General features: G+C 48.7%; 5 protein-coding genes across 11 annotated transcripts in view; 1 reads left to right on the top strand and 4 right to left on the bottom strand.

The window, feature by feature from the left end:
- The window catches only part of MLH3 (mutL homolog 3), a 23,572-nt gene extending 1,636 nt beyond the window's left edge, over positions 1-21,936 (bottom strand). Inside the window, exons 1-12 of one of the 4 annotated variants that reach the window (XM_063948285.1) lie at positions 21,850-21,936; positions 15,117-17,876; positions 7,308-7,397; positions 7,168-7,232; positions 4,629-4,733; positions 2,534-2,609; positions 1,881-1,952; positions 1,692-1,797; positions 1,394-1,553; positions 1,166-1,189; positions 859-937; positions 414-565 (exon numbers count right to left, since the gene is read on the bottom strand). In XM_063948285.1, coding sequence (XP_063804355.1) covers positions 414-565; positions 859-937; positions 1,166-1,189; positions 1,394-1,553; positions 1,692-1,797; positions 1,881-1,952; positions 2,534-2,609; positions 4,629-4,733; positions 7,168-7,232; positions 7,308-7,397; positions 15,117-17,754 — 3,567 coding nt within the window. In that variant the 5' untranslated portion in view covers positions 17,755-17,876; positions 21,850-21,936. Of the gene's footprint in view, positions 1-413; positions 566-858; positions 938-1,165; positions 1,190-1,393; positions 1,554-1,691; positions 1,798-1,880; positions 1,953-2,533; positions 2,610-4,628; positions 4,734-7,167; positions 7,398-15,116; positions 17,877-21,849 lie in introns of all 4 variants that reach the window. The other 3 variants (XM_063948284.1, XM_063948286.1, XM_063948287.1) reach the window with 3 other exon arrangements.
- Positions 21,937-39,482: 17,546 nt separating this feature from the next.
- ACYP1 (acylphosphatase 1) lies at positions 39,483-43,812 on the bottom strand. 2 transcript variants are annotated; one of them, XM_063948296.1, is made up of 3 exons: positions 43,705-43,812; positions 40,378-40,489; positions 39,483-39,973 (listed from the first exon to the last, which is right to left on the bottom strand). In XM_063948296.1, exons 2-3 carry the CDS (start codon positions 40,459-40,461, stop codon positions 39,758-39,760), a joined length of 300 nt encoding a protein of 99 aa, XP_063804366.1. In that variant the 5' UTR covers positions 40,462-40,489; positions 43,705-43,812; the 3' UTR covers positions 39,483-39,757. The 2 variants fall into 2 exon arrangements, with proteins under 2 accessions (XP_063804366.1, XP_063804367.1); XM_063948297.1 differs by lacking the exon at positions 43,705-43,812 and adding an exon at positions 40,716-40,770.
- Positions 43,755-51,061, top strand: ZC2HC1C (zinc finger C2HC-type containing 1C). The gene is made up of 3 exons (XM_063948291.1): positions 43,755-43,862; positions 47,790-49,042; positions 50,673-51,061. Exons 2-3 carry the CDS (start codon positions 47,798-47,800, stop codon positions 50,925-50,927), a joined length of 1,500 nt encoding a protein of 499 aa, XP_063804361.1. The 5' UTR covers positions 43,755-43,862; positions 47,790-47,797; the 3' UTR covers positions 50,928-51,061.
- A 4,437-nt stretch (positions 51,062-55,498) lies between these two features.
- On the bottom strand, positions 55,499-76,122 carry NEK9 (NIMA related kinase 9). Of its 3 annotated transcripts, none has more exons than XM_063948290.1 (23): positions 75,863-76,122; positions 72,248-72,425; positions 72,118-72,173; positions 71,885-71,955; positions 71,531-71,636; positions 71,321-71,452; positions 71,120-71,230; positions 69,088-69,152; positions 68,926-68,976; positions 68,626-68,818; positions 68,410-68,554; positions 67,037-67,237; positions 66,911-66,957; positions 66,666-66,821; positions 66,477-66,588; positions 66,232-66,393; positions 65,981-66,151; positions 65,745-65,804; positions 65,452-65,630; positions 64,608-64,763; positions 64,374-64,535; positions 64,210-64,260; positions 55,499-55,970 (listed from the first exon to the last, which is right to left on the bottom strand). In XM_063948290.1, the coding sequence occupies exons 1-23, from the start codon at positions 76,025-76,027 to the stop codon at positions 55,839-55,841; spliced, it is 2,862 nt and encodes a 953-aa protein (XP_063804360.1). In that variant the 5' UTR covers positions 76,028-76,122; the 3' UTR covers positions 55,499-55,838. The 3 variants fall into 3 exon arrangements, with proteins under 3 accessions (XP_063804360.1, XP_063804359.1, XP_063804358.1); XM_063948289.1 differs by having other exon boundaries at positions 64,210-64,263; positions 66,477-66,585; XM_063948288.1 differs by having other exon boundaries at positions 64,210-64,263; positions 75,863-76,121.
- Positions 76,123-108,258: 32,136 nt separating this feature from the next.
- Positions 108,259-112,205, bottom strand: FOS (Fos proto-oncogene, AP-1 transcription factor subunit). Its single transcript, XM_063948283.1, has 4 exons — positions 111,763-112,205; positions 110,124-110,348; positions 109,904-110,011; positions 108,259-109,797 (listed from the first exon to the last, which is right to left on the bottom strand). Exons 1-4 carry the CDS (start codon positions 111,898-111,900, stop codon positions 109,165-109,167), a joined length of 1,104 nt encoding a protein of 367 aa, XP_063804353.1. The 5' UTR covers positions 111,901-112,205; the 3' UTR covers positions 108,259-109,164.
- Positions 112,206-144,179: the final 31,974 nt, after the last annotated feature.

The following is a 144,179-nucleotide window of genomic DNA, read 5'->3' as shown; positions in this document are numbered from 1 at the left end:
CTTTGTACCTGGCAAGAAGAGCATGGCACATGGACATTCTCAACTCTGAGGAGGATTCACCATGGCTGCTCCACCTGAGCTTCCTGCAGCTGGTGTTAGCAGTGGTGCTGGTGGAGCCTTGATCTTTAGCACAAATGGCCAGTCAGAGAAGGAGATTCAGGCTATGCTTAGAGCCAGGAAACTGGTTTTAGCCAAAAATGGAAAACCTACTGTATGATGTGAGAGACTCGGACAATTGACAAAAGTTTAGACTTTAAAGTGCCTACACTCCTTCAGCACCAACGTGTTACCAGTGCCCCCGAACGGAAGAACAGGATTTAGCGTAAGCACAAAATCCAACTTCCTATGGGCAAGGACTGCTCTCTACGCTTAGATGATACAGGACAGTGGCCTCAGCGTCCTGGGGTACCTACCTCATGCTCGGGTTCCATGTGCAGCAGATCTGCGAGAGGTAGGATGGCCGGTCTCCCATGCGCACACTGGAACGGGAGAGAGCATCGTGCCAGGGAATGTACCAGGTGCCTGCACTCGTCCAAGCTGAGGGGATCATTAAACTTCACCGCCCCTGCCAAGCACAAACCGGAAATACACAGGGGGAAGTTACACGCGTTTCGCCAGTTCTTTTTGAAGTCTGAAGTATATTTATTCCTTATATGTAGTCTGCATGCAATTCTACTTATATAAGCGATGGTTAAGAATCTACCGATATAATAAAAGGTTTTATATTACAGGCTTAATAACATTGATTCCAGTGTCAGGGCTTCACCCAAGTGCCATACATTCTTATAGAGCAGCCAAAGCGGTATAAGTCTATCCCAGGAACACAATGCAACTGAGATGGTATAACAAGGCCCTCACCATGACAGGCCTGTGACGCCAGCACACGGAGGACAGTCCCTGGGAGAGTTCCTGGTCCGGCCCCTGGGACCTGCAACAGCTGGGCAAAAGAGGTCGGTGACAAATCAGAATACCCCTGTCCCCAATAAACATCTGCATACCACTCTGACCACCCAAACAATCAGTATATAAACTGAGCCAATACCCCCCCGCCCAGTATAAACCAACCAACCTCCTCCCTACTAGTATATATAGATCCAAGACCAGTCATCTTCATACATACAATCACCCCCAATGACTGTCTTACAGTGCTGCACCCACAACTTACCTGCACTTGCTCCTGCAGAAGCTCCTGAGGTGAAGAGAAGAAAGTAGGCATGTTAGCTCCACCAAACCCAGATCCACCAGTGCCCTCAAAGCAGCTCGCCCTACGCCCCTATAGAGCACCCATTGACCATATGTTTATAGAGCGCAGTATTAGTGATCAGCTCTGGAGTGCTGCGTGGACTCGATTTACGTGAGGTGCATTTGTTACTTTATTCAGAAGGAAATTCACCTCTACTATTTTTTTGGCTACTGTGGTCCTCCCACGATGAGTTTCGCTGGCTTCTTTCTCCACAAAACACAGGGGGATCTCGCCCACTAGCACGTGGTTGCTTCCGGAGTCGGGAAACGTGAGGGATAGCCCGACTCTCTCCAGCATTCCAGCGCGGCTCCTGCACATTAAGAGCAGCAAGTTAAGAGACAGGTGGGGACAGATCTCCTGGCTGACAAAGCGCTGAGCTGAATATAGGCAGACACGGAGAGACTGCGTCAGATAAGGGTGGTGCTTACAGAAGATGTCCCGGTTTTACCTGAGGAGACGGGATTGTTCCTCTGTAATGTCCAGCTGTAAAGGAGGGTTCACCACTGAGACCTTAAGACGTCGCTCGCAGTCTTCTTCTGAAGGCTGAAGAGAGTCTATTGGACAGAGGGAAGAGTGATGCGTCCTTACAGGCGTCAGTCGGCCACTATCAGGGGCTCATAGGTTACAAAGACGTTACCTGCAATTAGCTGCTCCAGCCGGACGCGTTCGTGGGCTGCATGCTGGTCCACTAATACCAGGAGATTGCCACCTATGGATGAGAGTTATTGACAAAAGTCTCAGCAATGGACCATCCAGGCTCATTACCCTACAATAATATATCCAGTAATGATTATCTGAGAAGGCTGATGGGTCGGGAAGCCTGGAGAACACAGGAAGTCACGTTTGGAACATGTCTAATGATTGGAGAGTAGTAGATGATAGAAAGTGTCTGTACTATGAATAATTAACCAGACAAGATGCCAATTTAATCTTCCATCTTATTATGTATTGTTAGTATCTTCTTGGCTCAGATCAGCACCATAAAGACATCATGTTCCAGTAAATTCTGTAGCGGCAGCCCGGGGTTCTCCCAATGTGGAAGGTCTGAGGGCAGGATATCCTGATGGACTAGCAGCAATAGTTTAACAATCTACATAGAAGTTTTCCTATACATTTAGAGGTTCTGTACTTCTAGACAAGTGAATGTTTGTTATACACAGAACCTCGAAATCCATCTGATGATATATGTCCTTTGTGGGGGCTGCAGTATTTCTTTGTTGGCCTGGAGCGGACGTGTGAAGAGCGGCAATACAACAAACGCATAAAACGCGCACAATACGCAGCACACACCTGCTTTACCATCTATCTGTTCTGCCTGTGTATCCATCAAACATGCGATGAACTTGTTGTCTACTTGCTGTAGAACCTGCAGGAGACACAAATGTTCCATCATCAAGGCAAGGATGAGGCGCTCATCGTTGCGTCATTCATCAAATGAAATTGTGGTCCATATCATAAACACACTGAAGGCTGGCGCTATGATACATGTAGTGAGAGACAAGAAAGAGACCTGGGTTGACCGCTGAGCTGTGATGAGCTCAGGGTAATGCTGGACCTTGTTGTGGGGGGTCAAGTAACAAAGTCTTGTGCTACTTCTAGGTGGTGAGCACTGAGCACATCTTCTTGCTGGGCTGCGGTGACCAGGTAGCTCTGGCTGGTTGCATCCTATGCGCTCACACACAAACCATGATAGACATTGAAAGATGTTAGAGACTACCGCTATCACGCAGTTAAGCACATTGATGCAGATGAATAAACTCAACATCCCTCAACACGAGGGAGAGAGAGCAGACGCACCCTGTCATATAATCCGGACATTCAGTTTGCAGTTGCATTTCCAGCACTCATTGCGCAATCACCGTTCAAGTTAAATTTCTTACGCTTTGTACGTCCGGTCACTTACTTTTATTCAATAACAAAAATATATAAAAATAGCACCACAGTGTACATACAATGGGGGTCATTCCGACCTGATCGCATGCTAGCTATTTTTTGCAGTGCAGCGTTGAGATCAAAACTCGGCAAAACTGCGCATGCGTATGAGCCGCAATGCGCAGGCGAGTCATATGGCTACAAAGCGGATCAGTGCTGGGCGATGGATTTAACGAAGAATCCATTCGCACAGCCGCTCGCAAGAAGATTGACAGGAAGAAGGCGTTTGTGGGTGTCAACTGACCGTTTGCAGGGAGTGGTTGGAAAAACGCAGGCGTGTCCAAGCGTTTGCAGGGCGGGTGTCTGATGTCAATTCCGGGTCCGGACAGGCTGAAGTGATCGCAGCGGCTGAGTAAGTTCAGACCTACTCAGAAATTGCACAAAACTTTTTTGTACCACTCGGCTGCACAGGCGTTCGCACACTTGCAAAGCGAAAATACACTCCCCCATAAGTGGCGACTATCTGATCGCAGCGCTGCAAAAAATAGCTAGCGAGTGATCAACTCGAAATGACCCCCAATGTACTTAACGTAACAAGAGAAATCCACAGTTATGTACCGAGCGCTAACACTTGTGATCTGATCTGAGGCCAGCACTTGTTAGGAAATGTTACACCTTTCCATTCACTGATTATTTTTTGAACTGTCAAAGTGCATTTAGTAGGATCAGAGATTTCACAAGAAATATCCACAGTAATGTTGTATGTATGAAACCGTGTGAGTGGTTGCAGAATTGTCATAATGTGTGTTTTGCAAACCAAACAAATGGTTAAGAACATTGGTGTTAATGTATTTGACATAAGCTTGGCGTAAACGGGTACATAAAGTAGACTTTACTATATGGGGCAGCACGGATGGAGTAATGGTTAGTATTACTGCCTCACAGCACTGCGTCATGGGCTCCATCCCACCGTGGCTCTAACTGTGTGGAGTTTGTATATTCTCCCCGTTCTTGCATGGGTTTCCTCTGGATACTCCGGTTTTCTCCCACAATCCAAAAATATACTGGTAGGTTAATTGGCTCACAACAAAATTACCCCTAGCATGAATGTGTGCGCGTATACATGTGGTAGGGACTATAGATTGTAAGCTCCACTGGGGCAGGGACTGAAGTGAATGGCCAAATACTCTCTGTAAGGCACTGCGGAATATGTGTGCGCTATATAAATAACTGGTAATAAATAATATTGTGTAATCTGCGATGCAGAAAACCGACACATGGGCACCAATTCGCTATTGGCGCTTTCTTAAGGTGTAAATTACAGCCAATCCACGTCAGTCCTTCAGGCCCCCTGTGATTTACTTCTGTCACCCTCACGGAGGTCACTAGCCCCATTGTACAGATCCACGCTCCTGTCCTGTAGAACTGAATCAGTCTTCCCCATACACCTAATTCCCGGAATCCATCACTGAGCAATACCGCCTTCAGTCCCACGTTCCAGGCTGCTGCCTACCTTCACTGTGTGAATCATTTCCTTGGTAAAGCGATACGGGTATAATATATTGTGTATCTTCACAGCAAGAGCGTCCGCGTTTCCACTGCTCACATCCACCGCCACCTGCCATGGAGAAAACCAGAAACAGTAACCTACAGGGAGAACGCACACTGGGGCTAGTTCAGATGAGGTTGGAGGTGCTGTCACTTCCTTGGAAGCGGCAGTGATAGCGCTGTACGGTGATGCAGCAGGAGGCGTCTGTTACATGCAGACGTCTCCTGCTGCGGTAGTGATCCGGGCTGTATTCTAGAATCACTGACTCACCATGGGGACATACAAGCCGCCAGTCAGGACAGAGATCCCTGGCCACTTCGCCACCCCGTCCTTAAAAAAGGCATCAGACTGTCAGTGATTGACAGTCTGCGGCCGTCCTGCTTCCTACATTGCAGGACCTGTTCGCACATACACAAAACGGGTTCTGCGCATGCGCAAAGTACAGAACATCATTAATTTGCGCATCAGGACGCAGATTCAAGGGGATCTTACTAGCCCTTCACTGACTCCCCTTCCCCTTCAGAATCCATTTCAAGCTTCTCACACTCACAAAGCGCTCACCCACTCCTCTCCCATCTACGTCTCTGACCTTATCTCCCTTTACACTCCCACCCGTCCTCTTCGCTCTGCTAATGCACGCCACCTCTCCTGCCTACTGATTACTTCCTCCCACTCCTACCTCCAAGATTTTCCACGTGCTGCACCACTTCTCTGGAATTCTCTACCTCTCCCCCTCAGACTTTCCACCTCTTTACAAAACTTAAAATGGGCTCTCAGGACACACTTCTTCACCAAACCCAGCCAAATCTCATCCTAAGCCTTCTGTGGCCCATGCTCACTGTCTACCTCATCTGTGTCACCCCTGTCTGTGTGCCCCTCCCATTTAGAATGTAAGCTCTCACTAGCAGGGCCCTCTTCCCTCATGTGCTTTTACGTCTCTGACTTAACCTATCTTCTTTTTAATACTCCCTTTGATGGCACCAAATCCCTCGGTTTTCTGCCGCACTAATACTTATTTCAGTGCTGTTTACTGATGCAGATACGTTTATATACCCTGTACTTGTCCTATATTGTATTGAGCTGTAAGTCACTGTCTTCATGTTTTGCTTATTTGCTTACTCTGTAATTGGGCGCTGCGGACCCCTTGTGGCGCCATATAAATAAATGATAATATAAATGAGGGCCAATATCAGGAACTAGTTTGGTCTGTTACACATACAACGGACAGGACACGTCTGTAGGGAACATACATTGAACCCTCTGACAGAACACAAATATGCCTGTCCTATCATCAGCCTCTAGCAGACGTCTTCACTACAGGGGTCAGTATATAATGACGTCGTCAATCACGTCAACATAAAAATGTCAACACAGTAACCATGTTGACATGTTCATCATTTCAACATATCGACACTATCTGACAGAATGTAAACAATGCCTTTTGCATATAAGCCTAACCCCAAGTCATCATTTCATGTCAAATTTTAGCCACGTCGACACCATAACTGTCAACGGTGACCATAATTATATTACTGAATAGCATGCTACAATATAAACAAATGCCAAGATCTTTTTCCGCTGAGTTAAATGTGCATTTCACATGTGCAAGGTAATTAGGTTACAGCTCCATCCACACGGTAGTCATACTACACTGCTGTACGGACCATCCCAGCGCCATATATTTCATGTAAGGATTGTGTGTAAGTATAAGACTCTGGCTGTACGCTGGCTGCAACATTTCCCATTAGCTTGATTTGTTCCTTGGTAGAACATATCAATAACTGTTTTTGCAAGAACTAGGACAAAGGCCCTCATTCCGAGTTGATCGCTAGCTGCCGTCGTTCGCTGCGTAGCGATCATTTAAAAAAACGTCAAAACTACGCATGCGTATGAGCCGCAATGCGCACGCACATCGTCTGGGCACAAAGAGCATCGCTGTTTTGCACTGCTTCTAGCGACGATTCCATTCGCACAGCCGAGCGCAAGGAGAATGACAGGAAGAGGGCGTTTATGGGTGTCAACTGACCGATTTCTGGGAGTGTTTGGAAAAACGCAGGCGTGTCCAGGAGTTTGCTGGGCGGGTATCTGACGTCAATACCGGGACCTTCGTCGCAGCAATCATCGCACAGGATAAGTAACTACAGGGCTGGTCTTGTTTTGCACAAAATGTTTTTGTACCGCTCGGCTGCACAGGCGTTCGCACTCGGAATGAGGGCCAATAATCTAAGCACATGCAAATTGTAGGCCTGGTTACAATTCTGTGCTGTGGGGAGGTCCCACACGTGTGCAAAACCAGGCTGGACGAGCCACAAGTCCCACTGTTAATGAATCACTTCATCTCTCTCTATATATATTGTTTTGTTGTCTGATACACACGTTAGCAAGTAACAAGCATCCAATGTTACAGTATTAGCTCAATGTACTTTCTGTTCAGTAAAAGACGTCTCGGTCTATAAAGAAGGATCTCTGTAAATAACCCATATATAATAGTTGCACAGCTTACCAGGGGAGGTCGCACAAACACTGGGTTTTTCCATTCCGAGTACAGAGACTGCAAGGGACCGTTACCTGCAGAGGAAGAAACAGTTCCTATATTGTGTATGACACTGAATGCAAAGTATTGGGATACAGTGCTGTCCCTACCTCCTCCGTGCTCTACAGGGCCTCTCTCTGCTCTGGGCAGGGATGGTATGACGACCTCGCTCCTAAAAGGGTAACACTGGTACTGACACCCTAAACCGATGAGAGCTGGAGATCATTCAAAGGCTCAATGAGCAATATAAACTAATTTATATTTCTCTATCGTCCTAAGTGGATGCTGGGGTTCCTGAAAGGACCATGGGGAATAGCGGCTCCGCAGGAGACAGGGCACAAAAGTAAAGCTTTTACAGGTCAGGTGGTGTGTACTGGCTCCTCCCCCTATGACCCTCCTCCAGACTCCAGTTAGATTTTTGTGCCCGGCCGAGAAGGGTGCAATTCTAGGTGGCTCTCATAAAGAGCTGCTTAGAGAGTTTAGCTTAGGTTTTTTATTTTACAGTGATTCCTGCTGGCAACAGGATCACTGCAACGAGGGACAGAGGGGAGAAGAAGTGAACTCACCTGCGTGCAGGATGGATTGGCTTCTTGGCTACTGGACATGAAGCTCCAGAGGGACGATCACAGGTACAGCCTGGATGGTCACCGGAGCCACGCCGCCGGCCCCCTCACAGATGCTGAAGCAAGAAGAGGTCCAGAATCGGCGGCTGAAGACTCCTGCAGTCTTCTTAAGGTAGCGCACAGCACTGCAGCTGTGCGCCATTTTCCTCTCAGCACACTTCACACGGCAGTCACTGAGGGTGCAGGGCGCTGGGGGGGGGGGCGCCCTGGGAGGCAAATGAAAACCTTTAAAAAGGCTAAAAATACCTCACATATAGCCCCAGAGGCTATATGGAGATATTTACCCCTGCCTAAATGTACTAAATAGCGGGAGACGAGCCCGCCGAAAAAGGGGCGGGGCCTATCTCCTCAGCACACGGCGCCATTTTCTGTCACAGCTCCGCTGGTCAGGAAGGCTCCCAGGTCTCTCCCCTGCACTGCACTACAGAAACAGGGTATAACAGAGAGGGGGGGCAAAATAAATGGCAATATATTAATATAAAAGCAGCTATAAGGGAGCACTTAATCATAAGGCTATCCCTGTCATATATAGCGCTTTTTGGTGTGTGCTGGCAGACTCTCCCTCTGTCTCCCCAAAGGGCTAGTGGGTCCTGTCTTCGTATAGAGCATTCCCTGTGTGTCTGCTGTGTGTCGGTACGTGTGTGTCGACATGTATGAGGACGTTATTGGTGTGGAGGCGGAGCAATTGCCAAATATGAGGATGTCACCTCCTAGGGGGTCGACACCAGAATGGATGCCTTTATTTGTGGAATTACGGGATAGCGTCAACTCGCTTAAGCAGTCGTTTGCCGACATGAGGCGGCCGGACACTCAATTAGTGCCTGTCCAGGCGCCTCAAACACCGTCAGGGGCTGTAAAACGCCCCTTGCCTCAGTCGGTCGACACAGACCCAGACACAGGCACTGATTCCGGTGGTGAAGGTGACGAATCAACCGTATTTTCCAGTAGGGCCACACGTTATATGATTTTGGCAATAAAGGAGATGTTACATTTAGCTGATACTACAGGTACCACTAAACAGGGTATTATGTGGGGTGTGAAAAAACTACCAGTAGTTTTTACCGAATCAGAAGAATTAAATGACGTGTGTGATGAAGCGTGGGGTGCCCCGATAAAAAACTGCTAATTTCAAAGAAGTTATTGGCTTTATACCCTTTCCCGCCAGAGGTTAGGGAGCGCTGGGAAACACCTCCTAGGGTGGACAAAGCGCTAACACGCTTATCAAAACAAGTGGCGTTACCCTCTCCTGAGACGGCCGCACTTAAAGATCCATCAGATAGGAGGATGGAAAATATCCAAAAAGGTATATACACACATGCAGGTGTTATACTGCGACCAGCTATTGCGACTGCCTGGATGTGCAGTGCTGGGGTAGTTTGGTCAGAGTCCCTGATCGAAAATATTGATACCCTGGACAGGGACAATATTTTACTGTCGTTAGAACAAATAAAGGATGCATTTCTTTATATGCGTGATGCACAGAGAGATATCTGCACACTGGCATCACGGGTAAGTGCTATGTCCATTTCGGCCAGAAGAGCTTTATGGACACGACAGTGGACAGGCGATGCGTAGAGGAGTTATTTGGGGTCGGTCTATCGGATTTGGTGGCCACGGCTACGGCCGGGAAATCCACCTTTCTACCTCAAGTCACTCCCCAACAGAAAAAGGCACCGACCTTTCAACCGCAGCCCTTTCGTTCCTTTAAAAATAAGAGAGCAAAGGGCTATTCATATCTGCCACGAGGCAGAGGACAAGGGAAGAGACAGCAACAGGCAGCTCCTTCCCAGGAACAGAAGCCCTCCCCGGCTTCTACAAAAGCCTCAGCATGACGCTGGGGCTTCGCAAGCGGACTCGGGGGCAGTAGGCGGTCGTCTCAAGAATTACAGCGCGCAGTGGGCTCACTCGCAGGTAAATCCCTGGATCCTGCAGATAATATCTCAGGGGTACAGGTTGAAATTAGAGACAGAGCCACCTCGCCGTTTCCTGAAGTCTGCTTTACCAACGTCCCCCTCAGAAAGGGAGACGGTTTTGGAAGCCATTCACAAGCTGTATTCTCAGCAGGTGATAGTCAAGGTACCTCTTCTACAACAAGGGAAGGGGTATTATTCCACTCGTTTTGTGGTACCGAAGCCGGATGGCTCGGTAAGGCCTATTCTAAATCTGAAGTCCTTGAACCTGTACATAAAGAAGTTCAAGTTCAAGATGGAGTCACTCAGAGCAGTGATAGCGAACCTGGAAGAAGGGGACTTTATGGTATCCTTGGACATCAAGGATGCGTATCTCCACGTTCCAATTACCCCTCACACCAGGGGTACCTCAGGTTCGTTGTACAAAACTGTCACTATCAGTTTCAGACGCTGCCGTTTGGTTTGTCCACGGCACCTCGGGTCTTTACAAAGGTAATGGCCGAGATAATATTTCTTCTTCGAAGAAAAGGCGTATTAATTATCCCATACTTGGACGATCTCCTAATAAGGGCAAGGTCCAGAGAACAGCTAGAGATGGGTTTAGCACTATCTCAAGAGGTGCTAAAGCAGCACGGATGGATTCTGAATATTCCAAAATCCCAATTAATGCCGACAACTCGTCTGCTGTTCCTGGGGATGATTCTGGACACAGTTCAGAAAAAGGTTTTTCTTCCCGAAGAAAAAGCCAAGGAGTTATCTGACCTGGTCAGGAACCTCCTAAAACCAGGAAAGGTGTCTGTACATCAATGCACAAGAGTCCTGGGAAAAAATGGTAGCTTCTTACGAAGCAATCCCTTTCGGCGATTCCATGCAAAGGGATCTGTTGGACAAATGGTCAGGGTCGCATCTTCAGATGCACCTGCGGATAACCCTGTCGCCGAGGACAAGGGTATCCCTTCTGTGGTGGTTGCAGGAGGCTCATCTATTGGAGGGCCGCAGATTCGGCATGCAGGATTGGATCCTGGTGACCACGGATGCCAGCCGGAGAGACTGGGGAGCAGTCACACAGGGAAGAAATTTCCAGGGAGTGTGGTCGAGCCTGAAAAAGTCTCTTCACATAAGCATTCTGGAACTAAGAGCAATCTACAATGCTCTAAGCCAGGCGGAACCTCTGCTTCAAGGAAGACCGGTGTTGATCCAGTCGGACAACATCACGGCAGTCGCCCATGTAAACAGACAGGGCGGCACAAGAAGCAGGAGGGCAATGGCAGAAGCTGCCAGGATCCTTCGCTGGGCGGAGAATCACGTGATAGCACTGTCAGCAGTATTCATCCCGGGCGTGGACAACTGGGAAGCAGACTTCCTCAGCAGACACGATCTTCACCCGGGAGAGTGGGGACTTCATCCAGAAGTTTTCCACATGCTATTAAACCGTTGGGTAAAACCAATGGTGGACATGATGGCGTCTCGCCTCAACAAAACACTGGACAGGTATTGCGCCAGGTCAAGAGATCCGCAGGCAATAGCTGTGGACGCGCTGGTAACACCTTGGGTGTACCAGTCGGTATATGTGTTTCCTCCTCTGCCTCTCATACCAAAGGTATTGAGGATTATACGGCAAAGAGGAGTAAGACTAGTGGCTCCGGATTGGCCAAGAAGGACTTGGTACCCGGAACTTCAAGAGATGGTCACGGACGATCCGTGGCCTCTACTTCTGAGAAGGGACCTGCTTCAGCAGGGTCCTTGTCTTTTTCAAGACTTACCGCGGCTGCGTTTGACGGCATGGCGTTTGAATGCCAGATCCTAAAAGGAAAAGGCATTCCAGAAGAAGTCATTCCTACCTTGATAAAGGCAAGGAAGGAAGTCACCGCGAAGCATTATCGCCGTATTTGGCGAAAATATGTTGCGTGGTGCGAGCAGCGGAGTGCTCCGATGGAGGAATTTCAACTGGGTCGTTTTCCTACATTTCCTGCAATCAGGATTGTCTATGGGTCTCAAATTGGGATCTATTAAGGTTCAAATTTCGGCCCTATCACTATTCTTCCAAAAAGAATTGGCCTCAGTCCCTGAGGTCCAGATTTTTATCAAAGGAGTACTGCATATACAGCCTCCTGTGGTGCCTAAGGTGGCACCGTGGGATCTAAATGTAGTTTTAGATTTCCTCAAATCCAATTGGTTTGAACCACTAAAGAATGTGGATTTGAAATATCTCACATGGAAAGTGACTATGTTACTGGCCCTGGCTTCGGCCGGGAGAGTATCTGAACTGGCGGCTTTGTTTTATAAAAGCCCTTATTTAATTTTCCATTCGACATAGGGCAGAGCTGCGGACGCGTCCGCATTTTCTCCCTAAGGTGGTATCAGCGTTTCACCTGAACCAGCCTATTGTAGTGCCTGCGGCTACAGACGACTTGAAGGACTCCAAGTTGTTGGACGTTGTCAGAGCCTTAAAAATATACATTTAAAGGACGGCTGGAGTCAGAAAATCTGACTCGCTGTTTATACTGTATGCACCCAACAAGTTGGGTGCACCTGCTTCTAAGCAGTCGATTGCTCGTTGGATTTGTAACAAAATTCAACTTGTACATTCTGTGGCAGGCCTGCCACAGCCTAAATCTGTTAAGGCCCATTCCGCAAGGAAGGTGGGCTCATCTTGGGCGGCTGCCCGAGGGGTCTCGGCATTACAACTCTGCCGAGCAGCTACGTGGTCAGGGGAGAACACGTTTGTAAATTTTTACAAATTTGATACCCTGGCAAAGGAGGACCTGGAGTTCTCTCATTCGGTGCTGCAGAGTCATCCGCACTCTCCCGCCCGTTTGGGAGCTTTGGTATAATCCCCATGGTCCTTTCAGGAACCCCAGCATCCACTTAGGACGATAGAGAAAATAAGAATTTACTTACCGATAATTCTATTTCTCGGAGTCCGTAGTGGATGCTGGGCGCCCATCCCAAGTGCGGATTATCTGCAATACTTGTACATAGTTATTGTTAACTAATTCGGGTTATTGTTTAGGAAGCCATCTTTCAGAGGCTCCTCTGTTATCATACTGTTAACTGGGTTTAGATCACAAGTTGTACGGTGTGATTGGTGTGGCTGGTATGAGTCTTACCCGGGATTCAAAATCCTCCCTTATTGTGTACGCTCGTCCGGGCACAGTACCTAACTGGAGTCTGGAGGAGGGTCATAGGGGGAGGAGCCAGTACACACCACCTGACCTGTAAAAGCTTTACTTTTGTGCCCTGTCTCCTGCGGAGCCGCTATTCCCCATGGTCCTTTCAGGAACCCCAGCATCCACTACGGACTCCGAGAAATAGAATTATCGGTAAGTAAATTCTTATTATATATATATATATATATATATATATATATCATTATAATATAGGAAATATATCAATCTAATCTCATGTCCCACTGCAGGTGTGTGCGATGGGCAGAATAGAGTGTGGGCCCACAACATTCAACTCAGTAAATGAAATCATCTTCTACTTCAGCCATCATGTGAGATTGGAACGGGAAGGCTGTCCGATTTACTTATTCCACAATTAACATAAATCTCACTTTATCCCAATAATCTAGGTCACAGGTTCTCAAACTCGGTCCTCAGGACCCCACACGGTTCATGTTTTGCAGGTCACTTGTAGATTTTTTAAAATGTGACAGTTGGTGACACACAGAGCAGCTGATGGGTGACCTGGAAAACGTGAACCGTGTGGGGCCCTGAGGACCGAGTTTGAAAACCACTGATCTAGGTCAATATATCTACAACTGAAATGAGAAAGCTCATCTCTGATTGATGTTATAAAGATGTGTCCTCATACATCTTGCCTCAATACACCATGCAGCGTGTAACTCAGCATCGGGCGTCTAATTTTGCAGAAAATGTGTCTTATTCGCATCGCTATGCAAATAAGACGCACACGCAGATTCTGCTGATTAAAAAGATATGCGCCATGCCAATAATCTGTTTGTGTCTGTATCTGCATATGTAACGGTAGGTTACAGTGCTTTCCTAGAAAACACTGTTGCGTAGCATTACGTATGCAGATACAGCCGCGGTCACACACAGAATATAGGCATGTCGCATATCATTCTAATCCACAAAAGCGGCTTGTGCGTCCTATTCGCATCATTTTGCGAATCAGGGCCGAATTAAATTAGCGTCAAAATCTGTGTAATGTACTGCAATTGCCATTTTTGCAGCTTTTATGCCGCAAAAACATGCTTTACGTGGGTATGCGCTCTCTTGCAATTCGCTTATTCAATTGCAAAATCGCGAAAAACAGGATTACCGAGAAAATTCATGCCAGCAGTGAACAGTGTAGGGGAAAATGGGTAAATCAGCCTGTACCCCAAAAAAAGCTAAACTAACATAGGGTAACAGTATAGAAGTCTATTAGTGGTCATAATTAAAGTATTTGGGGTGATTAAATTGGTCAAATGAATGCTATATGCATATATTTTTTTTTATGTGAAAAAATTATAGAGAGCAATGTTTTTCTGAAAAATAAGTGCTAAAATTAAATTCGGGGTACATAAAAATGGGTATAAGTATATATTTGGGTCATTTTAGGGGACTTTAAAGAAAAAAAAGTGGAAACTGACCGATTAATCCCACCTGCAAGTCTAAAAACACATGTCCAACTCCTAAAGCACCCCAATATACCTGTCCCAGACCTTGTCCGCCAATATCCATTATTTTGCACTTATTCACGCCAACAATGACATGTCATTATTTGGCAGTTAAAAAAACACACGTATTAATTAGTCATTCAGGGGTGTGTCCCAGGGGTTCTGAACCAAATCCCCACATCTTTAATTTAAAATAGGGATTTTCCCCAAGTTTATCGCCTGCTCAGAGGTGGTGAATTGAAATTTGCGGTATAATTACCTCAAATCCGTTTTCACCAGCAATTGAATAGGCGCTTTTTCGAGATTTGTGGTACGGCCAATTGAATTAGTCCCTGAGACGCATTTTAATGGAAAAAGTGGAATGAAAAGCCGATCGGCGCTACCAAGTCATGCCACGCATGGCGTGACCAGAAGGGCTGTTTAATGTGCAGGGGAAACAAGATGTGAGTGGACACATCGTATATATATTGATGTCTTCCATCAGTAAAGGGCTTTAAATGGTGGAAAACATAAACAAATTGCTAAAATATGGATATTATACTGGTCATGGGGTCTCTGTAAAGGTCAAAGGTAAAGGTGTGGGGGCAAATATTCTCTCACTGCACTGCCCTACAACTACCCCCATTGTGGCAATAACCACCGTGAACAATGTCTACATTTTACCTAAAATGATCAGGTGACTGGAGGAAGACCACCCCTGATCCTGCCTCTAACACAGACTAAGTTTCTCCCCAGGCTCAGTGAGTGGGTACGTACCATTATTGCACACTACATTCACAGACATATTAGATAAGTCTTTGGTGCATGCAGTCCTCCTGTCCACCGTGGGGGCGCTGTAACTGCTGAGTCCTGTGCTTGTGTTGATGAAGACGCTCCTCCCTAGAGACTCTTCGTAACACTGCAGCCACCTGGGTGCCTCTGTGGGACAGTCATCTGTGTGGAGCTCCTCTGCCCCAGCGTCACTGGATGGCCATTTCTGCTCACCGATTGGTGGACTGCTGTTAGTATTAATTACATTATTGCCCTGAGTAGCTGAGGGGAGTGGTGCACTTTGGTTCAGCAGTATGACCGATGGCTCAGCGGGAGTCATACTATTGACAGATAAGCCTCCAGTTGGTGTATCCATGGGGCAGGAAGCCACCTCCATCTCCTTCAGCTTGAACAGCTTTGCAGTCAATGAACTACGACATTTCGAACCACTCTGCTCTTTCAGATTTGAACTGACGTAATCAGATAGTGTCAAGGGGCTGACGTCCATCTCAGTGGACGCTTCCCCTGTGCCCACTGCTGGAGTCCGAGCCATGTCCTGCAGTGTGTTGGGTGGCAGATCTCTAACTGCACGACACGAGTCATCAGAATGATGCGTGCTGTTGGTTTCCATCTGCTCAGGTTCATCTGGGGGCCTCAGTTGCAGGCTGCCTCTGCCAGCAGGGTGATTGTCTGAGGTCGGGACCTTTTTGTAAAGTCTTCTGAATTTGTCCAATGAATCAAGGTTTGCAGCTGAATGCAGCTTTATAAGTTTTCGTTTATTTGGTCTCTCTGTGGTGAGGTTGTCACTTTTATATTTTAAAACAACGGGACCTTTAATTTCCTGGTGACTTTTTCTAAGTCTTAATACTGAAGGCGTAACATCTAAATCATTATGCTCTTCTTCAAAATCGTTCTCTGAGTTTCCCTTTGTCATTTTATTTCCAGCTGTTTCTGTATCACGGAGAGAACTGTTCTGGAACAGAATTGTCCTCCTAGTAACGTCCGTTGGTGGTGGAGTCTCTGAGATATTACGTTCAGGTTCTTCTGATAGAGCACTAAAACGTCTGCCAGAAACAGAGAATGGTCCGCTCTGACTGTGTTGTCCCTCTAAGCTCTCCTCATTGACAAGTCCACACGCCAAGACATTTCCTACCCAGGAATGAGGCCTTGCACTGTCAGCTGTCTCCTGGTTATTGTAGGCAGATGTTGCCGCGTGTTTGGCCTGATCCGCAGCTAAAGCCAGTACGTCACCTCCTTTTATCCCTTCCTCTATATGCTCTTCCTCAGTCCTTACATTCTGTTCATCTATCTTGCGATCCCCGGAATCCACGCGCAAAGTGGGACAGACAGATTTCCCTGTGCTGTCTCTGGGGCTCTGGTCATTATCTATGTCACTTGTGTCTCCAGCCCCCTGTGACTTGTGTGCGCTGACCAGGTTACTGCGACACACAGGCTTTGATTTCAGATGAGCATTCCAAGATGAAGCCAGCTCCTGATCCGCTTCGTGTTGAGAATCACGGCATGATAAGGAGAAATGGTGTCTCTGGTTAAATTCAGTTATCTCATCCTTTGAAGCCTCTGAAAACAGGTTCTCTCTCTGCAGAAAAGCCTTCACCCCTTGCTCAACGCCCAGCAAGATGTTGCTCCAGTCTTGGAATTCAATCAATGTTTTATCAGGCTGAAAGCAAACATCGTACTCATAGTAACCACACTGGATGTTTATTACAAAGATCCCATACAGATCGCAACTAGACCGGTGGCGGCCAGGACTGCCATTGGTTTTGCCCACCAGGCTGGTCTTTGGCCTGCATATTATACTTTCTTTCCTTAAAATAAAGTCAATAAGTTTGTGTAACCTTGTTCTCAGCACAAATCGGTTGTTAACATACAAAAACTGCATTGCCCTGTTGTAGTGCCCCTCCCGACTGATGAGCCCATTAATACTAAAACCGTTCAGCGCGTGCTGGACTTCTCTGAGGTTCCGAGATCTGCTCAGTCCATAGATTTGGCAAAAGCGAGACGATACGTCCTTGGTTTTTGGTAACTGGAGAACTATAGAATGAAGAACGTCGTTCTTCAGGGAAAAGGAGATGGATGGATTCACGAGAGACACGGCTTCCACTTTCTGTCGAATCCTTTCCAGTTCCAGCACCTGGTCTACACACTTTCTACGCACTGGCATATTATAAAACAGGTTATATAAAGTGACTGTGGTCCCTGGGCTGGGACGTTCGGTCACGGCTTCCTGCACTGCCCGTGGTTTTCCGTTCTGGAAGAGTTTAGTAAATGTTCTATCTGTATTCTTGTGCCTAGAACAGACTTCTACTACACTGCAGACATCGACCATGCTTGCAATGGCTTCTCCACGAAACCCATAAAACTTCAAGTTCTCTAAATCCTTTATTGAATGGCATTTGCTTGTAAAATACCTCACCCCCACCCTGTCCATGTCTTCCATGCACAGGCCGCAGCCATTGTCCACAACCTGGACTTTGAAAACCTCGAGGTCAACGCGCACAGCAACGCAGGAGGCATGAGCATCGGCGCTGTTCAGGAGGAGCTCTTCAACACACTGTCCAACCGAAGTAACGGCCACTCCGGAACGCAAACGGCCTCTGACTTCCTCTGTCAAGACTCGGATCATTGAAAACAACAGTAAACTATAATGCTGGACGGGAGAACAGACGTTGATGTGTCAAAACTTCTTGGAGGACATTACACCGTTCTCTTATCTTCACGGACTCGGCTCTTCTCTGTGGCATACAACTGAAGGAACAAACACAGACAACACAAATGACACTGTGACTATTAGAACATGTGATTATCGTTAAGTGCTGCTCTGTGAACCCCCAGTTCTTATGACATTAGCACTATGGAAGTGGCTGCAGGAATTAGCAAAAAAGTTAACCTATAATAGCACCTGTTACGCAGAAGAAGTATTAGGCACAACATAACATTGCTTGTTGTAATACATACTATAGTATGCAGTCATTATCACACAGGGTGGCAAAAATGACACATTAATCCTGAGTCTCATGTATCGTATTTCTGGTCTGTGTGTTACAGGCAGTGATATACAGTATACAGTACAGCAGGTCTGTGTGTTACAGGGAGGTATATACAGTATACAGTACAGCAGGTCTGTGTGTTACAGGGAGGTATATACAGTATACAGTACAGCAGGTCTGTGTGTTACAGGCAGTGATATACAGTATACAGTACAGCAGGTCTGTGTGTTACAGGCAGTGATATACAGTATACAGTACAGCAGGTCTGTGTGTTACAGGCAGTGATATACAGTATACAGTACAGCAGGTCTGTGTGTTACAGGCAGTGATATACAGTATACAGTACAGCAGGTCTGTGTGTTACAGGCAGTGATATACAGTATACAGTACAGCAGGTCTGTGTGTTACAGGGAGGTATATACAGTATACAGTACAGCAGGTCTGTGTGTTACAGGCAGTGATATACAGTATACAGTACAGCAGGTCTGTGTGTTACAGGGAGGTATATACAGTATACAGTACAGCAGGTCTGTGTGTTACAGGCAGTGATATACAGTATACAGTACAGCAGGTCTGTGTGTTACAGGGAGGTATATACAGTACAGCAGGTCTGTGTGTTACAGGCAGTGATATAGAGTATACAGTACAGCAGATCTGTGTGTTACAGGCAGTGATATACAGTACAGCAGGTCTGTGTGCTACAGGGAGGTATATACAGTACAGCAGGTCTATGTGTTACAGGCAGTGATATACAGTATACAGTACAGCAGGTCTGTGTGTTACAGGTAGTGATATACAGTATACAGTACAGCAGGTCTGTGTGTTACAGGTAGTGATATACAGTACAGCAGGTCTGTGTGCTACAGGGAGGTATATACAGTACAGCAGGTCTGTGTGTTACAGGCAGTGATATACAGTATACAGTACAGCAGGTCTGTGTGTTACAGGTAGTGATATACAGTACAGCAGGTCTGTGTGCTACAGGGAGGTATATACAGTACAGCAGGTCTATGTGTTACAGGCAGTGATATACAGTATACAGTACAGCAGGTCTGTGTGTTACAGGCAGTGATATACAGTATACAGTACAGCAGGTCTGTGTGTTACAGGCAGTGATATACAGTATACAGTACAGCAGGTCTGTGTGTTACAGGGAGGTATATACAGTACAGCAGGTCTGTGTGTTACAGACAGTGATATACAGTATACAGTACAGCAGGTCTGTGTGTTACAGGGAGGTATATACAGTATACAGTACAGCAGGTCTGTGTGTTACAGGCAGTGATATACAGTATACAGTACCGCAGGTCTGTGTGTTACAGGGAGGTATATACAGTACAGCAGGTCTGTGTGTTACAGGCAGTGATATAGAGTATACAGTACAGCAGATCTGTGTGTTACAGGCAGTGATATACAGTACAGCAGGTCTGTGTGTTACAGGGAGGTATATACAGTATACAGTACAGCAGGTCTGTGTGTTACAGGCAGTGATATACAGTATACAGTACAGCAGGTCTGTTTGTTACAGGCAGTGATATACAGTATACAGTACAGCAGGTCTGTGTGTTACAGGGAGGTATATACACAGTACAGCAGGTCTGTGTGTTACAAACAGTAATATACAGTATACAGTACAGCAGGTCTGTGTGTTACAGGCAGTGATATACAGTATACAGTACAGCAGATCTGTGTGTTACAGGGAGGTATATACAGTATACAGTACAGCAGGTCTGTGTGTTACAGGCAGTGATATACAGTATACAGTACAGCAGGTCTGTGTGTTACAGGCAGTGATATACAGTATACAGTACAGCAGGTCTGTGTGTTACAGGCAGTGATATACAGTATACAGTACAGCAGGTCTGTGTGTTACAGGCAGTGATATACAGTATACAGTACAGCAGGTCTGTGTGTTACAGGGAGGTATATACAGTATACAGTACAGCAGGTCTGTGTGTTACAGGCAGTGATATAAAGTATACAGTACAGCAGGTCTATGTGTTACAGGCAGTGAAATACAGTATACAGTACAGCAGGTCTATGTGTTACAGGCAGTGATATACAGTATACAGTACAGCAGGTCTGTGTGTTACAGGCAGTGATATACAGTATACAGTACAGCAGGTCTGTGTGTTATAGGGAGGTATATACAGTACAGCAGGTCTGTGTGTTACAGGGAGGTATATACAGTATACAGTACAGCAGGTCTGTGTGTTACAGGCAGTGATATACAGTATACAGTACAGCAGGTCTGTGTGTTACAGGGAGGTATATACAGTATACAGTACAGCAGGTCTGTGTGTTACAAGCAGTGATATACAGTATACAGTACAGCAGGTCTGTGTGTTACAGGCAGTGATATACAGTATACAGTACAGCAGGTCTGTGTGTTACAGGGAGGTATATACAGTATACAGTACAGCAGGTCTGTGTGTTACAGGCAGTGATATACAGTATACAGTACAGCAGGTCTGTGTGTTACAGGGAGGTATATACAGTATACAGTACAGCAGGTCTGTGTGTTACAGGCAGTGATATACAGTATACAGTACAGCAGGTCTGTGTGTTACAGGGAGGTATATACAGTATACAGTACAGCAGGTCTGTGTGTTACAGGCAGTGATATACAGTATACAGTACAGCAGGTCTGTGTGTTACAGGCAGTGATATACAGTATACAGTACAGCAGGTCTGTGTGTTACAGGCAGTGATATACAGTATACAGTACAGCAGGTCTGTGTGTTACAGGGAGGTATATACAGAATACAGTACAGCAGGTCTGTGTGTTACAGGCAGTGATTATACAGTATACAGTACAGCAGGTCTGTGTGTTACAGGGAGGTATATACAGTATACAGTACAGCAGGTCTGTGTGTTACAGGCAGTGATATACAGTATACAGTACAGCAGGTCTGTGTGTTACAGGGAGGTATATACAGTATACAGTACAGCAGGTCTGTGTGTTACAGGCAGTGATATACAGTATACAGTACAGCAGGTCTGTGTGTTACAGGGAGGTATATACAGTATACAGTACAGCAGGTCTGTGTGTTACAGGCAGTGATATACAGTATACAGTACAGCAGGTCTGTGTGTTACAGGCAGTGATTATACAGTATACAGTACAGCAGGTCTGTGTGTTACAGGCAGTGATATACAGTATACAGTACAGCAGGTCTGTGTGTTACAGGCAGTGATATACAGTATACAGTACAGCAGGTCTGTGTGTTACAGGCAGTGATTATACAGTATACAGTACAGCAGGTCTGTGTGTTACAGGGAGGTATATACAGTATACAGTACAGCAGGTCTGTGTGTTACAGGCAGTGATATACAGTATACAGTACAGCAGGTCTGTGTGTTACAGGCAGTGATTATACAGTATACAGTACAGCAGGTCTGTGTGTTACAGGGAGGTATATACAGTATACAGTACAGCAGGTCTGTGTGTTACAGGCAGTGATATACAGTATACAGTACAGCAGGTCTGTGTGTTACAGGCAGTGATTATACAGTATACAGTACAGCAGGTCTGTGTGTTACAGGGAGGTATATACAGTATACAGTACAGCAGGTCTGTGTGTTACAGACAGTGATATACAGTATACAGTACAGCAGGTCTGTGTGTTACAGGGAGGTATATACAGTACAGCAGGTCTGTGTGTTACAGGGAGGTATATACAGTATATCATCACCATGTATATATAGTAATACATAATTACAGTGATTACCAGGTCAGGTGGCCAGTGCCTCACACACAATCACCGCTGCTCCTGATACACAGGGGGCGGGACCGGGAGTCACATGACAACTTCCTGGTTACCAGGGTCGTTTTTTTTCTACTTCCTAATTACTGGAGAGAAATTGAAGAGCATCATGGGATACATAAGGCCACGCCCCCTCTTGTGTGTCACGGTAGTCTGTCTGTCTCACACTGTGTGGTGTAAATCAGTATATAATAACTGTATCCCCCTCCCCTACAGCATTCCTATCACTGTATATCAGTATACCCACCTGCCCTGTATCAGTATATCCCCTCCCCTACAGCACTCCTATCACTGTATATCAGTATACCCCCTGCCCTGTATCACTCTGTATCAGTATATCCCCCTCCCCTACAGCACTCCTATCACTGTATATCAGTATACCCACCTGCCCTGTATCAGTATATCCCCTCCCCTATAGCACTCCTGTCACTGTATATCAGTATACCCTCCTTCCCTGTATCACTCTGTATCAGTATATCCCCCTCCCCTACAGCACTCCTATCACTGTATATCAGTATACCCACCTGCCCTGTATCAGTATATCCCCTCCCCTATAGCACTCCTGTCACTGTATATCAGTATACCCTCCTACCCTGTATCACTCTGTATCAGTATATCCCCCTCCCCTACAGCACTCCTGTCACTGTATATCAGTATACCCTCCTTCCCTGTATCACTCTGTATCAGTATATCCCCCTCCCCTACAGCACTCCTATCACTGTATATCAGTATACCCCCCTTCCCTGTATCAATATATCCCCCTACCCTATAGCACTCCTATCACTGTATATCAGTATACCCTCCTTCCCTGTATCACTCTGTATCAGTATATCCCCCTCTCCTACAGCACTCATATCACTGTATATCAGTATACCCCCCTTCCCTGTATCACTCTGTATCAGTATATCCACCTCCCCTACAGCACTCCTGTCACTGTATATCAGTATACCCCCCTTCCCTGTATCAATATATCCCCCTCCCCTACAGCATTCCTATCACTGTATATCAGTATACCCCCCTTCCCTGTATCACTCTGTATCAGTATATCCCCCTCCCCTACAGCACTCCTATCACTGTATATCAGTATATCCCCCTCCCCTACAGCACTCCTATCACTGTATATCAGTATACCCACCTGCCCTGTATCAGTATATACCCTCCCCTATAGCACTCCTGTCACTGTATATCAGTATACCCTCCTTCCCTGTATCACTCTGTATCAGTATATCCCCCTCCCCTACAGCACTCCTGTCACTGTATATCAGTATACCCTCCTTCCCTGTATCACTCTGTATCAGTATATCCCCCTCCCCTACAGCACTCCTGTCACTGTATATCAGTATACCCCCTTGCCCTGTATCACTCTGTATCAGTATATCCCCCTCCCCTACAGCACTCCTGTCACTGTATATCAGTATACCCTCCTTCCCTGTATCACTCTGTATCAGTATATCCCCCTCCCCTACAGCACCCCTATCACTGTATATCAGTATACCCCCCTTCCCTGTATCAATATATCCCCCTCCCCTATAGCACTCCTATCACTGTATATCAGTATACCCTCCTTCCCTGTATCACTCTGTATCAGAATATCCCCCTCTCCTACAGCACTCCTATCACTGTATATCAGTATACCCCCCTCCCCTACAGCACTCCTATCACTGTATATCAGTATACCCCCCTTCCCTGTATCACTCTGTATCAGTATATCCCCCTCCCCTACAGCACTCCTGTCACTGTATATCAGTATACCCTCCTTCCCTGTATCACTCTGTATCAGTATATCCCCCTGCCCTACAGCACTCCTGTCACTGTATATCAGTATACCCCCCTTCCCTGTATCAATATATCCCCCTCCCCTACAGCACTCCTATCACTGTATATCAGTATACCCTCCTTCCCTGTATCACTCGGTATCAGTATATCCCCCTCCCATACAGCACTCCTATCACTGTATATCAGTATACCCCCCTTCCCTGTATCACTCTGTATCAGTATATCCCCCTCCCCTACAGCACTCCTATCACTGTATATCAGTATATCCCCCTTCCCTACAGCACTCCTATCACTGTATATCAGTATACCCCCCTGCCCTGTATCACTCTGTATCAGTATATCCTCCTCTCCTACAGCACTCCTGTCACTGTATATCAGTATACCCTCCTTCCCTGTATCACTCTGTATCAGTATATCCCCCTCCCCTACAGCACTCCTGTCACTGTATATCAGTATACCCCCCTTCCCTGTATCAATATATCCCCCTCCCCTACAGCATTCCTATCACAGTATATCAGTATACCCCCCTTCCCTGTATCACTCTGTATCAGTATATCCCCCTCCCCTACAGCACTCCTGTCACTGTATATCAGTATACCCCCCTTCCCTGTATCAATATATCCCCCTCCCCTACAGCACTCCTATCACTGTATATCAGTATACCCTCCTTCCCTGTATCACTCTGTATCACTCTGTATCAGTATATCCCCCTCCCCTACAGCACTCCTATCACTGTATATCAGTATACTTCCCTTCCCTGTATCACTCTGTATCAGTATATCCCCCTCCCCTACAGCACTCCTATCACTGTATATCAGTATATCCCCCTCCCCTACAGCACTCCTATCACTGTATATCAGTATACCCCCCTGCCCTGTATCACTCTGTATCAGTATATCCTCCTCTCCTACAGCACTCCTGTCACTGTATATCAGTATACCCTCCTTCCCTGTATCACTCTGTATCAGTATATCCCCCTCCCCTACAGCACTCCTGTCACTGTATATCAGTATACCCCCTTCCCTGTATCAATATATCCCCCTCCCCTACAGCATTCCTATCACTGTATATCAGTATACCCCCCTTCCCTGTATCACTCTGTATCAGTATATCCCCCTCCCCTACAGCACTCCTATCACTGTATATCAGTATACCCTCCTTCCCTGTATCACTCTGTATCAGTATATCCCCCTCCCCTACAGCACTCCTATCACTGTATATCAGTATACCCCCCTTCCCTGTATCACTCTGTATCAGTATATCCCCCTCCCCTACAGCACTCCTATCACTGTATATCAGTATATCCCCCTCCCCTACAGCACTCCTATCACTGTATATCAGTATACCCCCCTGCCCTGTATCACTCTGTATCAGTATATCCCCCTCCCCTACAGCACTCCTATCACTGTATATCAGTATATCCCCCTCCCCTACAGCACTCCTATCACTGTATATCAGTATACCCACCTGCCATGTATCAGTATATCCCCTCCCCTATAGCACTCCTGTCACTGTATATCAGTATACCCTCCTTCCCTGTATCACTCTGTATCAGTATATCCCCCTCTCCTACAGCACTCCTATCACTGTATATCAGTATACCCCCCTTCCCTGTATCAGTATAACCCCCTCCCCTACAGCACTCCTATCACTGTATATCAGTATACCCCCCTTCCCTGTATCACTCTGTATCAGTATATCCCCCTCCCCTACAGCACTCCTGTCACTGTATATCAGTATACCCTCCTTCCCTGTATCACTCTGTATCAGTATATCCCCCTCCCCTACAGCACTCTTATCACTGTATATCAGTATATCCCCCTCCCCTACAGCACTCCTATCACTGTATATCAGTATACCCCCCTGCCCTGTATCACTCTGTATCAGTATATCCTCCTCTCCTACAGCACTCCTGTCACTGTATATCAGTATACCCTCCTTCCCTGTATCACTCTGTATCAGTATATCTCCCTCCCCTACAGCACTCCTGTCACTGTATATCAGTATACCCCCCTTCCCTGTATCAATATATCCCCCTCCCCTACAGCACTCCTATCACTGTATATCAGTATACCCTCCTTCCCTGTATCACTCTGTATCAGTATATCCCCCTCCCCTACAGCACTCCTATCACTGTATATCAGTATACCCTCCTTCCCTGTATCACTCTGTATCAGTATATCCCCCTCCCCTACAGCACTCCTATCACTGTATATCAGTATACCCTCCTTCCCTGTATCACTCTGTATCAGTATATCCCCCTCCCCTACAGCACTCCTATCACTGTATATCAGTATACCCTCCTTCCCTGTATCACTCTGTATCAGTATATCCCCCTCCCCTACAGCACTCCTATCACTGTATATCAGTATACCCCCCTTCCCTGTATCACTCTGTATCAGTATATCCCCCTCCCCTACAGCACTCCTATCACTGTATATCAGTATATCCCCCTCCCCTACAGCACTCCTATCACTGTATATCAGTATACCCCCCTGCCCTGTATCACTCTGTATCAGTATATCCCCCTCCCCTACAGCACTCCTATCACTGTATATCAGTATATCCCCCTCCCCTACAGCACTCCTATCACTGTATATCAGTATACCCACCTGCCATGTATCAGTATATCCCCTCCCCTATAGCACTCCTGTCACTGTATATCAGTATACCCTCCTTCCCTGTATCACTCTGTATCAGTATATCCCCCTCTCCTACAGCACTCCTATCACTGTATATCAGTATACCCCCCTTCCCTGTATCACTCTGTATCAGTATATCCCCCTCCCCTACAGCACTCTTATCACTGTATATCAGTATATCCCCCTCCCCTACAGCACTCCTATCACTGTATATCAGTATACCCCCCTGCCCTGTATCACTCTGTATCAGTATATCCTCCTCTCCTACAGCACTCCTGTCACTGTATATCAGTATACCCTCCTTCCCTGTATCACTCTGTATCAGTATATCTCCCTCCCCTACAGCACTCCTGTCACTGTATATCAGTATACCCCCCTTCCCTGTATCAATATATCCCCCTCCCCTACAGCACTCCTATCACTGTATATCAGTATACCCTCCTTCCCTGTATCACTCTGTATCAGTATATCCCCCTCCCCTACAGTACTCCTATCACTGTATATCAGTATATCCCCCTCCCCTACAGCACTCCTATCACTGTATATCAGTATACCCCCCTGCCCTGTATCACTCTGTATCAGTATATCCTCCTCTCCTACAGCACTCCTGTCACTGTATATCAGTATACCCTCCTTCCCTGTGTTACTCTGTATCAGTATATCCCCCTCCCCTACAGCATTCCTGTCACTGTATATCAGTATACCCCCCTTCCCTGTATCAATATATCCCCCTCCCCTACAGCATTCCTATCACTGTATATCAGTATACCCCCCTTCCCTGTATCACTCTGTATCAGTATATCCCCCTCCCCTACAGCACTCCTATCACTGTATATCAGTATACCCCCCTTCCCTGTATCACTCTGTATCAGTATATCCCCCTCCCCTACAGCACTCCTATCACTGTATATCAGTATATCCCCCTCCCCTACAGCACTCCTATCACTGTATATCAGTATACCCCCCTGCCCTGTATCACTCTCCCCTGCAGATAATTCTCCACCGATAATTTAATTACTCACTGACACATTTCTCAGGTCACCCAGCAGGTGCACAGGTGTACGTATTACTCACTGACCCATTTCCCAGGTCACCCAGCAGGTGCACAGGTGTACTCATTACTGACACATTTCCCAGGTCACCCAGCAGGTGCACAGGTGTATTCATTACTCACTGGCACATTTCCCAGGTCACCCAGCAGGTGCACAGGTGTACTCATTACTGACACATTTCCCAGGTCATCCAGCAGGTGCACAGGTGTATTCATTACCCACTGACATTTCCCAGGTCACCCAGCAGGTGCACAGGTGTACGTATTACTCACTGACACATTTCCCAGGTCACCCAGCAGGTGTACTTATTACTCACTGGCACATTTCCCAGGTCACCCAGCAGGTGCACAGGTATATTCATTACTCACTGGCACATTTCCCAGGCCACCCAGCAGCTGCACAGGTGTACTCCTTACTGACACATTTCCCAGGTCACCTAGCAGGTGCACAGGTGTATTCATTATCCACTGACACATTTCCCAGGTCACCCAGCAAGTGCACAGGTATATTCATTACTCACTGGCACATTTCCCAGGTCACCCAGCAGGTGCGCAGTTATATTCTTTACCCACTGACACATTTCCTAGGTCACCCAGCAGGTGCGCAGGTGTAGTCATTACCCACTGACACATTTCCCAGGTCAAGCAGCATGTGCACAGGTGTATTCATTACTCACTGACACATTTCCCAGGTCACCCAGCAGGTGCACAGGTGTATTCATTACTCACTGACACATTTCCCAGGTCACCCAGCAGGTGCACAGGTGTATTCATTACTCACTGAGACATTTTTTCACATCCACAGGTGATTGTATTTCATTTGGGAGGAGACCTGGAAAACATGCACTGTTTGGGGTCCTTAGGACAGAGGGCCTAATTTAGAGTTGACTGCAGCAGCAAATTTGTTAGCAGTTGGGCAAAACCATGTGCACTGCAGGTGGGGCAGATGTAATATGTGCAGAGAGAGTTAGATTTGTGTGGGTTATAGTGTTTCTGTGCAGGGTAAAATAGGATTTTATATACCTACTGGTAAATCCTTTTCCCGTAGTCCATAGAGGATGCTTGGGTTCCATTTAGTACCATGGGGAATAGACGGGTCCACTAGGAGCCACTGGCACTTTAAGAGTTTAATAGTGTGGACTGGCTCCTCCCTCTATGGCCCTCCTACCAGACTCAGTCTAGAAACTGTGTCCGAGGAGACGGACATACTTCGAGAGAAGGAAATACACAGATAGTGGTGAAATTCACACCAGCTCACACATAACAAAAGGAAAGCCAAGCTAACCAACTTGAAACGAATCAGCAACGACTGAACCAACAATACTTAACCAAGTAACAATGCAGGAATACGAAGCACTGGGCGGGCGCCCAGCATCCTCTACGGACTACGAGAAAAGGATTTACCGGTAGGTATATAAAATCCTATTTTCTCTTACATCCTAGAGGTTGCTGGGGTTCCATTTAGTACCATGGGGATGTACCAAAGCTCCCACTACGGGAGGGAGAGTACTGAGGTCCCTGCAGAACAGATTGACCAAACTTAAGGTCCTCAGAGGCCAAAGTATCAAACTTGTAGAACTAAGCAAACGTGTTCGACCCTGACCAAGTAGCTGCTCGGCAAAGCTGTAAAGCCGAAACACCCAGGACAGCAGCACATGAAGAACCCACCTTACGAGTAGAGTGGGCCTAAACAGATCTCGGAATCGGCAATCCTGCCGTGGAATAAGCATGCTGGATAGTAAGCCTGATCCAGTGAGAAATCGTCTGCTTAGAAGCAGGACACCCAATCTTGTTGGGATCATAGAGAACAAATAGTGCGTCCGACTTCTTGTGACGAGAAGTTCTCTTCACATATATCTTTAAAGCCCTCACAACATCCAAGGACTTTGAGGTAATTGAGGCGTCAGTAGCCAACTTTTGGAAGAAATTGCTGATGCGTTCCGAGCTCAGCTCTATCCTCATGGAAAATCAAGTAGGGGCTCTTGTGCGACATTGCCCCCAAGTCTTGCAGATGCCAGTGTGACCGCCTTCCAAGTAAGAAACTTTATGTCCACCTCCTGTAAAGGTTCGAACCAATCCGATTGCAGGAACTGCAGAACCACATTAAGATCCCAAGGTGCCGTAGGAGGCACAAAGAGTGGTCTGATGTGCAGAACTCCTTTAAAGAATGTCTGAACCTCAGGGAGAGCAGCCAATTATTTCTGGAAGAAAATGGACAAGGCCGAAATCTGGACCTTTATGGGCCCACATCCACACCTGCTTGCAGAAAGAGGAGAAACCGTCCGAGTTGAAACTCCACCGTAAGAAACTTCTTGGATTCACACCAAAACACATACTTTTTCCAGATTCGATGGTAATGCTTAGATGTTACACCCTTCCTAGCTTGAATCAGAGTAGGAATGACTGGTTTCTGTTCCTGGGAACCTGTTGGTGCAGGTTTTCTGGGCTTTCCCCGACCTCCTCTAAAGAAGGTGGGAGGGGATTTGTATTTTTTAAATTTCTCGGTCCGAAAGGTCTGCAGTATAGGTGTAGAATAAGATTTCCTAGCCGGTGCTGCTGCGGAGGGAAGAAAGGTCGACTTACCGGCAGTCGCCGTGGAAATCCACGTATCCAATGCGTACCCAAACAGGGCCTGACCTGTGAAGAGTAGGTTCGCCCCCTGTAATGGCGCACGGCTTCCCGCACTTATTCTTTATACTGGCCTGAGGATTTTGTGTGTTAACAGCGGGATTAGCCCCTGTTAACTATGTGACCAGTGTAGGGTTAATGCGCTGGCTCAGGATGCCCCTCAAGCGTCTACATGTGCATGTTGCTGAGCTATCCAGAAGCGCAGCCTGTCAGAGCTGCGTTCCAACCCTTGTGCCGCCATACCCGCCAGCGACCCGCTAACCGGGACGCCGACGCTGTACTCACTACTCTTCTATCTTCTGGCACTGTTAGGGGGTGGTGGCCGTGCTGCGGGAGTGAGCGGTCGCATCGTGGGCTTGCGATCAGTACCCTCAGGAGCTCAGTGTCCTGTCAGCGGAGTAGAGAACCATTAACTCTCTATTAAGTTGGATCCTACTTTCCCCCTAAGTCCCACGAAGCAGGGAGGCTGTCGCCAGCAAACTCCAGGCTGTGCGCCATACACAACAAGTTCCACCGTCAGCTCCAGACTATGCGCTATACACATCAAGCTTCACCATCAGCTCCAGGCTGTGCGTCATACACTGCAAGCTTCACCATCAGATCTAGACTGTGCGCCATACACCACAAGCTCCACCATTAGCTCCAAGCTGTGTGCCATACACAACATGCTTCATTGTCAGCTTCAGGCTATGCACCATAGACAGCAAGCTCCACCATCACCTCCAGGCTGTGCGCCATAGACAGCAAGCTCCACCGTCACCTCCAGGCTGTGCGCCATAGACAGAAAGCTCCAACATCAGATCCAGGCTGTGCGCCATAGACAGAAAGCTCCAACATCAGATCCAGGCTGTGCGCCATACACAGCAAGCTCCACTGTCAGCTCCAGGCTGTGCGCCATACACAGCAAGCTCCACCATCAGACCCAGGCTATGCCCTGTACACAGCAAGCTCCACCATCAGCTCCAGGCTGTGCGCCATACACAGCAAGCTTCACCATCAGACCCAGGCTATGCCCTGTACACAACAAGCTCCATCAGCTCCAGGCTGTGCCCTGTACACAGCAAGCGCCACCATCAGCTCCAGGCTGTGCGCCATACACAGCAAGCTCCACCGTCAGACCCAGGCTGTGCCCTGTACACAGCAAGCTCCACCATCAGATCCAGGCTGTGTCCTGTACACAGCAAGCTCCAGGCTGTGCGCCATACACAGCAAACTTCACCATCAAATCCAGGCTGTGCGCCATACACAGCAAGCTCCACCGTCAGCTCCAGGCTGTGCACCATATACAGCAAGCTCCACCGTCACCTCCAGGCTGTGCGCCATAGACAGAAAGCTCCAACATCAGATCCAGGCTGTGCGCCATACACAGCAAGCTCCACTGTCAGCTCCAGGCTGTGCGCCATACACAGCAAGCTCCACCATCAGACCCAGGCTATGCCCTGTACACAGCAAGCGCCACCATCAGCTCCAGGCTGTGCGCCATACACAGCAAGCTCCACCGTCAGACCCAGGCTATGCCCTGTACAAAGCAAGCTCCATCATCAGTTCCAGGCTGTGCGCCATACACAGCAAGCTCCACCGCCAGACCCAGGCTATGCCCTGTACACAGCAAGCTCCACCATCAGATCCAGGCTATGTCCTGTACACAGCAAGCTCCACCATCAGATCCAGGCTATGTCCTGTACACAGCAAGCTCCAGGCTGTGCGCCATACACAGCAAACTTCACCATCAACTCCAGGCTGTGCGCCATACACAGCAAGCTCCACCGTCAGCTCCAGGCTGTGCACCATATACAGCAAGCTCCACCGTCATCTCTAGGCTGTGCGCCATACACAGCAAGCTACACTGTCATCTCCAGGCTGTGCACCATACATAGCAAGCTCCACCGTCAGCTCCAGGCTGTGCACCATATACAGCAAGCTCCACCGTCATCTCCAGGCTGTGCGCAATACACAGCAAGCTCCACCATCATCTCCAGGCTGTGCACCATATACAGCAAGCTCCACCGTCATCTCCAGGCTGTGCGCAATACACAGCAAGCTCCACCATCATCTCCAGACTGTGCACCATACACAGCAAGCTCCACTGTCATCTCCAGGCTGTGCGCCATACACAGCAAGCTCCACCGTCATCTCCAGGCTGTGCACCATACACAGCAAGCTACACTGTCATCTCCAGGCTGCGCACCATACATAGCAAGCTCCACCGTCAGCTCCTGGCTGTGCACCATATACAGCAAGCTACACTGTCATCTCCAGGCTGCGCACCATACATAGCAAGCTCCACCGTCAGCTCCTGGCTGTGCACCATATACAGCAAGCTCCACCATCATCTCCAGGCTGTGCGCAATACACAGCAAGCTCCACCATCATCTCCAGACTGTGCACCATACACAGCAAGCTCCACTGTCATCTCCAGGCTGTGCGCCATACACAGCAAGCTCCACCGTCACCTCCAGGCTGTGCACCATATACAGCAAGCTCCACCGTCATCTCCAGGCTGTGCACCATACACAGCAAGCTCCACCGTCATCTCCAGGCTGTGCACCATATACAGCAAGCTCCACCGTCAGTTCCAGGCTGTGCACCATACACAGCAAGCTCCACCGTCATCTCCAGACTGTGCACCATACACAGCAAGCTCCACTGTCATCTCCAGGCTGTGCACCATACAGAGCAAGCTCCACCGTCATCTCCAGACTGTGCACCATATACAGCAAGCTCCACCGTCATCTCCAGGCTGTGCGCAATACACAGCAAGCTCCACCGTCATCTCCAGGCTGTGCGCAATACACAGCAAGCTCCACCATCATCTCCAGACTGTGCACCATACACAGCAAGCTCCACCATCATCTCCAGACTGTGCACCATACACAGCAAGCTCCACTGTCATCTCCAGGCTGTGCGCCATACACAGCAAGCTCCACTGTCATCTCCAGACTGTGCACCATACACAGCAAGCTCCACTGTCATCTCCAGGCTGTGCGCAATACACATCAAGCTCCACTGTCATCTCCAGGCTGTGCACCATATACAGCAAGCTCCACCGTCAGTTCCAGGCTGTGCGCCATACACAGCAAGCTCCACCGTCATCTCCAGGCTGTGCGCCATACACAGCAAGCTACACTGTCATCTCCAGGCTGTGCACCATACAGAGCAAGCTCCACCGTCATCTCCAGGCTGTGCGCAATACACAGCAAGCTCCACCATCATCTCCAGGCTGTGCGCAATACACAGCAAGCTCCACCATCATCTCCAGACTGTGCACCATACACAGCAAGCTCCACCATCATCTCCAGACTGTGCACCATACACAGCAAGCTCCACCGTCATCTCCAGGCTGTGCGCAATACACAGCAAGCTCCACTGTCATCTCCAGGCTGTGCACCATACACAGCAAGCTCCACTGTCATCTCCAGACTGTGCACCATACACAGCAAGCTCCACTGTCATCTCCAGGCTGTGCGCAATACACAGCAAGCTCCACTGTCATCTCCAGGCTGTGCGCCATACACAGCAAGCTACACTGTCAGTTCCAGGCTGTGCACCATACATAGCAAGCTCCACCGTCAGTTCCAGGCTGTGTGCCCAGGTGGTTTAATTTATCAATACCAGAGTACACATTAGATTGTATGAGTCTTGTGAATTAGTGATACCATAAAAAAATATTGTATGGGGGAGGGAGTATGTAGCACAACTGAAGATACCAAAGGAAGAAATACTGTGTCAGGGAAGAGCAAATGTGTTTTTCAAATGGTTAAATGCTTTTACACTGCCATCTGCATATAACTGGCCTAAGCTACATACTGTAAGCTCTGTTTCCACCAGGATTCTGTGTCCTGCATATGTACAGTACCGTACCAGATATACTGACGGCATTTCCTATCTACAAACGTTGTTCCTGTACATTTATGATGGGTCATGTTGGGAGGTATGGTATACAGTACTTATACACAGTATGGCCCTCATTCCGAGTTGTTCGCTCTGTAATTTTCTTCGCATCACAGCGATTTTCCGCTAATTGCGCAATGTTCGCACTGCGACTGCGCCAAGTAAATTTGCTAAGAAGTTTGGTATTTTACTCACGGCATTACAAGGTTTTTTCTTCGTTCTGGTGATCGGAGTGTGATTGACAGGAAGTGGGTGTTTCTGGGCGGAAACTGGCCGTTTTATGGGTGTGTGTGAAAAAACGCTACCGTTTCTGGGAAAAACGCGGGAGTGGCTGGAGAAACGGGGGAGTGTCTGGGCGAACGCTGGGTGTGTTTGTGACGTCAAACCAGGAACGAAACTGACTGAACTGATCGCAGTGGCAGAGTAAGTATCGAGCTACTCAGAAACTGCTAAGAAATTTCTTTTCGCAATTTAGAGAATCTTTCGTTCGCAATTTTGATAAGCTAAGATTCACTACCAGAGGGCGGCGGCTTAGCGTGTGCAATGCTGCTAAAAGCAGCTTGCGAGCGAACAACTCGGAATGAGGGCCTATGTACAGTATAAAGTACCATTAGAGAGGCCTATTTACCAATGTAATTTTGGCCACCCCGGAAGATTACCGGGCGTAATACTGGCTGATTCCCGGGGACAGCCACGCAGCGTACACGGCGCCCGGGAATCAGCATAAGCTATTATGGAGTTAAGCTTGCCCCTAGACTCCTACTTGCCAGGGAGTGGGCTTAACTGTATAATAGGTTATGCTGCGGCGCCTGGGTATTATCGTTGGCACCAGCGATGGCCATGGGTGTTCCCCCGCGGGTGATCGGCCCCTGCAATCGCTGAATTCAGCACTCGCTGAATTTAAAAACACACCGTGGGACGTATGTATTTTTAAAATAAACCTGTGTAATGGTTTATGACGCTGGCGAATGCCGCAGGCAATGCCCCTCCCCCCCGCACTTTAACCCCATGCACTCTCTCAATCTAAAAACACACCATGGGAGGTGTGTATTTTTTAATAAAACCCACCACTGAAGGGATTAATAATGAAGAAGCTTTGATAGAAAGTAGAATGAAACTAAGCATATAAGGCCCATTTAAATTGTAAGGGCGGAATAAATAAAACAAATTAACCATTTTATTAAATAACAGAGGCCGTATAATTTTTATTTTTAATACAATAAAGATATGATATTTTAGAACCCAAAACCCCCATCCCTGCAGCAAAATGGAGTTTAGAGTGGCCGTTTGTCGCCTAACCAGAGAGGAGCGTCCCAACGCCTTCTCTCCTTTTTTTTGTGTTACTTATTAACATTTACAGTATATCACGTCATCATATTGTGCAGCGCAGTACACAAAATATTTCATCACTCACATCAATCTCCCAATGTTTTGATCAAAATATGAACAAAGAGCCTTACTCAGGTTTGTTAGCAAACCCAAAACGTTAACAACTGGGCAATACCATATTGCACTGCAGGTGGGGCAGATGTAACATGTGCAGAGAGAGTTAGATTTGGGTGGGGTGTGTTCAAACTGAAATCTAAATTGCAGTGTAAAAATAAAGCAGCCAGTATTTACCCTGCGCAGAAACAATATAACCCACCCAAATCTAACTCTCTCTGCACGTGTTACATCTGCCCCACCTGCAGTGCAGCACGGTTTCGCCCAATTGCTAACTTTTTTTGTTTGCTAACAACTCGAATAACTCCCCAAATCCCCATGGTTTTATTTGCGATACACAGATTTGCAGAACACCACTGTATGCACCCGTAGAAAAAGTCTTTGTGTTTTGTATACATATATGGCATTAGTATTGTCACGCAGCTGGTAGCGTATAGAATATGGGTAAAACTGAGCCGCGGAATATTTTATATTTTGTTTCACTATATTGCCTAGTGCTATCATGGCAGCTTACAGTCAAGGCTATATATAACAGGTGTATTCAACATGCGGCCCTCCAGCTGTTGTGGAACTAAACATCCCAGCAAGCCCTAATAGCAAAACGGTGTCAGGGCATGCTGGCATGTTCAGTTCCACAACTGCTAGAGGGACGAAATGTTAAATACCCCTGCTATGCAAGGCCCAGTTAGGTATGGCTCACAAGCCAGCCCTTGTCTGAATATTGGGGGTCATTCCGAGTTGATCGCTCGCTAGCAGTTTTTAGCAGCCGTGCAAACGCTATGCCGCCGCCCACTGGGAGTGTATTTTAGCTTAGCAGAAGTGCGAACGAAAGGATCGTAGAGCGGCTACAAAATAATTTTGTGCAGTTTCAGAGTAGCTCCAGACCTACTCAGCACTTGCGATCACTTCAGACTGTTCAGTTCCGGATTTGACGTCACAAACACGCCCTGCGTTCGCCCAGCCACGCCTGCGTTTTTCCTGGCACGCCTGCGTTTTTCTGAACACTCGCTGAAAACGGTCAGTTGACACCCAAAAACGCCCACTTCATGTCAATCACTCTGCGGCCAGCAGCGCGACTGAAAAGCTTTGCTAGACCTTGTGTGAAATTACATTGGCTGTTGTGAAAGTACGTCGCGGGTGCGCATTGCGCCGAATGCGCAGAAGTGCCTTTTTTTGCCTCATCGCTGCGCAGCGAACATTTTCAGCTAGCGAACAACTCGGAATGGCCCCCATTACCCATTGTACCTGAGAGATGAGGGCATTTAACTGTACTTGAATGGTGTGTTAGGCATATGTGCTAGTGCAGGAACTTGCAGAGGTTTGTAATCCCATCACGACAGGCTACAAGCTTAAATATTTTGCTAAAAATATGAACAAAATCCCCATGCACAGATCTGCACCACTCTCTACGGGTTCAGTATGGTATGCCGGCGGTCGAGCTCCCGGCGACCAGCATACCGGCGCCGGGAGCCCGACCGCTGGCTTACCGACAGTGTGGCGAGCGCAAATGAGCCCCTTGCGGACACGGTGGTGCGCGCTATTTTATTCTCCCTCCAGGGGGGTCGTGGACCCCCACGAGGGAGAATAAGTGTCGGGATTCCGGCACCGGTATACTGTGCGCCGGGATCCCATCAGTCGGCATACTGAAGACCACCCCTCTCTACATCCTACCCTGGACCCTGGGACAGTAATTAAGCCAATGTTGTTTGGGTTTTTCAGAGATCACTTCCAACATCTCAATCACAAATTAGTTTAATGTTCCTTTTATCAAAGCCAGCTGTTGGATCTGGGATATATTTCCTTTTCATGCAGTCACCGAGCCGTAGGAAGTGTAAATAATCCTGGATTGTGGTTTCCCGGAGGTGCATTGGCCAAGAGGAGAAATCTTGGATGCCAGCTAGAGATGTCTGTGCCAAAAATCTCACAAAATGTGTTTATTGGAAATCTTCCAGCATATCTAATTTTACGGTCACAATGAATTCCAGACATGTGCACGCACCCACAAGCCAACACTAATTCTCCTCTGCTTGGTGTCTGATGATGGGTATTACTGGCAAGGCCAGTGCATCCGATCTGAGGTGTGGTCACATGACCAATCTGAGTCTCCATGCTCCTGGTAACCTGGATGTGATATTATACTAATGTTATGTGTACTACTGTTGCCCTGACTACTGTACCTGCTGCCTGCCCTGACCTCTTACTTTACACCTGACTACTGTACCTGCTGCCTGCCCTGACCTCTTACTTTACACCTGACTACTGTACCTGCTGCCTGCCCTGACCTCTTACTTTACACCTGACTACTGTACCTGCTGCCTGCCCTGACCTCTTACTTTACACCTGACTACTGTACCTGCTGCCTGCACTGACCTCTTATTTTACACATAACCACTGTACCTGCTGCCTGCCCTGACCTCTTGCTATACACCTAACCACTGGACCTGCTGCCTGCCCCTGACCTCTTGCTATACACCTAACCACTGGACCTGCTGCCTGCCATGACCTCTTACTTTAAACCTGATCACTGTACCTGCTGCCTGCCCTGACCTCTTGCTTTACACCTGATCACTGTACCTGCTGCCTGCCCTGACCTCTTGCTTTACACCTGATCACTGTACCTGCTGCCTGCCCTGACCTCTTGCTTTACACCTGATCACTGTACCTGCTGCCTGCCCTGACCTCTTGCTTTACACCTAACCCGCTGAACCTGCCACATGCACTGACCTTCTTGCACTGAGTCTTCTTAATCTGACCTTGCAGTTCAATCATTGATTCCTGCTAGTCAGTACTGCTTTGTTCCAATTTGAAGTTTCAGTCCTTGTCACCTTCCCCTCCTCCCTGTTGTCAGCACTCGGAACCTGCATGATAAACACCTATAGTTCTGTGCTAGGCCTGGAGGCAACAGAGGAGCAGTGATTGAACTAAGCTACGTGCAGTGCATGAGTAGCCCATGCAGGTGTTACTGGGAAGAATCAGGAATTGTCAGGCATCACAGCGGTCTCCTCGCCCCATCGCCTAGACTGGATGACAGGCTGCATGCATTTCTCTCCTCTCCTAGTTACCATACTCTGGTCTGCAATATGTGTTTCCTTCTGCTGTGCAGCCCCTGCGTGGGACTTGATCATATAACGGTGCAGCAGAAGATGAGGATGATTTATCAAAAAGTTTTATCATACACAAAGAGTTTAAAAACTCATTGCATATGATAAATGGTGCTCCAGCCAAGCAGGTCCCAACTGTCACTTTTCAAACAAATGACCGTTAAGAGCTGATTGACTGGAGCATCATTTACTTTTAAAACTTGTTGCGTACGATAAAACTGGTTGATATATTGGTGGTCATTTCGAGTTGTTCACTAGCTGTTTTCAGTCGCTGCGCACCGATCAGGCAAAAAAACGTCAATTCTGCGCATGCGGCGCAATGCGCACGCGCAACGTACTTTCACAACAGCCACAGTAGTTTCACGCCAGGTCTAGCGACGCTTTTCAAAAACACTGCCGGCCGCAGAGTGATTAACAGGAAGTGGGTGCTTCTGGGAGGTAACTGACCGTTTTCGGGGAGTGTGTGGAAAAACGCAGGCGTGTCAGATACAAACGCAGGCGTGCCTGTGGAAACGCAGGCGTGGCTGGCCGAACGCAGGGTGTGTTCGTGACGTCAAAATAGTAACTAAACAGTCTGAAGTGATCGCAAGGTAGGAGTAGGTCTCGAGCTGCTCAGAAACTACACAATCTTTTTTTGTAGCCGCGCTGCGATCCATTCGTCGCACTTCTGCTAAGCTAAGATACACTCCCAGAGGGCTGCGGCTTACCCCATGCTGGCCGCAAGTGACGCATTCTGCAACACACGAGCCGGCTTCATCCACTAGGAACACAGAAGTCGGCTTGTGCGCCCACAAGATGCAATAGATCTGTGTGTCCGCCTGGACACCGCCCTGTAAGTGCCCAGATATATGCACGTTAAACGGACAGAGTGCTCCATGAACGGACAAATCAATCCGCCAGCACTTGTCCGGTGCACGCGCACAGTTGCAGATTTCATCGATCCGGCAGACCCGTACTTGTGTCTGACTCTGAATGAGGCCCAGCCTGAGGGGACGGTTCTGAGATTTATCTCCTGCCTTTAGGGACTGTTTCATTGCTGGTACTCCTTTCAGATGAGAGTGGCAGCAGGATCCAACTATTCGTTTAATTCGGTAACACTGCAGTGTCCACAAACTCCACGTATTGTAACATGCTAAGGGTGACACGATGGATATAAACTTGTGGTGCTATATAAATATTAATAATAATAAACCCTATAAATACTGTTAAATAAAAACAGATATGATCCTGTGACATGAGCAATGGATGCACGTAACCATGGCTTGTCTGAAATGAGGAGTGTCGGATGAAGCTATTGTCTTTCCCTGCAGCGTCCCTGCAGCGCTGTGTCGCCGTAGCTCTCACTTGCTGATCTGAAAGCTGCTGAATTCCAGCCGTTGTATCGTCTTTTCATTATGGAATTGTGCCTCTTTGATCACGGACTTGGGGCTTCCTGTGTTCTGCAGCCATTCCTGCATCTCTCGCACACTGGCTATAGGACCTTGTAGCTGTCCCTGGACTGTTCCCGTTGCTGTATTACGCACCCAACCAACAAGGCCCAGACGAGCCCCCGCTTTCTGCAACAGGCGAGAACAAACAGTCACGGCTACAGCCACACAAGACAAAGATACCATCTCTCTATTCACAGCCTCTAAGGGGTTGCAATCTCAATAAAATCGGTCACTTCAATCTCATACTTTACCCTGGACAGTATCCTGAATGACCCCTGAATATTGAGAGTGGGACGCAGAACATAAAATGAGGACTTGTAATCACTGGAAATGGGAAGGGAGTGGCGGGTGTACTGGCAGTATATGGAGGTACTGGGGGTGTAATCTGTGCAATACATGACTGACGAGTGGATTGGCCGACACTTTGTCGTAACTCCTACAGATATAAATATATCTTAGATAACACTTAAGATAGCGCAATAATTTCACGCAGGTGTGTGAGAAAGCCCACACATACAGGTGTGCTTTACCTGCGTATACTTGCGAAAGAAAACACCTTGAACTTTCCCGAAAACCTCGTAATCCAGGGTGATGAGTGTCCCCCCTTCAGCCATGTCCAGAAGGTAATAGACAACTGCACGCCTGTACAATAGGATACAAATACAATGTATATAATACTGGGATATTAACAGTAAGTGCAAACCCACCCATCACAAAACACAGATACACACACACACACACACACACACATACAGAGCAGCCTCAATTCATTATGATAACGCATTCCCCACAGTGCTGTAAATGTTCCGTAGTGACCCTGGCCCATGGTGACATCACGCAGCTGCTGCAGATGTGTCGTATCACCCACCAGCCTGAACTGCTGATACAAGGCGGGATGATTCTCACGGCGTAGAACACCTCTGAATCTCAACGACTGCAGTGGCACGACCGCTGTCGGATTCCCTAAGTTGCCAGAGCGCCCTCTGCTTGTCAGAATCTAGTACTGCAGGGTGTTTTAATCACTCTTTGACTTATGCCGGCGGTCGGGATCCCAGCGCCCAGCATACCGGCACCGGGATCCCGACATATAGGCAGCGGGGTGAGCGCAAAAGATCCCCTTGCGGGTTCGCGCTCGCTACACTGCAGGCGCGGTCCCTCTTTAGGGGTGTCGTGGACACCTTAAGAGGGAGAATAGTTGTCGGTATGCTGGCTGTCGGGATTCAGACGTCGATATGGTGAGCGCTGGGATCCCGACAGTTGCCATATCAAATGCCTCCCCTTTGTGACATTAGTTTGCCACCAAACTGAATTGCCCAGCCTCTGTAAGCTCACTCTGTGCACCATACTGGTGCCAGGCTATCAGGTCTCCTGCTTGTTCACCAGTGTTTACTCTGTTACTTGTTTCCCCATGTACTAACACAGCTAGTTATCTCGTTCTGAATGTGCCGACTTCAGCTTATATCCTCGTTCTGCACCTTTGCCTGTGACCCTGACTTCAGTTTGCATCCTCGTTCTGCACCTTTGCCTGTGACCCCGACTTCAGCTTGCATCCTCGTTCTGCACCTCTGCCTGTGACCCCGACTTCAGCTTGCATCCTCGTTCTGCACCTTTGCCTGTGACCCCGACTTCAGCTTGCATCCTCGTTCTGTACCTCTGCCTGTGACGCTGACTACAGCTTGCATCCTCGTTCTGCACCTTTGCCTGTGACCCCGACTTCGGCTTGCATCCTCGTTCTGCACCTCTGCCTGTGACCCAGACTTCAGCTTGCATCCTCATTCTGCACCTCTGCCTGTGACCTCGACTTCGGCTTGCATCCTCATTCTGCACCTCTGCCTGTGACCCCAACCTCGGCTTGCATCCTCGTTCTGCACCTCTGCCTGTGACCCTGACTTAGGCTTGCATCCTCATTCTGCACCTCTGACTGTGACCCCGACTTCGGCTTGCATCCTCGTTCTGCACCTCTGCCTGTGACCCCGACTTAGGCTTGCATCCTTATTCTGCACTTCTGACTGTGACCCCGACTTCAGTTTGCATCCTCATTCTGTACCTCTGCCTGTAACCCCAACCTTGGCTTGCATCCTCATTCTGCACCTCTGCCTGTGACCCCGACTTCAGCTTGCATCCTCATTCTGCACCTCTGCCTGTGACCCCGACTTCAGCTTGCATCCTCATTCTGCACCTCTGCCTGTGACCCCGACTTCGGCTTGCATCCTCATTCTGCACCTCTGCCTGTGACCCCAACCTCGGCTTGCATCCTCGTTCTGCACCTCTGCCTGTGACCCCGACTTAGGCTTGCATCCTTATTCTGCACTTCTGACTGTGACCCCGACTTCAGTTTGCATCCTCATTCTGTACCTCTGACTGTGACCCCGACTTCAGCTTGCATCCTCATTCTGCACCTCTGCCTGTGACCCCGACTTCAGCTTGCATCCTCATTCTGCACCTCTGCCTGTGACCCCGACTTCGGCTTGCATCCTCATTCTGCACCTCTGCCTGTGACCCCAACCTCGGCTTGCATCCTCGTTCTGCACCTCTGCCTGTGACCCCGACTTAGGCTTGCATCCTTATTCTGCACTTCTGACTGTGACCCCGACTTCAGTTTGCATCCTCATTCTGCACCTCTGCCTGTGACCCCGACTTCGGCTTGCATCCTCATTCTGCACCTCTGCCTGTGACCCCAACCTCGGCTTGCATCCTCGTTCTGCACCTCTGCCTGTGACCCCGACTTAGGCTTGCATCCTTATTCTGCACCTCTGACTGTGACCCCAACTTCAGCTTGCATCCTCGTTCTGCACCTCTGCCTGTGACCCCGACTTCAGCTTGCATCCTCATTCTGCACTTCTGACTGTGACCCCGACTTCAGTTTGCATCCTCATTCTGTACCTCTGCCTGTGACCCCAACCTTGGCTTGCATCCTCATTCTGCACCTCTGACTGTGACCCCGACTTCAGTTTGCATCCTCATTCTGCACCTCTGCCTGTGACCCCGACTTCAGTTTGCATCCTCATTCTGCACCTCTGCCTGTGACCCCAACCTCGGCTTGCATCCTCGTTCTGCACCTCTGCCTGTGACCCCGACTTCAGCTTGCATCCTCGTTCTGCACCTCTGCCTGTGACCCCGACTTAGGCTTGCATCCTCGTTCTGCACCTCTGCCTGTGACCCCGACTTAGGCTTGCATCCTTCTGCCTGTGACCCAGACTTAGGCTTGCATCCTTCTGCCTGTGACCCAGACTTCGGCTTGCATCCTCGTTCTGTACCTCGTTCTGCATCTCTGCCAGTGACTGCGACTTCAGCTTGCTTTCCCGTTCTGCACCTCTACCTGTGACCCCGACTTCGGCTTGCATCCTCGTTCTGCACCTCTGCCTGTGACCCCCGACTTCTGCTTGCATCCTCGTTCTGCACCTCTGCCTGTGACCCCGACTTCGGCTTGCATCCTCGTTCTGTACCTCTGCCTGTGACCCCGACTTCAGCCACACACACACTACTAAAGAGCTTTCCAGGCAAACCAGCCATGTAAAGCCACATAGCTACACCCCTTCCCCCACCCCCGGGGGTAGGCCAGTATGGTGTACTATAAGGTGCTATATTAGTACATAGGTGTTTATATACCTATATTCATCCAGGGGAGGGGAAGAATAGTGTATATAATATATATATGTGTGGTGTAGTGTAAGGTGATGTATTACTATTATTATGACATTGCTGTTTATATACCTATAGATAATCACCAGGGAAGGGGCAGCATGGTGTAGTACTATAAGGTGATTTATGAATTATTATTATATAGCTGCACAGTATATACACCTTTATATAATCACCCAGGGGACGGCCTGTTTTGTATACAGATGCCCCCTTACCTCGATAGTGACGGTATATATTAGGTCAGGGCCTCCGGACGGTCTGTTCCTATGACAACTCCCGGGGAGCAGGTCGCCTGTTGATGACGTTATAAGAACGGTGACCCAGCGGCGTCTCCTAGCAACCGGCACAACAAGCCAGGGACAAGGACGGGCAGGTGAGCCAGAGACCGGCTTTTCTCCGCCTATACATCCTGCACATTCTCCGTGGTGACCCCACTTACCTATAATCATATCACCCCGACCCCATCTACTACCCCCTTACCTATAATTATATCACCCCGACCCCATCTACTACCCCCTTACCTATAATCATATCACCCCGACCCCATCTATCCCCCTTACCTATAATTATATCACCCCGACCCAATCTACCCCCCTTACCTATAATAATCATATCACCCCGACCCCATCTACTACCCCCTTACCTATAATTATATCACCCCGACTCCATCTACTACCCCCTTACCTATAATTATATCACCCCGACCCCATCTACTACCCCCTTACCTATAATTATATCACCCCGACTCCATATACCCCCCATACCTATAATTATATCACCCCGACCCCATCTACCCCCCTTACCTATAATTATATCACCCCGACCCCATCTACTACCCCCCTTACCTATAATTATATCACCCCGACCCCATCTACTACCCCCCTTACCTATAATTATATCACCGCGACCCCATCTACTACCCCCTTACCTATAATTATATCACCCCTACCCCATCTACCCCCCTTATCTATAATTATATCACCCCGACTCCATATACCACCCTTACCTATAATTATATCACCCCCGACTCCATATACCCCCCTTATCTATAATTATATCACCCCGAATCCATATACCCCCCTTATCTATAATTATATCACCCCGACTCCATATACCCCCCTTATCTATAATTATATCACCCCGACTCCATCTACTACCCCCTTACCTATAATCATATCACCCCGACCCCATCTACTACCCCCTTACCTATTTTCATATCACCCCGACCCCATCTACTACCCCCTTACCTATAATCATATCACCCCGACCCCATCTACTACCCCCTTACCTATAATCATATCACCCCGACCCCATCTACTACCCCCTTACCTATTTTAATATCACCCGACCCCATCTACTACCCCCTTACCTATAATCGTATCACCCCGACCCCATCTACTACCCCCTTACCTATAATCGTATCACCCTGACCCCATCTACTACCCCCTTACCTATAATCGTATCACCCCGACCCCATCTACTACCCCTTTACCTATAATCATATCACCCCGACCCCATCTACTACCCCCTTACCTATAATCATATCACCCTGACCCCATCTACTACCCCCTTACCTATAATCATATCACCCCGACCCCATCTACTACCCCCTTACCTATAATCATATCACCCCGACCCCATCTACTACCCCCTTACCTATAATCATATCACCCCGACCCCGTCTACTACCCCCTTACCTATAATCATATCACCCCGACTCCATATACCCCCCCTTATCTATAATTATATCACCCCGACCCCATCTACTACCCCCTTACCTATAATTATATCACCCCGACCCCATCTGCTACCCCCTTACCTATAATCATATCACCCCGACCCCATCTGCTACCCCCTTACCTATAATTATATCACCCGACCCCATCTACTACCCCCTTACCTATAATTATATCACCCCGACCCCATCTACTACCCCCTTACCTATAATTATATCACCCCGACCCCATCTACTACCCCCTTACCTATAATTATATCACCCCGACCCCATCTACTACCCCCTTACCTATAATTATATCACCCCGACCCCATCTACTACCCCCTTACCTATAATTATATCACCCTGACTCCATCTACTACCCCCCTTTCCTATAATTATATCACCCCGACCCCATCTACCCCCCTTACCTATAATTATATCACCCCGACCCCATCTACTACCCCCTTACCTATAATTATATCACCCCGACTCCATCTACTACCCCCTTACCTATAATTATATCACTCCGACTCCATCAACTACCCCCTTACCTATAATTATATCACCCCGACCCCATCTACTACCCCCCCTTACCTATAATTATATCACCCCGACCCCATCTACTACCCCCCCTTACCTATAATTATATCACCCCGACCCCATCTACTACCCCCTTACCTATAATTATATCACCCCGACTCCATCTACTACCCCCTTACCTATAATTATATCACCCCGACTCCATCTACTACCCCCTTACCTATAATCATATCACCCCGACCAATCTACTACCCCCTTACCTATAATTATATCACCCCGACCCCATCTACCCCCTTACCTATAATTATATCACCCCGACCCCATCTACCCCCCTTACCTATAACTATATCACCCCGACCCCATCTACCCCTCTTACCTATAATTATATCACCCCAACCCCATCTACTACCCCCTTACTTATAATGATATCACCCCGACCCCATATACCCCCCTTACCTATAATCATATCACCCTGACCCCATATACCCCCCTTACCTATAATTATATCACCCCGACCCCATCTATTAGCCCATTACATATAATTATATCACCCTGACGCCATCTACTCCCCCGTTACCTATATCACCCCGACCCCATCTACTCCCCCCCTTACCTATAATCATATCACCCGGACCCCATCTACTACCCCCCTTACCTATAATCATATCACCCTGACCCCAACTACTACCCCCCTTACCTATAATTATATCACCCCGACTCCATCTACTACCCCCTTACCTATAATTATATCACTCCGACTCCATCAACTACCCCCTTACCTATAATTATATCACCCCGACCCCATCTACTACCCCCCCTTACCTATAATTATATCACCCCGACCCCATCTACTACCCCCCTTACCTATAATTATATCACCCCGACCCCATCTACTACCCCCTTACCTATAATTATATCACCCCGACTCCATCTACTACCCCCTTACCTATAATTATATCACCCCGACTCCATCTACTACCCCCTTACCTATAATCATATCACCCCGACCAATCTACTACCCCCTTACCTATAATTATATCACCCCGACCCCATCTACCCCCTTACCTATAATTATATCACCCCGACCCCATCTACCCCCCTTACCTATAATTATATCACCCCGACCCCATCTACCCCTCTTACCTATAATTATATCACCCCAACCCCATCTACTACCCCCTTACTTATAATGATATCACCCCGACCCCATATACCCCCCTTACCTATAATCATATCACCCTGACCCCATATACCCCCCTTACCTATAATGATATCACCCCGACCCCATCTATTAGCCCATTGCATATAATTATATCACCCTGACGCCATCTACTCCCCCGTTACCTATATCACCCCGACCCCATCTTCTCCCCCCCTTACCTATAATCATATCACCCGGACCCCATCTACTACCCCCCTTACCTATAATCATATCACCCTGACCCCAACTACTACCCCCCTTACCTATAATTATATCACCCTGACCCCATATACCCCCCCTTGCCTATAATTATATCACCTCGACCCCATATACCCCCCTTACCTATAATTTTATCACCCCAACCCCATCTACTACCCCCTTACCTATAATTATATCACCCGACCACATCTACTCCCCCCTTTCCTATAATTATATCACCCCGACCCCATCTACCCCCCTTTCCTATAATTATATCACCCCGACCCCCTATAAATAATCACACATCCCCCCACCCCACCCTTAGCTGAGGTGTGACTTTTACTAAGGACGGGATTAGGAAGCATTGACATTAGTAATAAAGGGTGCAGGGGATTACTACTGACATGGAGGATTGAGTGGTGTTACAGATAGAGGGGGAATGGGTGTTACTATTGATCTTGTTACTTCTGTGACAGATCCTCCTTTCTTTAGGACAAGGCCTGTAGCATAAACCCCCCCACCCCCCTCTCCAATTCTGGTCACATCATGTGGGGGAGGGAGTGGAAGTTGGTGCAGGCTGATCTGTCATACAGGTTTCATAGCAAATCTTTTTTCTCATCTCACTTCTTATATTCCTTCTCAAGGCATTATCATGTCACAACTTAAGATGGGCCCATTTATGTACACTGATGACTTGTCTGACGCAAAGCTACTCCGGAGAGAATTTCCAGCTCTCAAAGGTCTCTCTAGACTGGAGTTGTTAAGGAATGAATACCAAGAGAGGGCAATTCGGGAGAAGGAAGAGAAGATGGTGAGTCTGCTAACACAGCAACAAGAGCGTATCTCCCAGAGGGTAAATGGTTCTTCGCTGCACTCTACTCATCCTGGTCTTAAACAGAATCCAATCCATGCACTCAACCATCCACCTCAGTGGGCCCAGGAAGAGAAGATGTGGGCTTCTAATTGGACAGTATCCAAGAGGTCAGTGGGTGTAGACAGGGCACACCCTCTCAAACCAGTGGTTCACCGTAAAGCTGCACGGAATGAACCAGAAGTTAGAAAAGTCCTACGTGCTCCATCAGCTAATTTCCCAGGCTTCAAAGAATCACTGCCAGCCCAAAAACAGGTCAGGTCCAAATCGGGACCCAATCAGAGAGACTTGTGGAAACAGCTAGAGAACACGGAATCTGACCTGGAAGCCGAGATCCGCAAGAAAGAGACTCTGCTGAGGGAAAAGCTGTGGAGGACTGAGGAAGAGCTGCGACGAATCCAGAAAGAAAGGGAGGAAGCTGAACTAGAGGAAAGAAGAGTTAGAAAGATTGAGGATGCCAGTAGGATGAAAGCAGAAAGGACTCAGAAAAGGACAGGTAATAATAACTACCATCACCCAAGCACTAATGTGGGGAAAGAGGAAGAAAAAGATGAGGATGATAGCTACCAGAACAAACCCTATATGAAGGATTTGTGGGATAAACCCTATGGAAAGGTAAAGAGCAAACCCCAGCCAGAAGTGCAATATCAACAGAATAGGGATTCTTGGGAGAGTAGACTGACTCCACCACATAATGGACCTCTTAGACAGGTAGTCAGTTTATACGGTGTTCCTGCCAGTGGACCTGCCAATGTACCTCCATTGTCCATACCTACCCACAAGAATGAAAGTGAAACAAGATCGCTTGCTGATGATAACCCTGAATCTTTGGGAGAGAGGCTGGTTACCTGCCATTTGTGTGAGAGACGGTTCATGGAGCATCGTCTGGAGAAACATTCTCAGATCTGTAAGAAGATGCAATGTAACAAGAGGAAAGTGTTTGACTCCTCCAAAGCCCGGGCCAAAGGCACCGACCTTGAACAGTATCTGCAGACAAAAGGAAAAGCCCCATCCCCTGTTCCCCAGGTCAGATTAATTTCTTCTGATTACATAATACCTGTAATATAATGGGAATTAAGCTGTTTCTTTTTAAACTCCAAGTTACAGTATACTACATTGAATATTCTTATGTCTTATACTGTCATTTTATTTCTACTCCCTGTTGTATATTCCATTACTCATTATTATTTCATCAGTAATGTGTCTTTAGTACTACCAACACTTCCTGTCTCTAAATCTTTCCTCGCTGCATATTTCTGCAGGGTTCCTATCATTTTATTCTTATCCTCATCATTCTCCTGCCTGGCTCCCATCATATATTATCATTCATCTCTATTCTCCTGCCTGGCTCCCATCATATATTATCACTCCTGTCCATTTTCCTGCCTGGCTCCCATCATATATTTTCATTCCTGTCCATTCTCCTGCCTGGCTCCCATCATATATTATCATTCCTCTCCATTCTCCTGCCTGGCTCCCATCATATATTATCACTCCTGCCCATTCTCCTGCCTGGCTCCCATCATATATTCTCATCCTCGCCATCCTCCTGCCTGGCTCCCATCATATATTCTCATCCTCACCATTCTCCTGCCTGGCTACCATCATATATTCTCATCCTCGCCATTCTCCTGCCTGGCTACCATCATATATTCTCATCCTCAACTTTCTCCTACCTGGCTCCTATGATGTATTCTCTTTCCACTCTATTCTCCTGTCTGGCTCCCATCATATACTGTCATTCCTCTCCATTATCCTGCCTGGCTTCTGTCTGATATTCTCTTTCATCTCCTGTCTGGATCCTAAGATATATACTCTCTGCTCTCTATTCTCCTGCCTGTTTTATCATATATATATACACTCTACTCTCCATTCTCCTGCCTGTATCCTATCATATATTCTGTCCCTTCCCCATTCTCCTGCCTGGCTCGTTATTGTATATTCTTTTTCCTCTCCATTCTCCTGCCTGGCTCATTATTGTGTATTCTCTTTCCTCTCCATTCTCCTGCCTGGCTCGTTATTGTATATTCTTTTTCCTCTCCATTCTCCTACCTGGCTCGTTATTGTGTATTCTCTTTCCTCTCCATTCTCCTGCCTGGCTCGTTATTGGATATTCTCTTCCCTCTCCATTCTCCTGCCTGGCTTGTTATTGGATATTCTCTTTCCTCCCCATTCTCCTGCCTGTCTTGTTATTAGATATTCTCTTTCCTTCCCGTTCTCCTGTCTGGCTCGTTATTGGATAATCTCTTTCCTCTCCAGTCTCCTGCCTGGCTCGTTATTGTATATTCTCTTTGCTCCCCATTCTCCTGCCTGGCTCGTTATTGTATATTCTCTTTGCTCCCCATTCTCCTGTCTGGCTCGTTATTGGATATTTTCTTTCCATTCTCCTCCTGGCTCGTTATCAGATATTCTCTTTCCTCTCCATTCTCCTGTCTGGCTCGTTATTGGATATTTTCTTTACATTCTCCTCCTGGCTCTTTATCAGATATTATCTTTGCTCCCCATTCTTCTCCTGGCTCGTTATTGTATATTCTCTTTCCTCTCCATTCTCCTGCCTGGCTCGTTATTGGATATTCTCTTTCCTCTCCATTCTCCTGTCTGGCTCCTATTTTATATTCTCTCTTCCACCTGTTCTCACTCATCTGTTCTCTGCCAGGTGAAGGGCAACTCTTGGCGCCAGAAGCACGAGTCTTTCATGAGAACAATTCAGCAGGCGCGTGTCGTGCAGAATGTCATTGCCAGAGGGGGCAAGTTATCCGACCTGCCACCTCCTCCCCCAGAAGAGAACCCCGATTACGTGCCCTGTCCTCACTGCCTTCGCCGCTTTGCTCCACGTGCAGCAGAAAGACATATTCCCAAGTGTGAGACTATTAAGAGCAGGCCTCGTCCTCCTGTAAGCCGGCGCCGCTGACAATGGTTTGTCAGATTATTTATGTATACTGTATGTAATATGGTTTTTAATATTTTGTATTTCTTTGGCAAAAATATACAGTTCCTAATAAAACACATTTTTTAATATAAAATTAAATCACCATAATGACCTAACGAAGATGATGTACTGTATCCACTTATTCACACCATGTTCAGTCTATAAACATACAGAAATCACCAAACGCAGCGAAAACCACACTGCAGTTGCTGCAAGTCATCTAGTATGGATAAACAAGCCTTTGGGAGAGGAGTATTCCAAGGACACACAGGAGTATTCCAAGGACACACTTGTAAGCAACAGAATGGTCACAGATAAGGGGTATACTCCATGCTGTGAGCGCCCAGTGCTGCTGTGGCCACATACTAACACATATTTGTGATACAGTTTCCTTTTGTAGGGTACCTTACTCGTGTATAATTAAGGGCCTAATTCAGACCTGATCGCAACAGCAAACTTTTTCTCTAATGGGCCAAACCATGTGCACTGCAGGGAAGGCAGATGTAACATGTGCAGAGAGCGTTAGATTTGGGTGTGGTGTGTTCAAACTGAAATTTAAATTGCAGTGTAAAAATAAAGCAGCCAGTATTAACCCTGCACAGAAACAATATAACCCACCCAAATGTAACTCTCTCTGCACATGTTATATCTGCCCCACCTGCAGTGCACATGGTTTTGCACATTAGAGAAAAAGTTTGCTGTTGCGATCAGGTCTGAATTAGACCCTAAATACAGGACTGATTTTAACCGTACCAGAAATAAATGGGTCGGGTGTCTGAGAAATGAGACTATAAGAATAGTATTGCTCTTTTATCCACTGTGCGATGCAGGAAACCTTGGGGTATAGTGAGTGGAGAAAGGAGCATGGGCAGCTTTTAAATCTGGTGTTTTAACTCAGGCTCCTCCCCCCTCCAAGTACCCTAATGGCTGCAGAAGCCATGCAGTTTTTTGTGAGTGCCCAGTAGTAAGGCATTCATGTAAGGTGGCTGCTTCTACCAATTACACCATTGTTGGGTTTCTTTTCCTACACTGCAGGACTGTTTTATTTGTTCTACGTTTCAGAGACTATGGCTGCTTTGATAAGGTGACTTGCTCAATCACAGACAAAGCTAGCCGAGCATCAAGGCGATTTATTTTTTCAACAAGCCTGCCAGAAAATCTATCAAAGAGTCTGGTATAGGAGGGAGTGATTCAGGCTTTGCTCTCAGCAGTAGTGGTCCTTGTTCCTCTGAACCAGAGGGGGTTAGGGTTCTATTCCATCTGTTTTTCTAGTTCAGACCCTCCAAACGTGTCCTTCAGACCCATTCTCAATGTATAATCTTTGAAAGTTCACCTCTGGGGTTACAAATTCCAGATGGCATCTTTGCAGGCAGTTGTCGCCAGTATGGAAAAGGGGGAATTTGTTATCAACCTGCATGACCCAATCATGACCAATTTGGGAAGGACATTAGTCTCTTCTAAGGTTTGTAGTCTTATCCTAACATTTCCATTCGCATTGTTACAGCACAGGATATTCACAAAGGGAATTGCGGTCATGGCTGTATTTCTTAGGTCCAGATCATAGTAATATCGTACCTGGACGATCTTATCCTCAAAGTGGATTCTCCAGAGATCTTGGTAGATCATGTGAGACAGAAGAGATCATGGAGTCTCACAGGTGGATCGTCAATTACACCAAGACCAGTTTGATTCCTATACAGAGAAGGTTGTTTAAGGATGTTATTCAACACCTTCCTCTTTGGTTGGCTGTCTGTTAGCAGAGACACTTTTGCATGAGAGTGTTAGGGAAGATGGTGGCCCCAATCGAGGCTGTTCTGTTCGTACAGTTCCTTTCTCGTACATTCTATATAGAATTACTTTGGAAGTGGGCCAAAACTATCTGGCATCTCGGACTCTATTCTCTCGTTAACGGGTTCCACAGTCACTCCAGTAGTGGTGGCTAAGCAGTCATGTCAGAGGCCATCTGTTTTCTGCTTGGAATTGGGTACAATTAATTACGGGTGTCAGCCTCAGAGGATGGATGATAAGATCGGTAAGTCCAGGTTTCAGGGCTGCTGGACTAAAAAATAGTTGTTGCTACCAATAAATGTGTTGGAACTCTTGGCAGTGTTAAAAACCCTGATGTTGGCTGGGGAGGGGTGGGAGCAGTGTAGGTTCAGTTAGACAGTGCTATGGCGGTGACTTACCTGAACCATCAAGGAGGAACATGGAGTGCTTGAGCCATGAGACAGGCCAAAATAAATGTTGAGGCTCTCATTGCAACATTTATGCCAGGAGCAGACAGTTGTGTGGTGGATTGTTTCAGCCGTCACGTTTGGGGAGTGGTCCCCAGACACCGAGATCTTTCAGGGACTTGTAGACATATGGAAGCAACCAGATATAGACTTGATGGCATCCAGGTTGAACCACTGCAGGCGTAGTGGTTCATGAGGTCTTTGATTCGATTCTCATCAAGGCCCTGTTTGCGTGGAGTGTGCATGTTCTCTGCATTGCTTGTGTGGGTTTCTCCAGGCAAGTCAGTTTGCTCCCACAAGACAAACAAATTCTGATAGATCAATTGGCTTCTGACGAAAAATAACCGTAGTGTAAATGTGATGGTGAATATAGAGTAAGCTCTACTAGCTTCATAAAGGGTTACAGTTTATTGTGCCAGTATCAGAGAACCAGGCTGATGCCATATCGGTTATCCTCTATTTCCTCCGGTAAAGCAGGTTATCAATGGTGTTAAACATGGTAACCCTGGAGATCTTGGAGTTCAGAACTGTTGCCCATACTAGTAGCTCCTCCGTGGAGAAAAACCTCTTGAGCCAGGATCCTTTTATACCACACAGCTTTACTGGCTTTGTTGTTGAACCACAATCTTAGAAGCCAATTTTCATATATTATAATTAATATGAGGGTTCTCAACCCTCAAGTTTTTCCAGTAGGTGATGTTTTGAGGATTTCTGTCTGTGGAAGCAGGGGATGCGGTCAAGATCCCACCGGACGGAATCCCGGCAGTCAGAATACCGACCGGCACAATCCTGACATATTCTCCCTCTGTGGGTGTCCATGACACCCATAGAGGGAGAATAAATGTGTGCCGAGCGTAGCGAGGCACCGTGCCCGCTGCGTGGTGAGCGCAGCATGCCCGCAAGGGGCTGCATTGCGCTCGCCCTCCTGTCGGGATTGTGTCAGTCGGGATTCCGGTGACGGTATTTCGACCGTCGGGATTCCGTTCTGATCCCAGAAGCAGGTAGGATAATTACTTATACTACCTCCAGAAATCAAGCCTAATGTTATTTGTGATATGCTGCTTATCATTTAGATCTTTGATGATTACGCTTTATCCTGCACGGGATAAAATACCTATTTTCTGACAAATTAGGTTTGACAGACGGAGAACCTCTTTATTTTGTATCAGTCTTTTAACAGAGGCTGGCCAGCCTCTAAACAGACCATTGCATGGTGGATAACGGAGGTTTTTTTGAAAGCAGGTTGGCAGGTTCCGGATACATTGAAGTCACATTCCAACAGATCAGTGGTGTCTTGGTTGAACAATGGTGCAGAGTGGCCACCTGTGAACACTTTCACAAAACTTTACAAGTGTGATTCTTTTCCATCTAGGGATGCTAGTTTTGGGTGGAAAGTGCTACTAATACTACTTTCAGACATAAAATCCCAGCTTTAACCTGGCTCAGACCCGGGACACAGAGCACAGGTTGAAGCTGGGGTTACCCCTTTCATACATTGGTGATGACCAAGATTATTCGCAAGTACTCCCCCATTCACACCGGACTCGGGTATTCTGCCATTCAGTGGCCACTTGGAACTAATCTCATCTCCAAGCACTGACCCCGGCCAATCAATCTCTTTTAGGTGTAACCCAGGTCATCAAGACACTGCCCCAATATATCTGTAATGTATGGGGGCCTTTAGTGTGGTTAAAGGTTCCTCTCTCCACTAGTATACCCCAAGGTTTCCAGTATCCCCAGGAGAAGAGATATGTATTTAATGTAAGTAAAAAAAGAATCTGGAATTTTTTATACAGCAAAGAACAGAATATCTTTGTATGAGACAGCTAGGCAAAACATCCTTAGAACACCGGTCACCAGAACCTCATCAATATTTGACATATTAGCAAATGAATAGGCTGCAAACCGGCCCAGCCTCCCCTGTGTGTAGGAGACCGTTCCTCATCAGACATTTACTGATCTACCCACTACTCATCTGTAATAATACATATACACTGTGGCACATGCAGAACGTGAAGTCTTCTGTGTATAAATTCAGACAAGCTTCACATACAGGAATGTGTGTTCTTCGTGTATAAAGGTCAGATCAGCCTAACACACGGAATCCTACCTTCATCACGGGCTTAAAGATTGACTCAACATTCCATGCAGGATACCAAGTAGAGTATGACATACGCAGAACACGAGGCCTATTGTGTATAAAGGACACACTAGCCTAACATACCGCCCCATATGTTCTACATGTGTATAAAGGCCTGATCAGCCTCACATGGCGCCCCCTACAGTCTACGTGTGTATAAAGGCCACGTCATCCTCATATACAGGTTCACACAGTGTTTTATTTCACATTTTACTGTGAGAAACGGCCTGGAAGCATCACTGAATACTGAATACACACTGCAAGTGCTTGCAGCCTGCTACAGTGTGGCTCGTGCTAAAGGAACACTCTTGCCCACTGCACCGGCAGTGACCAAATCATCATCATTATCATAGAGCCTGTACATCTTTGGCAAAACCAGTCCAGTCCAGTAATAAAATATACCCCGACGAGGTTCCACTGCCTTCCTGGCACATTGTGGGTGCAGAGTTCAGCTTTGTGCTCATATAAGGCACTGACAAGTCTCTCCATCCAGTGCAGGGACTGCACGCTGTCCATATATCACATTGGGGTACCCGAGGCAGAGCGACAGGGGTCCGACCCCAAGAAACACCAGGACTCTGCATCAGAATCTTCCCTGGCTGTCTCAACGCCGCTCACAGCTGTGGATACTCCTTTCATACACAGCGCCACCTGCAGGGGAAGAAAGCAAACAATTCCCAGTGCTCTCATAGGATTAAGTCCAGCATAGACAGGGCTGCTGTGTGTCACACAATTCTACGGCGGATCACAGATGAAATGATCCAGTTTGTATTTTATGGAACTAATGACAGTACCGGGTGGGAGAGGAAGATCACGTTACAGACTGAATACAGAAATTACGTACAGAGAACGCCTGCTAAGGGGCGGAATTCATGAACGAAGGGTCACAGCAGCTGGCATGCAGTCAGTTTAGGCAGGTAAGATGTTGATATTGTTGAAATGTTGACACTGAACATGTCGGCATCTGCAGAATGTCTACATGTTCACAATTCTGTAGAGACCAAAAGGTTAGGGGTAAGCTGGGTGCACACTGCCTGACGGGTGGTGCAGCTCCGATAAAGCATTTATAGGATTGGTGGGCATCTAGCAGACTGAGCATTTTCCTGATCAGCGTGTACTTTCACTATCATCTCTCCAATCCTTCAAACGCTCCTGCATACACACTATCCAATGATTGAGACGATCAGCCAATATATCGGATAATAGGCTACTGTGTGCCCAGCGTTAGGCTGTGGGACGGGAGGAGAAGGTTGGGCTGCGGGAGGACAGGTTAGGATGCAGGAGGGAAGGGTTAGGCAGCAGAAGGAAAGGTTAGGGTTAGGCACTAGGGAGAGGGATAGGGTGTACGAGGGGAGGGTTAGGGTGCAGGAGGAGAGGTTAGGGTGCAAAACGTGTAGGCTGTAGGAGAAGAGTTAGGCACTAGGGAGAGGGTTAGGGTGTACGAGGGGAGGGTTAGGTTGCAGGAGGAGAGGTTAGGTTTAGTCACTAGGGAGAGGGTTAGGGTGCAGGAGGAGAGTTAGGTTTAGTCACTAGGGAGAGGGTTAGGGTGCAGGAGGAGAGGTTAGGTTTAGTCACTAGGGAGAGGGTTAGGGTGTACGAGGGGAGGGTTAGGTTGCCGGAGGAGAGGTTAGGTTTAGTCACTAGGGAGAGGGTTAGGGTGCAGGAGGAGAGGTTCGGTTTAGTCACTGTGGAGAGGGTTAGGGTGTAGGAGGAGAGGTTAGGTTTAGGCACTAAGGAGAGGGTTTGGGTGCAGGAGGGGAGGTTAGGTTTAGTCACTAGGGAGAGGGTTAGGGTGTAGTGGTAGAGGTTAGGTTTAGGCACTAGGGAGAGGGTTTGGGTGACAGAGGGGAGGTTAGGTTTAGGCACTAGGGAGAGGGTTTGGGTGTAGGAGGGGAGGTTAGGTTTAGGCACTAGGGAGAGGGTTTGGGTGACGGAGGGGAGGTTAGGTTTAGGCACTAGGGAGAGGGTTTGGGTGCAGGAGGGGAGGTTAGGTTTAGGCACAAGGGAGAGGGTTTGGGTGCAGGAGGGGAGGTTAGGGTGCAGAAGAGTTAAGGGTAGGCTGCGGGAGCAGAGGTAAGAGACACTAAGGAAAGAGTTATGCACTAGGGAGAGGGTTAGGGTGCAGGAGGGGAGGGTTAGGTTTAGGTACTAGGGAGAGGGTTTGGGTGCAGGAGGAGAGGTATGGGTAAGGCACTAGGGAGAGGGTGCGGAGGAGAGGTTAGGTTGCAGAAGAGTTAAGGGTAGGCTGCGGGAGCAGAGGTAAGAGTTAGTCACTAGGGAGAGGGTTAGGGTGCAGGAGGAAAGTTAGGCTGCGGAAGAGGTAAGGGTTCACAGCAACTCCACGCATTAACTACAGAAGGCAGATAATGGGGCAGATGTATTAACCTGGAGAAGGCATAAAGCAGTGATAAATGCAAGCTGATAATTGCACCAGCCAATCAGCTCCAATGTGTAAATTAACAGTTAGGAGCTGATTGGCTGGTGCATTTATCAGCTTGTATTTATCACGTCCTTATGCCTTCTCCAGGTTAACACATCTGCCCCTCTGTTTGCAGCCCGGGGAGGTTGTGAGCAGAATCTGGTCAGCGTAATAATAAGAATTTACTTACCGATAATTCTATTTCTCATAGTCCGTAGTGGATGCTGGGACTCCGTCAGGACCATGGGGAATAGCGGGCTCCGCAGGAGACAGGGCACATCTAAAAAAGCTTTTAGGTCACATGGTGCGTACTGGCTCCTCCCCCTATGACCCTCCTCCAAGCCTCAGTTAGGTACTGTGCCCGGACGAGCGTACACAATAAGGAAGGATCTTGAATCCCGGGTAAGACTCATACCAGCCACACCAATCACACCGTACAACTTGTGATCTGAACCCAGTTAACAGTATGATAACACAAACGAAGTAGCCTCTGAACAGATGGCTCACAACAACAGTAATAACCCGATTTTTGTAACAATAACTATGTACAAGCATTGCAGACAATCCGCACTTGGGATGGGCGCCCAGCATCCACTACGGACTATGAGAAATAGAATTATCGGTAAGTAAATTCTTATTTTCTCTAACGTCCTAGTGGATGCTGGGACTCCGTCAGGACCATGGGGATTATACCAAAGCTCCCAAACGGGCGGGAGAGTGCGGATGACTCTGCAGCACCGAATGAGAGAACTCCAGGTCCTCTTTAGCCAGAGTATCAAATTTGTAAAATTTTACAAACGTGTTCTCCCCTGACCACGTAGCTGCTCGGCAAAGTTGTAATGCCGAGACTCCTCGGGCAGCCGCCCAGGATGAGCCCACTTTCCTTGTGGAATGGGCCTTTACAGATTTAGGCTGTGGCAGGCCTGCCACAGAATGTGCAAGTTGGATTGTACTACATATCCAACGTGCAATCGTCTGTTTAGACGCAGGAGCACCCAACTTGTTGGGTGCATACAATGTAAACAACGAGTCAGATTTTCTGACTCCAGCTGTCCTTGAAATATATATTTTTAATGCTCTGACAACGTCCAGTAACTTGGAGTCCTCCAAGTCGCTAGTAGCCGCAGGCACCACAATAGGCTGGTTCAAGTGAAATGCCGAAACCACCTTAGGGAGAAATTGAGGACGTGTCCTCAATTCTGCCCTGTCCGAATGGAATATCAGATATGGGCTTTTGTATGACAAAGCTGCCAACTCCGAAACTCTCCTGGCTGAAGCCAGGGCCAACAGCATGGTTACCTTCCATGTAAGGTATTTTAAATCTACCGATTTTAAAGGCTCAAACCAATGAGATTTGAGAAAATTTAGAACCACGTTCAAATCCCACGGTGCCACTGGAGGCACTATTGGGGGTTGTATATGTAGTACACCTTTGACAAAAGTTTGTACTTCAGGCACTGACGCCAATTCCTTCTGGAAGAAAATTGATAAGGCCGAAATTTGAACTTTAATGGACCCCAATTTGAGGCCCATAGACAATCCTGCTTGCAGGAAATGTAAGAATCGACCCAATTGAAATTCTTCCGTTGGAGCCTTCTTGGCCTCACACCACGCAACATATTTTCTCCAAATGCGGTGATAATGTTGTGCGGTCACTTCTTTCCTGGCTTTAATTAAAGTAGGAATAACTTCCTCAGGAATGCCCTTCTCTTTTAGAATCCGGCGTTCAACCGCCATGCCGTCAAACGCAGCCGCGGTAAGTCTTGGAACATACAAGGTCCCTGCTGAAGCAGATCCCTTCTTAGAGGTAGAGGCCACGGATCCTCCGTGAGCATCTCTTGAAGTTCCGGATACCAAGTTCTTCTTGGCCAGTCCGGAGCTACCAGTATTGTTCTTACTCCTCTTTTCCGTATAATTCTCAGTACCTTTGGTATGAGAGGCAGAGGAGGGAACACATACACTGACTGGTACACCCACGGTGTTACCAGAGCGTCCACAGCTATTGCCTGAGGGTCTCTTGACCTGGCGCAATACCTGTCCAATTTTTTGTTGAGGCGAGACGCCATCATGTCCACCTTTGGTTTTTCCCAACGGTTCACAATCATGTGGAAAACTTCTGGATGAAGTCCCCACTCTCCCGGGTGAAGGTCGTGTCTGCTGAGGAAATCTGCTTCCCAGTTGTCCACTCCCGGGATGAACACTGCTGACAGTGCTACGACATGATTCTCCGCCCAGCGCAGAATCCTTGCAGCTTCTGCCATTGCACTCCTGCTTCTCGTGCCGCCTTGTCGGTTTACGTGGGCGACTGCCGTGATGTTGTCGGACTGGATCAACACCGGCTGACCCTGAAGCAGCGATTTTGCCAGGCTTAGAGCATTGTAGATCGCTCTTAGCTCCAGTATATTTATGTGAAGAGACGTCTCCAGGTTTGACCACACGCCCTGGAAGTTTCTTCCCTTTGTGACTGCTCCCCAACCTCGTAGGCTGGCATCCGTAGTCACCAGGACCCAGTCCTGTATGCCGAATCTGCGGCCCACTAACAGATGGGCAGTCTGCAACCACCACAGGAGAGACAACCTTGTTCTCGGTGACAGTGTTATCCGCTGATGCATGTGCAGATGCGATCCGGACCATTTGTCCAGCAGATCCCACTGAAATGTTCGTGCATGGAATCTGCCGAATGGAATCGCTTCGTACGAAGCCACCATCTTTCCCAGGACTCTTGTGCATTGATGTACTGACACAGTTCCTGGTTTTAGGAGGTTCTTGACAAGTTCGGATAACTCCCTTGCTTTCTCTTCCGGGAGAAATACCTTTTTCTGAACCGTGTCCAGAATCATGCCCAGGAACAGCAGATGTGTTGTCGGGGTCAATTGAGATTTTGGAAGATTTAGAATCCACCCGTGTTGCTGAAGCACTACTTGTGTTAGCGCTACACCGACTTCCAGCTGTTCTCTGGACTTTGCCCTTATCAGGAGATCGTCCAAGTAAGGGATAATTAATACGCCTTTTCTTCGTAGAAGAACCATCATTTCGGTCATTACCTTGGTAAAGACCCGAGGGGCCGTGGACAACCCAAACGGCAGCGTTTGAAACTGATAATGACAGTCTTGTATCACGAACCTGAGATACCCTTGGTGTGAGGGGTAAATCGGGACATGTAGATAAGCATCTTTTATGTCCAAGGACACCATGAAGTCTCCTTCTTCCAGATTCGCTATCACTGCTCTGAGTGACTCCATCTTGAACTTGAATTTCTTTATGTACAGGTTCAAGGATTTCAGATTTAGAATAGGCCTTACCGAACCGTCCGGTTTCGGTACCACAAATAGTGTGGAATAATACCCCTTTCCCTGTTGTAGGAGGGGTACCTTGACTATCACCTGCTGAGAATACAGCTTGTGAATGGCTTCCAAAACCGACGTCCTTTCTGAGGGAGACGTTGGTAAAGCAGACTTTAGGAACCGGCGAGGGGGAGACCTTTCGAACTCCAGCATGTAACCCTGAGATACTATCTGCAGGACCCACGGGTCCACTTGTGAGTGAACCCATTGATTGCTGAAAATCTTGAGTCGACCCCCCACCGTTCCTGAGTCCGCTTGTAAAGCCCCAGCGTCATGCTGATGCACATCCAGGCTGAGGCTATTGCCGGTCGCAGTATAACACCAGTATGTGTGTATATACTCTTCAGTGTAGTTTCCAGCCTCCTATCTGCTGGATCCTTGAGGGCGGCCGTATCAGGAGACGGCAACGCCACTTGCTTTGATAAACGTGTGAGCGCCTTATCCACCCTAGGGGGTGTTTCCCAGCGCGCCCTAACCTCTGGTGGGAAAGGGTATAATGCCAATAACTTCTTGGAAATTAGCAGTTTTCTATCGGGGTTAACCCACGCTTCATCACACACGTCATTCAATTCCTCTGATTCTGGAAAAAATACAGGTAGTTTTTTCACCCCCCACATAATACCCCTTTTTGAGGTACCAGCAGTATCAGAGATCTGCAAAGCCTCCTTCATTGCCGTGATCATATAACGTGTGGCCCTATTGGAAAATACGTTTGTTTCTTCACCGTCGACACTAGATTCATCTGTGTCGGTACCCGTGTCGACTGACTGAGGTAAAGGACGTTTTACAGCCCCTGACGGTGTCTGAGACGCCTGAACCGGTACTAACTGGTTAGCCGGGCGTCTTATTTCGTCAACTGACTTTTGTAATGTGCTGACATTATCACGTAATTCCATAACTAAAGCCATCCATTCCGGTGTCGACTCCCTAGGGGGTGACATTACCATCATCGGCAATTGCTCTGCCTCCACACCAACATCGTCCTCATACATGTCGACACACACGTACCGACACACAGCAGCCACACAGGGAATGCTCTAATCGAAGACAGGACCCCCTAGCCCTTTGGGGAGACAGAGGGAGAGTTTGCCAGCACACACCAAAAGCGCTATAAATGTATATAAACAACCCTAGAAGGTGTTGTTTACTATATATGCGCTCTTAATATATAAATATCGCCAATTTATGCCCCCCTTCTCTTTGTTACCCTGTTTCTGTAGTGCAGTGCAGGGGAGAGACCTGGGAGCCTTCCTCACCAGCGGAGCTGAGCAGGAAAATGGCGCTGAGTGCTGAGGAGAATAAGCTCCGCCCCTTTTTCGGCGGGCTTTTCCCCGGTTTTTAAGAAACTGGCCTGGGTTAAAATACATACATATAGCCTTAATGGCTATATGTGATGTATTTATTTTGCCACTAAAGGTAATTATATTGCTGCCCAGGGCGCCTCCAGCAGCGCCCTGCACCCTCCGTGACTGAGTCAGTGAGCCGTGTGACAACAATGGCGCACAGCTGCCGTGCTGTGCGCTACCTTCAAGAAGACTGAGGAGTCTTCTGCCGCCTGCTTTCCGGACCTCCGTTCTGCCGTCTCTTCAGCGTCTGTAAGGGGGATCGGCGGCGCGGCTCCGGGACGAACCCCAGGCTGACCTGTGTTCCGACTCCCTCTGGAGCTAAGTGTCCAGTAGCCTAAGACTCCAATCCATCCTGCACGCAGGTGAGTTGGAAATCTCTCCCCTAAGTCCCTCGATGCAGTGATCCTGTTGCCAGCAGGAATCACTGAGATTGAAACCTAAAAAAAAACTTTTCTAAACAGCTCTTTAGGAGAGCCACCTAGATTGCACCCTCTCGGACGGGCACAAAAACCTAACTGAGGCTTGGAGGAGGGTCATAGGGGGAGGAGCCAGTACGCACCATGTGACCTAAAAGCTTTTTTAGATGTGCCCTGTCTCCTGCGGAGCCCGCTATTCCCCATGGTCCTGACGGAGTCCCAGCATCCACTAGGACGTTAGAGAAATGCGGATAAATGAGCAATGGGCCTGGCGACTAGCTGAATGCACCCCTTAATCCTAACAATGATTTATGTGTAAGCAATATGGTTATAAAGTAAGAATGTGATATGCTTAAGATTCCATTAAGAATTCAGCAAGGACCCACACACTGCATGCCACTAGTGCGAGCAGATGCGCTTACTCCGGCCCCTGGCCACTAGTGCCAGCAGATGCGCTTACTCCGGCCCCTGGCCACTAGTGCCAGCAGATGCGCTTACTCCGGCCCCTGGCCACCAGTGCGAGCAGATGCGCTTACTCCGGCCCCTGGCCACCAGTGCGAGAAGATGCGCTTACTCTGGCCCCTGGCCACCAGTGCGAGCAGATGCGCTTACTCCGGCCCCTGGTCACCAGTGTGAGCAGATGTGCTTACTCCGGCCCCTGGCCACTAGTGCGAGCAGATGTGCTTACTCCGGCCCCTGGCCACTAGTGCGAGCAGATGTGCTTACTCCGGCCCCTGGCCACTACTGCGAGCAGATGTGCTTACTCCGGCCCCTGGCCACTAGTGCGAGCAGATGTGCTTACTCCACCCTCTGGTTTGAGCAGATGTGCTTACTCCGGCCCCTGGCCACTACAGTGTGTATCCCAGGTGATCCCATACTCTTCCAGTTCCAAAAACAACCTCTTAATGAAGAAAGGAATGTTTATTTCATAGCGCTGTACAGGCCGGAAACAGCTCGTCACCTCTGCAGCACTGTGGGGAAGATGTACTAATGTTTGGCGAGTGATAAAGTGGGGAGAGAGATAAAGTACCAACCAACCAGCTCCTAACTGCCATGTTACAGGCTGTGTTTGAACAATGACAGTTAGGAGCTGATTGGTTGGTACTTAACCTCCCTCCACCGCTTAGTGCATCTGCCGTGTTTTAAAGTGAAATTAAAAAGGAAATACATTGCAGCTGCTCTAACACTGCCATACTCTCCCACCTACAAATAATCTGCCCCTGCAGGAATGTATAATACAGCATATTACCTATATACAGATAACTGGCTGATTTAGGACTATTATCAAAACGGTGCTCCTGAAAACCTGGCCTGCTGTAAGAAGGGACACTCATATGGCAGGTAACAAGGATGGAGAGGTTGTACCTGTCTCTGCAGCACCTGAATGGCTTCTCCTTGTTTGGTGAGCGCCTGACCCTGCTGGGAGGAGAAATGCGGCTGGTATCAGTATGATGGAGTGTCGTTGGGATACATGTGCGTCAGCAGCACTCACCCTGCCCCACCCCCATGACCTCGCCCTGTGCCCATACCTGTACGACTGTCTGCAGTTTGTCCCCAAGCTCCTGCACTTGTACAGTAAGGCTAGCGTTTTCCCGGCGCAGGTTCTCCTGCTCGCTGACACAGGACAGTACTATCCCCTGCAGTCTCCTCACCTCTTCCTGCAGAGCGCTGCACACACAGATATGGGGGTCCTAAAACAGGAGAGAGTGAGCATTGCCAGGTAACCCACCCCCACCCCCGCCCTCCTTCATATAACCTCTTACTTGCAAGGCCTTCTTCCCAGGAGGCTCGGACATCTCCTCCAGCACCTGCGCCGGGGTCTCTCTCAGATCTTGTAGCGAGGTGGACACATCCCGGGACTCCATACTTACAGGTGACGGGGTCTCCGGCATCGGGATGAATTCTGCTTCTTCAAGCTCCTGGGGGGGGGGAAACAGAAAGCAGAGCCTTGAGCCTCTAACCACAGGTGCTTCTATGGGCCTGCAGAGATGTGGTGTTGTGGTATAAAAGGTAAGCTGACGGGAATCACTGTCTTTCCAGCACAGGTTACCCCGGTCTTTCCAGCACAGGGAGGGTGTAGGTTTCAGGTAACATACAAGGCTCAGGAAGGGCAGAGTGGTCAGCTTATGGTGAAGGTGGCACTGACAAGTAGAAGCTGAAGTGTCCATCATATGTGAAAGAGAACAACTACTATACAGTACTGAGCCCCAAATGAGGCTGGACAATCTGCGCCGGCAGAAGCTATCCTCAGTTTCTGCTAACAAGCAGAAATTGTGATGCGTTCGCAATTTCTGCTTGTTGAACGGGGAGAGGCGGCGGCCTAGCGCAGCGATGGGCGGCCCCCAGCATGCGATACAAAGAATAGCAAATTCTGCTAATTAGCAGAATTTGCAATCCTTACTGAATTAGGCCCACAGACCAGTGTTTCTCAAACCCAGTCTCTCTTGGAACCCTTACCGTGCATGTTTTCCAGATCATCTATTTGGAGCACAGATGTGCTAATTAACTAACACAATAGATCTACAGGTGTAAAACAATCCCTAACCAATACTGATAGTTTCAGTAATAAACGCTCTTATTCCTGTAGATACAATGTAACAAAGTTACCTGCCGGAGCCAGCTGGGACAGGAGCTGCTCTCCATGTTTTCAGTGGCATTAAACGGGCTGGTCTCTGGTTCTGCCTCCATGGTTCCGCGGAACCCCTCACTGGGCTCGCAAGACAGTGACTCGCGTGCGCTATCACCCTCACCTCCGGCAGAGCTTCCCGATGAGCAGCTCTGGGCAACTGCGGGGTAAGAAAAGATTTAATTAGCACCCAGAGTGTGTTGGTCACTCCCTGCAGCTCTGATCACAGTAGTGGTAACTCTCACGTCATGCCAGTCCCTCCCTAATCACTCACGTGTTCCAATGGAGAGACCGCTGCTGTTTGAACGGATCGTTTTGGAGTTCAGAACTTTCTCTGTGAAGAGAGAGCGGATTGGGGTTTGTGTGGGAGATATCTGCAACCTAAGCAGTGGTGACCAAACTCCGTTCTCAAGGACCTCTTACAGTTAGGGGTCACTGAGGGCCGAGTTAGGGGGGTCACTACAGCAGAGCGTCCAACTCATCCACAAACTACATCGGGGAAACACTCACCCACAATAAGGATGGTATGCCAGCCACGGCAAGACAGATCAGGCACATGATGTAATGACCCAAAAATCGGACGAGGCCACGAGGTACAGATGTCAGAACCTTGAGGCCGCTCATTTGGGGTCATGGCCAGGCGCCCATTTCCACCATTACCCCAGGCAAAGATGTGATTATCTAAAAAAAAGCAGACAGACCAGATCAGTAACTGGAATCTAACAAACTTTACGGTGCCCCCTGCCCATCCGTTTACTCACCATCTGTGGCTGCAATAGTGAACTCGTCGCCACATGACACTCTGATGACCTGCTTCCCCCCAAGAGGTCCTCCCAAAAGATTGATGCCCAAATGCTTCCGGTAGTCTCCTACTCCTAACTGTCCACACTTGTTGGAACCAAATGTCAAAAGCCGGCCACGCTCTAAAGAAAGACAGCAGAAATGAGGGCCCAGGTGACCTCTATAGAAGAGAAAGTGAGGGGGATGACTCTTATCAACTCCTCACCATCAATGGCCGCAGTATGGGTCTTTCCCGGGGAGATGCTGCGGACCTTATAGAAGGACAGCTGCTTGGCGAGAGTCAGTGACGTGGTGTATGGCACTTCATGGAAGGCCTGCTAAATAGAAAGCAGTAATCCTTCACATCGGGTGTCTTGCTCCTCGCATCGCGGTCATAGAGTGGCCAAGAACTCACCTCGTGGTTAATGATCCCAGCTGTACACTGATTTAGACCCAACTTGTTGTGCTCATTCAAACCACAGGCGAGAACTTTACCGGACTGCGTCAGAAGAAAGCTGCCATCCGAGCCACAACTAACGCTCACGATGCAGAGACCACGCTGAACTTCCACCTGTGCGAAAGAGAGAGTGAGAAAGAGTGTGACCCAGAACAGAGCTGAGGTGCTAAAGACGAAACAGACAGACTCTGAAGGAGAGTCACCTTTTGAGGCATAGAGACATCATCTTCGGAGTCCAGGCCCAGGCGTCCTGCAGAGATTAGACACGAGTCACTTGCTGCTGGTCACAGCACCAGTGTCCTGCGCCAGTTTCCTACTTGGGCACTCACCATACTCGCCACATCCCCACGAGTACACAGATTTGCTCCTTGTCAGCACCATCACATGGCTATCGCCACATGAGACCTGTTCCACTGGCTCATGCAGGAAGAAGTCCACCAATATTGGCTCCAGAACCTCCGACCCTAAGCTCTGGCCCACACCGAGGCACCCGTAATAGTCAGAGCCAAAAGAGTACAGCTGCCCCTCATCTGCAAAGCAGAAAGAGAATTCTGATCGTGCGCCTCATTTACTAACAGCGTACTACAGTATCAGCCATTTCCTTCTGTCTAGTGCAAGTACCAGCCCTCTCTCCCAACCCCACCTGTAACTTCCTCCTGATCTAGTGGCACACCTCTACCTCTCACACCACTGCCCAACCCAGCCACCCAACTAAAGCTCTCTTTCCACCCCCACCAGCGAAACCCACACTAACCCCACCACGCAATCCCATCCAGCCGCCTACATATCGTTCCCCCGCCCCATCTCTCCCTCATCCCCACCTGTATCCCTCTCCTGCTCTAGTGGCACACCGCTACCTCTCACACCCCTGCCCAACCTGCCCCCCCCTCCAACAAAACCTCTCTTCCCACCCCCACCACACACTCCCCTCCAGTTCCACCCTCCCATCCAGCCACCAGCACATTGCTCCCCCTGCTCTCTCTTCCCCAACCCCACCTGTATGTCTCCCCTGTTCCCCTGTTATAGTGGCACACCTCTACCTCTCATACTCCTACCCAACCCAGCCACCCTACAAAAGCTCTCTTCCCACCCCCACCAGCCAGACCCACACTAACCCCACCGCACAATCCCATCCAGTTGCCAACATATCTCTCCCCTGCCTCATCTTTTCCCCAACCCACCCTGTATCTCTCTCCTGCTCTAGTGGCACACCTCTACCTCTCACACCCCTGCCCAACCCAGCACCCCCTCCCAACAAAACCTCTCTTCCCACCCCACCAACCAGACCCACACTAACCCCACCACACCCCCCACCCACCCATCGCTTCCCCCGCCCCATCTCTCTCACCACAAGTTAGCCCACACCTCTGTTTAGCGAACCTCCCCAGATGCTCCACACATCTCTCTTTCCATCAAACTCAGCTACCCTCCACACTCAAAATCCTCTCTCCCTTACCCCATACAGTCATTCCCCCATCCCAGAAATATCCCATTCAACAACCAGCAGCTCCCCTTCCCCAAATTCCCCTCTGCCCCCACCACTAGCCTCTTTACCTCCAAGCAACACCCATCTGCCATCCAAACTCAGATATCTCCCTCACTACTCCTACCGCCCTGTTCCTGCCCATCCAGCCCCAGACTACCCCCAAATTCCCCAATCCTGCCCCCACACTCCTCTATCTTACCCCAAACCCAGCCTCACCTGTAATACACATGGTGAAATCTCCGCCACAGCTGACTTGTTGCACAGATTTTCCTTGTAGCTTCTCCACATGTTTTGGTTGTCGGTACGAGGCGCGGTCTCCATGCCCCAATTGTCCGAGCAGCTTTGAGCCGCCCTGCATGTTCTAGATATAATATTTCTCATGAGATACTGCCACATCTTGTAGCGCTGCCTACCCCACCTCCTGATACTCACCACCCAAGTGTACAGCTCCTTCTCCACCGTGACCACCGAAAAATGAGCGTCTCCAGCACAAACCTGCCGCGCACGGCAACCACCCTTGAACACATCCAACTTCTGTGGAGTGGACTTCCCACCACCCCATACATAGACTTCACTGCTCCGAGATGTGACCACTGCAACAGGGGCCTCTGTAACAGTTCCCGGCCTGAGGAAGGGGGGGGGACGACACCATGGGAGAGCGAGGAGACGTGATTACTCCAAGTGTATGCCATGTACAGCGGATGTAACGCATACAATCCACACCTTTCTCACCTGGGTCTCTTGTTGGATCTGTTCAGCAGCACTACCTGATCTTCCATGTCTCTGATAAAATAAGATTAATAGACTATTATTACTATTATTATTATATAACGAATGACTAATCACTAGCATGGTGCAATGAGAGGATCCACATTCACCAACATACTATATTACCTCCTCCGCCGGCACAGCACAGGTCTCTCCAGGATCTCATCAGCAGTAGGTCTCCTCTCGGGGTCCTAAACCAGAGGGTAAAAGTCAGTAGAGAGTCTGCAATTTGCTAGAAGTCCTAGAAATCACCTCCTGGGAGTACACACTCGCCTGCTGCAGACACACCCGTACTACATCAATCACCTCCTGGGAGTACACACTTGCCTGCTGTAGACACACCCGCACTAAATCAATCACCTCCTGGGAGTACACACTCGCCTGCTGCAGTCACACCCGCACTACATCAATCACCTCCTGGGAGTACACACTCGCCTGCTGCAGTCACACCCGCACTACATCAATCACCTCCTGGGAGTACACACTCGCCTGCTGCAGACACACCCGCACTACATCAATCACCTCCTGGGAGTACACACTCGCCTGCTGCAGACACACCAGCACTACATCAATCACCTCCTGGGAGTACACACTCGCCTGCTGCAGTCACACCCGCACTACATCAATCACCTCCTGGGAGTACACACTCGCCTGCTGCAGACACACCCGCACTACATCAATCACCTCCTGGGAGTACACACTCGCCTGCTGCAGACACACCCGCACTACATCAATCACCTCCTGGGAGTACACACTCGCCTGCTGCAGACACACCAGCACTACATCAATCACCTCCTGGGAGTACACACTCGCCTGCTGCAGACACACCAGCACTACATCAATCACCTCCTGGGAGTACACACTCGCCTGCTGCAGACACACCCGCACTACATCAATCACCTCCTGGGAGTACACACTCACCTGCTGCAGACACACCCGCACTACATCAATCACCTCCTGGGAGTACACACTCGCCTGCTGCAGACACACCCGCACTACATCAATCACCTCCTGGGAGTACACACTCGCCTGCTGCAGACACACCCGCACTACATCAATCACCTCCTGGGAGTACACACTCGCCTGCTGCAGACACACCCGCACTACATCAATCACCTCCTGGGAGTACACACTCGCCTGCTGCAGACACACCCGCACTACATCAATCACCACCTGGGAGTAGACACTCACCTGCTGCAGACACACCCGCACTACATCAATCACCTCCTGGGAGTAGACACTCACCTGCTGCAGACACACCCGCACTACATCAATCACCTCCTGTGAGTATGCACTCACCTGCTGCAGACACACCCACAGTACATCACTCACCTCCTGGGAGTACACACTCACCTACTGCAGTCACACCCGCACTACATCAATCACCTCCTGGGAGTAGACACTCACCTGCTGCAGACACACTTCCACTACATCAATCACCTCCTGGGAGTACACACTCACCTGCTGCAGACACACCCACAGTACATCAATCACCTCCTGGGAGTAGACACTCACCTGCTGCAGACACACCCACACTACATCAATCACCTCCTGGGAGTACGCACTCACCTGCTTCAGACACACCCACAGTACATCACTCACCTCCTGGAAGTACACACTCACCTGCTGCAGTCACACCTGCACTACATCAATCACCTCCTGGGAGTACACACTCACCTGCTGCAGTCACACCCGCACTACATCAATCACCTCCTGGGAGTACACACTCGCCTGCTGCAGACACACTTGCACTACATCAATCACCTCCTGGGAGTACACACTCGCCTGCTGCAGACACACTTGCACTACATCAATCACCTCCCTAGAGTAGACACTCACCTGCTGCAGACAAACCCACAGTACCTCACTCACCTCCTGGAGTAGACACTCACCTGCTGCAGACACCCACAGTACATCACTCACCTCCTAGGAGTAGACACTCACCTGATGCAGACACACCCAGAGTACATCACTCACCTCCTGGGAGTAGACACTCACCTGCTGCAGACACCCACAGTACATCACTCACCTCCTGGGAGTAGACACTCACCTGATGCAGACACACCCACAGTACATCACTCACCTCCTGGGAGTAGACACTCACCTGATGCAGACACACCCACAGTACATCACTCACCTCCTGGGAGTAGACACTCACCTGCTGCAGGCAGGCATGCACCACATCGATCAGATCCTGAGAGTACACGCTGTTGTCCAACTCCACAGCCCAGTTTCCTTGTACAATCTTCACACACAGATTGAGCGGGTTCTAAGGGTGGACGGACAGAAGCCAGCATTATCGGCACTGCTGGAGCAGCAGGCTTAACAGAGAGAGACAAGGGAGTTGGCATCTGCTCACCGTCGCATCGAACGTCCTGGTCAGAGTCAGCAGCTCATACAGGACACATCCCACTGCCCAGATGTCCGACTTAAAGCTGTACTTTACCCCTTGGCATAACTCCGGAGACATGTAATACAGGGTGCCCACACACTGCAAAGAATAGTTACCGATATATGAAACGCATACATGACACGTGCCCCTACATGCCATGTGTGTATGTCAGCTTACCGTTTCTGCCATGGAGAACTCGGAGTTGAGTTGCTTGGCCAGCCCGTAATCTCCCAGCTTAATCAGGTTGGCTTTGGTTAAAAAGATGTTTAATGTCTTGATGTCCCTGTGCAGAGAAGAGACACATTGCACCTTACTCACAGGGTACCCCAGCTCAATGCTCAAAAGGATTTCCATATGACCACCCAGGTTCTCCACCCATATGACCACCCAGGTTCTCCACCCATATGACCACCAGGGTCTGGTGATGATTCCCCGCTGCTGGCAACCTCAAATATGTGATACTATCTGATAATGTAGCGATTCTATAGTGTTCGTTCCTCAGTGCCTGAGCTCCGCATGTAATATATTCACCTGTGCAAAATTCCCGCACGATGGATGCAGCTCACCGCGGACACGATCTGAAATAGATACCAGACCACCAGCTGCAAAAATAAGATGGACCTGTTATACATGTACAAGAAACAGGACCCCGGACCCAGGAGACGGCACAGTATGTCTCCCACAGTGAGATATAGTACCAGAGCTGTCTAGGAGTGATTGGGCATTGCCCCCCCCCCCCCCCCCCCCCGAGGGCCACCGCTCACCTCTTCCTGAAACAGCTGATCCTTCTGCCGCACAATCTTGTCGAACAGATTCCCACCTGCAGAGACAGGATGACTTGGGTCAGACGGCCAGTTTGGCCAGGGACAGGAGACAGGACAGAATGTATCTCACCGTTACAGTACTCCAGTTCAATCAGCAGGGTGCTGCTATCCAGGAAGTGGTTGTAATAAGCAATGATGTTATCATGCTGCAAGAGGGACAGGATGACAATCTCGTTCAACGCATCACGCCGCTCCTTTTCCGACAGCCGCGCCAATCCGACCTCCTTCCATACCACCAATGAGTCATCCTGAGGATGAAAAGGGGATACAATCAACCCCCTGGGTTCGACAATTTTATCTAAAAACTAGGAGCCAGCTTAAAAGTTTAGGAGCCAGACCATCGTCCCCAACCGAAATATATGAAAACTTGTATAGACCTCCCCACATGCCCCTACAATACTTCCCAGACCTCCCCACATGCCCCTTCAATGCTTCCCAGACCTCCCCACATGCCCCTTCAATACTTCCCAGACCTCCCCACATGCCCCTTCAATGCTTCCCAGACCTCCCCACATGCCCCTTCAATACTTCCCAGACCTCCCCACATGCCCCTTCAATGCTTCCCAGACCTCCCCACATGCCCCTTCAATGCTTCCCAGACCTCCCCACATGCCCCTTCAATGCTTCCCAGACCTCCCCACATGCCCCTTCAATGCTCCCCAGACCTCCCCACATGCCCCTTCAATGCTTCCCAGACCTCCCCACATGCCCATTCAATGCTTCCCAGACCTCCCCACATGCCCCTTCAATGCTTCCCAGACCTCCCCACATGCCCCTTCAATGCTTCCCAGACCTCCCCACATGCCCCTTCAATACTTCCCAGACCTCCCCACATGCCCCTTCAATACTTCCCAGACCTCCCCACATGCCCCTTCAATGCTCCCCAGACCTCCCCACATGCCCATTCAATGCTTCCCAGACCTCCCCACATGCCCCTTCAATGCTCCCCAGACCTCCCCACATGCCCCTTCAATGCTCCCCAGACCTCCCCACATGCCCCTTCAATGCTCCAGAGACCTCCCCACATGCCCCTTCAATGCTCCCCACACCTTCCCACATGCCCCTTCAATGCTCCAGAGACCTCCCCACATGCCCCTTCAATGCTCCCCAGACCTCCCCACATGCCCCTTCAATGCTTCCCAGACCTCCCCACATGCCACTTCAATGCTTCCCAGACCTCCCCACATGCCCCTTCAATACTTCCCAGACCTCCCCACATGCCCCTTCAATGCTCCCCAGACCTCCCCACATGCCCCTTCAATGCTTCCCAGACCTCCCCACATGCCCCTTCAATGCTTCCCAGACCTCCCCACATGCCCCTTCAATGCTCCTCAGACCTCCCCACATGCCCCTTCAATGCTTCCCAGACCTCCCCACATGCCCCTTCAATGCTTCCCAGACCTCCCCACATGCCCCTTCAATGCTCCCCAGACCTCCCCACATGCCCCTTCAATGCTCCCCAGACCTCCCCACATGCCCCTTCAATGCTCCAGAGACCTCCCCACATGCCCCTTCAATGCTCCCCACACCTTCCCACATGCCCCTTCAATGCTCCAGAGACCTCCCCACATGCCCCTTCAATGCTCCCCAGACCTCCCCACATGCCCCTTCAATGCTTCCCAGACCTCCCCACATGCCACTTCAATGCTTCCCAGACCTCCCCACATGCCCCTTCAATACTTCCCAGACCTCCCCACATGCCCCTTCAATGCTCCCCAGACCTCCCCACATGCCCCTTCAATGCTTCCCAGACCTCCCCACATGCCCCTTCAATGCTTCCCAGACCTCCCCACATGCCCCTTCAATGCTCCTCAGACCTCCCCACATGCCCCTTCAATGCTTCCCAGACCTCCCCACATGCCCCTTCAATGCTTCCCAGACCTCCCCACATGCCCCTTCAATGCTCCCCAGACCTCCCCACATGCCCCTTCAATGCTTCCTAGACCTCCCCACATGCCCCTTCAATGCTCCTCAGACCTCCCCACATGCCCCTTCAATGCTTCCCAGACCTCCCCACATGCCCCTTCAATGCTCCCCAGGATGGAGAACAAGTGTACGGAGATAAAGTACCAACCAACCAACTCCTAACTGTCATTTTAAAAGCACGGCCAGTTAAGAGCTGATTGGCTGGTACTTTATCTCCATCCACATTATCTCTCTCCAAGGCTTAGTACATAGACCCCTTAGTCCTGAACACATTCACAGCTATCACCAGGAGAAGAGATGCCCAATACCTTACACTCTACAGTGTAAAACACCAGCACCGACAGGAGTATCATACCAGCAGATTACATTCCCACTGCCACATGCACAGAGGAATCTCTCTACCGCTCCTGTGTGTCCCACCTCCTGCAGAGCACGCCTCTCCTATAAATGTACCAGCCCCTGCAGAGCCCCTCTCCTATAAGTCTCACCCACCCCTGCAGAACTCGCCTCTCCTATAAATGTACCAGCCCCTGCAGAGCCCCTCTCCTATAAGTCTCACCCACCCCTGCAGAACTCGCCTCTCCTATAAATGTACCAGCCCCTGCAGAGCCCCTCTCCTATAAGTCTCACCCACCCCTGCAGAACTCGCCTCTCCTATAAATGTACCAGCCCCTGCAGAGCCCCTCTCCTATAAGTCTCACACCCCACCTCTCCTATAAGTCTCACACCCCCGTGCAGAGCCCACCTCTCCTATAAGTCTCGCACCCCCCTGCAGAGCCCACCTCTCCTATAAGTCTCGCACCCCCCTGCAGAGCCCACCTCTCCTATAAGTCTCGCACCCTCCTGCAGAGCCCACCTCTCCTATAAGTCTCGCACCCTCCTGCAGAGCCCACTTCTCCTATAAGTCTCACACACCACTGCAGAGCACGCCTCTCCTATAAATGTACCAGCCCCTGCAAAGCCCCTCTCCTATAAGTCTCACACCCGACCTCTCCTATAAGTCTCGCACCCCCCCTGCAGAGCCCCTCTCCTATAAGTCTCGCACCCCCTCTGCAGAACCCCTCTCCTATAAGTGTCTTACTCTCTGCAGAGTCCACCTCTCCGATAAGTCTCACCCCCCCTGCAGAGCCCACCTCTTCTACAAGTCTCACACCCCGCTGCAGAGCCCACCTCTTCTATAAGTCTCACACCCTGCTGCGGAGCCCACCTCTTCTATAAGTCTCACACCCCGCTGCAGAGCCCACCTCTCCTATAAGTCTTGCACCCCCCTGCAGAGCCCACCTCTTCTATAAGTCTCCCCCCCTGCAGAGACCACCTCAAGCCTCACACCCCCCTGCAGAGCCCACCTCTCCTATAAGTGTCCCACCTTCTGCAGAGTCCACCTCTCCTATATGTCTCACACTCCCCAGCAGATCCCACCTCTACTATAAGTCTCACACCCCACTGCAGAGCCCACCTCTCCATTAAGTGCCTCACCCTCTGCAGAGCCCACCTCTCCTATAGGTCTCCCACCCCCCATCATAGCCCTTTCCTGTAAATGTCTCCCACTCCCCTGCAAAACCATCTCTATACAAGTCTGAGATCCCTCTCCTATAAGTCTCCCACCCTCTGCAGAGCCCCCTCCCCTATGGGTGACCCACCCTCTGCAGAAGTGCACCCTCTCTTACAAAAGTCCCACCCCTTACAGAGCCCGCCCTCCTGGGGGTGCCCCTCCCCGCGCAGCAGAGCCCCGCACCCCCGGTAGCACAGCCCGCGGTACCTCGGTTCTGCGGTAGAGAGTGGCCTCCCCGTAGGCGCCATGTCCCAGGACACGGATAGGGATGTAGTGCAGCTCCTCCTGCTCCGCCCCGCAGCTCCGCACCGAGTCCCCGAAGTCTGAGTTGATGGAGTCGCAGTGCCGGTCATACAGGCCGAGAGCGGACATGGCGAGATCAGCGGCCACTGTTCGCCGCCATATTGGACTCTCCCTGACCCGGAATCACTGCTCTCGGGAACCGTGAGCTGAGAGCAGGACACGTGATGCGGAGGCGGCAGCCGCCGCCATGTTTGTTCAGGGCAGATTCCTCTCACTCTTGTGTGACTAACAAATCCTACAATATAATAATGTACGCATTACATCCTGTATCAGCAGATAATAGCCCCAGTGTTATGTAACATCTCACATGATACTATTATGCAGTCATAATATGTCATGTCCTGTATAATGTAATATTGCATGGTAGATAGTTCCAGTGTATTATTACAACACCTCACTTATTATCCTGTACAGTATATCTGTAATACCATGTCCTGTATAATGTAATATTACATCCTGATACATAATTCCAGTGATATATAACACCTCCCTTATTATTGTCCTGTCATAGTACATCTGTGTTATTATGTGACAACTAGTACTAGTTATAAGCCCGTCAGAATGACAGTAATGTCAGCGAACACTTGGATTGCTCCGTCGTGAGCCATCTAGTGGCCACTGCGTGCAAATTGCTTGAATCCCCCCCCCCCTCCCCCATAGAGGTTAGACTTTTATTATATAGGATATGGGGGTCATTCCGAGATGATCGCTCGCTAGCAGTTTATAGAAGCCGTGCAAACGCTATGCCGCCGCCCACTGGGGAGTGTATTTTAGCTTAGCAGAAGTGCGAACGCCTGTGCAGGGGAGCTCTGCAAAAACTGTTTGTGCACTTTCAGAGTAGCTCTGAACCTACTCAGCGCTTGCGATCACTTCAGCCTATTCGTGTCCGGATTTGACGTCATACACCCGCCCAGCCACGCCTGCGTTTTTTCAGGCACACTTGCGTTTTTGCAAACACTCCCTGAAAACGGTCAGTTGACACCCAGAAACGCCCCCTTCCTGTCAATCCTCTTGCGGCCGTCAGTGCGAAGGAAAACTTCGCCAGAACCTGTGCACAACCACAAAGAGCTTTGTACCCGTACGTCGCGCATAAATGCAGTTTTTTCACCTGATCGCGATCAACTCTGAATGACCCCCATAATGCAGTGGTGTGGCTATAACGGATGCAGGGTGTGCAGTGCACACAACTCTTGGGCCTAGGGGCCATGCGCCATTAAGGATGGAGAGGCCGACTTACCGGCACCCCGACTTGTCCAACCAAATAACTGAGACGAGACCACTTTACTTTGGGCAGTTTAAATCGGTCACAGCTTTATTTATTACTCACATAAATCACAACCAAACCAATTGCAGGGTAAGAAAAGGGAAGCGGTGCGCAAAAGCTCTTCCAACATTGTACCACCTGGGGAGTGCCCGTCCCCACCTTGGGGGCACGTGGCCATGGCCCCTACAATTTTGGTACCACCTGGGGCGTGCAAGTCCCCACCTTGGGGGAATGTACCCACGGCCACTACCATTTTGGGATCAGCTACCACCCGCCCAGCACCCTCACCTGGCGCGCAACCCGTATGTCCCATGCCATATTATTGCTTGAACCAGGCGTGCGGTCACCTATTGCTGACTATGCGAGGCATTCTGACAATCCCCTACCTTTATGCCTTGTACACCGCTCCCTCCCTGCCACACGAGGTCCCCGTTAACCCGAGGACCGAAGCCCCACCCTGCGCTACTACCTCGAACCTTTCCGCCTCTTGTGCAAACTATGCACTTCATGGTTCCTACACTGCGCTGAATGGAAGTTCCTCCAGTGGCTGTGACCGCTCACCACTGGCTGGCTCCAGCGACCTGATCTTACCTAGTACTACCTAACCAGCTCTGCGAAGCCCTGGGGGGGGGGGGATTTGACGGCAGGTTATACCAATCGCTCTAGCGACGCTGTTGCTACCACAGACGTAACATATGCTTTATGACTGACCGCATCTTCCCCTCCCGCGCCTCCTTAACCATTCAACTGGCAGCGGAAGTCGCCACGCTAAGCCCCCCAAAAGGGGAGCCTCACGAATTTTTGGCCCACTGGGACCAGACGTTGTCCCTTGTACGGTTTATCGTTAACAGCTGCCCCTAACAGGGGGAATAGGTGCTGAATACGCGTGCAACTTAATGTGCTTTACCAGCAAACCCCTGGTAAGGGGGGAGGGGGCTTCCCTCACTTGTTTTCAGGTAAGCCACGGCCGGGCCTTCCCGCCTATCCGGCAACAACACTCTCATACTTTTCCGAGTGCTGAATGAAAACCCTTTTACCAACAACCAACCCGCGACAACGTGGCTTCAGGGCGCTTGGAGGCACCTGGATGGCCTTTCCTGGCTCCCCTTTGGCCTAACTAGGCTAACATATCTACTTCCCATCATGGGAATCGCACCTGGGTTTCCCTCACCCAACGTCAGAGACACCACCTAGTGAGCCGCATAAGCTCCCATTGCCTTTTACAGACGCAGGCGCTACGGGGAACCTTCCCACTGACCCCGCTGCTTATAAACCTCCTTTGCAGGGCGCTTAACTTTAATAAGCATCCCCTTAACCTAATCCTGCTCGGCCTTGCCGGGCCTACCTGCTGGCTTTTGAGTTGCGCTACCTTCCTGTCTTGCACGCAAGCCTGCACTTTAACCCCCCCCCCCCCCAGCCTGCTATCACGCGCCAAGATGAATGTACCGCTGACCCTTTAAAACCACAGTTTCACCTAAACGCTTTGTCGTAATGTGTATTATACATGCGTTATAGTATACTGCACAAGACTATGGTGTATTTTCTACCATGCATTGCTGTAAGTAATCTGGTACCTTATCATGATGCACTAGCAATGGCTAGCTAAGGACCTGTAGTGGCTGCCATGCCCCCTCTGGCCGCTGGGTACGGTATCCTTACTTTCCCCTGTTGGGCCCTTACTGCCCCAAACTGACACTCAGTGGCAAACGCAGGATTTGCATGGGGGGGTTTCCAGAACTGGGTGGAGCCAAGCACGGGGTAGGGACTGACGTGACCCAGTATATGCTGGGTCCGTAAAACTAGTGTGTCTGTGTGTATATGTATGTATGTATATATATATATATATATATATATACATATCTACACATATATATACCGTATATACACCTATATATATATATATATATATGCATATATACAAACACACATATACATATACACATAGCATATTAAACATGCATACAGTACATATATACATACAGTACACGTATATATATGCATGTATATATATCATATGTGTGTGTGTTTATATATATATATATATATATATATATGTATGTACTATAATTAAAATAAAGTAAACTTTAATTAAGCACTTGCAAGTGCCACCAGGAAGACAGCAGGCTGCAGAGGATGCTAGACAGCCATTAATAATACTCATGCAGCAAAAAAAAAAAAAAATCTTTTTTTTGGGTGGAGGTTTTTTTTTTGGGTGCTCAGAAACCCCCCTGCGTGCGCCAGTGACACTGGATGAACCTGATGTATCTCATCGCATTCGGGCCATGCTAGTGTATGCTTCCCCGTAACCCTACAGTAACACACAACATGTCAGAAGTGGGATCCGAACCCACGCCTCCAATCGGGTACCAGAGCACCCACCTGCCGGCAAGGGATAATTCCTGCGTCTAGCGCCTTAGACCATCCAGTCATCAAGCTGCGTCCAGCCTATAGGCCAACACTCTTCCTGACACAGCTACCCTTGCCAAACACCGCTGTCCTTTCAGCCCTTGTCAGGACACATTATCCTCTGAATTGACTAGCTCGGCGGCTCGCCTGCGCGCTTGCGTCCTCATTACCCTCAGTCTGTGCTTCAGGAACCTTACTTATAACTTGCACCTCACTGGCATTACCATTATGCCCTTCCCTCGCGATATTGAAATTGGCGACGCTTTGCGTGTTAACGCACATAACTGTGCTGCCAACTCTCGTTATCCCCCCTTGCGGGAAACTTTGATAGATACTGCAGCATTTGCACACGCGCTACTTGCTGTTGTCCCCCCATCTATAGTGTGCTGCCGCTTGCAGCGTTGGGGTAAGAATTGCTGTTAACAATCTTTCTGTATTTACCCATTTTAATTACTCAGTATCTGGTGGAAGAAAGCTGTATGGGGAATAGAACCTGTGCTTCCCTGTCACTAATTTGGACCGTTATCAGGCTACAAGCCCTGTAAGCCGTCACAGCCTCTTCTGTAATGATCTGGCTAATGCTGTAACGGTATGAAAAATTAGCACATACTGTACGCTAAATATAGGGAGTGACTGCAAGATGTAAGCAAGCCAGTGCTCGTGATAGAACAACATTCCATACCCCAAACTAATACCCCTTTTCCACTTGTAGCACAGGTTGCAGCCGGGAGCCTGACACGGCTGCGACCCGTGCTAGAGCCCCCTTCTACACTACAGCTCACCAACCCGGCATATCTCCCAGTGCCTCCCTTCCATACACTGTGAACGGGAGCCGTGTCGCATCGACGCGGCTTCCGTTTACCCTACACAGCTTACCGGGTTGAACACGTGTAGGATTTCCGGATCACTTGATCCGGGAATTTGCAGGGGGGGGGGGCCGTTTCCACTAGGAAAAAACACGGGTAAATGCGCGCATCCTGACGGGTGTAGTATCTGTGTCCAGGTCTGCCTAAGCTGCAAATACGTGAACATACGCCAACTGTACTTGTACTACGCTCACCCCTTACCTTCCCCTCTATAAAACATAAAGAATTATATCTATGAGATGCAGCCATATCTGCACAGACACATACGCGCTGTTATTTGGCGTGTATGCGCTACAGCATTTTGTCTCAAAGAAATAGATTATGTCCAACTCTACGTGAGCCCCACTGTGTCTGTATTTGCTGATACACGGACGTAGCTGCCAGGAAACATCACCCAATCAATATGAATCCTGCCAGACCTTAGTGTTGCCCGCAGGGCAGTCGAGAGCCGGGCTGGGACCAGGTACTCTTCAAGGGGCGTGGCCACACTGCAGCCCAGTACACAGCAGAGTGTGCTGGGCTGAGGAGAAAAGCTGCAGCTGCTGCTGCTGCCAGGTAAGAGGGAGAGTGCCTGGGCCCCTACTGGAACCTCACTGGGCCCCTCCATCAGACCTGGGCCCGGGTCATTTGTACCCTCCCCCCCCCCCCTCTCTCGACACCACTGGTTGCCCGGACTCTTCCTTCTGTTTAACTTTGCCAGGTATTCTAAGGCCCTCACATAGAATACAGAGGGCAGATTTCCCCTGGGCAAACCATGGTGTGATACAAGTGAAACACCCCAGCTTTTCCATATAGCACAGAGATACTGGGGAGCGTTTTACACAGCAAATTAGTTAAAAAAAAAAAAAACTTTATGGCGACGATTCAGAGGAGAAAACCTCTCTGCAGACGTACTGCGCATGTGTCCGGAGAGTTACTGCCCGGGCACACAGATCAGTATTGCATGGACACTGGGTCTAAAGATAAAGTTCCGCTGACACCAAAGGCCATGGTCCCTGCAGACGCCATAAGCAGGTGCAATGTCCAGCGGTGCTGACGATGGTCCACCGACATCTTTGCATGCGCATCAGCGGATCCGCGCCGCAGCTGGCAGGAATCTCAGTAGGATGCCTATTGGCTGCAGCGTTAGCATACAGAAGCAGGCGCTACTCTTCTGTGTCCATCTGTGACTGAATCACCACCTATATCTGGTCACACATTTTTAATTTGCCTCCCACAGCACAACATGGAGACTCCCGAATTATAGAGTAGAACGGCCTCAGGGACCCCATCCCCACAAACATGATTCCCAGGGAATGGGATCATTGTGGTATTTCCCCCACTGCACCATCGCACAAATTGCAGCACCATGCAGAGGAGGGTGGGTAGTGATGATGCATTGGGTCGCTACCCCTGTGAAAATGCTAATTGTAATGGAACTTTATAAGGGGCCTATTTATTAACATTATTTTTACTAAAATAATGTGAAAAAGGTGTCTTCTGTTTTCACACCCTTTTCACATTATTTTAGTATCACCTGAATGTATTAAAGGGCATTTGGAGCAGTTTTCATGAAAAACTGCTCCAAACCCTTTAATTCACTTTTTTTTAGTAACCCACATCGCATTCCCCCAGTAGCGGATCTTGCCACGGGCAAGCAGGACTTTTGCCCGGGGCGCCGCCATCCGGAGGGCGCCGCACCATGGCAAGATCCGCTGCTGCTGTGGTGCCCCCCACTGCCGCTGCTACGCGTCTAGTTTCCCTTCCTGGAGAGGACCTTAACTGTAATGATGTGCGGTGCACATTGACGTCATCGCGCACCGCACAGCAAAGGTCCTCTCCACGAAGGGAAATAGACGCTTAGCGTCTAATTTTCCTTCGTGGAGAGGACCTTTGCTGTGCGGTGCGCGATGACGTCATCGCGCAGCGCACATCCTACTACAGTACAGGGGGCGTAACTGACCACGCCCCCTGTATGAAGCCTCGCCCCCTAATGCCGCTCGGGGCGCAAGAAGCCCCGGAACCGGCCCTGCATTCCCCATACTTATAATGGGAAATGTGATGTGGCCGAATTTACTAAAACAAAAAATGTGAAAAAATACCGCAGTGTGCCCTGTGATAATAACACCAGCCCCTGGCAGAGAGAGCAGAGCTGGGGCCCGGCAGAGTGATCAGCTCTGTGTGTCCGATGGAGACAAGCTGATCACAGTGTAAAAATAAAAAATAAAAAAAGTAAAAAAAAAACAAACAAACATACTCACCTGTCCAGGGAGCCGGTGTCCGCTGCTCCGGTGAGCGCTGCCGGGCCCCACATATGCTGCGCTGTGACCCCGGTGCAGTAAAGTGACGCTGCAAAATGGCAGCGCACTTTTCAGCATCGGGGATCACAGCGCAGGAGAAGGACCCGGCAGCCTCCAGGAGCAGCGCGGACCGGCTCTCTGGACAGGTGAGTATATTATCCTGCTGGAGGGGGGGTGTCCGTGGCACACGGGGGTAATAGCGATGCGGGGGGGTCGACCGGGCGGCGGCGGTAGCGGCGATGATGGTGGGGGCGGCGTATGCGCAGCAGGACATCGGGGTATTATTTACGAAAAATACCCCGATGATGCTGCGAAGAGGCATCGCAGGGACAGAGCTTCACCGCAAGCTCTGTTCCTGCACGCAATAATTGATACATCCCTGCGATTTCGGGCGATTTTATCACCAGTCATCCGCATCCTGGATGCTGATGGTGGTAAATAGGCCCCTAAGTTTGGATTGGTTTGTGTTCCTGGGTGTATTGCTGTATTGCCACTGACAACCTCCAGAGGGAGCTCCATTCCACATGTTAAAAGAATAAATCTGGAGTTGTAGGCAGTCACATTACCCTGAAGAGGGCGCTCTAGGCCATGCATGAAATACTGCACTACAGAATACACTGCACCTGCCGTCCCTGCCTAACCACATTCTGGGCCTCATTTACAGGGGATAGAAAAAGCATACACACACCTACTAAAAGTGCCTGATATTAAGATAAATCAAGGGAGGTCATACAGACCCGATCGCTGCTGTGCGTTTTCGCTCAGCAGCGATCGGGTATGAACTGCGCATGTGTATGCACCGCAATGCACAGTCGCGAGGTCCCCTCAGCGACGGAGAGTGCAGGACAGCGACGGGATGGCCGAAGAAAGTGATCGCACCGGCGATCGCAAGAAGATTTACAGGAAGAGGCCGTTTGTGGGTGTCAACTGACCGTTTCCTAGGAGTGTCCGGAGAAACGCAGGCGTGGCCGGCCGTTTGAAGGGAGGGTTCCTGACGTCAGCTCCAGGCCGGATCGTCGCAGCGTCTGAATAAGTCCTAAACTGTGCAGGCACTGCCCAAACTTTTGTTTGTGCAGCTCTCTGCATATGCATTCGCACCCCTGCACAGCGACTACCCCTCCCCCCTGTAGGCGGCGACTAACTGATCGCAGCACTGCAAAAAAAGCCTGCATTAGGCCCAAAGTGTCCTAGAAATGTCTAAAAAAAAAAATGCAAGTGAAAATCAAATCACAATTTGTACAAAACAAGAAGTGAGAATACAGCAGCGACAATACCCAGATTGCATAAGCGTGCACAGAAACTAATTATTTTGAGGAAGCAGCTTTTACTTTTATTCTAGCAGCGAGTCGGAATACAGAGGAGATTTATCTAACCTTCTAAGGATGAGAAGTATATGTGTAGCACATAGCGACCAATCTGATTCCAGCTCTCATGTTATAGAATGTGCTAGATAAGTGATAGCTACAATCTGACTGGCTACTGTGGACATTAGAAAATGTATTAAATCTCCTCCTATCATCTTCGCACACCTGGGGGCGGATTTACTAAGCAGCATGGATTTAAAACAGCAACAGAGATGAATGCTAAATCAGGCTTGTTTCCTTTTATTACAGTTACTGCTTTAAATCCATCAGCCGACACCGCCAATGACTGGCAGCTGTGATAAACCGCTTCTCAGTAAATCCACCTTCCTTATCTGCAGCCATTCCTCGGAAGAATCGGGCGTGAGCTTTGGATTGTTATCACTTTGGGAGGTAAAGTTCTTCCTCATCCTCAGCTCACGGACAGAGGTCACCAGGTTTCACGCCACTGGGGCAGATGTAATATCCTGGAGAAGGCATAAGGAAGTGATAAACCAGTGATAAGTGCAAGATGAAAAACGCACCAGCCAATCAGCTCCAATATGTAAATGAACAGTTAGGAGCTGATTGGCTGGTGCGTGTATCACCTTGCATTTATCACTGGTTTATCACTTCCTTATGCCATCTCCAGGTGAATACATCTGCCCCACTACTGTTCCTTATCCCCCTGCCCTTACTAGAGCCCCAGCTGATGCACAGCACGATGCTTCTGCCACCATGCAACACGGTAGGTCTGGCCCTCATGGTTTGGGGTACACCATGGGTTTGGGTTTGGGGTACGCTTGCCACGGTTTACCTTTCCTAGATATTGATACATCAGGCAGCATCGTATTCCCCATAGAAACCTATGGGGAATGCGGCTGCAGGGAGTGTCTGGAAAAACGCAGGCGTGTCCAAGCATTTACAGTGCGGTTGTCTGACGTCAGCTCCGGCCCCGAATAGCCTGATGTGATCGCAGCGGCTGAGTAAGTCCTGGGCTACTCAGAGACTGCACAAAATCTGTTTGTACAGCTCTGCTACACATGCGATCGCACACTTGCACAGCTAAAATACACTCCCCCTGTAGGCGGTGACTATCTGACCGCAGAGCAGCAAAAATCGCTGCCCAGCGATCAGATCTGAATTACCCCCTAGTCAAAATCTGCAATTTGCATCTAACAGTCAGTGGCGGCCGCTGTGTCTAGAAAGAAGTGTCAGGGAGAATGATGGTTCCCTGCAGAGCATTCTGTACTGGCGTTACATACACAGAGCCTGTACAATGGCTGCCTGTAGGTGACGGATCAAGGCGCACATTGTTATCACAGGCACCTCTTATTAACTGCCTGCTGAACATTAACCGTTAACACAACAATATGGCAACTTTGAGGAACTTATAAGGGTTCAGATACAAGTTCGGTCCACAGAGTGAGATATGAGGAGCTGCTGCACGCTCCCTCCAGATGGCGCTGTTCTGGGTTTAAGCTCTCCAACTTACGGGTATATTTTAGAGATGTGCACTTGAAATTTTTCGGGTTTTGTGTTTTGGTTTTGGGTTCGGTTCCGCGGCCGTGTTTTGGGTTCGACCGCGTTTTGGCAAAACCTCACCGAATTTTTTTTATCGGATTCGGGTGTGTTTTGGATTCGGGTGTTTTTTTCAAAAAACACTAAAAAACAGCTTAAATCATAGAATTTGGGGGTCATTTTGATACCAAAGTATTATTAACCTCAAAAACCATAATTTCCACTCATTTTCAGTCTATTCTGAACACCTCACACCTCACAATATTATTTTTAGTCCTAAAATTTGCACCGAGGTCGCTGGATGACTAAGCTAAGCGACCCTAGTGGCCGACACAAACACCTGGCCCATCTAGGAGTGGCACTGCAGTGTCACGCAGGATGGCCCTTCCAAAAAAAACACTCCCCAAACAGCACATGACGCAAAGAAAAAAAGAGGCGCAATGAGGTAGCTGTGTGAGTAAGCTAAGCGACCCTAGTGGCCGACACAAACACCTGGCCCATCTAGGAGTGACACTGCAGTGTCACGCAGGATGGCCCTTCCAAAAAAGACTCCCCAAACAGCACGACGCAAAGAAAAAAAGAGGCGCAATGAGGTAGCTGTGTGAGTAAGCTAAGCGACCCTAGTGGCCGACACAAACACCGGCCCATCTAGGAGTGGCACTGCAGTGTCACGCAGGATGGCCCTTCCAAAAAACACTCCCCAAACAGCACATGACGCAAAGAAAAAAAGAGGCGCAATGAGGTAGCTGTGTGAGTAAGCTAAGCGACCCTAGTGGCCGACACAAACACCTGGCCCATCTAGGAGTGGCACTGCAGTGTCACGCAGGATGGCCATTCCAAAAAACACTCCCCAAACAGCACATGACGCAAAGAAAAAAAGAGGCGCAATGAGGTAGCTGTGTGAGTAAGCTAAGCGACCCTAGTGGCCGACACAAACACCTGGCCCATCTAGGAGTGGCACTGCAGTGTCACGCAGGATGGCCCTTCCAAAAAACACTCCCCAAACAGCACATGACGCAAAGAAAAAAAGAGGCGCAATGAGGTAGCTGTGTGAGTAAGCTAAGCGACCCTAGTGGCCGACACAAACACCTGGCCCATCTAGGAGTGGCACTGCAGTGTCACGCAGGATGGCCCTTCAAAACAATACTCCCCAAACAGCACATGACGCAAAGAAAAATTAAAGAAAAAAGAGGTGCAAGATGGAATTGTCCTTGGGCCCTCCCACCCACCCTTATGTTGTATAAACAGGACATGCACACTTTAACCAACCCATCATTTCAGTGACAGGGTCTGCCACACGACTGTGACTGAAATGACGGGTTGGTTTGGACCCCCACCAAAAAAGAAGCAATTAATCTCTCCTTGCACAAACTGGCTCTACAGAGGCAAGATGTCCACCTCATCATCATCCTCCGATATATCACCGTGTACATCCCCCTCCTCACAGATTATCAATTCGTCCCCACTGGAATCCACCATCTCAGCTCCCTGTGTACTTTGTGGAGGCAATTGCTGCTGGTCAATATCTCCACGGAGGAATTGATTATAATTCATTTTAATTAACATCATCTTCTCCACATTTTCTGGAAGTAACCTCGTACGCCGATTGCTGACAAGGTGAGCGGCGGCACTAAACACTCTTTCGGAGTACACACTTGTGGGAGGGCAACTTAGGTAGAATAAAGCCAGTTTGTGCAAGGGCCTCCAAATTGCCTCTTTTTCCTGCCAGTATAAGTACGGACTGTCTGACGTGCCTACTTGGATGCGGTCACTCATATAATCCTCCACCATTCTTTCAATGGGGAGAGAATCATATGCAGTGACAATAGACGACATGTCCGTAATCGTTGGCAGGTCCTTCAGTCCGGACCAGATGTCAGCATCAGCAGTCGCTCCAGACTGCCCTGCATCACCGCCAGCGGGTGGGCTCAGAATTCTGAGCCTTTTCCTCGCACCCCCAGTTGCGGGAGAATGTGAAGGAGGAGATGTTGACAGGTCGCGTTCCGCTTGACTTGACAATTTTGTCACCAGCAGGTCTTTGAACACCAGCAGACTTGTGTCTGCCGGAAAGAGAGATCCAAGGTAGGTTTTAAATCTAGGATCGAGCACGGTGGCCAAAATGTAGTGATCTGATTTCAACAGATTGACCACCCGTGAATCCTTGTTAAGTGAATTAAGGGCTCCATCCACAAGTCCCACATGCCTAGCGGAATCGCTCCGTGTTAGCTCCTCCTTCAATGTCTCCAGCTTCTTCTGCAAAAGCCTGATGAGGGGAATGACCTGACTCAGGCTGGCAGTGTCTGAACTGACTTCACGTGTGGCAAGTTCAAAGGGCAGCAGAACCTTGCACAACGTTGAAATCATTCTCCACTGCGCTTGAGACAGGTGCATTCCACCTCCTATATCGTGCTCAATTGTATAGGCTTGAATGGCCTTTTGCTGCTCCTCCAACCTCTGAAGCATATATAGGGTTGAATTCCACCTCGTTACCACTTCTTGCTTCAGATGATGGCAGGGCAGGTTCAGGCGTTTTTGGTGGTGCTCCAGTCTTCTGTACGTGGTGCCTGTACGCCGAAAGTGTCCCGCAATTCTTCTGGACACCGACAGCATCTCTTGCACGCCCCTCTCGTTTTTTAAAAAATTCTGCACCACCAAATTCAAGGTATGTGCAAAACATGGGACGTGCTGGAATTTGCCCATATTTAATGCACACACAATATTGCTGGCGTTGTCCGATGCCACAAATCCACAGGAGAGTCCAATTGGGGTAAGCCATTCCGCAATGATCTTCCTCAGTTGCCGTAAGAGGTTTTCAGCTGTGTGCGTATTCTGGAAACCGGTGATACAAAGCGTAGCCTGCCTAGGAAAGAGTTGGCATTTGCGAGATGCTGCTACTGGTGCCGCCGCTGCTGTTCTTGCGGCGGGAGTCCATACATCTACCCAGTGGGCTGTCACAGTCATATAGTCCTGACCCTGCCCTGCTCCACTTGTCCACATGTCCGTGGTTAAGTGGACATTGGGTACAACTGCATTTTTTAGGACACTGGTGAGTCTTTTTCTGACGTCCGTGTACATTCTCGGTATCGCCTGCCTAGAGAAGTGGAACCTAGATGGTATTTAGTAACGGGGGCACACTACCTCAAGAAATTGTCTAGTTCCCTGTGAACTAACGGCGGATACCGGACGCACGTCTAACACCAACATAGTTGTCAAGGCCTCAGTTATCCGCTTTGCAACAGGATGACTGCTGTGATATTTCATCTTCCTCGCAAAGGACTGTTGGACAGTCAATTGCTTACTGGAAGTAGTACAAGTGGGCTTACGACTTCCCCTCTGGGATGACCATCGACTCCCAGCAGCAACAACAGCAGCGCCAGCAGCAGTAGGCGTTACACGCAAGGATGCATCGGAGGAATCCCAGGCAGGAGAGGACTCGTCAGAATTGCCAGTGACATGGCCTGCAGGACTATTGGCATTCCTGGGGAAGGAGGAAATTGACACTGAGGGAGTTGGTGGGGTGGTTTGCGTGAGCTTGGTTACAAGAGGAAGGGATTTACTGGTCAGTGGACTGCTTCCGCTGTCACCCAAAGTTTTTGAACTTGTCACTGACTTATTATGAATGCGCTGCAGGTGACGTATAAGGGAGGATGTTCCGAGGTGGTTAACGTCCTTACCCCTACTTATTACAGCTTGACAAAGGCAACACACGGCTTGACAAATGTTGTCCGCATTTCTGTTGAAATACTTCCACACCGAAGAGCTGATTTTTTTTGTATTTTGACCAGGCATGTCAATGGCCATATTCCTCCCACGGACAACAGGTGTCTCCCCGGGTGCCTGACTTAAACAAACCACCTCACCATCAGAATCCTCCTTGTCAATTTCCTCCCCAGCGCCAGCAACACCCATATCCTCCTCATCCTGGTGTACTTCAACACTGACATCTTCAATCTGACTATCAGGAACTGGACTGCGGGTGCTCCTTCCAGCACTTGCAGGGGGCGTGCAAATGGTGGAAGGCGCATGCTCTTCACGTCCAGTGTTGGGAAGGTCAGGCATCGCAACCGACACAATTGGACACTCCTTGTGGATTTGGGATTTCGAAGAACGCACAGTTCTTTGCTGTGCTTTTGCCAGCTTGAGTCTTTTCATTTTTCTAGCGAGAGGCTGAGTGCTTCCATCCTCATGTGAAGCTGAACCACTAGCCATGAACATAGGCCAGGGCCTCAGCCGTTCCTTGCCACTCCGTGTGGTAAATGGCATATTGGCAAGTTTACGCTTCTCCTCCGACGATTTTATTTTAGATTTTTGAGTCCTTTTTTTACTGATATTTGGTGTTTTGGATTTTACATGCTCTGTACTATGACATTGGGCATCGGCCTTGGCAGACGACGTTGCTGGCATTTCATCGTCTCGGCCATGACTAGTGGCAGCAGCTTCAGCACGAGGTGGAAGTGGATCTTGATCTTTCCCTATTTTTGGAACCTCAACATTTTTGTTCTCCATATTTTAATAGGCACAACTAAAAGGCACCTCAGGTAAACAATGGAGATGGATGGATACTAGTATACTTATGGATGACGAGCGACTGCCGACACAGAGGTAGCTACAGCCGTGGACTACCGTACTGTGTCTGCTGCTAATATAGACTGGATGATAATGAGATAAAATTAAAATATATATATATATCACACTAGTACTGCAGCCGGACAGGTATATATTATGTAATGACGGACCTGCTGGACACTGTCTGTCAGCACTGCAGACTCCTAAAGTAAGCTACTAGTATCAAGAAGATAGAAAAAAAAAAAACCACGGGTAGGTGGTATACAATTATGGATGGACGAGCGACTGCCGACACAGAGGTAGCTACAGCCGTGGACTACCGTACTGTGTCTGCTGCTAATATAGACTGGATGATAATGAGATAAAATTAAAATATATATATATATCACACTAGTACTGCAGCCGGACAGGTATATATTATGTAATGACGGACCTGCTGGACACTGTCTGTCAGCACTGCAGACTCCTAAAGTAAGCTACTAGTATCAAGAAGATAGAAAGAAAAAAAAAAACCACGGGTAGGTGGTATACAATTATGGATGGACGAGCGACTGCCGACACAGAGGTAGCTACAGCCGTGGACTACCGTACTGTGTCTGCTGCTAATATAGACTGGATGATAATGAGATAAAATTAAAATATATATATATATCACACTAGTACTGCAGCCGGACAGGTATATATTATGTAATGACGGACCTGCTGGACGCTGTCTGTCAGCACTGCAGACTCCTAAAGTAAGCTACTAGTATCAAGAAGATAGAAAAAAAAAAAAAACACGGGTAGGTGGTATACAATTATGGATGGACGAGCGACTGCCGACACAGAGGTAGCTACAGCCGTGGACTACCGTACTGTGTCTGCTGCTAATATAGACTGGATGATAATGAGATAAAATTAAAATATATATATATATATCACACTAGTACTGCAGCCGGGCAGGTATATATTATGTAATGACGGACCTGCTGGACACTGTCTGTCAGCACTGCAGACTCCTAAAGTAAGCTACTAGTATCAAGAAGATAGAAAAAAAAAAAAACCACGGGTAGGTGGTATACAATTATGGATGGACGAGCGACTGCCGACACAGAGGTAGCTACAGCCGTGGACTACCGTACTGTGTCTGCTGCTAATATAGACTGGATGATAATGAGATAAAATTAAAATATATATATATATCACACTAGTACTGCAGCCGGACAGGCAGAGCCGGCCTTAGGCATAGGCAAAATAGGCAAATGCCTAGGGCATTTGGTATGATTAGGGGCACCAGCAGCTTCTGCTGATTAAAATGATATGCAGCATGCCTATATTCTGTGTGTGACTGCGGCTGTATCTGCATCCGAAATGCTACGTTGCAGTGTATTCCTGGAAATCACTGTAATGTAGCATTTCGTATGCAGATACAGCCGCAGTCACACACAGAAAATAGGCATGCTGCATATCATTTAAATCAGCAGAAGCTGCTTGTGCATCCTAGCCACACAGTAATGCAAATAAGATGCATTTTCATAAACAAAACACGCCTGACGTTAGCAGAGCTACCAGCTGACTCATGCCAAGCATCTCCTGCAGAACTAGCGGCGGTGCTAGGGGGCACCAGCCAAAATCTTGCCTAGGGCATCATATTGGTTAGGGCCGGCTCTGCGGACAGGTATATATTATGTAATGACGGACCTGCTGGACACTGTCTGTCAGCACTGCAGACTCCTAAAGTAAGCTACTAGTATCAAGAAGATTAAAAAAAAAAAAAAACCACGGGTAGGTGGTATACAATTATGGATGGACGAGCGACTGCCGACACAGAGGTAGCTACAGCCGTGGACTACCGTACTGTGTCTGCTGCTAATATAGACTGGATGATAATGAGATAAAAATAAGATTTTACTTACCGATAAATCTATTTCTCGGAGTCCGTAGTGGATGCTGGGGTTCCTGAAAGGACCATGGGGAATAACGGCTCCGCAGGAGACAGGGCACAAAAAGTAAAGCTTTTTCAGATCAGGTGGTGTGCACTGGCTCCTCCCCCTATGACCCTCCTCCAGACTCCAGTTAGGTACTGTGCCCGGACGAGCGTACACAATAAGGGAGGATTTTGAATCCCGGGTAAGACTCATACCAGCCACACCAATCACACCGTACAACCTGTGATCTAAACCCAGTTAACAGTATGATAACAGCGGAGCCTCTGAAAGATGGCTTCCTTCAACAATAACCCGAATTAGTTAACAATAACTATGTACAATTTATGCAGATAATCCGCACTTGGGATGGGCGCCCAGCATCCACTACGGACTCCGAGAAATAGATTTATCGGTAAGTAAAATCTTATTTTCTCTATCGTCCTAGTGGATGCTGGGGTTCCTGAAAGGACCATGGGGATTATACCAAAGCTCCCAAACGGGCGGGAGAGTGCGGATGACTCTGCAGCACCGAATGAGAGAACTCCAGGTCCTCCTTAGCCAGAGTATCAAATTTGTAAAATTTTACAAACGTGTTCTCCCCTGACCACGTAGCTGCTCGGCAAAGTTGTAATGCCGAGACCCCTCGGGCAGCCGCCCAAGATGAGCCCACCTTCCTTGTGGAGTGGGCCTTTACAGATTTAGGCTGTGGCAGGCCTGCCACAGAATGTGCAAGTTGGATTGTGCTACAGATCCAACGAGCAATCGTCTGCTTAGACGCAGGAGCACCCACCTTGTTGGGTGCATACAATATAAACAACGAGTCAGATTTTCTGACTCCAGCTGTCCTTGCAATATATATTTTTAATGCTCTGACAACGTCCAGTAACTTGGAGTCCTCCAAGTCACTTGTAGCCGCAGGCACTACAATAGGCTGGTTCAGATGAAATGCTGACACCACCTTAGGGAGAAAATGCGGACGAGTCCGCAGTTCTGCCCTGTCCGAATGGAAAATCAGATATGGGCTTTTGTAAGATAAAGCTGCCAATTCTGATACTCTCCTGGCAGAAGCCAGGGCTAGAAGCATGGTCACTTTCCAAGTGAGATATTTCAAATCCACCTTATTTAGTGGTTCAAACCAATGAGATTTTAGAAAGTCCAAAACCACATTGAGATCCCACGGTGCCACTGGAGGCACCACAGGAGGCTGTATATGCAGCACTCCCTTAACAAAGGTCTGGACTTCAGGGACTGAAGCCAATTCTTTTTGAAAGAAAATCGACAGGGCCGAAATTTGAACCTTAATAGATCCCAATTTGAGACCCATAGACAATCCTGATTGCAGGAAATGTAGGAATCGACCCAGTTGAAATTCCTCCGTCGGAGCACTCCGATCTTCGCACCACGCAACATATTTTCGCCAAATTCGGTGATAATGTTGCACGGTTACTTCCTTCCTTGCTTTAATCAAAGTAGGAATGACTTCTTCCGGCATGCCTTTTTCCTTTAGGATCCGGCGTTCAACCGCCATGCCGTCAAACGCAGCCGCGGTAAGTCTTGAAACAGACAGGGACCCTGCTGAAGCAAGTCCCTCCTTAGAGGTAGAGGCCACGGATCTTCCGTGATCATCTCTTGAAGTTCCGGGTACCAAGTCCTTCTTGGCCAATCCGGAACCACTAGTATCGTTCTTACGCCTCTTTGCCGTATAATTCTCAATACTTTTGGTATGAGAGGCAGAGGAGGAAACACATACACCGACTGGTACACCCAAGGCGTTACCAGCGCGTCCACAGCTATTGCCTGCGGATCTCTTGACCTGGCGCAATACCTGTCCAGTTTTTTGTTGAGGCGAGACGCCATCATGTCCACCATTGGTCTTTCCCAACGGGTTACCAGCATGTGGAAGACTTCCGGATGAAGTCCCCACTCTCCCGGGTGAAGATCGTGTCTGCTGAGGAAGTCTGCTTCCCAGTTGTCCACTCCCGGGATGAACACTGCTGACAGTGCTATCACATGATTCTCTGCCCAGCGAAGAATCCTTGCAGCTTCTGCCATTGCACTCCTGCTTCTTGTGCCGCCCTGTCTGTTCACATGGGCGACTGCCGTGATGTTGTCCGACTGGATCAACACCGGTTTTCCCTGAAGCAGAGGTTCTGCCTGGCTTAGAGCATTGTATATTGCTCTTAGTTCCAGAATGTTTATGTGAAGAGACGTTTCCAGGCTCGTCCATACTCCCTGGAAGTTTCTTCCTTGTGTGACTGCTCCCCAGCCTCTCAGGCTGGCGTCCATGGTCACCAGGATCCAATCCTGTATGCCGAATCTGCGGCCCTCCAATAGATGAGGACTCTGCAACCACCACAGAAGAGACACCCTTGTCCTTGGAGACAGGGTTATCCGTAGGTGCATCTGAAGATGCGACCCTGACCATTTGTCCAACAGATCCCTTTGGAAAATTCTTGCGTGGAATCTGCCGAATGGAATTGCTTCGTAAGAAGCCACCATTTTTCCCAGGACTCTTGTGCATTGATGTACAGACACCTTTCCTGGTTTTAGGAGGTTCCTGACAAGGTCGGATAACTCCTTGGCTTTTTCCTCCGGGAGAAAAACCTTTTTCTGAACCGTGTCCAGAATCATCCCTAGGAACAGCAGACGAGTTGTCGGCATTAACTGGGATTTTGGAATATTCAGAATCCACCCGTGCTGTTTTAGCACTTCTTGAGACAGTGCTAATCCCATCTCTAGCTGTTCTCTGGACCTCGCCCTTATTAGGAGATCGTCCAAGTATGGGATAATTAATATGCCTTTTCTTCGAAGAAGAATCATCATCTCGGCCATTACCTTTGTAAAGATCCGAGGTGCCGTGGACAATCCGAACGGCAGCGTCTGAAACTGATAGTGACAGTTTTGTACAACGAACCTGAGGTACCCCTGGTGTGAGGGGTAAATTGGAACGTGGAGATACGCATCCTTGATGTCCAAGGATACCATAAAGTCCCCCTCTTCCAGGTTCGCTATCACTGCTCTGAGTGACTCCATCTTGAACTTGAACTTCTTTATGTACAGGTTCAAGGACTTCAGATTTAGAATAGGCCTTACCGAGCCATCCGGCTTCGGTACCACAAAAAGAGTGGAATAATACCCCTTCCCTTGTTGTAGAAGAGGTACCTTGACTATCACCTGCTGAGAGTACAGCTTGTGAATGGCTTCCAAAACCGTCTCCCTTTCGGAGGGGGACGTTGGTAAAGCAGACTTCAGGAAACGGCGAGGTGGATCTGTCTCTAATTCCAACCTGTACCCTTGAGATATTATCTGCAGGATCCAGGGATCTACCTGCGAGTGAGCCCACTGCGCGCTGTAATTTTTGAGACGACCGCCCACCGTCCCCGAGTCCGCTTGAGAAGCCCCAGCGTCATGCTGAGGCTTTTGTAGAAGCCGGGGAGGGCTTCTGTTCCTGGGAAGGAGCTGCGTGTTGCTGTCTCTTCCCTCGACCTCTGCCTCGTGGCAGATATGAATAGCCCTTTGCTCTCTTATTTTTAAAGGAACGAAAGGGCTGCGGTTGAAAAGTCGGTGCCTTTTTCTGTTGGGGAGTGACTTGAGGTAGAAAGGTGGATTTCCCGGCTGTAGCCGTGGCCACCAAATCTGATAGACCGACTCCAAATAACTCCTCCCCTTTATACGGCAAAACTTCCATATGCCGTTTTGAATCCGCATCGCCTGTCCACTGTCGCGTCCATAAAGCTCTTCTGGCCGAAATGGATATAGCACTTACCCGTGATGCCAGTGTGCAGATATCCCTCTGTGCATCACGCATATAAAGAAATGCATCCTTTATTTGTTCTAACGACAGTAAAATATTGTCCCTGTCCAGGGTATCAATATTTTCAATCAGGGACTCTGACCAAACTACCCCAGCACTGCCCATCCAGGCAGTCGCTACAGCTGGTCGTAGTATAACACCTGCATGTGTGTATATACTTTTTTGGATATTTTCCATCCTCCTATCTGATGGATCTTTAAGTGCGGCCGTCTCAGGAGAGGGTAACGCCACTTGTTTAGATAAGCGTGTTAGCGCCTTGTCCACCCTAGGAGGTGTTTCCCAGCGCTCCCTAACCTCTGGCGGGAAAGGGTATAATGCCAATAATTTCTTTGAAATTATCAGCTTTTTATCAGGGGCAACCCACGCTTCATTACACACGTCATTTAATTCTTCTGATTCAGGAAAAACTATAGGTAGTTTTTTCATACCCCACATAATACCCTGTTTAGTGGTACCTGTAGTATCAGCTAAATGTAACGCCTCCTTCATTGCCAAAATCATATAACGTGTGGCCCTACTGGAAAATACGGTTGAATCGTCACCGTCACCACTGGAGTCAGTGCCTGCGTCTGGGTCTGTGTCGACCGACTGAGGCAAAGGGCGTTTCACAGCCCCTGACGGTGTTTGAGTCGCCTGGACAGGCACTAATTGATTGTCCGGCCGCCTCATGTCGTCAAACGACTGCTTTAGCGTGTTGACACTATCCCGTAGTTCCATAAATAAAGGCATCCATTCTGGTGTCGACTCCCTAGGGGGTGACATCCTCATATTTGGCAATTGCTCCGCCTCCACACCAATATCGTCCTCATACATGTCGACACACACGTACCGACACACAGACACACAGGGAATGCTCCTAACGAAGACAGGACCCACTAGCCCTTTGGGGAGACAGAGGGAGAGTTTGCCAGCACACACCAAAAGCGCTATATATATATCAGGGATAGCCTTATAATAAGTGCTCCCTTATAGCTGCTTTGTTATATCAAAATATCGCCATAAATTTGCCCCCCCCTCTCTGTTTTACCCTGTTTCTGTAGTGCAGGGGAGAGACTTGGGAGCCGTCCTGACCAGCGGAGCTGTGAGAGGAAATGGCGCCGTGTGCTGAGGAGATAGGCCCCGCCCCTTTTCTGGCGGGCTCGTCTCCCGCTATTTAGAAAAATCAGGCAGGGGTTAAATATCTCCATATAGCCTCTAGGGGCTATATGTGAGGTATTTTTAGCCTTTATAGGTATTCATTTGCCTCCCAGGGCGCCCCCCTCCCAGCGCCCTGCACCCTCAGTGACTGCCGTGTGAAGTGTGCTGAGAGGAAAATGGCGCACAGCTGCAGTGCTGTGCGCTACCTTTAGAAGACTGCAGGAGTCTTCAGCCGCCGATTCTGGACCTCTTCTGACTTCAGCATCTGCAAGGGGGCCGGCGGCGCGGCTCCGGTGACCATCCAGGCTGTACCTGTGATCGTCCCTCTGGAGCTTGATGTCCAGTAGCCAAGAAGCCAATCCATCCTGCACGCAGGTGAGTTGACTCCTTCTCCCCTCAGTCCCTCGCTGCAGTGATCCTGTTGCCAGCAGGAATCACTGTAAAATAAAAAACCTAGCTAAACTTTTTCTAAGCAGCTCTTTAGGAGAGCCACCTAGATTGCACCCTTCTCGGCCGGGCACAAAAATCTAACTGGAGTCTGGAGGAGGGTCATAGGGGGAGGAGCCAGTGCACACCACCTGATCTGAAAAAGCTTTACTTTTTGTGCCCTGTCTCCTGCGGAGCCGCTATTCCCCATGGTCCTTTCAGGAACCCCAGCATCCACTAGGACGATAGAGAAATTAAAATATATATATATATCACACTAGTACTGCAGCCGGACAGGTATATATTATGTAATGACGGACCTGCTGGACACTGTCTGTCAGCACTGCAGACTCCTAAAGTAAGCTACTAGTATCAAGAAGATAGAAAAAACAAAAAAAACACGGGTAGGTGGTATACAATTATGGATGGACGAGCGACTGCCGACACAGAGGTAGCTACAGCCGTGGACTACCGTACTGTGTCTGCTGCTAATATAGACTGGATGATAATGAGATAAAATTAAAATATATATATCACACTAGTACTGCAGCCGGACAGGTATATATTATGTAATGACGGACCTGCTGGACACTGTCTGTCAGCACTGCAGACTCCTAAAGTAAGCTACTAGTATCAAGAAGATAGAAAAAAAAAAACACGGGTAGGTGGTATACAATTATGGATGGACGAGCGACTGCCGACACAGAGGTAGCTACAGCCGTGGACTACCGTACTGTGTCTGCTGCTAATATAGACTGGATGATAATGAGATAAAATTAAAATATATATATATATCACACTAGTACTGCAGCCGGACAGGTATATATTATGTAATGACGGACCTGCTGGACACTGTCTGTCAGCACTGCAGACTCCTAAAGTAAGCTACTAGTATCAAGAAGATTAAAAAAAAAAAAAAAAACACGGGTAGGTGGTATACAATTATGGATGGACGAGCGACTGCCGACACAGAGGTAGCTACAGCCGTGGACTACCGTACTGTGTCTGCTGCTAATATAGACTGGATGATAATGAGATAAAATTAAAATATATATATATATATCACCCTAGTACTGCAGCCGGACAGGTATATATTATGTAATGACGGACCTGCTGGACACTGTCTGCAGAATGCGTTTATAAAAACACCACACGACGAGTGTTTAACTTTTTCAGGCAGACAATCACAATATACTGGTGGTCAGCAGACAATCACAATACTGGTGGTCAGTGGTCACTGGTCAGTCACACTGGCAGTGGCACTCTGGCAGCAAAAGTGTGCACTGTACTTAAATGTACTCCTGCTATAACTGCTCCCCAGTCTCCCCCACAATTAAGCTGTGTGAGCAGTGAGCACTCAGCAGTCAGATAATGATATACAGTATATGATGCAGCACACTGGGCTGAGCACAGATATGGTATGTGTGACTGTGTCACACTGTGTATCGTTTTTTTTCAGGCAGAGAACGGATTAATTAAACTGGTGGCACTGGTCACTGGTCACACTATCAGCAGCAAGTAGTACTCCTCCTATATGCTCCCCAAAATTTGTGTCTCTCTCTAGTACTCTAGTCACTCTAAACGGAGAGGACGCCAGCCACGTCCTCTACCTATCAATCTCAATGCACGTGTGAAAATGGCGGCGACGCGCGGCTCCTTATATAGAATCCGAGTCTCGCGATAGAATCCGAGCCTCGCGAGAATCCGACAGCGGGATGATGACGTTCGGGCGCGCTCGGGTTAACCGAGCAAGGCGGGAAGATCCGAGTCGCTCGGACCCGTGTAAAAAAACCTGAAGTTCGGGCGGGTTCGGATTCCGAGGAACCGTACCCGCTCATCTCTAGTATATTTACTAAGGTGCACGTTTTTAGAAGTGCTAGATAAATGATAAGTAGAATCTGATTGGTTGCTAGGGGCGACATCTCCATTTCTAAATCCCTGCACCTTAGTAAATATACCCCTCACAGTCTGATCACTTTTCTCTATCTCTCTTCAGGGAAGCGTGCAGGCAGCTGCAGACATATCAGTGTGGTAGCAGGGGGTGCAGCTGCAGACATATCAGTGTGGTAGCAGGGGGTGCAGCTGCAGACATATCAGTGTGGTAGCAGGGGATGCAGCTGCAGACATATCAGTGTGGTAGCAGGGGGTGCAGCTGCAGACATATCAGTGTGGTAGCAGGGGGTGCAGCTGCAGACATGTCAGTGTGGTAGGAGGGGGTGCAGCTGCAGACATATCAGTGTGGTAGCAGGGGGTGCAGCTGCAGACATGTCAGTGTGGTAGCAGGGGGTGCAGCTGCAGACATATCAGTGTGGTAGCAGGGGGTGCAGATGCAGACATCAGTGTGGTAGCAGGGGGTGCAGCTGCAGACATGTCAGTGTGGTAGCAGGTGCAGACATATCAGTGTGGTAGCAGGGGCTGCAGCTGCAGACATGTCAGTGTGGTAGCAGGGGGTACAGCTGCAGACATATCAGTGTGGTAGCAGGGGATGCAGCTGCAGACATATCAGTGTGGTAGCAGGGAGTACAGCTGCAGACATATCAGTGTGGTAGGAGGGGGTGCAGCTGCAGACATATCAGTGTGGTAGCAGGGAGTGCAGCTGCAGACATATCAGTGTGGTAGCAGGGGGTGCAGCTGCAGACATATCAGTGTGGTAGCAGGGGGTACAGCTGCAGACATATCAGTGTGGTAGCAGGGGGTGCAGCTGCAGGCATATCAGTGTGGTAGCAAGGAGTGCAGCTGCAGACATATCAGTGTGGTAGCAGCGGGTGCAGCTGCAGACATATCAGTGTGGTAGCAGGGGGTGCAGCTGCAGACATGTCAGTGTGGTAGCAGGGGGTGCAGCTGCAGACATGTCAGTGTGGTAGCAGGGGGTGCAGCTGCAGACATGTCAGTGTGGTAGCAGGGGGTGCAGCTGCAGACATGTCAGTGTGGTAGCAGGGGGTGCAGCTGCAGACATGTCAGTGTGGTAGCAGGGGGGGCAGCTGCAGACATATCACTGTGGTAGGAGGGGGTGCAGCTGCAGACATATCAGTGTGGTAGCAGGGGGTGCAGCTGCTTTGCGTCCCACAGCTGGATGTCCTACCTCTGCTCTCTAGTTATCATGCAGTAAGCCACAACAATTTCTTCACCTATACCAGGAAGCTCCCTCCTATGAGAGGGCCCTGACTGCTGTCATAGTATAAGGTAGACTGTGATTGGTGAACACGGTCATCTGCTTCCTATTAGTTACTATAACAGCAGCACTAGAGATGGCCATTGGTGGGCTGTAAATCGATGGTTGCCATCGATTACACCATCCGCGATAACCGTCGATTGCACATAAACCATCTATTCTATGGTGAACCATCGATGGTTTGCACCATTCAGTGGCCATCGCTGAAAGGTGCTGGCTGGGCCGCAGTCCAATAACAAATAGGGGTGTGGCTTAGCAAGTGTCAGGGGCGAAGCTATGTTCCATGTCCCGGCACCTTGCATAAAAAAATAATAAATATATGTATGTATATATATATATATATATATATATTTGTGTATGCTGTGCATCGATGGAGTGAAACCATCTGGTCCTCTCCCATCGATGACAAAAGCATTCAACATCGGCCATAAACCATCGATTATTAGGAATCATCGATGGTAGATGGCCATCCCTAAGCAGCACTGATCAGAGCAGGGAGCTTCAGTAACGTGGAGTAGATGAGAAATGTTGTGTATTTCAGTATGGGGCCTAGAAATGTCTTGTTATGTCCCTGACAGGCAGATGAAGGGTGGCAGCTTGCTCCTTCTTGGGTTTCTTGGGCTCCATCGTAATACTAAAGGCTTTTAGTGTGTGTGAGGTGGTGCATAGCCGTAGCGATGAATGTCTCACTGGCAAGATTCGGGGATTCATAAGCAACACCCAGAATTCCGCACACTTCTGCATTGATAATGTCAGTAAAACATGAATGCATCCCCATGTTCTAATATGGCTATATGGCTACGTCCGTTTTAAGTTGTGAGCCTGCTATGTCATTACGGGTGGTCTTCAGGTTGCCGGCTGTCAGGATCCCGGCGCACAGTATACTGGCGCCGGAATTCCAACAGCCGGCATACCGACACTTTTTCTGCCTCGGGGTCCACGACACCCCTGGAGGAAGAATAAATAGCGTGGCACGCGTAGCGCGCCACTGTGCCCGCAGCGTGGCGAGCGCAGCGAGCCTGCAAGGGGCTCATTTGTGCTCGCCACGCTGTCGGTATGCTGGCGGTTGGGCTTCCGGCGCCGGTATGCTGGTCGCCGGGAGCCCGGCCGCCGTCATACCATACTACACCCGTCATAACTGTTACTACACAGCGCAGCACAGAGTATCAGCTGGCGTCTGTGTACATCACACAGACGTATATCGCAGAATTGTGCGTTCTGTCCAAGCAATCTACACGTCTCCTGCCCGTCAAACAACTTCCGAAGGGGAAGTCTGACCTCACTATACTTCTGCTTTCATTGCAATGCTCACGCTGTACAATGTGGTTTAAGTCTTCTGTTTTGTCTCTGCAGAGATGAAGACGATAGCCTTAAACCACACAGCTCCCTCTTGCCACTTCCCAACTCTATAGGGATGGCTATCTAATGATGGAACTTCGGAATAATTAATGTTTTGGTACAGATGTTTTGTATTTGTACTCCCCTTTAGAATGTAAGCTCTCACGAGCAGGGCCCTCTTCCCTCATGTGCTTTTACGTCTCTGACTTAACCTATCTTCTTTTTAATACTCCCTTTGATGGCACCAAATCCCTCGGTTTTCTGCCGTCCCTGATACTTATTTCAGTGCTGTTTACTGATGCAGATACGTTTTTATATACCCTGTACTTGTCCTATATTGTATTGAACTGTTATACCCCTTTTCCACTAGCTCCTTAAAACACGGGTAAATGCGCGGGGGGCGTGCATTTACCCGTGTTTTTCCCTAGTGGAAACGGGTCCCCCTGCAAATTCCCGGAACAAGTGATCCGGGAATCCTACCCGGGAAGCTAGCCGGGTTGAACACGTGTTCAACCCGGCTAGCTGTCTAGTGTGAACGGGAGCCGTGTCGCGGCGACACGGCTCCCGTTCACAGTGTATAGGGAGGGCGACGCTGGGAGATCATGTGATCTCCCAGCGCCGCCCCTGCCGCGTCACTAGCCCGGCAATATGCCGGGTTGGTGAGCACTGCTGAAAGGGGACTATAGCACGGGTCGCAGCCTTGTCAGGCGACACGGCTGCGACCCGTGCTTATAGTGGAAAAGGGGTATTAATTATTAGTTTACTCTGTAATTAGGCGCTGCGGATCTCATGTAGGGCCATATAAATAAAGGATAATAATTGTGATTTTGCAATGTTTAATTACCTTTGATGTTTACATTCCAGAGGTGATTGCCTCACCCAAGCCTGGGGAAAAACACACCGACAGAAGTTTATCTTTCTAGGTAATTGGTTTCTAAAATGTATGCCGGAACGCTGCAGTAATAGCGCACCTGGGGCTGTAAGAGAATCACACACACACTTTCTCTCTTTCCAATGTTTTTCCGATGTTAGATCATCAATATTGTACATCCAAGAATTTGGAACAATTAATGGTGATATTCCAATGTGTAAAACATCGGTACCATTGTTATTTCTTTTTGTTGCCCCATCCCTACAACTATCCCGGTAACCGTTCCAATTTGCAGAAGTTGGGAAACGCCTCTATTGGGCACGCCAATTCCAGGACCCTTGCTTTCATTGGCTGTGGGCACGTTCATTGCGATCTGGCCACGTCCCCTTTTTGGAAGAAATGTGGCCATGTCCCGATTTGTGATTAAAAGGGGGATTTATCCAAGCATGGAGGGAGATAAAAAGGAGAGAGATAAAGTACCAACCAATCAGCTCCTGTCATTTATAAAAAAAATAGCCTGTAACTTGGCAGGTAGGAGCTGATTAGTTGGTACCTTATGTCTCTCCCAGCTTTGATAAATAACCTCCTAACACTTGTTGGAAGGTAAGGGGGTCATTCCGAGTTGATTGCTAGCTGCCGATGTTCGCTGCGTAGCGATTGTTTTAAAAAAAGGGCAAAACTATGCATGCGTATGGGGCGCAATGCGCACGCGCAACGTACGGGTACAAAGAGCTTCGTTGTTTTGCACTGCTTATAGCGACGATTCCACTCGCACAGCCGATCGCAAGGAGATTGACAGGAAATGGGAGTTTATGGGTGTCAACTGACGTTTTCAGGGAGTGTTTGGAAAAACGCAGGCGTGTCCAGATGTTTGCAGGGCGGGTATCTGACGTCAATTCCGGGACCTTCGTCGCTGCAATCATCGCACAGGATAAGTAACTACAGGGCTGGTCTTGTTCTAAATTTAGCACAGCTACGATCAGGCACTCAGACATGTGGGGGGACGCCCAGCACAGGGCTAGTCCGCCTCGCATGTCAGTGCCGCCCCCCCCCCCCCCCCCCATCCCCCACAGAAGTGCAAAAGTATCACACATCGGCAATGCTTTTGCATTTCAGGAGTACCTCCCAGCCAGCACAGCTCCTGCCCGCCCCCCCAACATTCCGGCCACACCTGCGTTAGCCGGACTGCGGCCCCTAATCGGCGGCTTAACGCCGCCGTCCAGCTCACTCCCACCCAGCGACCGCCTCTGCCTGTCAATCAGGCAGAGGCAATTGCTAGGCAATGACGGCCTTCGGACGTCTGGTATGCGCTGGCGTATGCGCAGTTCTGACCCGATCACACCGCTGCGAACAAATGCAGCGTGCGATCGGGTCGGAATGACCCCCAAAATGTGTTTGTTCCTGCTCAGCTGCACAGGCGTTCGCACACTTGCAAAGCGAAAATACACTCCCCCGTGGGCGGCGAATATGCGTTTCCACGGCTGCTAAAAGTAGCTAGCGAGCGATCATCTCGGAATGAGGGCCTATGTCTGGTCCCATTCTTTCTCTGAGTGAGGTTACGCAGCAGATACACTTCCTATGCTCACGTCTGCTAATTCATTTCGGCAATATTTTGGGAGGCTCCTCCCCCTTCTTCAGGCGTAAGAATACTTTGTACTCCTGCAAATCTGTCAGCAGTGTGAAACTGCCACAACTCCTAAATAGAATTAGCGATAGTCACATCTCTCACCGGAAGCCAGAACGTTGTACAAACATCACAGCACTGTAAATGGCGTCAGTCACTTTAATAACACTTATCGCAAAACAACATTTCATCTAAAACCAGCGATTTCTTTTATACAGGCAGGCGCAAAGGATAGAACTTATCATTACAATGTGCTGCCCGTTACCCGCTGACCATAGTAAATTGCTGCAAGTGCTGGCGGGCAATGCAAGCCTTATACACAGCTCTTCACGTACAGTGCAACAGATCTTCTGTCTCTCTGCTGGCGATGTGAATGGATTTGCCCATAGTAAATGATAGTAGTAATGCAAATAAGGACAGTGTTTTATGACAATTGTACTACTACTATATTTATGGCCTACAAGTAGCTTTGCGGTGCACAGACCGACCTGAATGACACGGGACTATCTTCTGGTCCTCCGATTGTCACCCGTCTCTGTTCTCTGGGACATTCTGTATCGCTGCAGTAAGCACTGATACAGAGTGTTAATGACTGCAGTAGCATGATAAATAGACCCCCTCTCAATCCTTAAAGCGCCCTACACACCGGGCGACGGCAGCAATTCGGACGATGAACGAGATGAATGATGATCGTTATCGTCCAAATTGTTTTTCATTGCAAAACGACGGGAAACCAACGATGTACGGCTGCGGGGACGCGCATCGTTCATCGTTGGTGCCTACACACTAAGGGGCTGATCGGTGCTGTGCATTTACGGTGCTGTGTGTTTACGATGCAGTGCGCCGGCGCATGTCAGACATCCGGTGGCTGTCGTAGCCCTGCGATCGCCTCTGCCTGATTGACAGGCAGATGCGGTCGCTGGGCGGGCCGGCGGCGTTTGGCCGCCATTTAGGGGATGCGGTCCAGGCAACGCAGGTGTGCCCGGTCCGTTGGGAAGGGGGGGGGGGGGCGGGCTGCGGCAGCTGCGTGACATCACATGCAGCCGCTGTGACCTGAGCAGCGACAAGTAGCTCCCTGCCAGCGCGCAGGAGCTGGCTGGGAGCTACTCCTACAGTACAAAAGCATCGCCGCTGTGTGATGCTTTTGTACCTGTGCGACGTGGCAGGGACTGACATGCGGGGCGGACTAGCCCTGTGCTGGGCGTCCCCCCACGTCAGTGTGACTGATCGTAGACGATCAGGTCTGAATTAACCCCTACACTCATTTCTGAGCGATATCGTTCATATCGCCCGTCACCATCGCCCAGTGTGTACGGCGCTTAAGGATTGGTGTAATAATTAGCATTACTGCCTCACAAGCTCTGAGGTCATTGCTTCGATTCCCACCATGGCCCTAACTGGTGGAGTTTGTATATTCTCCCCCACGCTTGCGTGGGTTTCGTCAGGGTGCTCCGGTTTCCTCCCACAATCCAAAAATATACTGGCAGGTTAATTGGCTCCCAACAAAATTAACCCTAGTGTGTCAGTGTCTGTGTGTACATGTCGTAAGGAATATAGAGTGTAAGCTCCACTGGGGCAGAGACTGATATGACTGGCCATATACTCTCTGTAAAGCGCTGCGGAATATGTGTGCGCTATATAAATAACTGGTAATAAATAAATATATATATATTTATTAGGTGGGGGGCCGTGCACCAGAGACCAGTGATGTAATTCCAAACCTGCATTCCTCCTGGCTGTAGCCAATTTATCATGGCAAGAAAGACAATGAGAGATGGTAAAAATATCATAAGTCAGACAGTCTGAGGCCCCAGAACTTAGAAACAGGCCCTATTATCACTCATTTCTGTATATTTGATGTAATCTACATCTACACTGTCTTTAGGAAAATACAGATACTCTGTATACTGACTGCTGCCCCAATACCTTTGGTCTTCTCCTGATTTAGTTATACCGGAATTTAACCAGCAAGATAAACCAGAGAGCAATGTGAGGTTGTGAAGTTATCCTGTCCTATCTCTACTATGGTGGAGCCGGGTAACCCCTTACCATGTAGAGCTTCCTAGCACATGTGACATGTTACTATGCAGGTTCTGGCTACACACAGGCGTCAGGTGACCAGTGACAAAATTATAAGTGGCTTAGATATTCCGTACATCCCGCTTAGCCGGTAATAGAACAATCGTTTTAGCCAATTAGGGATGCAGTAGGCCTATAGTAACTGCTGGTATCCGTTCACATGGTCGACTATGTTATGGTTGACAGTCATTAGGTTGACCACTATTGGTCGACATTGACATGGTCGACATGGACACATGGTCGACACATGAAAATGGTCGACACATGAAACGGTCGACATGAGTTTTTTTACTTTTTTTTCTTTTGGGGAACTTTTCCATACTTTACGATCCACATGGACTACGATTGGAACGGTAAAGTGTGCCGAGCGAAGCGGTAGCGGAGCGAAGGCACCATGCGAGGGGACGCACTAATTGGGGTTCCCAGTCACTTTCCGCAAAAAACCGACACCAAAAAAAAGTTAAAAATCTCATGTCGACCATGTGTCCATGTCGACCATGCCAATGTCGACATGACTGTCGACCATAACATGGTCGACCATTCATACCGGAACTGCTCAGTACACCAGCACTGGGGAATTGGCTCTGATAGAACGGGCGGTTGATCCTATTTGATAAATGCCAGCATAGAAGCGTCGACGTCCTGTCATTGCACCTCATTAGGATACTGTAACACCCTCCTATAGTACAGACCCTGGGAGTAATAGGAACAACCCTTGTTTGTATAACGGTATACAACTAATAGGCCCTACACACTGGGTGATAATACTCAAAGATATGAACGATCTCGTTCATTAATGAACAAGATTCCGTTCATATCTTTCAGTGTGGAGGCACCATCGATGAACGATGCGCGGCCCCGCGCTCATTCATCGCTGGTGCCCCTTAGCTTCTGCATGCAGGCCAGTATGTATGATCTCGTCCATATTTGCCTGCACTGCTATGGAGCCGGGGAGAGTGATGAAACTTCACTCCCCCTGTTACTGCCTCCCCCACTCCCCCGCCGCGTTGTCCGTATCTGCCATCGGATCACTCAATGTGCAGGGCCCTTAAGCCCCTCTTGTGAATGACCACTATACACTACAACCGCAAGACATCAGACCCCTTCACAGATATCCATCGGGATACAGTTTCATTGCCAGCAGTCGGAATCCCGTCGGTCAGGATACAGATGCCAGAAACCCGACCACTGACAATGCCGCCAACCGGAATCCCAGCTAACAGGCTATTCCCACCCGTGGGTATCCACGACACCCGTTGTGCTCGTCCCCCTGCTGGCAATCTAGCAGCTGGGATTCCGGTGTTGGGGTGTTGACCGCTGGGATCCTGGACGCCAGCAAACCATACCCAACGCTCTCAATCAATAGTTATATATTGACTGGCTGAGAAGTGTATGCAATACCCATATTATAAGGAGTGGTACCATTTAGAAAAAGAAATCCCTGTAACCCAACGAGAGCTACCAGCGCTGCGGCTTTTTAACAAGAGCTTATTGCAGTAACTGATTGATATGAAGTCACTTCATCTCCCAGGTGTTGAGACAGGAACTCTAGACGCAGAGTCAGTATAGGTCACCGATTCATTAGCACCAGTGACGGCTCCCCCATCAGCTTTTCCCCAACAATTCCTTGATATAATAAAAAGGAGAATTCTAATCCCGTGCACCCAGTAAATACTCAGACACTTTGAAATGCATTAAAGGAAAATACATTATTTATTCTCAAGGTCTTGGGACAAGCAAAACAAATGCTTGAGGTTCTGTATCCTCTGTCCGCAGGAGTCAGAAGTACAAAACAGAAATACAAATAAAAAATATAAATATTCTCAAAATTCAACATAAATTAACCAAAATACCGCCTACAGGAAATAAAAAAACGTTTTCATGGAAAACTCGGAGAGACAGCGAGACGGAATTACAATCAACGGAAGATACAGCACGTTTACCACGTGTCCGGCTTCAATATATATTTATATATACTCTATTAGACTTTACAAAATATATTGTAGCTGGTACGGAACTGCCAAGCGCTAGATCCGCCGAGCAATCCGCAGCCAGCCAGCACCATAACAAGCCGGGGTACAGGCTCCATACACACACACACACAACACAGCTTCAGAAGATGGAACATTTACCCAACGTGTTAACATCACTGTCACAGCAGTGAAGGACAGGAGTGAAGATACATCATGCTACATATACAACAGGAGAAGTCACAAGAAGTCCATGCCAGTGCTCCATGTCAGGAAGAAGTATCGGGCTTCAGTGGCAGATGGAAGGTGTCTCCCGCTGCATGGGCACAGCAGGAGAGTAGGGCAGCCACCAGTCAAAGCCAGAGGAACAAATGTGGCAACTCTTGGGCACTGGGAAGGGGGTCATCTTTTCAGCTACAAGCTGCTCACGACTTTGGCCAGAGATGAAGGGACTGGACATGCACAGTATAGCAGCAAGGGAGGTCATCCGACAATACGAGGGGGTGAACCCACATCACTTATTGCCTGTGAAATTTATGGAGAAAGAGGCGCCAAGCTTTGACCATTTTTATTTTGGAACAGTTCCAGATCGCTCTCCAGCAAGTTTATGTCTTAGTTCTCAGGCATTACAAGGCCAATAGGGTGGGAGAGTTGAGAGAGTCCGACGACTGCTCGTTGCTGCTGCTCCCTCGCCGATGTGCAGCTCCGCAGTTGGGGAAGGGTTCAGACTCTGGGTAGGTGAAGACAAAAGAGGTGGTGTAGGTGGTGCAAGCTGGTGTGCAGGTGACCACTGGCGTGCAGAGAGGCTCCATGTCCGCTGACAGTGTGTTGTATAGAGGCTCCCAGTCAGAGCTGTAGAGGGCGGTGGACAAATCCACATCTGGGACTGAGCGGGCAGCATCAGAAGCTCCAGTAGGAGTGGGGCTGAAGAGGAACTCATCCAAGGGTTCAGACTTGAGTTCCATGGGAATCTGCAGATGGGAGGCTTCCTTTTCCTCAGGGATGGAAGACTGTGGAATGCTTACTGTAAAGAGTGGTTGCACATTAGGTTCTGGAGTGCTAGGAACACATGGGACCTCAGAGATCAGGCTCAAGTCAAGGGTAGATGTCAAGTCCTGAAAAGCCCCCTCCAAGTCATGTGGAATTTTGCAGGCTGGTTTATGAGCGGCAAGTATGAACTCCAACTTCTCCTTTTCCTTCAAGAGGGCTGCTATCTCTGCCTGCAAGCCCGATTTCTCATCCTCCAAATCATCTGTTTCCTGAGGAAAGGGTAGAAGCTGGTTAGGCCATGTAATTTAGCACCCAAAAGCCACATTAGTAAAACAGACCTATGCATCATGGTGTAAGGAGACAATAGATACTTACAGCTTGGAGGGTGTCTGTCAGCTCCCGGCGGCGGTTACGGCATTTAGCTGCTGCCATTTTATTCCTTTCCCGTCTAACTCTCCTCTTTTCCTCCTCCTCAGGGGAAAGCTGTGGAAGCAAGGACAGAAGGTAAGCATTGAGAGGGCAAGTGCTCCAAGGTCTGCATGAACAGAGAAGAAGGCCACAGACTGCGTATCAGAGGCACGAGCGGGACAATTACCTGTTCTATTTTTCCCCTCCTGCCCAGGCTCTGGCCCCTTCCGGATGACCCTTTCATCTGACCAGTCCGGCTGTAGGATGTGATTGTCCCATAGGGGTGTGCTCTAGTTTGAGATGGTGCTACAGAGGAGATCAGGGTAGGCTGCACCAGCCACTGCAGGTCTGGAGTTGTAGAGATGGCTGTAACGGTGGGGACAAAGCTGCCACTGGAGTCTGTGCCAAATTCCTGGAATGAGAAAAAACAAAACACACAGTCAGCAAAGAACAAAACTAAGTACATCATCACTCCCTTTCCTACACAATCAGAGGGCTCGGCCAAGCATTCATTACTATGGGCTGGGGGGGGGGGGGGCAAATCATTCATTGCTCCATGGAACCAGGTCATTCATTACTCCACGGCTGGAAGGTGGCTATTAATGGGATAAAACAGTAGGATCAGGCAGTCCTAGGGAGAAAAAGGGGCTGCAAGGAATTCATTACATCTAGTAGTGCGATTAGAGGGCTGTAGATGTATCCATTACCGCAGGGAATAAGGGCATCAGGTAGTGGGATCAGGGGGGTTGCACATCCATTTGTTACTTTAGGGTAATCAGTGGGCTGCAGATACATTTGTTACTGCAGGGCTTTAGAGGGAATCATGCAATGCTATATGAGGGTAGGGGGTGTTAGATCAATTTATTACTGCAGTGGATTAGGCTGTCATGCAATAGGATTAGTGGTGTGCAGCTCATTCATCACTCCAGGTAGAGGGAGGAGGCTGCAGGTCCATTCATTACTGCTGGAAGTTACTGGAAACATGCAATGGGATCAGGTCCATTCATTGCACCAGGGGTGCATGTAGCGCAATTCGAGAGCTGCAGGTCCATTCAATGCTGCAGCAAGTTAGGGAAGGGGGTTGTGCAGGTCCTGTCATTGCACCAGGGAAGCAGGTAGTGTAATCAGAGGGCTGCAGGTAGTGTAATCAGAGGGCTGCAGGTCCTGTCATTGCACCAGGTAGTGTAGTGTAATCAGAGGGCTGCAGGTAGTGTAATCAGAGGGCTGCAGGTCCTGTCATTGCACCAGGTAGTGTAGTGTAATCAGAGGTCTGCAGGTAGTGTAATCAGAGGGCTGCAGGTCCTGTCATTGCACCAGGGAAGCAGGTAGTGTAATCAGAGGGCTGCAGGTCCTGTCATTGCACCAGGTAGTGTAGTGTAATCAGAGGGCTGCAGGTTCTGTCATTGCACCAGGGAAGAAGGTAGTGTAATCAGAGGGCTGCAGGTCCTGTCATTGCACCAGGGAAGCAGGTAGTGTAATCAGAGGGCTGCAGGTCCTGTCATTGCACCAGGGAAGCAGGTAGTGTAATCAGAGGGCTGCAGGTAGTGTAATCAGGGGGCTGCAGGTCCTGTCATTGCACCAGGGAAGCAGGTAGTGGGATGAAGGAGCCGCACGTCCAATCCCAGGGCAGGAGTAGGATATAAATAGCGGTGACGTCGGGATGACGCAGGCGCCGCTCTGGAGTCTCCTGAATGAACTCTGGTTTTATCAATGAATCCGCGTTACACACACGGGGAGGGGGGGCCGAGCCCATCCCCCGGCCGCTCACACACCCGCTACCCCCGTACCCCGGGCTCAGTGCCGCTGTCCCAGAGGCTGTCACTTACCGGCGGTGTGAGCGGAGAGCCCATGCTGGAGAACGAGGCTGAGGGAGACGGGTAATAAGTCATGCTGTCCCCGGCGGGAGAGGCGCTGCTGCACCGTGAGGAAGCGGCGTCGTAGTCGGTGGAGAATCCGTGATACATGGCTCTACTGCTTGTGTATTGTGTCTCCGAGAGAGCTGCGAGCTGTCACTGCTGCCTCTCGCCGCTCTCCTCCCTTTTATACCCGCTGCCTGGCAGCTTGCCAATGGGAGAGACCATGTCAGTGCGGCGGGGGCGCACGGCTGTTCCTGGAAGAGTCCTCTGTGTCAGACATCCGGGGAGGGGGCCTTCCTCTCTGTGCCTCTGCTCACCGGAGCCCGTCCGCCTGCCCGCATCGCTTCTCACAGCCGCAGGGTCAAGAAGAAGCTGACGCCCACCCCCGTGGAGTCCCCCAAATGGTTCTATCCAGTGACCAGACTCGGGAATCCATTGACGCAGATATCCTTAAAAGGAAAACATCCTGTGTGAGGGCGGGGCCAGCGGAGGGCGGGGCTGCCGGGAAGAGCCCTGAGAGCTGCAGCAGAGAGGGAGGGAGGGGTGGAGAGACAACAAACATACCAGTTCCATGGCCACAGAGTATAATAATAATAATAACAACATATAGGTGACATCACAGTGTTATTATACAGGTGACTTCACGGTATATGTGACATTACATAATAACCTATAGGTGACATGACAATAATATACACGTGATAACACGATAATAATATTTAAGTGACATCACGGGATATCATCATAAAATATAGGTAACAGTATATGGTGGTGATAATATATGTGACCACATAGTATAACAGTCATTTATGTGACAACACTCTATATAATAACATATAGGTGACAACTCTACAGTGTGTAGCAGTGATATATGTGACATCTCAGTGTATGGCAATGATATATGTGACATCTCGGTGTATGGCAATGATACACAGGTGACATCTTGGTGTATGGCAGTGATATATAGGTGACATCTCCGTGTATGGCAGTGATATACAGGTGACGTCTCAGTGTATAGCAGTGATATATATATAGGTGACATCTCAGTGCATGGCCGTGGTATACAGGTGACATCTCAGTGTATAGCAGTGATATATATACAGGTGACATCTCAGTGTATGGCCGTGGTATACAGGTGACATCTCAGTGTATAGCAGTGATATATATACAGGTGACATCTCAGTGTATAGCAGTGATATATATACAGGTGACATCTCAGTGTATGGCCGTGGTATACAGGTGACATCTCAGTGTATAGCAGTGATATATATACAGGTGACATCTCAGTGTATAGCAGTGATATATATACAGGTGACATCTCAGTGTATTGCAGTGATATATAGGTGACATATCAGTGTATGACAGTGATATATACAGGTCAAATCTCAGTGTATGGAAGAGATATACCGGTGACATCTCAGTGTATGGAAGTGATATATAGATGACATATCAGTGTACGGCAGTGATATATAGGTGACATAGTGTATGGCAGTGATATACAGGTGACATCTCAGTGCATGGCAGTGATATATGTGACATCTCAGTGTATGGCAGTGATATATGTGACATCTCAGTGCATGGTAGAGATATATAGGTGGCATCTCAGTGCATGGCGTGATATACAGGTGACATCTCAGTGTATGGCAATGATATATAGGTGACATATCAGTGTATGGCAGTGATATATAGGTGACATCTCAGTGTATAGCAGTGATAGATAGGTGAACTATCAATTCATGGCAGTGATATATAGGTGACATATCAGTGTATGGCAGTGATATATGTGACATCTCAGTGTATAGCAGTTATATATAGGTGACATCTCAGTGTTTAGCAGTGATATACAGGTGACATCTCAGTGTATAGCAGTGATACATAGGTGACAATACATTATATAATATACATGTTACATCTCATTGTATAACAGTTATATATAGGTGACATTTTAGTGTATATCAGTGATATATAGGTGACATGTCATTGTATAGCCGTTATATATAGGTGACATCTCTACAGTGTATAGCTGTGATATATAGGTGACATGTCAGTGTATAGCAGTTATATATGGGTGACATCTCATTGTATGGCAGTTATATATAGGTGACATCTCAGTGCATGGCAAATATACATATGTGTCATCCATACAGTGTATAGCAGTGATATATAGGTGACATGTCAGTGTATAGCAGTGATATATATGTGTCATCTCAGTGTATGGCGGTGATATATAGGTCAGTGTATAGCAGTGATATATAGGTGACAATACACTGTAATATACATTTGACATCAGTGTATAGCAGTTATATATATGTTACATCTCAGTGTATAGCAGTGATATATAGGTGACATCTCAGTGTATGGAAGTGATATACAGGTGACATCTCAGTGTATGGCAATTATATATGGGTGACATCTCAGTATATGGCAGTGATATACAGGTGATATCTCAGTGTATGGCAGCGATATACAGGTGACATCTCAGTGTATGGAAGTGATATATAGGTGACATCTCAGTGTATGGCAATGATATATAGGTGACATCTCAGTGTATGGCAGTGATATACCGGTGACATCTCAGTGTATGGAAGTGATATACAGGTGATATCTCAGTGTATGGCAGTTATATATAGGTGACATTTCAGTGTATAGCATTTATATATAGGTGACATCTCAGTGCATAACAATGATATACAGGTTACATCTCAGTGTATGGCAGTGATATACAGGTGATATCTCAGTGTATGGCAGTGATATACAGGTGACATCTCGGTGTATGGCAGTTATATATAGGTGACATCTCAGTGCATAGCAGTTATATATAGGTGACATCTCAGTGCACGGCAGTGATATATAGGTGACATATCAGTGTACAGCAGTGATATACAGGTGACATCTCAGTGTATGGCACTGATATACAGGTGACATCTCAGTGTACAGCAGTGATATATAGGTGACATATCAGTGTACAGCAGTGATATACAGGTGACATCTCAGTGTATGGCAGTGATATACAGGTGACATCTCGGTGTATGGAAGTGATATACAGGTGACATCTCAGTGTATAGCAGTGATATACAGGTGACATCTCAGTGTTTAGCAGTGGTATATAGGTGACATCTCAGTCTGTGGAATTGATATATAGGTGACATATGAGTGTATAGAGTGATATATAGGTGACATATCTACAGTGTATATCAGTTATATATAGGTTACATGTAAGCATATAGAGTGATATATAGGTGACATATCTTCCGTTTATATCAGTTGTATATAGGTGACATGTAAGCGTATATCAGTGATATATGGGTGACATCTCAATGTATGGCAGTGATATACAGGTGACATCTTGGTGTATGGAAGTGATATATAGGTGACATCTCAGTGTATAGCAGTGATATACAGGTGACATCTCAGTGTTTAGCAGTGATATATAGGTGACATCTCAGTCTATGGAAGAGATAACTAGGTGACATATGAGTGTATAGAGTGATATATAGGTGACATATCTACAGTGTGTATCAGTTATATATAGGTTACATGTAAGCATATAGAGTGATATATAGGTGACATATCTTCAGTTTATAGCAGTTGTATATAGGTGACATGTAAGTGTATATCAGTGATATATGGGTGACATCTCAATATATGGCAGTGATATATAGGTTACATCTCAGTGTATCAAAGTGATATATAGGTGACAATACACTATGTAATCTCCACACAATGTTATGCAGTGCTGTCGTGTTTAACATTAGTATATAGGTGACAGTTATGATGATAATAATAATAATAATGAAAATTATATATATATATATATATATATATATATATATACACACACACACACACACATATATATACACATGATGTTATGTAGTGCTGTGGTGTATAATATTAGTATATACAGTAGGTGACAGTTATAGTTTTAAATAAATAAATATATATATATATATATATATATATATATCTTAATACCATGTTATGCAGTGCTATAGTATGTAGTGTGACAGCAGTATATAGGTGACAACTTGTTATATATTAATATATAGGTGACACCTGAGTACATCGTCATCCTGTAGGTGACATCACAATATATAACAATTATTATTTGAAGCAGCGCTGTGCAGAGAATATTTGTCCATCACACCAATCCCTGCCCCATTGCAGCTTACAGCCTGAATTCCCCATCACACACACTAGGGCTAATAGATGGCAGAATCAGTCGTTTTTTTGGCGTCTGGTAGGAAACTGGAGCAAGGGCGTGCCAACATGAGCATACAAACTCCACACAGATAAGGCATGGGATGGGAATTGAACCCATGACCCTCGACCATCATGTTGCCCATAAGGACAAATAGGTGACATCATATTAAACAGGTGATATCATGTATATAATAATATGTGACATTTATTTATTAGCAGTTTCTTATATAGCGCAGCATATTCCGTTGCGCTTTACAATTAGAACAACAGTAATAGAACAAAACTGGGCAAAAACAGACACAGAGGTAGGAAGGCCCTGCTCACAAGCTTACAATCATCATGTATATAACATGGGTGACATCATCATGTGTATAATAATGCCTGGGTGACATCATCGAGTATATAATAATGCCTGGGGGACATCATCGCATATATAATAATGCCTGGGTGACATCATCGTGTATATAATAATGCCTGAGTGACCTCATCATGTATATAATAATGCCTGGGGGACATCATCGTGTATGTAATAATGCCTGGGTGACATCGTCATGTATATAATAATGCCTGGGTGACATCATCGTGTATATAATAATGCCTGGGTGACATCATCGTGTATATAATAATGCCTGTGTGACATCATAGTGTATATAATAATGCCTGGGTGACATCATCGTGTATATAACAATGCCTGGGTGACATCATCGTGTATGTAATAATGCCTGGGTGACATCATCATGTATATAATAATGCCTGGGTGACATCATAGTGTATATAATAATGCCTGGGTGACATCATCATGTGTATAATAATGCCTGGGTGACATCATCATGTATATAATAATGCCTGGGTGACATCATCGTGTATGTAATAATGCCTGTGTGACATCATCATGTATATAATAATGCCTGGGTGACATCATCGTGTATGTAATAATGCCTGGGTGACATCATAGTGTATATAATAATGCCTGGGTGACATCATCATGTGTATAATAATGCCTGGGTGACATCATCATGTATATAATAATGCCTGGGGGACATCATCGTGTATGTAATAATGCCTGGGGGACATCATCGTGCATATAATAATGCCTGGGGGACATCATTGTGTATGTAATAATGCCTGGGTGACATCATCGTGCATATAATAATGCCTGGGGGACATCATCGTGTATGTAATAATGCCTGTGTGACATCATCATGTATATAATAATGCCTGGGTGACATCATCGTGTATATAATAATGCCTGGGTGACATCATCGTGCATATAATAATGCCTGGGTGACATCATCGTGTATATAATAATTCCTGGGTGACATCATCGTGTATATAATAATGCCTGGGGGAAATCATCGTGTATATAATAATGCCTGGGGGACATCATCGTGTATATAATAATGCCTGGGTGACATGACGTATATAATAATATATGGAGCTGCTGGCTGACAGTCACGCAGGGCGTATTTCTGGAGAATAAGTAAAACACTTGTTACAGCTCTCGGTTCTCCTTTCTGTGTGACGTGCACATCTCAGCATTACTCCCTCTCTCTGGCATGATAAATATGAGCTTTCAGAATTAACAAAATAAAGAAATAAATAACAAAAACACCTTTTTTTGTTTCGGGAGCCTGTGATGTATGTGCAGTGTAACACGTGTGTATATGTGCTGGCATCTGTGTACAGAAGCAGTGTCACAGTATACTGAGCATGTCTCACTGCCCTGAACCCTCTGGAGGGGCAATAAGCCCCCTGCTTGGGACGACTGAGGTTGGGAGTGAGCCCCAGGAGAGGGCTCGGAGGGCAGGTCAGATGGTAACAGTACTTTGTTTTGGCTGTTCAGTTCCTGGATGACCCCACCCACATAGGAGAGAACTGCCGGGATTCCCTCCCCCCTCTGTGAGGCCAGAGGCAGGGATTCCCAACTCCCACATGAGGCCAAATTAGGGATTCCTGATGTTAGTTGAAGAGGGATTCCCTCTGTCTGTAGTGACATCACCCATCTGTAGACACGCGGGACGTGTGCATAACCCGTGTGTGTGTGTGTGTGTGTGTGTATGTGTGTGTATGTGTGTGTATGTGTGTGTGTGTGTGTGCACACGTTATATATCCCTGCTCTGTACTGACATATGTGCCTATAACATAAATCCCTACTGAGCAGTGACAATGTGCACACGTTATATATTCTTGCTGTGTGTGTGTGTGTGTGTGTGTGTGTGTGTGTGTATATATACATATATCATTAATCCCTACTCAGCAGTGACATCTGTGCACACGTTATATGTTCCTGCTCTGTGTGTGTGTGTGTGTGTGTGTGTGTGTGTGTGTGTGTATACATATATCATTAATCCCTACTCAGCAGTGACATCTGTGCACACGTTATATGTTCCTGCTCTGTGTGTGTGTGTGTGTGTGTGTGTGTGTGTGTGTGTGTGTGTGTGTATATACATATATCATTAATCCCTACTCAGCAGTGACATCTGTGCACACGTTATATGTGTGTGTGTGTGTGTGTGTGTGTGTGTGTGTGTGTGTGTGTGTGTGTCATTAATCCCTACTCAGCAGTGACATATTATTTATTTACTAGCAGTTTCTTATATAGCACAGCATATTCCGTTGCACTGTACAATTAGAACAACAGTTATAGAACAAAACTGGGCATAAACAGACACAGAGGTAGGAAGACATATGTGTACGTTATATATTCCTGCTCTGTCTGTCTGTCTGTCTGTCTGTCTGTCTGTCTGTCTATCTATCATTAATACCTACTCAGCAGTGACATATGTGCATACGTTATAAACCCCTACACAGCATGTCCCTATATATCCCAGCCAGCACCTACAGCCACTTTGTGTGCCTATATATATATATATATATATATATACACACACACACACACACACACACACTATCCTCAGAATCAGGCCATATATATTAATATACTGTACTGAAATATATGTACACGTTATATATCCATGCATCATACTGAGGATTCACAGATGGTGCTGTTTGTGGTTCTGGTGAGTTTGGTACGGCACAGCCTTTATATGGTTTATCACAATGCCATACTGTATACAGACTGTATTTTTACTCTTTACCGCTTAACTAATATGTTTTCCAAAAACTGCTCAGAAATTGTCTTTTTATGATAGAATAACTTCATGAACATCTAAGTAGTAATCCGTATGGCAGGGGTGGGCAATTATTTCAGCTGGGGGGCCACTTAACACTTTCGAGTGAATATCGAGGGCCGCACACAAAACAATGTGGCTCCAGCAGGGTACTTATCGCAGATTATGCTTTGAGTGCATTCCCTACTGCCACCGACATTGAATAGTCAGGTGTCAAAACACCACTTGCTAACAATCACATTTAATAATAATAATAATAATAATAATTATTAAAAAGAAAACTTTTTACAGTTATCTTCCCTCTCATTTCCTCCCTCCGTGGACAAAATAATCAGCTCCCCTCCCCAGACAAAGTTACCAGCTTCCCTCCCTGGACAGAATTGCCAGCTGCCCCCACCCTGGCACCCCCACACTGGGCACCCCTGCCCCTTTGCCAAGAAGGTCCCGTTGCCACCAGCCATCCAAACATGTACCTTACTTAGGTGCTCTTCCCCGAGTCCAGATATGCAGCAGCACAGGGACAGCACTGTGTTCAAACTGCCCGCCACACGCCGCCCGCATCCACGCTGCCGCTGTGCCTTTAGCTCCACCCCCAACGGCGCCTGATATCACAGGTAATCTGGCCGGCTGTACCCAACATGACCAGGCTTATTCAGCAGCGCCCACGGCTCAGAGGTAATGCAGCGCAATGACAAGCAGCTCAGCCAGTTGTCATTGCACACTGATGCGAGCCGGGCAGGATCAGTTCACGGGCCGCATGTGGCCCGCGGGCCGTAGTTTGCCCACCCCTGCCGTATGGTATACTGTGCATGAGCTTGTAAACCATTTAGGAGAATTGGCCATCCATAACTGGAGTTCCCGCATAAATATTCTCAATCACCATAATCAAAATATATTTCTAATGATTAGTGAGATTGGTAAATCTAGCAGCGTCGTATCCCCCATACAAATGTATGAGAGATGCAGCTGCCGGCGGGAACGGAGGGATCGCAGCAAGTATCGGATATATCTGCTGCGATCCCTCATTCCAGCGATACTTAATATTTGCGGTTCACCCCCCAAAAATTGGGATTTTAGGGAAAATAGCGGCAAATATTGCTTAATAAATGGGCAAGAGCAAGTTCAGCTGTATTCCATCCAGCTATAAACATTTCCTGCCCAAGAATATAAGGGGCAGGGGGTAATTATATGTCACTGTAACATATACTTACATGGACACACACTGAGCTACTGTTTATGGATACAATATATGCCTGTGCCTTATCTGAAAGCAGGACTCATTTCTATCTCAGTAAGAATACTAGATAAGCTTCCATGCTATTAACTCAGTGACTACTGACTATGGGTCTAGGGGGTCATTCCGACCTGATCGCACGCTGTGCTTCTTTGCAGCCGTGCGATCGGGTCAGAACTGCGCATGCGCGGCGGACACATTGCACAGGCGCGTCGTTGCCCGGCGACGGCCGGTGACAGGCAGCGACGCCGCTAGCAAAGAAAGTGGTTGCAACGGCGACCGCAAGAAGATTGGCAGGAGGAAGGCGGATCCGGGCGGCAACTCTCCGTTTTCGGGGAGTGGTGAGTCCAACGCAGGCGTGTCCAGGCGTTTGGAGGGCGGATGTCTGACATCAATTCCGGGACTTGCATCGCTGGATCGATCGAACAGGGTAAGTAACTCTTACCCTGGTGTTCTTTAACAGGGAAAAATGTTTACATAGCAGGGCTGCACAAGCGATCGCAGCCCTGCTATGCAGAAATACAGATTTTATCACATGAATGTATATACCGGCCTGTATGAACTATGTAGTGTATAATATTGTATGTTTTATATTTTTATTGTACCACTAAAATACCTGTTTTATATGGTTTCTCTTTCTCTTTGATTGTTAAGTATGAGGTAAGTTACTGTGTGTGTGTTGAGAACACAGTACATAACAGAGACTAGGGGGTATATTTACTAAGGTGTGAGCTTTTTAGAAGGAGCAACATAGCAACCAATCAGATTCTAACTATTATCTTCTAGAAGCAGCAAGATCAATGTCAAGTGGGATCGGATTGGTTGCTATGGGAACTTCTTCACTTCTAAAAAACCTCAAGCTTTGGTAAATATACCCTAGACGGGTAGAGGGGACAATATGTACAAAACATGCAGATGGGGGGGGGCGCAATACAAGAGCATAGAGATGAGGTGGTATACCATTATTGCCTACTCTCCTGGAAGCGGCTCCTGATTTTGAGGGCAGTGCCCCACAGCCCCACAGGTATGGGGCTAACAGACATGAACAATGTCATTTAGCCCCACCCCTTACTTGCGAACCCACGAATCGTGGGCATGTCCCTGTCTTGGGGGCAGGGCCTGGTGACATGACAGTTTGGCCCCGCCTCCCAAAGTGACCTGTTGCGCCTCCTCTCCAGGCTTGTAGTAGGTAAGTACGGGGCATACACTACAGGACATACAGAGGAGGGGAGGGGCACAATACAGGGCATACAGATGGGTTGTGGGTGGGGGCACAATACAAAACACCTATGTCTCCATGCTCGCTCCCCCTCATGTCAAAAGCTGGCTACGCCACAGCTCAGCATTAGAACCTCAGGGGGTCATTCTGACCGGTTCGCACGCAGCGGTTCTTCGCTGCGGTGCGAATGGGTCGGAACTGCGCAACGACCAGAAGAGAGAAGAAAGTGATTGCTAGCACGATCGCAAGAAGATTGACAGCAGGGAGGCGTTCCGGGGCGGATACTCACCGTTTTCCGGGTGTGGAGATCCGAACGCAGGCGTGTCCAGGCGTTTGGAGGGCAGATGTCTGACGTCACAGCCGGGACCTGCATCGCTGGATCCGTCGCACTGGGTAAGTAACTGCAGGGCTGGTCTTGTTTTACTTGAAACTTTTTTAGCATAGCAGGGCTGCACAAACGATCGCAGCCCTGCTATGCTAAATTACACTCCCTCATAGGCGGCGTCAAAGTTGATCGCACGAGCAGCGAAAAGTTGCTACGTGCGATCAACTCGGAATGAGGGCCTTAGTGTGCAGTATGGACAAACATACGTGTATATCTGTATCTTATACAATGTGAAGCACCTACCACAGACATTGTGTGATGTACCTGGGAATCTAATTAATATCCCATAGGTCGGAATCCGGGCAGTCAGAAACCGATGCCGGGATCCCGACCGCTAGAAAGCCAACAGCTACGCCAGGGCTATTCCCACTCGTGGGTGTACACGACACCCATACAGTGGGAATAGTGCCTCAGGGCGAGCGCAGCATGGCGAGCAAAGCGAGCCCGCAAGGGGACTTGTAGCGCTCGTCCTGCTACCAGCATTCTGGCTGGCTGGAATCCCAGTGTTGGTATACTGACCTCTGGGATCCCGGACATCGGGATTCCATTCCCAGCTTTAGAGATCTCAGTGTCAGCACCCACAGAGATGTAGCTTGCCATCACAGTATCCGCATAGAGGGAGACTGTGTCACGCGTGTGTAACTACATCTTGCTCCGTACTCACTACCATGTGCCACTCACAGTCCCATAATGTGGCACAGGATAATGGGGCAGATGTATTAAGTGGAAGGTGATAACGCACCAGCCAATCAGCTCCTGTCATTTTTCAAATCTGTAATGATTGGCTGGTGCGTTATCACCTTGTGCTTATCACTGCTTCCCTTCTCCCTTCTCCAGGTTAATACATCTGCCCCAATGTATGATTGCTGTGATAAAGGGAGATGAAGCGGGTGGCCAGTTGCACCGTATGCCACTGTTACCCCCTAGAAGGGACAGATTGGGACTGATAGCCAGCCCTGGCATACCAAGCTTGCCGGCTCATAATGTAGGGTGGCGTCTAGTACCGGGCAGCCTGCCTTTATTTGTATACATATGCGTATACTAAGGACATGGCTATCTTAGTACATTGGCGGGAACTGATAGATAACAAGCCGGCTGAAGCCAAACAATCATTCTACCAAATGCAGGACTGTGGGAGAATAAACTGATGGGCACAAACGTGCAAAAGCATGGCAGCCCCCACCGCGCTAGCCCCCTCCCCTCCTCTGGCATCCAGAGTCACGTACCAGACACTGGGGAAGAAAATCTCCTAGGATTGGGGCGAGTTGGGGGCTCCTGACTTCTCATTCTGCATTTCCATTCAATTACACACAATACACAGCATTAAATAGGACAATTGGGTTTAGCACGACACAGAACCTCTATGAGGAGTGGGTGAGGTGGGAGTTGTAATGTGCGATGGCTCCCCCTCCTCCAGAGACAAATGAATGAATAAATAATATTCCCCTGACGGGATGATGTGTAAGATCTGTCACTGAACTGTAGTATGTCATCGCGTTCAGCCTCCATTCATGAAGTGTGATTGTGCCGACACCTGCGGTGTGTAGGTATTAACGAATGTGCAGTATGACACCACAGCGGCTGATGTCTGTGTCCTGTGCAATGATTGCCCCTCCCAGAGCCCGGGTGGGCGTTCAGTGCGGAGATCCTGCCACCATGTGGGAGGGAGGTGGTGGGCTGTGATGCTGTCACACAGTCTCTGTCGTGAGTGCGGCTGTCCCTGGAACACAGTTATCACCAACTGCACAGTGCACGCTCCTGCCACCAGGATTTAACCCTTTGCTGCTTTGGGTGTGATAGTCAGATACATGCAGTTGCCCTTGAACCATTGGAACACTTGGGAGATTATATAAAACAGGGTCAGTCACCTGACCAGCAGCTACGGTATCTCTGGAGATCCTGGCAGTCCCTGAGCTGGTGCCGTACCAGCATATATGAAGCTATCAGGTCCTTCTGATACACTGAGTAGACGGAGAGGGTCTGGACAGGCTTCCCTTCCCCTTACGCACAACTAAAGGTGCGTACACACTAGACGACGTGCTCTGTGAGCGACGTCGTCTAGTGTTTTCCCCCTCCCGGGCGGTTGGCGTCCGGGCATACACACTGCGCGATATAACGACCATATCGCTCGGTGACGTCACGCCACGACCGGGTCATGCAGGCAGATCTTGGATAACAGTCCAGATTGAGCATTATTGTACGGCCAACAGCGAGGGTCGTTAACGACCCGCAAGGCCGCGCATCGGCCGTTGTCACCGGCGTACACACTTGCCGGGAAAGTGAACGGCGTTGCTCAGGAAGGGTGAAAATGAGCGCAGCCATTCATTTTATCGGCAAGTGCGTATGCATCTTAAGAATGGCGCGCAGCAATTGATTTCACAGATCTGGCCAAGTTCCATACATTTCATTATACATGGGAGCACCACAAACCCCAGCATGTTATGTCTCCTTACTTTAATTATGGCAAACGTTCCTGCCTTTAAAACCTTCCTCTGCAAACAATGATAAACTCAGAGAGGGTAGAAAGAGAGGATTTGTTATGTGCAGGTGGGGTTACGCTGTACAATAGGGACATAGCCTGTGAAATGATCCCGGTTGGCATCTCTGAGGGTGAGGAGTGTGGTGAGGCTTCCTGCCCTGGTGAATTGCAATGTGTTGCACAATCCTGTCTAAACAGGCAGGAACTGATTCAGTCAGCAGCTGCAAGGTACAGATCGCCCGCCCTGAGTACACTGGGAGTGACAGGTAGGCTGCTTTCGTCACTGTCTCAGGCAATGGGACACAGGTCACAGAGTCAGCGGCATGCACCATAATATTGTGACATGAGCAATACGCCCTGTCTTACCTGCTCGGGTTACCCCTACTCACCCCTCCACCCTACCCACTAATAAGCTCGCTCACACAGGACGAGCATAGGTGACAGGAAGATGTACAGTACGGTGAGAGGTTTCGGTGAGCAGGAAATTTACAGCTGATCCTTGGAATAATGTCAATTATAAATGGGGGGGGGAGGTTGAGACCCTCTTCTTTACACCATTGTAATGCTTCATATATGGGGCCATATTTATTATTTATTACCAGTTATTTACAGTATATAGCGCACACATATTCCGCAGCGCTTCACAGAGAATATTTGGCCATTCACATCAGTTCCTGCCCCAGTGGAGCTTACAATCTATATATCGTATGCAAAAGGACCGCATACGAAGTATCATGTGCGATCCTGCCGGCCAGGAGGCTGCCGTGCGGTTCAAGGGAACTCTTATGCGACATGAGGGTCCGACATGTTGCTGTAGTGTATGGGGCCCTTAAGAATACCTCCCAACTGTCCCGATTTTCGTGGAACAGTCCTGTTTTTTTGGGCACTGGCCCACCCGCGGGCTGCAGTGTCCCGTGGTAAGGGGGCAGTTGGAGGACCCTCTGTCACTCACTACTCTGTTTGGCAGAGCACCGGTGATAGATACTGTGTGTTGGGAGGTATGGAATAATAATGGACAGTGGCCATAAACAAGTACAACATTTGTGAGGTGGGCAACTATGGAACAACAACTGAACCTCTGGACCATGTCACAATGGGGTTAGCTCCCAGTGCTATTCAATACAGCGACAAATGACCCTCAATTGTTGGGAATTCTTCTCTCACCCCCGGGGGGATGCGAGAGGAAATCCAACAAAAGTGGTGCCGTGCAGCTGGCGCAAGGCGCAAGGCTGATTCTGACGGGAATCAGCATCACGGCGGGGAGTTGAGTCGGAGAATGCCCGTTCTCCCGACAATTCAACCTGTTAGTCCGGGAGAACAAGCCTTCACCGACTTAACTTGAGCTGAATTGAATAGCGACGGGAGCTAACTCCTGGCGCTATTCAACTGTCGGTGAATTGAATCGACCCCAATATGTCTATGCAAGTAGTTGATGTCACAGACTTTTTAGTAGATTAAAACTCCGTCCTTTATTCCTGCGTTGTTTCGTGGTTGCACCCTGTCGTCAGGGACAAGGTTAGATAACAAAATAACATTTGACAAACATATATAGTCACTTCAATAAAAACAATTTGACAAACTCTAACCTGTCAGACGCCGTATTCTGACATCCGGACCCACGCTTCGGGACAGATCGTCGCAGGACCTGATCGTCATCAGGCGGCGTCAGACAACCGAGGCTGCGTATGCGTTATAGTTACTAAGCAACGTTCTGAAATATAAAAACAATGTAACATATATGTTAGATGCATAAATGTAGACCACAAATCGCAGTCTGTCATACTAAATAACAACGGGAAAAAAATGACAAAATACTTAAAAATAATAACATCATAACTCTGCAGTGCAATAAATATATAGATCACACTGGACCATGATTAGCTCAATACAGGTCCAATATCTCCACAGTTTCTACGAAGAAATTTACTTAATTACTGAAAATACTGTATCAAAATTATATCGTCATAAGAAACAATGCAACCCCAGTGTTTCATATAACCCCTTAGGGCCAACAGCATTTATTGTAAAGATCCATCTGCTCTGTTTTTGTAACAGTGTCATCTGCTGATGTAGCTATGTTTAGTTATCCTGTACTTGTCCTATATTGTCGTCAACTGTTAGTTGCTGTTTTCCTGTTTGATTATTTGTTTATGTACTCTGTAATTGGGCGCTGCGGAACCCTTGTGGCGCCATATAAATAAAGGATAATAATAATAATAGTATTTTGGATAACCCTAACCCTTCCTAGTATTTTGGATCTGTTGCGCCGACCCCCAATCGTTTGTGGTACATGGTCAATGATTATGGCTCTAATGGAAACCACCCCGTGTTTGACCTGTGTACAATGCCCAACCCGGAAAAAGGGAACGCGACCTCGGATGGGATGGACGTGACCTCTGCAGAGTGGGCATGGCCTCGCAGCACGGATCCGTTGTCTGACATTTTGGGGGGCGTGCCCAGCTCTTCCCATACTTTATAGATTCCACATGGTATCTATTCAGAGATCAACGACTGCCTTGCAGAGCAGAGCAGCGGGTGACCTAAGGTTCCCCCAACTCCCCCCCCCACCGTGTGCGCACATGCGGGACACTATGACCCGCGGGTGGGACTGTGTCCAAATAACGGACTGTCCCACTGTAATTGGGATAGTTAAAAGGTATGCTTTATACATAGAGGACAGCGTATATGTATAAACAGCAGGAATGCCTTACCTGGACTCCTCAGTAACTACTGTATGACATAATCAGGATCTGAACCTGCCATGGGCATTAAATAATGCTTTTTTTTTTTTAACAATATATATGTGTAATTCATAGTTGCCTACCCTCCCTCATTCTGCAGGAGACTCCCTGAAATAGCAGCAATCTCCCTGACTCCCTGAATAGACCAGCAATCTCCCTGATTGCACTTTACCCCCCATTATGTAGCTGTTACATTCTTGGAAATCAGAGATACATACATTCAAATAGGCTCATTAGTGCCATTTTCCTGCATTGGTCGTAAGGCACAATGATACCCACTTACAGTAGATGGAACCTCTTGTAAAACACAATACACAAACAAATCCTGCAAAATATCTTTGTCTTCTCTTCAACAGATAGATCTTACTGATACCTCTTTCACACCGCCAATGCCGGATCCCATTCGGGAATTGGAAACGAGTCCTTCCCAGGTGGGATCCGGCATTGGTCGCTGCAGCTGGCTTCCCTGACCCGGAAATATTGCGGGCGGGTTGCCATAGCGGTGGGGATGGGGGGGCGAGGTGGCAGCGGGGGTATATAACACCCTAAAAGTCGGAGGTGTACCTTTGTAGGTGGTATTCAAACCACCTTGATGCAGAGTATGATCATCCACATCACCACGGTTCTGGTATTATTTCTGGGACGCTCAAACCACTCAGGTATCCTTAACCTTTATTTGCATATTCACCAAGATGCAAAGATGAAAGTGAAAGGACCATAGTGTAGCAAATTTTATAAACATTTATTTGACATAAAACAATAAGTAAAAAGTTGCCCGTACCATATACAAAGATAAAAACAGCTTATCTGAAACGAGTATCTCAGTCCATTGGTCTGTCACTCAACGTGTTTCGTCCGTTGCTTTCTGCTGGACTTCCTCAGGAGTGTGTCTCCGACTTTTAGGGTGTTATATACTGGTGGAGGTTACCCATTATTATAATATTACACTAGGAGGCGCCTATTTTCACGTTTTATATACATATATATATATATATATACACACACACACATACAGACCGAAGGCTGAACTCCAAGGCGACTAGTCATGCAATCACACGGACCCCGGCTGGCTCGCCTTGGAGAGCTGCCTTTGGTCTGCAAGTGGCACCTACACCTGGTGGGCACTGGGCGCACGTATTTCTAAACAGCATTTGAGTGGCAGCTTCTAGTCCTGGCATTTAGCTCTGCGTATGGCTATATCTACACAGTCCATAGAGGACAATGTATATTATTATTATTATCGCTATTATATGGCTCAGCAGCGCCCAACAAAGTACATAGACGAATGAGCAAAACAACAGCGACTTACAAGACAATGTAGTGCATGGGTTGTGTTATACAGAGGATTATACAGCTGTATACACATATATAGAGAACTGCATAAACATAAAACCTATATATAGAGGAGAGGCCAGGTATAACTGTATATAAAGGACAGTGTATATACACAGTCCTACACACAGAGGGCAGTGTACAGGAATATCTATATATAGATGACGGTGGTGTCACTAGTCTCAGGGTTCCCTCATGTTGTGGCAGCAGCGCCTTATATACACATAACAAACACTCGGATCCTAGAGACGGTTGCTATAGAAAAAGGCGGGATAATCGACAGCCAATCAGGACGCTGTTACTAGGGGCATTCGTAACTGCTGTTCGTTGCCATAGAGACACTGAAATATTTGGCTCTTAGAGATATAAATACGGGCAGGGCGTTGACGTCATCGCGTGTCTCCGTGGGAACGGGTTTATGTGCTCGTCAGAAACTGACACTGGTCACGTGATTATCCTTCCCGCCTAGTGGGTGCGGCGTTACTACGGCAACGCGCGTGTGTGTGTTGGTGTTTGTCAGAGAGAGAGAGTGAATGAGGTCTGGTTACAGGAGGAGAACCGTCCCGGCGACAGCCCCAGGCGGCCGCACAGCGCCCCCCATAGACACTACAGAGCGCCATCCGCAGACCCAGGCAGCCGAACAGACAGCCATCCGCAGACCCAGGCAGCCGCACAGCGCCCCCCATAGACCCAGAGTGCCATCCGCAGACCCAGGCAGCCGCACAGCGACCCGACAGACGGCACACAGCTCCATCCACAGTGCCAGGCAGCCGCACAGCGCACCCCACAGACATCACACAGCTCCATCCGCAAACCTCGGCAGCCGCACAGCACCCCCCCCCCCCCCCCCCCATAGACAGCACCGTCAGTATTCATACACAGCCCCATAGCTCCCCCCCACAGACAGCTGCACAGCGCCATCCACAGCCCCAGGCAGCAACACAGCGCCCCCCCCCCCCCCACAGACAGCACACAGCCCCAGGCAGCCGCACAGCGCCCCCCACAGACAGCACCATCTATATTCACGGACAGCCGCACAGCACCCCCGACAGACAGCACACCGCTCCATCCACGGTGCCAGACAGCCGCACAGCGCACCCCACAGACCGCACACAGCTCCATCCACAGCCCTAGGCAACCGCACAGCCCCAGGCAGCAACACAGCACTCCCCACACACCGCGCACAACACCATCTATATTCACAGACAGCCGCACAGCGCCCCCCCCACAGACCCAGGCAGCCGCACAGCCCCTCCCCCCCCCCCCCCCCCCAGACCAAGTCAGCTACACAGTGGCAGCCCCAGGCAGTCGCACAGCGCCCCCCGATAGCACACAGCACCATCTATATTCACAGACAGCCACACAGCGCGCCACCCAGGCAGCCGCACAGCGCCATCCACAGACCCAGGCAGCCACACAGCACCCCCGACAGACAGCACACACCTCCATCCACAGTGCCAGACAGCTGCACAGCGCACCCCACAGACAGCACACAGCTCCATCCACAGTCCCAAGCAGCCGCACAGCGCACCCCACAGACAGCACACAGCTCCATCCACAGTCCCAAGCAGCCGCACAGCGCACCCCACAGACAGCACACAGCGCCATCTGCAGACCCAGGCAGAAGCACAGCTCCATCCGCAGACCTAGGCAGCCACACAGCCCCCCCCCCCCCCGACAGCACGCAGCACCATCTGTATTCAAACACAGCCGCATAGCTCCCCCCCCACAGACAGCTGCACAGTGCCATCCACAGCCCCAGGCAGCAACACAGCACTCCCCTCACACAGCACACAACACCATCTATATTCACAGACAGCTGCACAGCCCCACACACACACACAGACCCAGGCAGCTGCACAACGCCGTCCACAGACCCAGTCAGCTACACAGCGCCCCCCACAGACAGCACCATCTATATTCACGGACAGCCGCACAGCGCCCCCGGCAGAGAGCACACCGCTCCATCCATAGTGCCAGACAGCCGCACAGCGCACCCCACAAACAGCACACAGCTCCATCCACAGTCCTAGGCAAGGGTGGTCTTCTGTTTGCCGGCGGTCGGGCTCCCGGCGCTCAGTATACCGGCGCCGGGAGCCCGACAGCCGGAATACCGACAATTATTTTCCCTCGTGGGGCTCCACGACCCCCATAGAGGGAGAATAAAATAGTGTGGCGCGCGTAGCGCGCCACCGTGCCCGTAGCGTGGCGAGCGCAGCGAGCCCGCAAGGGGCTCATTTGCGCTCGCCAAGCTGTCGGTAAGCCGGCGGTCGGGCTCCCGGCGCCGGGATGCTGGTCGCCGGGAGCCCGACCGCCGGCCAGCCGTAGTGAACCCCTAGGCAACCGCACAGCACTCCCCAGACACAGCACACAACACCATCTATATTCACAGACAGCCGCATAGCGCCCCCCCCACAGACCCAGGCAGCCGCACAGCCCCCCCCCCCCCCAGACCAAGTCAGCTACACAGTGACAGCACACAGCCCCAGGCAGTTGCACAGCGCCCCCCCGATAGCACACAGCACCATCTATATTCACAGACAGCCACACAGCGCGCCACCCAGGCAGCTGCACAGCGCCATCCACAGACCCAGGCAGCCACACAGCACCCCCGACAGACAGCACACACCTCCATCCACAGTGCCAGACAGCTGCACAGCGCACCCCACAGACAGCACACATCTCCATCCAGTCCCAAGCAGCCGCACAGCGCACCCCACAGACAGCACACAGCGCCATCTGCAGACCCAGGCAGACGCACAGCTCCATCCGCAGACCTAGGCAGCCACACAGCACACTCCCCTCCACCCCCCCCTCCCTAGACAGCACGCAGCACCATCTGTATTCAAACACAGCCGCATAGCCCCCCCCCTTCCACAGACAGCTGCACAGTGCCATCCACAGCCCCAGGCAGCAACACAGCACTCCCCACACACAGCACACAACACCATCTATATTCACAGACAGCCGCACAGCCCCCCACACACACACACAGACCAAGGCAGCTGCACAACGCTGTCCACAGACCCAGTCAGCTACACAGCGCCCCCCCCACAGACAGCACACAGCCCCAGGCAGCCGCACAGCGCCCCCCACAGACAGCACCATCTATATTAGCATACAGCCACACAGCACTCCAGGCAGCCGCACAGCGCTCCCCCCAGACCCAGGCAGCCGCATAGCGCCATCCACAGACCCAGGCAGGCACACAGCGCCCCCGACAGACAGCACACAGCTCCATCTACAGTGCCAGACAGCCGCACAGCGCACCCCACAGACATCACACAGCTCCATCCACAGTCCCAGGCAGCCGCACAGACAGCACACAGCTCCATCCACAGTCCCAGACAGAATGCCCTGCAAGACTCTCCATTTGAACCTCTTGAGTCTGTGGACTTTAAATGCCTTATGCTTAAGGTCGTGTTTCTGTTGGCTACTGCCTCTGCTAGGAGGGTGTCGGACTTAGGCACTTTGTCCTGTCGTCCACCCTTTCTGCTTTTTCACCGTGACAGGGCAGTTCTTCAAACTCGCCCAGATTATTTGCCTAAGGTGGTATCATCTTTTCACCTTAACCAGGAGATTGTGGTTCCGGCCTTCATCTCTTCTGGTTTGTCCTCCAAAGAAAGGTCTTTGGATGTGGTATGGGCTCTCCATATTTATGTGGAAAGGACTGCCTCTATCAGGAGGTCAGATTCCCTTTTTGCACTCTTTGGTTTTCACAAACGTGGCTAGCCTGCGAATAAGCAAACCTTGACCAGATGGATTAGAATGGTGATTGCACAAGCTTATGCGCAAGCTGAACTCCCAGCTCCTGCTGCTATCAAAGCCCATTCTACTCGGTTGGACTTTCTTGGGCGGCCCGCCGTGGCGCATCTGTCGAACAATTTTGCAGGGCGGCTGCGTGGTCCTCAGTAAACACGTTCATCAGGTTCTATGCCTTTGATACTTCCGCCTCCCAGGATGCTTCGTTTGGACGCCGGGTTCTTGTACCCACTAAAGTGCGTCCCCTCCCGTGAGGAACTGCTTTAGGACATCCCCGATGTTATTCCCTGTGGAATACCAGTGTACCCCGCTGCAGTAAAGGAGATTTATGGTAGACTTGCCACTGTTAAATCTCTTTCTGCGAGGTATACTGGATTCCACAGGGCGCCCACCCTGACGCACTTAGCTTCTTTGGGTTTGTATGGCATTAGCCGCTTGTCCCTTCTCCTGTCGTGAGAATGTGGGTCTATGTGACTAACATCTACCGTCTCTCTTACCTGCTACTGCATTGGACTGGTTAACAAAACAGCTCCAGTGCCTGGAGGCGGGGTTATAGAGGAGGCGGTGCAGTACATCCTGGGAACAATCAAAGCTTTAGCCTGTTGGTGCCTCGGATCAAGATCCAACTCTACACCCCGATGTTATTCCCTGTGGAATCCAGTGTACCTCGCAGAAAGAGATTTAACAGTGGTAAGTCTACCATAAATCTCCTTTTTTATGGCTCTCTTGGAGGTGGGATCTCTCTGTTTCTCCATAGTTGAAGCTTTGATAGTGGCAATTCTTAAACCTGCCAAGGATCCGGCTTATCCAGACTCTTATCGCCCTATCTCCTTGCTTTCTACGGGTGTCAAAATCCTAGGCAAATATGTAGCTCTGTGATTGATCAGATGTGCTTTATGTCGGCAAAGTTGACGACTATCAATATCAGGTGTCCGTACACCTGTTTGAAGCTGGCTGGGGAGGAGATGGAGGATGGCTTGGTTGTATCTTTGGATGGCCGTTTCTGTGGGCAGTGCTTTCCAAACTGTGGGTGGGATCTGGGTTTCAGTCTTGGGTTCAACTGCTCTATTCTCCTGCTGCTAGGGCCTGTGTGAATGGTTTTGTTAATTCACACTTGGTAGGTGCACTAGACAGTATTCACCTTCACTATTTGCCATTGCCATAGAACCATTAGCCTGCGCTATCATGGCTTCTCCTGCAATCTCTGGACTATTGGTCTCGGGTCATGAGGAGAAGATCGCATTATGGGGGTCATTCCGAGTTGATCGCTCGCTAGCAGTTTTTAGCAGCCGTGCAAACGCTAAGCTGCCGCCCTCTGGGAGTGTATCTTAGCTTAGCAGAAGTACGAACGAAAGGATCGCAGAACGGCTACAAAAAATTATTGTGCAGTTTCTGAGTAGCTTCAGACCTACTCAGCGCTTGCGATTAATTCAGACCATTCAGTTCCGGATTTTACGTCACAAACACGCCCTGCGTTCGCCCAGCCACGCCTGTGTATTTCCTGGCATGCCTGCATTTTTTCGAGCACTCCCTGAAAACGGTCACTTGACACCCAGAAACGCCCACTTCATGTCAATCACTCTGCGGCGGCCATTGCGACTGAAAAGCTTAGCTAGACCCTGTGTGAAAATACATCGGCCGTTGTGAAAGTACGTTGCGCGTGCGCACTGCGCCGCATGCGCAGAAGTGCTGTTTTTTTACTTCATCGCAGCAAACATTTTCAGCTAGCGATCAACTCGGAATGACCCCCGATATGCTGATGATATGTTGTTATTTTTGTTGTGCATGGACTGCTTCATATCGGCTACCTTGGCAATGGTGGATTTTGGTTCTTTCTCAAATATCAAAATTGGGACAAATCGGTAGTCTTTCCTATCTAGGGGGAATGGGTCTGTCCCTGCCTGAGATGACATTGGCTGCTCAGCTGGTACAACTCCCAGACTTGCTGTCTAATCCGGAGCAGATTGTTGTGCGTTGGGCTTTGCTATGACGGACTGGTTTAGGATTCACCCCATTACAGTTTTTGGCAAAATCTCTGCTTTCTCATTGTTCCCTTATCTTGTTACAGGCTTGTTGAGTTTGGTTGGTGGCAGTGCTGATTTTTGGGGAGCTTGGCATCGATCCCTGCTTCCAGCTTTGGGGTAACTCTACTTTCTCTATCGTCCTAAGTGGATGCTGGGGTTCCTGAAAGGACCATGGGGAATAGCGGCTCCGCAGGAGACAGGGCACAAAAAAGTAAAGCTTTTACCAGATCAGGTGGTGTGCACTGGCTCCTCCCCCTATGACCCTCCTCCAGACTCCAGTTAGATTTTGTGCCCGAACGAGAAGGGTGCAATCTAGGTGGCTCTCCTAAAGAGCTGCTTAGAGAAAGTTTAGCTTAGGTTTTTTATTTTACAGTGAGTCCTGCTGGCAACAGGATCACTGCAACGAGGGACTTAGGGGAGAAGTAGTGAACTCACCTGCGTGCAGAGTGGATTTGCTGCTTGGCTACTGGACACTAGCTCCAGAGGGACGATCACAGGTACAGCCTGGATGGTCACCGGAGCCGCGCCGCCGGCCCCCTTGCAGACGCTGAAGAGAGAAGAGGTCCAAAATCGGCGGCTGAAGACTCCTGAGTCTTCATAAAGGTAGCGCACAGCACTGCAGCTGTGCGCCATTTTCCTCTCAGCACACTTCACACAACAGTCACTGAGGGTGCAGAGCGCTGGGGGGGGCGCTCTGAGAGGCAAATAAAAACCTTATTAGAGGCAAAAAATACCTCACATATAGCCCACAGAGGCTATATGGAGATATTTAACCCCTGCCTAACTTCAAAAATAGCGGGAGACGAGCCCGCCGAAAAAGGGGCGGGGCCTATCTCCTCAGCACACAGCGCCATTTTCTCTCACAGAAAAGCTGGAGAGAAGGCTCCCAGGCTCTCCCCTGCACTGCACTACAGAAACAGGGTTAAAACAGAGAGGGGGGGCACTGATTTTGGCGATATTGTATATATATAAAAGATGCTATAAGGGAGAAACACTTATATAAGGTTGTCCCTATATAATTATAGCGTTTTTGGTGTGTGCTGGCAGACTCTCCCTCTGTCTCCCCAAAGGGCTAGTGGGTCCTGTCCTCTGTCAGAGCATTCCCGGTGTGTGTGCTGTGTGTCGGTACGTGTGTGTCGACATGTATGAGGACGATGTTGGTGAGGAGGCGGAGAAATTGCCTGTAATGGTGATGTCACTCTCTAGGGAGTCGACACCGGAATGGATGGCTTATTTAGAGAATTACGTGAGAATGTCAACACGCTGCAAGGTCGGTTGACGACATGAGACGGCCGACAATCTATTAGGACCGGTCCAGGCGTCTCAGAAACACCGTCAGGGGTTTTAAAAACGCCCATTTACCTCAGTCGGTCGACACAGACACAGACACGGACACTGAATACAGTGTCGACGGTGAATAAACAAACGTATTTCTCATTAGGGCCACACGTTAAGGGCAATGAAGGAGGTGTTACGTGTTTCTGATACTACAAGTACCACAAGAAAGGGTATTATGTGGGAGTGAAAAAACTACCTGTAGTTTTTCCTGAATCAGATAAAATAAAATGAAGTGTGTGATGATGCGTAGGGTTACCCCGATAGCAAATATTGGCGTTATACCCTTTTCCCGCCAGAAATTAGGGTACGTTGGGAAACACCCCTTAGGGTGATAAGGCGCTCACACGCTTATCAAGTGGCGTTACCGTCTCCAGATACGGCCGCCCTCAAGGAGCCAGCTGATAGGAAGCTGGAAAAATATCCTAAAAAGTATATACACACATACGGTGGTTATACTGCGACCAGCGATCGCCATCAGCCTGGAGATGCAGTGCTGGGTTGGCTTGGTCGGATTCCCTGACTGAAAATATTTTATTCATGTAGAGCATTTAATAGGATGCATTCTATATATATGTATGTGAGATGCACAGAGGGATATTTGCTCTCTGGCATCAAGATAAGTGCGTTGTCCATATCTCCCAGAAGATGTCAGGGACACGACAGTGGTCAGGTGATACAGATCCCATACGGCAGATGGAAGTATTGCTGTATAAAGGGAAGGAGTTATTTGGGGGTCGGTCCATCGGACCTGGGGACCACAGCAACAGCTGGGAAATCCAACCTTTTTTACCCCAAGTTACATCTCAGCTAAAAAAGACACCGTCTTTTCAGCCTCAATTCCCATGAGGGCATGCAGGCAAAAGGCCAGTCATATCTGCCCAGACATAGAGGTAAGGGAAGTAGACTGCAGCAGGCAGCCCTTTCCCAGGAAAAGAAGCCCTCCACCGCGTCTGCCAAGTCCTCAGCATGACGCTGGGGCCGTGCAAGCGGACTCAAGGTGGGGGGGTAGTCTCAAGAGTCTCAGGGCGCAGTGGGATCACTCGCAAGTTGACCCCTAGATCGTACGAGTATTATCCCAGGGGTAAAGATTGGAGAGTCGAGACATCTTCTCCTCGCAGGTTCCTGAAGTCTGCTTTACCAACGGCTCCCTCCGACAGGGAGGCAGCATTGGAAACAATTCACAAGCTGTATATCCAGCAGGTGATAATCAAAGTACCCCTCCTACGACAAGGAAAAGGGTATTATTTTTCCACACTATATTGTGGTACTGAAGCCAGACGGCTTGGTGACACATAGTCTAAATCTAAAATGTTTTGAACACTTACATAAAAGGTTCAAATCGAGATAAAGTCACTCAGAGCAGTGATAGCGAACCGGAAAAAAGGGGACTATATGGTGTCCCTGGACATCAAGGATTACCTCCATGTCCAAATTTTGTCCTTCTCATCAAGGGTACCTCTGGTTCGTGGTACAGAACTGTCAATATCAGTTTCAGACGATGCCGTTTGAATTATCCACGGCACCCCGGGCCTTTTTACCAAGGTAATGGCCGAAAAGATGTTTCTTCAAAGAAAAAAGGCATCTAAATTATCCCTTACTTGCACGACCTAAAAAGGGCAAGTTCCAGAGAACAGTTGGAGGTCGGAAGAGCACTATCTAAAGTAGTTCTTCGACGGCACGACTGGATTCTAAATATTCCAAGAATCGCAGCTGTTTTCCGACGATACGTCTGCTGTTCCTAGGGATGATTCTGGACACGGTTCAGAAAAAGGTTTTTCTTCCCGAGGAAAAAGCCAAGGAGTTATCCGACCTGTCAGGAACCTCCTAAAACCAGGAAAGGTGTCTGTACATCAATGCACAAGAGTCCTGGGAAAAATGGTGGCTTTTTACGAAGCAATTCCATTCGGCAGATTCCATGCAAGAATTTTCCAAAGGGATCTGTTGGACAAATGGTCAGGGTCGCATCCTCAGATGCACCTGCGAATAACCCTGTCGCCAAGGACAAGGGTATATCTTCTGTGGTGGTTGCAAAAGGCTCATCTATTGGAGGGCCGCAGATTCGGCATACAGGATTTGATCCTGGTGACCACGGACGCCAGCCTGAGAGGTTGGGGAGCAGTCACACAAGGAAGAAACTTCCAGGGGGTATGGACGAACCTGGAAAAGTCTCTTCACATAAACATTCTGGTACTAAGAGCAATCTAAAATGCTCTAAGCCAGGCGGAACCACTCCTGCAAGGAAAACCGGTGTTGATTCAGTCGGACAACATCACGGCGGTCGCCCATGTAAACAGACAGGGCGGCACAAGAAGCAGGAGTGCAATGGCAGAAGCTGCCAAGATTCTTCGCTGGGCGGAGAATCACGTAATAGCACTGTCAGCAGTGTTCTTCCCGGGCGTGGACAACTGGGAAGCAGACTTCCTCAGCAGACACGATATTCACCCGGGAGAGTGGGGTCTTCATCCAGAAGTCTTCCACATGCTAATAAACTGTTGGGAAAGACCAATGGTAGACATGATGGCGTCTCGCCTCAACAAGAAACTGGACAAGTATTGCGCCAGGTCAAGAGATCCACAGGCAATAGCTGTGGACGCACTGGTAACACCTTGGGTGTACAAATCAGTATATGTGTTTCCTCCTCTGCCTCTCATACCAAAGGTATTGAAGATTATACGGTGAAGAGGAGTAAGAACAATACTAGTGGCTCCGGATTGGCCAAGAAGGACTTGGTACCCGGAACTTCAAGAGTTGGTCACGGACGACCCGTGCCCTCTACTTCTGAGAAGGGACCTGCTACAACAGGGTCCCTGTCTCTTTCAAGACTTACCGCGGCTGCGTTTGACGGCATGGCGGTTGAACGCCAGATCCTAAAAGGGAAAGGCATTCCAGAAGAAGGCATTCCTACCTTGATTAAGGCAAGGAAGGAAGTCACCGCGAAACATTATCACCGCATTTGGCGAAAATATGTCGCGTGGTGCGAGGATCGGAGTGTTCCGACGGAGGAATTTCAACTGGGTCGTTTCCTACATTTCCTACAATCAGGATTGTCTATGGGTCTCAAATTGAGATCTATTAAGGTTCAAATTTCGGCCCTGTCAATATTCTTCCAAAAAGAATTGGCCTCAGTTCCTGAGGTACAGACTTTTGTTAAAGGAGTACTGCATATACAGCCTCCTGTGGTGCCTCCGGTGGCACCGTGGGATCTAAATGTAGTTTTAGATTTCCTCAAATCCCATTGGTTTGAACCATTGAAAAAGGTGGATTTTAAATATCTCACATGGAAAGTGACTATGTTACTGGCCCTGGCTTCCGCCAGGAGAGTATCTGAATTGGCGGCTTTATCTTATAAAAGCCCTTATCTAATCTTCCATTCGTATAGGGCAGAACTGAGGACTCGTCCGCATTTTCTCCCTAAGGTGGTATCAGCGTTTCACCTGAACCAACCTATTGTGGTGCCTGCGGCCACTGGCGACTTGGAGGACTCCAAGTTGTTGGACGTTGTCAGAGCCTTAAAAATATACATTTCAAGGACGGCTGAAGTCAGAAAATCTGACTCGCTGTTGATACTATATGCACCCAACAAGTTGGGTGCCCCTGCTTCTAAGCAGACGATTGCTCGTTGGATTTGTAACACAATTCAACTTGCTCATTCTGTGGCAGGCCTGCCACAGCCTAAATCTGTTAAGGCCCATTCCACAAGGAAGGTGGGCTCATCTTGGGCGGCTGCCCGAGGGGTCTCGGCATTACAATTCTGCCGAGCAGCTACGTGGTCGGGGGAAAACACGTTTGTAAAATTCTACAAATTTGATACCCTGGCAAAAGAGGACTTGGAATTCTCTCATTCGGTGCTGCAGAGTCATCCGCACTCTCCCGCCCGTTTGGGAGCTTTGGTATAATCCCCATGGTCCTTTCAGGAACCCCAGCATCCACTTAGGACGATAGAGAAAATAAGAATTTACTTACCGATAATTCTATTTCTCGGAGTCCGTAGTGGATGCTGGGCGCCCATCCCAAGTGCGGATTATCTGCAATACTGTACATAGTTATTGTTAACAAATTCGGGTTATATTGTTAAGGAGCCATCTTTAAGAGGCTCTTTCTGTTATCATACTGTTAACTGGGTTTAGATCACAAGTTGTACGGTGTGATTGGTGTGGCTGGTATGAGTCTTACCCGGGATTCAAATTGCCTCCCTTATTGTGTACGCTCGTCCGGGCACAGTACCTAACTGGAGTCTGGAGGAGGGTCATAGGGGGAGGAGCCAGTGCACACCACCTGATCTGGTAAAAGCTTTACTTTTTTGTGCCCTGTCTCCTGCGGAGCCGCTATTCCCCATGGTCCTTTCAGGAACCCCAGCATCCACTACGGACTCCGAGAAATAGAATTATCGGTAAGTAAATTCTTATTTTTTTGAACTGCTCACCCTTGACGGAAGAGCTTTATGGTTGTCTCATGGGGTGGATACTATGGGTCAACTATATCAAAATGAGGTTGTACGTTCCTTTGTGCATCTCACCCTTAACTTTGCTTTCTCTTACGTCCTAGACGATGATGGGGACTCCGTAAGGACCATGGGGTATAGACCGGCTCCGCAGGAGACATGGGCACTATAAAGAACTTTAGAATGGGTGTGCACTGGCTCCTCCCTCTATGCCCCTCCTCCAAACCTCAGTTAGATCCTGTGCCCAGAGGAGACTGGGTGCATTACAGGGGAGCTCTCCTGAGTTTCTCTGTAAAAAGAATTTTGTTAGGTTTTTTATTTTCAGGGAGCACTGCTGGCAACAGGCTCCCTGCATCGTGGGACTGAGGGGGAGAGAAGCAGACCTACTTAACTGATAGGCTCTGCTTCTTAGGCTACTGGACACCATTAGCTCCAGAGGGTCGGAACACAGGTCTCACCCTCGCCGTTCGTCCCGGAGCCGCGCCGCCGTCCTCCTCACAGAGCCGGGAGATAGAAGCTGGGTGAGTAGAAGAAGAAAGAAGACTTCAAAAGCGGGAGAAGACTTCAGATCTTCAGTGAGGTAACGCGCAGCGGTAACGCTGCGCGCCATTGCTCCCACACACACACACACAACCGGGCACGGTAAGGGTGCAGGGCGCAGGGGGGGCGCCCTGGGCAGCTATTAAAAGCCTCAAGGGACACTGGCAGATGTACATATATATTATTAACCCCCGCCAGTTTTTTTATTATTTGAGCGGGACCGAAGCCCGTTGCTGAGGGGGCGGGGCTTGATCCTCCAGCACTAACCAGCGCCATTTTCTCCACAGCACATGCAGAGAAGCTGGCTCCCCGGATTCTCCCCTGCTGAACACAGAGGGAAAAAAGAGGGGTGGGGGGCACTTTTTATTGGCGCAGTGAGTGTATATTTATATAAAAGCGCTGTTTGTTCGGGAATTTGGTTTCCAGTGTGTGCAGGCATACTCTCTCTGTCTCTCCAAAGGGCCTTATTGGGGAACTGTCTCCATATAGATATATCCCTGAGTGTGTGGGGGTGTCGGTACGCGTGTGTCGGCATGTCTGAAGCGGAAGGCTCTTCTAAGGAGGAGGTGGAGCAGATGATTGTGGTGTCTCCGTCGGCAACGCCGACACATGATTGGATGGATATGCTGAATGTTTTAAATGCAAATGTGGCTTTGTTACATAAGAGCTTAGACAAAGCAGAGTCCAGGGAAAATACAGGTAGTCAATCAATGGCTTTGACGGTGTCACAGGGCCCAAAAAAAGTCCCCTGTCCCAAATAACAGACACTGATACCGACACTGATTCTGACTCCAGTGTCGACTACGATGATACTAGGTTACACCCAAGGGTGGCCAAGAGTATTCATTATATGATTATTGCAATAAAAGATGTTTTGCATATCACGGATGACCCCTCTGTCCCTGACAAGAGGGTTCACATGTTTAAAGAAAAGAAAAATTAGGTAACTTTTCCCCCATCTCATGAGCTGAACGAGTTCTTTGAAAAGGCTTGGGAAACTCCAGACAAGAAGCTGCAGATTCCCCAAATAATTCTTATGGCATATCCTTTCCCTGCGCAGGACAGGTTACGGTGGGAATCCTCACCCAGGGTGGACAAGGCGTTAACGCGCTTGTCCAAAAAGGTGGCGCTACCGTCTCCAGACACAGCAGCCCTCAAGGATCCTGCTGATCGCAGACAGGAAACTACCTTAAAATCAATTTATACACATACAGGGACCTTGCTCAGTCCGGCAATAGCGTCGGCTTGGGTTTGTAGTGCTGTAGCAGCTTGGACTGATACCTTGTCAGCTGACATTGATACCCTTGATAGGGATACAATGTTATTGACCTTAGGTCACATAAAAGACGCAGTCTTATATATGAGAGACGCTCAGAGAGACGTTGGTCTGCTAGGTTCGAGAGCCAACGCCATAGCGATTTCTGCTAGGCGAGCCCTGTGGACCCGCCAATGGTCGGGTGATGCCGATTCAAAGAAACATATGGAAGTTTTACCTTACAAAGGTGAGGATTTATTTGGGGAAGGTCTCGCAGACCTGGTTTCCACAGCTACCGCAGGTAAATCTACCTTTTTACCTTATGTTTCTCCACAGCAAAAGAAGAAAATGCCGCAATATCAGATGCAGTCCTTTCGGTCGCATAAGTCCAGAAGAGGTCGGGGTTCTTCCTTCCTCGCCAGAGGTAAGGGTAGAGGGAAAAAACTGCCTGCTACGGCTAGTTCCCAGCAGCAGAAGTCCTCCCCGGCTTCTACTAAATCCACAGCATGACGCTGGGACTCCACTGAGGGAGTCCTCCCCGGTGGGGGCACGTCTTCGACTCTTCAGCCACGTCTGGGTTCAGTCAGACGTGGATCCTTGGGCAATGGAAATTGTATCCAAAGGCTACAAGCTGGAATTCGAAGACCTGCATCCTTGCTGGTTTTTCAAATCGGCTTTACCAGCTTCTCCCTCAGACAGGGAGATAGTTTTAGCTGCGATTCAAAAACTGTGTCAACAACAAGTGGTTGTCGAGGTTCCCCTAGTTCAACAGGGGAAGGGGTACTATTCAACCCTATTTGTGGTCCCGAAACCGGATGGTTCGGTCAGACCCATTCTAAATTTAAAATCCCTAAACCTGTACTTAAAAAAGTTCAAATATGGAATCGCTTAGGGTGGTTATCTCCAGCTTGGAAGGGGGGGATTTTATGGTGTCTCTAGACATAAAGGATGCATACCTTAATGTCCCCATATATCCCCCTCATCAGGCGTACCTGAGATTCGCTGTACAGGACTGTCATTACCAGTTTCAGATGTTGCCATTTGGGCTTTCCACGGCCCCGAGGATTTTCACAAAGGTAATGGCGGAAATGATGGTGCTCCTGCGCCGACAGGGAGTCACAATTATCCCGTACTTGGACGATATGATAAAAGCGAGATCGAGAGATCAGTTGCTGAAAAGCGTATCGCTCTCCCTGAGTGTGCTGCAGCAGCATGGCATGCTTTTAATATGTCATATTTTACGTCTTGCACTGGCAGGCAGGTACTAAACCATCATGCAGTACCATCAGGAAAGTGTCTGACTGGCTCCAAATGTATTCTGCAGCTGGACAATGACCCTAAACATACAGCCAATGTCATTAAGAACTATCTTCAGCGTAAAGAAGAACAAGGAGTCCTGGAAGTGATGATATGGCCTCCACAGATCCCTGATCTCAACGTCATCAAGTCTGTGTAGGTTTACATGAAGAGACGGAAGGATTTGAGCAAGCCTACATCCACAAAAGATCTGTGGTTAGTTCTCCAAGATGTTTGAAACAACCTCCCTGCTGAGTTCCATCAAAACCTAGAAGAATTTATGCTGTTTTGAAGACAAATGGTGGTCATGCCAAATATTGTTTTGATTTCGATTTCTCTTCTGTTCATTCACTTTGCATTTTAATTGATAGAAATAAACTATTAACACTTCTATTGTTAAAAGCATGCTTACTTTGCAGCATTTTTTTCACACCTGCCTAAAACTTTTGCACGGAACTGTAGATCTAAACATTGTGCCTGATTCAGAGAAGCGTGGAATTTGCGTGCATCTGCAACCTTGTTCAGCTCTTAACTAGTTACCTGACGTGGTTGCATTAGATGTGACCACACCATACTGGCCTTTCCCTGACATGGCCGCATCTAGGGGGTCATTCCTACCTGATCGCACGCTGCCGTTTTTTTGCAGTGCAGCGATCAGGTCACTACTGCATATGCACCGCAATGCGCAGGCACGTCGTAAGGGTACAAAGCGGATCGTTGCTGTGCGATGGATTTAACGAAGAATCCATTCGCACGGGCGATCGCAAGGTGATTGAAAGGAAGGTGGCAACTGACTGTTTTCAGGGAGTGTTTGGAAAAGCCCAGGTGTGTCCAAGCGTTTGCAGGGCGGGTGTCTGACGTCAATTCCGGCCCCGGACAGGCTGAAGTGATCGCAACGGCTGAGTAAGTTCAGAGTTACTCAGAAACTACACAAAATGTTTTTTTGCAGAGCTCGGCTGCACATGCGATCGCACACTTGCAAAGCTAAAATACACTCCCCTGTGGGC

Source organism: Pseudophryne corroboree, chromosome 12, assembly GCF_028390025.1.
Source record: "Pseudophryne corroboree isolate aPseCor3 chromosome 12, aPseCor3.hap2, whole genome shotgun sequence".
NCBI lineage: Eukaryota > Metazoa > Chordata > Amphibia > Anura > Myobatrachidae > Pseudophryne > Pseudophryne corroboree.
The sequence above is the reverse complement of the archived record's forward strand: the minus strand, read 5'-3'. Positions and strand labels throughout refer to the sequence as shown.

What these genes read in the sequence shown, in the direction of transcription:
- ACYP1 (XM_063948296.1), bottom strand. Translation starts at nt 40,461, where the DNA reads ATGGCTGAAGGGGGGACACTCATCACCCTGGATTACGAGGTTTTCGGG. An exon ending in TCTTTCGCAAGTATACGCAG is followed by an intron (nt 39,974 to 40,377) that starts GTAAAGCACACC and finishes CGCCTGTTGCAG; the next exon opens with AAAGCGGGGGCTCGTCTGGG.
- ZC2HC1C (XM_063948291.1), top strand. Translation starts at nt 47,798, where the DNA reads ATGTCACAACTTAAGATGGGCCCATTTATGTACACTGATGACTTGTCT. An exon ending in CCCCATCCCCTGTTCCCCAG is followed by an intron (nt 49,043 to 50,672) that starts GTCAGATTAATT and finishes GTTCTCTGCCAG; the next exon opens with GTGAAGGGCAACTCTTGGCG.
- NEK9 (XM_063948288.1), bottom strand. Translation starts at nt 76,027, where the DNA reads ATGTCCGCTCTCGGCCTGTATGACCGGCACTGCGACTCCATCAACTCA. An exon ending in CACTATTGCAGCCACAGATG is followed by an intron (nt 66,152 to 66,231) that starts GTGAGTAAACGG and finishes GCTTTTTTTTAG; the next exon opens with ATAATCACATCTTTGCCTGG. An exon ending in CTGGGAAGAAGGCCTTGCAA is followed by an intron (nt 64,536 to 64,607) that starts GTAAGAGGTTAT and finishes CTCCTGTTTTAG; the next exon opens with GACCCCCATATCTGTGTGTG.
- FOS (XM_063948283.1), bottom strand. Translation starts at nt 111,900, where the DNA reads ATGTATCACGGATTCTCCACCGACTACGACGCCGCTTCCTCACGGTGC. An exon ending in GGAGGGGAAAAATAGAACAG is followed by an intron (nt 110,012 to 110,123) that starts GTAATTGTCCCG and finishes TTGCTTCCACAG; the next exon opens with CTTTCCCCTGAGGAGGAGGA. An exon ending in TGACAGACACCCTCCAAGCT is followed by an intron (nt 109,798 to 109,903) that starts GTAAGTATCTAT and finishes CCCTTTCCTCAG; the next exon opens with GAAACAGATGATTTGGAGGA.